This window comes from Pygocentrus nattereri, chromosome 14 (assembly GCF_015220715.1).
Source record: "Pygocentrus nattereri isolate fPygNat1 chromosome 14, fPygNat1.pri, whole genome shotgun sequence".
NCBI lineage: Eukaryota > Metazoa > Chordata > Actinopteri > Characiformes > Serrasalmidae > Pygocentrus > Pygocentrus nattereri.
In genome coordinates, this window is record NC_051224.1 from 37,817,606 (window position 1) to 37,931,204 (window position 113,599).

The following is a 113,599-nucleotide window of genomic DNA, read 5'->3' on the forward strand; positions in this document are numbered from 1 at the left end:
CAGGTTGTCGACGTTTGGCTCAGCCTATCAAAACGCAGTCTTGTGGTTTATGTGACAAAATAAAATGCTTCAGTAGCTCATCTGCCGTTATTAGTAGCAGCTCGAGCTGTAAGAACAGTAGAGGTCATTATGTTTGGATGCTAAATTCCCTCGTTTCTTCTGGGTCATCATTAAAACACGGTCGTACCAATAGTGAACTGAATCACAGTTTGCTTTAAGCTGGACCCACGTTTTTTGTGAACCACAGTTCATTTGTTTTTGTACACCTACCAATTTGATTGGTCCACACAAAAGAAAACAGGTGTAAAGTCCTAACAAAACACAGGTGAAAGCAATACTTGTGTCCTAAAATACGAAACCCCAATACTGAATCTCCTCCACACTTAGCATGTAGCTAGACAATGGGCCAAACCCGGGTTAGGGTTAGGGTTAGGTTTGATAGGTTAAGCACCTCCTTCATGTTTAGGTTTGATATGTTAAGCACCTCCTTCATGTTTAGGTTTGATAGGTTAAGCACCGCCTTCATGTTTAGGTTTGATAGGTTAAGCACCGCCTTCATGTTTAGGTTTGATAGGTTAAGCACCTCCTTCATGTTTAGGTTTGATAGGTTAAGCACCTCCTTCATGTTTAGGTTTGATAGGTTAAGCACCTCCTTCATGTTTAGGTTTGATAGGTTAAGCACCTCCTTCATGTTTAGCACCCCTGTATAAAAAATTCTGGGGCCACCCCTGAACTCGAGTAAACAGCTGTTTACATGATTGTTTTGTTCATTTAAAGAGAAAAACGTTATCCAACACAATTTCCAACACCATGCCAAGCAGGCATTTCATAATCTACCACAGTATTTGATGGTTTTAGACGGTGGGTAAACATCGGCGAACTGCAGAATGACAGTTCAGAGTCAGTGAAAGTGCTGAACCTTTTCGATAAATTTTATAGGTGTTATTTCTGATGGTGACTCTAACAAGCTGCCCATGCAACTGGACAAATCACCCAAAAAATTTTGAAAGTAAGTGCATTAAATAAACTGTGCTGTTTAATTCAACATAATTCATAAATATACGTACACTAAAAAAGTGATTTCATGCATCGACCTCTCTTGTGATCAGCAAAGCTGCTTGCCCGAAACTTGCGGTGCATTTTGTTGACATTTTGTACTTCATAAGGTCCCACATGGTTGCGCAGCTGAAGACCTACATGACTGTAGAACAGAAGATAAATGTGCTTTCAGTTCAGGTCAGCTTGTCTTCAGTCCTGAGGCCTTCTGCTTCGGCTGAAGACCATTCACCACGGTTCCAAGTTCTTTATTGGAGATAATGCCTCAGAATAATGTAACTCTTTCCAGATCTTCAATTTCAATAACTCTCATTCTCATCTCTTCCAGAATGTTCATATTGTGCTGCTTATTGGAAGCTTTTAGTTTGCTTCACATTGCTGGAAGGACTCAATTCAACAGTGTGTGGCAAATAAACCACATCGCTGTAACTAAAGGATGGAAACTCATGTTCAGACCTTCACAAACAACCCACCTAGACTGGAATTGCAGGAATCTAGTCGTACCAAACTGCTGAATGGAGCCTGATGCTTTGAAGAGCAGAGATACACAGATCTTGCAGATTTTCTGTGATTACAGAAACCAGCAGAATTCACAGTGAGCAGCTGCTGCTTGAGCTACAGCAGCAGTAAAAGCATATCTGAGGTGAGATCTGAGGGATGCAGAGTCAGCAGTCTAACCCGTCAAACTAGTAAAGACGATGCAGGTGCAGTTAGAAAGTCATGCTGTAATTTTATATGAATTATTTCACATCCCAGCTGCGCCACAGCCTTGTTTGTAGATCGCTGCTGTCGGGAGAAAACCTTGCATCTCCATTTTTGATGTTTTTCAGTTTTTGACACAATCTGAAGATCCATTTTACCATTTAAATTGTATGTCCATTTAAATTTTATGATGAATGGGCTAAAGGAAATGGCCTTTGGAAACAATTCTGGTTCCACTGATTTACCTTAGAAGTAAAGTATGTTTTTTCCTTCCCCTGTGAAGTTGCCGTTTTGGAGATACGAGGTTTCCTTCCGACAACAGCGATATATTGAGGGCATAGTTGGCCTTGCTCCTGCTCCACCTCTACTACATGATGTGTTGCTCTCTTGGTCTTGTCTGTTATCTGAGTTTAGTTTTATCTAGCTTTCCAGCAGATACAGAGGCTGCATTCCTCTGCTGCATTTTAAGGATGCCTCAAAGTCAGTGATATCCAGCCCACCTCGGCTGCCTTTAGAAATAAAAAGGAAAGTAAAACTCTTTGCTCTATTTGAAAGCTGGGATGTGCTGCGCTCTTTATTACGCTGGAGGAAAATCCAGAGGAGGCACTCATCTCTACTAGCAACGCTGGACAAAGTGACTACAGTAAGCATTTTTAAACATCTTTAAGGACTTGCATACCTCATTATTTAATTATTATACTTATAAATTACTATAACACTACTTATATTTTATGTTACTATACTTATACATCATCATCATTCATTTATTTGTTTAGATATTTAGTGTTCATAAAAATGCCAAGAAAGTACAGTGGCCAATATGATCCAGGCCAAATGCTACATTAACTTGACAAACAAACAAACGAAAAACGAGTGGTTGTTCCAGCTATTCTACTCGAAACCAATTTAAATATGTTTTGTTTTTCAGTCTTGGGAAACATTCCGGCATATCCAGAAAAAAGACTTCATTAAGAATAAAGTGTGCCGAAGTCTACAGCCACAACCCAAATGGACATCAGAACCAGGTGGGTAGTACAAGAGGGTCTTGTAAAGCTGATGGTGGAGCTGATGACTACTTCCATGTTTAATTGAGGTTGAATAAGGTTTAAGTAATTAGCCAGTGACTATAACAGTCTGGACACTTCACACACTCATCACTGTTCTCATAGACTCCTAGTTATTCCTAATACCAATATTACTGCTATTAATATTATTAATATGATCACTTGTAGGTAGTTTGACCAGAGGAGGATGGGTCCCCCCTGGTGAGCCTGGTTCCTCCCAAGGTTTCTTCCTCAGCTCTGAGGGAGGTTCTCCTTGCCACTGTTGCCCCTGGCTTGCCCACCAGGGGGTTTCTGTACATTCTTACAGTCCTGTTGAAACTTTGTCTTTTCCGAAATTCTGTAAAGCTGCTTTGTGACAACATCCGTTGTAAAAAGCGCTACAAATAAATTTGATTTGATTTGATTTGATCACAGTCTTCACTGCTGTACTGTGGGGCAACGTTCTTATAGCTGTGATCAAACGCTCTGCATTTAACTTACACGCATAATTTAGCTGTTCAATACGGAATGTTCAATTTGTGTTTGTGGTAATTTTCCCTTGCAAAAGAAACCTTTATATGTTATAAATATGCTGATTAAGCTGTATGATCTAGGGATAGACTGCTGACAGTGTATCGACTCTATGAGCTGGTCAGGTGGCTAATTTAGCACCGTATATATTGACTGTCCATGCACACAAGCACAACTTCCTAATCATCATATGATCATTGCTGTAAACTCTTTTGCCTCATATGCTTCCCTAACCTGTTATACAAAAAAAGAGGTTTTTGAGGTCCTGATTTTCCATTAACAAATCATTGGGCCACAGTAATGACTTTTTTCTTGAGATTTTGAGCGACTAATGAGAAAAAAGCCTAGTGAAAAAGAAAAAAAGTTAATAGATGCTGTATTCGCTTTAATATACAGAGATTCATTACACGGTAAATGTAATGTTCTCCTGAACGTGGAGTGAAAGGTTGGTTTTCCTTGCATTACATATTTTCCGTAAACTCTTGATGCCAGTTGACCAACAGAGTTTGAACAGAAACAGTAGCTGAGCACCACTCCAACTCCCAGTGTTTCAACAGAGCAAAGTTAGTTTCACTCTCTTATCTGTCATGACCTGCCTGTCAGGCCCTCGGCTACGCCTACTGATAAGCAGCTTCACCCTAGATCTGACCTTTCAATTTGATCATTTTCCAGCATTACGGGAAAAAAGAAAGTATAAAACAGAAGCCTCACAGACTTTGGGCTGGTCAGTCCATTGTTCTGGTGAAACTTCTACTGATTTTCTTTTTGGCTCTCCTCATGTTAGTGGTTTATTTCATATCTAATAAGAAATTAAATTGTATTTTATGGCCATTTTGACTGGAAAGTGTAGAATAATAATAGTCTCTGGCTTTTGCACAGTACTGTACTTAATTATGTGTTTGGTAGAAACCACAAAAATCAGAATCAGAGATAAATTCAGCTTTTTCAGTTCATTTTGGCATGAAGAACAAACTAAGCAACAGTAAAGGTAAGGTGTCCACTTGCAACAACAAAAATACTGTGGCGTCTACCATGACATCTCTGCTCTGCAGAGCTTTGTGGTGTAGCCATGCAAAGTGTCTCACGGGCGGTGCCACGCTGCTAGTAGCGGTGGCTTGTTTTGCTTGTGTTATGTCCTTGGAAAGTCGGCTTTGTATGTGAGTCTGTCCATCCTCCACATGTGTTGTGTTCTCCCATGTTAGCTTTTCCCCGGTTTTGTGTTGGGGTAGCACTGGACTGAGCATTTTTGGCTGCTGTTTAAGTGCCTGTTTAATAAAAGAGCATTTGACTGTACGTGTCATTGTCTGCAACTACTGCGCTGATGCTAAAATATCAACTTTAAAACCGTTTGTAAAAATAATTGTTTAAAAATTTGGTTTTAAGTTATTACCATAGTTTAGAGTTAGGGCAATAACTGGGCAATAGGTTTAATATGGTCTTGTGCAACAAGAATCAAATGCTTCAATGACCTCATAATTAAATTTCTAATTATTTTGTAAATTATAATGGGTGTATTAACGTATCTAGAGATTTTTAAATCTAATAGCTTGTGTCATAGCTGTACTAACTGATCATCTCCCCTTTGCTCTACTAAGATATGGTTGATAAAGCAAAATGCAAAAAAAAAACAACCCTCAAAGGTTTTGCTAATAGCCTGTGAAATCCCCTCCTACAGGTATATGGACTCAGACTCCCTCGGTCTCCAAAGGATGAGCTAGACTGTCGTTTAAAACCTCACATTACTGCCAACTCTCAGTGGGCTAAACCAGGGGTGTCAAACTCTGTTCCCTCTGGCCTGCAGCTCTGTAGAATTCAGCATCTTCCCTCTTCAGAGACTTTAATTGAAGCCAAGAAGGTTGCTCTAATTAGCTGATGAGTGGGATGTAAGTTTAATGAGGCATAATGCGAAGGTCTACAGGACCTTGGTTTGCCAGGACTAGAGTCTGCTGCATGTGAGCTACATCATTACTGATCTATGGTAGGACTGTACTCCTAGACCTTATACCAGCTGCACTTTCAGCAGCCTGCTTTGGTTTAGGGGTCTTTAAATTATAAACAAGTTAAATTATGAAGAAGTTTAACCTGATCCACTCTCACCTGTAGAAAATGGGTACGTCCATACAAAACTGCCTCTGCCTCTTGTGGCAAATGGGAGAGCTGCACTACCCCCAGTAGAGTTTCTACCCCCACATCACTGGACTCCTCTCCATCCACCGGGACACAAAACAAGTACGTGCCTTTTTTTCTCTTTTATATTGATATTCATTTAACTGTGAATTATAAAAGAGTAACAAATAAACCCATTATATACGAGTTTGTTCAGAGTTCTCAGACTCTTTATAATGTAGATACAGTGGCTATAAAAAGCCTGCAGACCCCTGATAAAATACCAGGTTTTAGTCATGTAAAAAACGAGACATTTAATTTCAGAATTATTTCCACCTTCAATATGGCCCATAATCTGTCCAGTTCCTTTGAAAAATAAACTGAAATCTTTTAGGGTGGAAAAATAAAAATAAAGAACTAAAATAATGTGGTTTCATAAAAATGCACAGCCTTAAACTAATACTTTGTTGAAGTACCTTTGACTTTCTGACACCATTCAGTATCTTTGATTCAGTATCATCTGAAATGATTCATCTTGGCCTGATTTTTTTACATGACAAAAACCTGCCATTTTAAATGGGGTGTGTAGACTTTTTATATCCACTGTATACACCATGCAAAGAACCATTAAGCAGAGGACGGTTCTAAATAGAACCATTTCCTTTACTAAAGAAGTCTGACAGTGTAAAATGCTAAATGTATTGTTAAAAAAATAAAACTAAAGTCACAAAAATCATTTGTCTCGACTCAAACACAAAACCCAAGAAAAGCATTATATCCCATACTCACAGCCTTTGCTGTCTTTTTCCTCAGGAATCTGTCTGCACCAGTTTTCCCAAAGGTAAGCGAGACTTTCAGAGTTTCCCACCAAAGATTAGTGCTCTCAGGCAGCATTTTATTCTTAGAGCAACTATACTGTTAGCAACCTCTTCTGCTCTAAGAGTTTAAGAAAGTTTAGGACATTAACATGTTTTGTTTTTAATTGTAGAAAAGGGTGATTTTAAAACAGATTGCACAAAACAGGTATGTGCATTTTTTTCTATTTCACATTCACATTCATCATGCATGCAAATAGACATACTGGACACAATAGTGCTTCAAATACAGAGTCAGTTGGTAATGATATGCACACTCTCTGGAGTTATATAAACTACAACACAGTCCATGCTAGTTTGTTCAGGTAGGTGTGAAATGGTGCATCACATAAGTAGTGATGATGAGGAAGCTGTAGTGGAGGTTATCATTAATACAGAAAGGCTATCCAATGACAGGCTCATTTTTTTCTTTATTCTGTATATCCTGTTGTATATTCATTAGTCAACCCTTCATTCTTTACTCATTCCTGCCTTGTTGTCTTATTGCTTTTTAATCTGGGGTGGACTAGAGAAAGATGGACTTCCCTGTTGAGTCTCAGTTCCTCCCAAAATGTAACCGCTGGTAGCGAGGAGGCGGATGCATATGCTGAGATAAGCGACTTTTATCAAGGGGGAAATCCAGGGTCATGGTCATGACAGCCCAAGTTCATATAACCAACACGGAGAGATCGATAGGCAGACATGAAGAAATACACTCACAAAAACACAAACCAAAAACACCTCCAAGACATACAAACAATTCAAACAAGCATACCGAGAAAACAAAGACTAGCACGACAAACAGAGACCAGCGAAAACTAGGGGCAAACACAGGCCTTAAATAATCACAGGGATGACAAGGGAGAGGTGAGAAACAGGTGAAACGAATCAGGGCCGGAGTCAAGAAAACCAGGGCGCAGGACTGATAACCAAAACAAATGCACGTGGAGGAGTGGGAGGAGCCAATCATGACACAAGAGTACTTCATGTTTTCCTGGTACACCTTGGGCCCCCTAATGCAAGTGGGGCATCATTTGAATTTGAGTATTATTGCTGATCAGATGTGTCCTAATTAGACACAAATGTCAAAATTTGTTATGCTAGGGTCTCTCTGGAAATCTAGAGGTTTATCACCGCAAAGTTAATGGTGATTCACATTATTTTTTTGGCAGCTTTAGATTTCTGAAGATTGTAAAAGATATTCCATACTTGAAACAGCATATATTATATTCTGTGGCCGTTTCACAGTGACTATAGAGCTGCCCTTGTTTTCCATGTCTAACAACCCACTTATGATGTATCTAGGTCTTCCGGAAGGCCTACAGTGATTTTTTTTCACCCAACATGTTAGAAACCAAAATGTAATTGGTTGATTCGTTTGTCACTTTGTATTTATGCTGATAGTTAATCTAATACGTTAGTCCTTCTCTTCAGCTCCTGAAGTCCTATCTAAAAGGAGTGCTCAGCTATGTTTACCTAGAAACCTCAGAGAAATACAATACAATACAGAGTACTGGTTTAATACCAGTAGGGTTTGAACACAAACATGATTCTATTGAATAAAAATGAACTAAAAATTTGGACATGCATTTTTTCAGTTTCCAGAAATCATTAGGTCCTCTCTGAAGGCCTAGTGCACCCTGAGTGTTCCCCTCTGCTTCACATATGATTCACCATATGCCATTTAAAAGATTAATTCTTGTTTTCTTGTCATCTTCCGATTAAGTTTTGCCCCGCCTCTTAAATGTCTTCCAATTTTATTACCTCACTGTGCATCTGTGGGCCAACAAAAATGAAATTAATCACGAATATCATATTTTACTTCCACCTCTCACCACCACCACCTGCCATTGAGAGGCATGATGTGCTGCCAGAACTCAGGTGTAAACATTATGAAATTAACATCTCAGGGTAATCAGTTTGGCTTCTTAAAAAAATTCTCATTATTTATTCCTTTTTTGGAACAGACGACAGTCAGAAGAACAACTGCAGCAATATGTCTTGGACACGGTCACGTACATCAAAACAGTGCGTGACTTCTGTGACATGGAAAAAGAATGGACTGATCAGCGAACATCTGAGATAAGGAAGATGAGTAGCATCAAAAGCTGTGCAGATGGCCGTTGCAAAAGGGAGAAGGAGCTGGGGGCAGTTGTGAAGAACACTCTGGAGGGGCTTGAGAAACTTCAGCCCTTCCTAGACGCAATGGAAAGGCTCGCGGTGACTTCGCTGTCCGTTTTCACGGAGGAGATCTTTCAGCTGAAGGGAGCGAGCGCTAAAGTATATTCTGTGATCTCCACTGCCAGAGCTGTTTCTCCATGGCTCGTACTTTTCAAAAGGGATGAGAAGGCTTTCTTCCTGCCTAGGCTTGACAATGTGGAGGTTCTGGGCCTCCAGCTGGAACAATACAAAACAGTCACGCAGCAGCTCTGTGAGAGAATGAGGTGAGCGAATTCATTCATTTATACCATATATATTACAGCTATTACAGCTTCATAAGGAGTAAAACTCTCCTAGAAACCTTCGACGTGGCTTCAGATCATGAGTCTTTGTTTAGACAAAGCTTCAGTTTGAAGGGCAGAACTGAAGCACTACATGTGTGTAGTGTTTAAAGGAAAGAGGGAAAATATAGAAATAAAAAATAACAGTTTTTGCGTCTCTGCAGATACAAGAGTCGATTGCAGGTTATAGACATTCAGACGTAAGTATGATCAATCCAAGTGTAATTTTACGGGATACAGAGTCATTTTCCAACTTTATATAAAAAAGAACATGTCCATGCTTAAGCTAAACTTTCTGAATTCATTGCATGTGGAAAATCTGCAACCCTTCGTTGTGGTTCAGGCTAAATATGACTGGGACCAGGACATTCACGAGTGACCACTTGAGCCAGCTGAGCAAAATCAGGTAAGAACATTATCATGATTAGTCATCATTAGTGTTGAATAATTTTGATTTGGACATTGTGTCCTCCTTAGCCTCAGTTATGAACCCATTTCCCTTCTTTCAGAATGGATGAGTCATTCAGGATGACATTCTTGTTTAATGGGAAAGCCCAGGAATTCCTCGACATATACACTGAATGTCGCACTAGAATGAGTCGGTTCCTATCGGATCTAAAGGTGACTGAGGATAAGTTGAATAAACTGGAGACGGGGTCCAGGATTTCCACTGTGACTGGAACTTCAGTAGGTGTTGCAGGAGGTGCCTTGTCCATCACAGGCCTGGCTCTTGTCCCTGTCAGTGGAGGATTATCCCTGGCTCTTACATTCACTGGGATTGGACTGGGGGTCTTAAGTGGAGCTGCTAGAGTAGTCACAAGCATCAATAAAATGGCTAAGAAGAAGAAGCACGGGAAAAAGGCCAACAACATCTTTGAGAGTTTTAAGGAGGATGTGGATAAGGTCCTTGATTGTCTAGATCAGACAGGCAGAAGTCAGCGTCCTGCACCACATGTGGATGAGGGTAATATACTATTTGGGGCTGTGGAAGTAATAGTTACGACTGGGGCATCGGTCAAAGGCGTTAAAGACATGGTCCAGAAGGGACAGGCTTTGAATGCTATGAACAGTGTACGGACAGGTAAAAGTTTAGTCTGTATGGGACTTAAAGAAGCTAGAGTAGCCCAAAAAATCCCCATTGGAGACATAGTGAAGCTTTCTTCTCAAGTCATCTCAAAAGTAGTCAGAGTTGGGACTGTTGCTATGAATGTTCTGTTTATTGGTATCGATCTTAAAACCATCTATGATGAATGTAAGAACCTGGACAAAGGGAAAAAAAGCAAAGCATCTGAGCTCATCTTCTCCAGATCCGCTCTGTGGCGCTCCGAGACGGAGGCGTGGGAAAAGATCCATGATTCTCTGTGCAAAGGTAAAGAGACAATCGAGAGGAACGTGGAAATTCTAGACCAGCCATTTTACCATTAAAAGGAAAACTGGATCAAAGATACTGGATCAAAGTGGCTAACGGTTTATGAAAGGTCTTAGATTGTCCAGAGCAAATATGAAAGCCAAGGTCCATCAATTAGTGTGATTTGTAAAGATTGAATTTCTAATTCACAACATCCTTATCGAATGCCAGGTTTTACATGGAGATGAAAATATATGTTATAGAAGTGTACATGGGTCACACTGTGTGTGGCACTGTAACAGAGAAGGTTTGTGAAACATGTAGGCACCTCTCCTGCACAATTAGAATTTTGCATTCTGGAATTAAAACATAAAATGAGAATTGTGCAAATCACATTTTATGTTTTACTTCAGTCCAACACATTAAACAGGCTAATACTAAAATGTACAGAAAAATGCTAAATGTTCTATTTATTTAATGCAAAATGTAAATAGAAACAGAAAACAATATATTGATTAAAACTGTACAAAGACAACAAATCAAATCAAATCTTGAACCTGAGAAATTTTATTGTTTTTTAAGAAACATTGATGCATGTCCTTTTTGAAATTGTTGCTCGCAACGCCTTTCAACAAAGTAGGTACATTTAAAAGATTCAGAGAATCTCAAGAAATCTTTGTATGCAAGAGACAAGGCTGAAAACTAAAACTGGATGGCCATGATCTTCAGGCCTCAGATGGTATTGCATTAAAAACAGACATGATTATATAGTGCAAATCACTGCATGGGCGCAGAAACACCAACTGCAGATTAACACTCTACCATCAAAAAAGAAACCATATAAAACAGGATCCAGAAACACTGCCACCTTTTCTGGGCCTTAGCTCATGTAAGATGGATAGAGGCGAAGTTTCTTGTGGTCCGACAAATCAGAATCTAAAATTCTTTTTTGCAATCTTGGATGCTGCGTCTTCCAGGCTGAAGAAGAGAGGGACCATGCAGCCTATTTTCCTTGTGCAGTTAAAAAAACAGCAGCTGTGATGGTTTACATTAATGCACATCTGTGAAGGCATCATTAATGCTGAACGTTATATACAGGTCTTGGAGCAACATAAGCTGCCATTCACAATGTCTTTTTCAAGGTATGCCTGGATTATTTTAGTAAAACTACGCCAAACCACATTCTGCATGTATTACAACGGCACTGCTCCATAGTGAAAGAATCTGGGTGCTAAACTGGCCTGCCTGCAGTCCAGACCTGTCACAACTCAAAACATTTGGCACTCTATGAAATGAAAAATGTGACAAAGAAGATCCCGAACTGATGAGCAGGTCAAATCCTGTAGCAATCAAAAACAGGAAAAATCTCCTCAGTTCCAAAACACTTAGAGTGTTGTTAAAAGACGAGGTGATGAAACACAGTGGTAAACAGGCCCCTGTCCCAGCTTTTTTGGAACTTGTTGTTGGCATCAAATTAAACATGGGCACATGTTTTTCAAAAACTTTTCACTTTCAACACTTGATATGTTGTCTTTGTAGTATTTTTAATGAAGGAAAAGGGTTTAAATGATTTGCACATCATTGCATTCTGTCTGTATGGACATTTTGCACAATGTCCCAAGTGTTTTGGAAAGGGGATTGCAGAAAATCAATATGCATAATTTGGCCAGGGCTTTTCAAACTTTTGTATATGACTGTGATTAAGTAATATATCTATACTTGATATTGTTTACATCTTCTCATCAAATTCACATCAAATGTACTTTTTTTACCTTCTGAAAAAAATAAGAATACTTTATACAGTTACATTTTCTACCATATTTTCAATTACGTTTGCATCATATTTACACTAACAGAACTATGGGGATCTTAATCATAGTAGAATGTTAGGGATGCACAATGATATCAGAATTCAATCAGTATAGGCAGATAATTGGTTAAAACTAAGGTTAAGGTTTTTTTTTAAGGACAGACACTTCTCAATAGAAATTACCCTGTAAATGATGATGATTATTATTATTACTCTGTTAAATATTTGATGTCTTGGGTTGAAATATGTCATAATATCCATCCATTTTCCAAGCCGCTTCTCCGTCAGGGTCGCGGGGGTGGGGGGGTGCCGGAGCCTATCCCAGCAGTCATCGGGCAGAAGGCAGGATACACCCTGGACAGGTCGCCAGTCCATCACAGGGCAGACAGACACAGACAGTCACTCACAACTAGGGGCAATTTAACACGTCCAATCAACCTGACTGCATGTCTTTGGACTGTGGGAGGAAACCCACGCAGACACGGGGAGAACATGCAGACTCCACACATAGAGGACCCCGGTCACCCGGCTGGGGAATCAAACCCAGGCTCCCCTCGCTGTGAGGCGACAGCGCTCCCCACCACGCCACCGTGCCGCCCTATGTCATGATATAATTATTGTAATTATTGAAGGTCTAAATCATTCATTGTATTTTTTTTTCTGTAGGACTGCAACTTGAACTAATTCAGTAGAATTTACACTCTGGGAAAACCGATTAACTGTCTAACTCAAGCTTGACCAGAGATACATTAGTGTGTATATATACTTTGTGCTGGACTTCAGAGAGCAAAGACTTCACATTCATCTATATCTGTACGTCCAGGACACGCCTTAATGCGCTGTAATGTTTTATGCTGCTCTTTCTCCTGCCATTGTGCTCAATAGTCCTTGATAACAGGGCCTTCCTGGAATTACTGGCACCCTGGAAAAATGAGCAAAACTGAAAATTTGAAAGATTTTCTACGTTGGTTTTTACTTTAACATATGAAAATTAAATTAATAAAAAAATAAATACAAATCAGATTGTTTTTCTGGTTCCTCTGTGTGTTTTTATCTTTGTGTATTGCATTCTTTAAAGAAAAGTTCAACATATTTTACTTTAGAATGAACAAAACTTTTACAACAACTTTAAATTTGATTGTAAAATAAAGACATTAAATTTGATTTTTTTGACTAATGTATTTCTACCTCAACAAAACTTAACAAAAATAAAGAAAAAATAATATTGGTCAACAAAGCTCAGATGGAATCTAGAGGAATAGGCTAATCTACGGCTTTGTAATGGGCCTATAAGCTAGGTGGGCAGTGAATGGAAGCAAAGGGTGGGGGTTTCTAATAAAGTGAATAGAAAATATAAATGTGCATGACTCTCCTTTCTGTCTTATGTTGAGTTAATACATGTCTGCACCAGATCCAAGATGAGCTCCAAGATCTCACTGAGTGCACTCCCCCACATCTCATGAGTCCTTTTCATTTGATCTTCTGTGTTCAGGTCCCCCCAGTGACCTCAGCGTTACTACTTTGTATGATTGCTAATACATCATATTTGAAATATTTTCAGATACATTGGGGTCCAAAAGAAACCATATTGGAAATCTGTGATTTCTTTCATTTAAACATGAAAGTTCATTTAAATATGAAAAAATGACAAAATTTTTTAGAATTTTGCAAACATTAAAACAAAGAAAAGTCAAGACAAAGAGAAATGAAGAAGAAATATTCAAGGTTCTGCATTATTTCCAGGTCTCTGTAAACAAAAATGAAAACTAATTTGGTTTTATTGACCATAGTAAGGGCTTTGCACAAAAAAGTCAGATTCAGTTTATTTGTGTATTATATATTTTGTTATTTTTATTCTTTATACACTGTTGTTAAAACAAAAGATTTTGCTTTAAAGAAAAGCAAAAAGAAAGAAAAAGAATTTCAGAGATGCGATAAAATATGCTTTTAACTCTAGATGTTATGCAGGTAATATAATTTGGAATGAAAAACATGGTATTAATTAAAAAAAGCAAAATAGAAGCACATTCATTGCAGCTGTTTTATTTGTTATTTAATTGTAAATTCATCGATTTTGGAGACGTGGTCTTCAGTTGGAAAACTAACAGATTGTTTCTTTGAATGAATGTTGGCCTGATCAGCCAGTCAGTGTGCAGTCTTTTTTATTTTAAACGTAGTTTTCTGTTTTCCGGCTAGTATAGCCTCTGGCATGACACTGCTTTAATGACCGTCTATTAAAAAAGTTCTATACACTTTGAAAATTGAAATTTATTGAAATTAATTGCAGCTGAACTGGATTGATGTCATGGTCGGTCAAGTCCAGCTAAAAGTAATGTGGCCACTTTATAGCCCTCAGTTCCACATGAGCACCTGTGTTTGGTCTGAGGAACCTCTTTTCTGCTCCAGAGAGAAGTAGGCTTGTGTACATCTGATGAAGAACTGAGCTGAGAACCTACCAGAGTGTCCAGCAACTTTGAATGTCCATCCAGTGGATCCCACAACCAGGTTAGTAATTTTGGCTCAACATTTTTTGGACAATAAACCTAAAGTATATATAGATGTTTAACCTGTAAGTACTCAAATGTGGTTCTTCAAAGGTTCTTTAGTAGAGAGAATTGTTCTATTTAGCTTGACATTGCAACAATAGCAGAACCATTTCTGGTGCCATATAGAACAATGCACACTCATATCTTAGCATGCAAAGAAACATTTGTCATCTATTAAATGTGCAATAGACATCCATCCATGCCACTTCTCTGTCAGGGTCGTGGGGGGATGCTGGAGCCTATCCCAGCAGTCTTCAGGCGGAAGGCAGGATACACCCTGGACAGGTCGCCAGTCCATCGCAGGGCAGACAGACAGACACAGACTGTCCAATTGGCCTGACTGCATGTCTTTGGACTGTGGGGGGGAAACCGGGGAACCTGGAGGAAACCCATGCAGACACGGGGAGAACATGCAATCTCCACACATAGAGGACCCCGGCCGCCCGGCCGGGGAATTGAACCCAGGCCCTCCTCGCTGTGAGGCGACAGCGCTACCCACCACGCCACCATGCTGCCCTGCAATAGACTTACATGAACTAATAAAACCTGACTCTGAGACTAGCCCTGGTGAACACTGGAGGCCTTTGTGAAATATTATCAGAAAACCAGAGCCAAGATATGATCCTCTTGAAGTTTTAGACACTTTTGACACATATTGCGAATTGCACATATCACAGCTTGTTATTTTTGACTGCCCTCAAATGAAAACATTATCTGTATTATCTAATACAGCATACACTTCATCTCACTTCAGCCTTCTTAATGGATAGTGAAGTTATAAGGTAGGCATAACAGTGTTCACACAATGTTGTGGACATCAGTGCTTGAGTGTCTTACGTTTTTTTTGTCCAAAATGTATTAACACTAAATTGTGCCATTTCTTTCTCTCCCATGTGTTTGATAAATATGGGCCAGTGAATATGTTCATCGTAATGGAATTCCCACTTTGAAACTCACCATGGATACACCCTGTTCATGGAAAACAGGGTTAGGTGGAGCTTTCCTGTGCGTGGCAGTGTTGTCGGTTCAGCTGAATGAATGAGTGATTTACAAGCACCGCCTATGTCTGCCTTTAGAGGGCAGCGTCACATGATTTCAGCAGTTACAGTAGGACTGTTTCTCTGCTGTAAATAAAACAGCATTTTATTAGCCCACATCAGTGTATAAAGAACTATGACCTCACGACAGATTCCTCAAAATGTAGGAGGAAAAAGTCGGATATTAGACTCTGAAATGTAGTGGAGTGAAAGGAAAAAGTCCAGAAATGGAGAAACTTCAGTACAGATACACCAAAAAATACTAAAGTACAGAAACTAAATTACATTTACTCAGTTACTCAGTTACTGTCCACCACCGGGGTGTGTGTGTGTGTGATGGTAGGAATGCAGGTTTTATTTGATTATATTTTAGATTTGTTCTTATTCTCTATGAATGTCTGTCTGATACTGTGCACTGTGAGCTCCTGTAACCAAAACCAAATTCCTCGAATGCATAGCAGACCTGGCCAATAAAGCTTGATTCTGATTCTGGTTCTGATCAAACTGTGTTAAGTGGCTTAAAGTCCAGGTAATAAACACAAAGCTGCTGTGCCATGAGGTGGACTTCTCAAGACTGTTTTTCCAACCCTGTAGAAAACTACCTGAAAACTCTACAATACACAAACCAATGCACAGTTACAGGAAATAAACTGGGACAGCAGCCAATTTTGTTGATAACACAAATACAAAAACGTCATACAGTGCCATAAAAGTGTTTGCTGTCTTCAGATTTCTTCTCTTTTCTTGCATGTTTAATACACTAAATTGTTCTAGATCCTTATACGAAATCCTCCATAAGGACAACAACAGGAACACATGATCATTTCATTTATTGAAGGAAAATCTTAGATTTTTACATCTGTAACCCGTGTTAATAAATAATCTAAACGTCTGTGACTGTTTGTGCCACATTTAGCAGCAAAAACTGCAGCCAAACACTTTCATACAACTGGAGATCAGTCTTTCACAATGTTGTGCAGGAATTGTAGCTCAATCATTGCAGAACTGCTTTACTTTAGCCACACTGAAGGACTTTCAGTCATGAGCTGAATGTGAAGACTTTGACCAGCCACTCCAAAAACCCTCATTTTCTTTTCTTACTTTTCTTTTGAGCCATTCAGACGTGGGCTTTTGCTTGTGCTCTTGTGATTCAGATTGTTGTCTTACTTCATAACCCACTTCAGTAATGAGCTGCAGCTTGCAGACTGTTAACTGGACATATTCCTGCAAAATGTTCTTATAGAGAGCAGAATTCATGGTTCTGTCTTTTATGTCAAGTCACACTGAAGCTGGGCGGCACGGTGGCGTGGTGGGTAGCGCTGTCGCCTCACAGTGAGGAGGGCCTGGGTTCGATTCCCCGGCTGGGCGGTCCTCTCTGTGTGGAGTTTGCATGTTCTCCCCGTGTCTGCGTGAGTTTCTCCCAGGTTCTCCAGTTTCCTCCCACAGTCCAAAGACATGCAGTTAGGCCAATTGGACATGCTAGGTTGCCCCTGGGTGTGAGTGACTGTCTGTGTGTGTGTGTCTGTCTGTCTGCCCTGCGATGGACTGGCGACCTGTCCAGGGTGTGTCCTGCCTTCTGCCCGAAGACTGCTGGGATAGGCTCCAGCACCCCACCGCGACCCTGACAGAGAAGTGGCTTAGAAAATGGATGGATGGACACTGAAGCTGCAAAGCATCCTCACACCTTCACACTACCACCACCACGTTTGATTGTTGGTATGATGTTCTTAAAGTGGATTTCTGTGTTAGTTTTATAACAGATGTCACAGGACCCCCGTCTTCCACGAGTTCTCCTAATCACCAGTTCACAGAACATTATTCCAAAAGGCTTGGGAGGCGTCAAGTTGTTTTTTTGGCAAATATGAAATGAGCTTGTCTGTTCCTCTTGGTTAGCAGTGTTTTCATCATGTAGCTCCTCCCATGGTTAACATTTCTCACTCAGCCTCTTTCTAATGGTGGAATCATGAGCTATGACCTCTGAGGCAATGCAAAGCCTGCAGCTCCTTAGACATTTGTTTGGGCTTGCTTTATTTATTTATTGTGCGTGTGTGCGTGTGTGTGTGTGTGTGTGTGTGTGTGTGTGTGTGTGTGTGTGTGTGTGTGTGTGAATGAGTTTTCATCATAAATTTTTAAATTTTTAAAGAACTTTGGTAGGTTTTGGTAGGGCTACTTCTGGAATGATTCTAAGTTTTCCCCATTTGGAGAAGAGAACTTTCACAGTGGCTCAGAGCTCAGAGAGATGGCTTCCTAAGCCCTTGCTCAACCCAAGAAAATGATTTCATGTGGTAACAAGTAAATTAACTAGTTTTATTCAAATTAAATGAACACCTTGGATGAACAGTCGTATCATTCACAGAATTTGTTGAATAAATCTAGTTCAGTTGCTTGTCACCACAGTTTTATAGTGCAAATTGCTTCAATTAAATAACTTTGTTTCTTGTTGTAGAATTTATTGTGGTTGTGGCATAGTGTGTTCCTTTATGAGACCTTGTGTACTTCACATTGCTGCAAAGATTTTATTTCAGTGATGATTAGGTTTAACAGGGCTGGCAGTAAACAAGCCTGGATGTGTCAATTAATCCCAATTTTGAACTGAAGTTGCTTAATTTTTCATTGGTTGGTTAATTTAAACACTTTTTCACACAGGGTCATTGGTGGTGGAGTAGTTCTTTTGATAAGAGGATGAACTGTTTTGCGCTTATTTTGCATATTTACAAATGAATGTGACAAATATGAAAAAATCTGGAGGACAAAAATATTTTTAAAGCACTGTAACTGTAACAAAGTCAGACGCTCACAGATATAAAAACCAGAAGAGGCTTTACTGATAACAACAGAATCCAAGGTCGTCGTCAAAGAACAGGTAGGGGTCAGTTCCAGAAGGCTTAGGAATACAACAAACACAATCATGTCAGAATGGCCATCAATCCAAAAAGGGATAGAAACAGAGGCAATAATTTACAATGAACTGCGCTAAAGCCCAGGCTGAAACACTAGTCTAAATTAGTCATGTGATCGAGAACACAGGTGATCTGAGTCGATATTCAGGAGAAGGAGACCTCTGATAGGAATGTTCAGTCACATGCGCGACAGGCACCTTTTCCCACTCTGATCTGATCAGATAAGGTGGAATCCTGCAACTGTCACATAAATTTTACAGAATGTTTGATTTACAGAGCTGTACTCTATAATAATACAAAGAAATGTAATCTGTAAAAATTCTACAAAGACAGCATATCAAAAGTTGAAACTGAGAAATGTAATTTTAAAAAAATATATGTGCCCATTTTAAATTTGATGCCAACACCTCATTCAAAAAAAGTTGGGACGGGTTTAATCACCTCTTCTTTTAACAGCACTCTGTAAGTGTTTGGGAACTGAGGAGACGCTGCTGTAGTTCTGAAAGTGAACTGCTTTCCTGTTCTTGTTTGTTAAAGGATTTCAGCTGCTCAGCAGTTTCAGGGTCTCATTTGTCATAGTTTTCATTTCATAATGCACCAAATGTTATCAGTGGTGACCGGTCTGGGCTGCAGGCAGGTCAGTTTAGCACTCGGACTCTTATAAGACAGAGCAATGCTGCTCCCCCCCCCCCCCCCCTAGAAGACTACTAGAATCCCATAGGCATATTATCATAGAGGGTTTGATCTTTATAAAGCAGACCAAAGGCATAATTTTAATAGTCACATTAAACACTGTTAGATCAGTGGATTCAAAAAGTTTTCAGGGGTATAAATCCCAGAAAGCTTCTTTTTTAATCTGCATATCTGTGTGTTATCGTGTTAGATTTTGTCACATAATTGGGCCAGGAGAGAAATTCAGAAAAGTTATTTTCTATTTTATCCACAATCAAGAAAATTCAATTTTTCTATAAAATAATATTCAACTTCTAATCTATTTCTGATTCATGTGATGTGGTATAACAGGAATCCTTCACTGAAGCTCAGTTTCAATATGAGGGAGTCTATGATTGACGACTTCAGCCAACTGAACGAAATCAGGTAAGATCATTTCACAAGTTTAAAAACTCCCTTTTTACATTTAAAGAGTCTGTGAAGTTCTGGTCCAGTTGGATGCTTTTGCTTTATCCACACAACAACAATTCAGAATTGAACTCCTTTCTTTCAGAATGGACGAGTCATTCAGGATGTCATTCTTATTTCATGAGAAAGCTCAGCACTTCATTGACACATACAGGGAATGTCAGCCCAGGATGGACCAGTTCCTGTTAGATTTAGAGAAGACTGCAGTCGAGCTGGATAAAATGAAGATGGGGTCGAGCATCTCCACTGTGGCGGGTAGTTCACTGAGCGCTATAGGAAGTGTCTTAACCATCACTTCCCTGGTTCTTGCTCCTGTCACTGCAGGAGTGTCCCTGGTCCTCACAGCCTCCGGGGCTGGGATGTGGACCATCAGCAAAGTCATTAGCTTAATCACAGGCATCACTGAATATGCAGTCAACAATCATCAAGGCAAAAAAGCCAACAACATCTTTAAGAATTTTATGGAGGATGTGCAGAAGATTATAGATTGTCTAGAGCAGGCAGCTAGCAGCAAGCGTCCTGTACCCCATGTGGATGAGGGTAATATTAACCTTGCTGCAACTCAAATGGTAAGTGCCGGAAAAAGTATATCAAAATCCACTAGAGACTTCATTGATGCAGGTATGGCTATGCAAGCTCTCAATAGTGAGGAAGTAGCAACTGGCCAGCCTGACATCAGGCTGCTGGCTAAGAACCCTAAACTGGCAATGTCAAAAGCAGTCAGATATGGGTCTATCGCAATAACTGCTATATACATTGGAGTGGATATTGCATTCATCTTCAAAGAAGGCTGGAGTCTGGCTAAAGGTGAGACAAGTGAAGCATCTCAGCTCATGCGCTGCAGATCAGCTCTGTGGCGCTCAGAGATGCAGGCATGGAAGAAAATCAATGAACATCTGTTGAAAGGAAACAAGACATACCGGAGAAACCTGGAAATTCTAGAGCGCTGTAGTTAGAGCGTCTAACTACAAATGCTACAGTGGCTGAGAGAGTTTGAAAACTAGGCTGACTATTTGAAACATAACCAGGCAAAAGTGAACTGCTAAGTAATTTTTCTTTACAGTACAAAGTAGGTCTGGATTGGCTGGACTATCGTATGACAAGATCAAAGACAAAAAACAACACTTTACGAACAGCATAGGGCATAAAGTTATCTAGCTGCTGCACTGTAAAAATGTTCTTTTAACTTTAAAAAAAGTGTTCAGAGAGAATTTGAGGTAATTGAATTTAGAGTTAATTGAATTTTGAATAGGAAGTTAAAAGAAATTGAGTGACGACATAATGGAAATTTGAGCAAAGACCATGCCTGAAACTCCTCCTTATCAATTCCGGCTTCCTATAAATACCAGTCCTTCACTCCTCTTACTTGTGATGAAATTTCGCACCCCACCTCCTCCCCTTTCTCCCTCGCCCTGTCCATGCCTGTACTTGATCTTTAATATATGGGGGAGTTCCCCTCCTCTCATGATCTCATTTACCAAGGCATGGTCTGCATTCACAAACAAGAATTTGTGTTCAAGTAACTAAAAAGCACTGGAATGTAACAAAGTGCATAAACCTGTATGTTATATATTTCTTCGCAAACTTTCTAACAAATTGGCTTCATTCTTTTGTTCTCAATCTTGTCATTGTACCGTTTTAACTTTGAGTTGAGCATTTTGGAGAGTAACTTATATTTACTGTTATAGCTCTCAATAAAATGATAAAACTCTGAAAGCCAGTACAGAGCAACTTAAACACTTATACACTGTATCTATACCCTTAGCTAATATCTTTACCTGTAGCTAACATCAACCTGGCTTGAATTTTAGCTTGTGTATGTCATTATACCTTATACTTTATATCAGCAGATCTATAACTTACAAAGAACAGATCTAACGTGGTGTCAGTTTCTTTTGCATCATGTTTATACAGCCTGAGCTTTGGGGATCTGAGAGGTACAGTGGTAATACCTGGTTTGGAATTGAAAGTTATTAAGTTTAATGATTTGGATTTGATTTTTGTCAAATGTAAGTACTAATAAACATGAGCACCTGTCCTGTCTATCTTTTAATATTCACTATGTTACTCATCTATTTTTTCTTGGTTCCGCTTATCTATTGATTTGCTGTGATTAGTGTTACGACTTATGTTTTGATCATTTTAGTAATCGCATGTGACTTGGAGACAAGCATGTACCGTATATGATGACAGGAATGTGTAATGCATGTCAGAACCAGAGTTCTACCACCACCTGGTGCTTTTACATTTGTTTGTTTAAATCCAATTGAAATCCAACATGACGGCTCATCGATCCAGGATTCCTCTCTCTGTCTGTGACCAAATGCGTCTCGGTCATAAATATTAGGACACGCTGTGTCCAGAAGGTAATCAGTTGTACTGAAGAACGGTTTTCTGAATATTATCAGGTATATTAACAAATCTGTTTATGCACTCAGGCTTAAATAAACACTTCAAGGTGATTGGACCAAAGCTCTGGAATGATCTAAAGGAGACGAGCTGGTCAGTCAAGCCAGCCTACTTTTTCCAGAGTGGCTGGAGTCGCTGTGAGGTCAAACCTCACAGTAGCTGGCTGATATCTGTGTAATGGGAACAGAGAGAGATGACCGAATGCTGGAGAGAGCCATGATTCAATATTTTTGATTCATTTTACATTCATGTATTCCTTTTTTTCCCCATTTTAATCCATTTAAATATTTAATCAATGGTTTTTTGCATGATCATTTTTCTTCAGCAACATAAAACTTGTTTTTGTCTGACGAATTCTTCGAATAAATCTGGCAAAGACACTGCTGCCCGTGCCGTGACCTCATTTTCACCATGTAACAAAAACCTTATTGACTTACTTACATTTTCGACCCTCAAAGCACTTATTACAGATATCAAAGGCCAGGAGTTTCCACACATTTCTTTGTCCTTTCAGGACAGTAATTCAAATCCATCCATCCATCCATCCATCCTCTAAGCCGCTTCTCCGTCAGGGTCACAGGAGCCTATCCCAGCAGTCTTCGGGCAGAAGGCAGGATACACCCTGGACAGGTCACCAGTCCATCACAGGGACAGACACAGACAGTCATTCACACCCAGGGGTAATTTAGCATGTCCAATTGGCCTGACTGCATGTCTTTGGACTGTGGGAGGAAACCCACGCAGACACAGGGAGAACATGCAAACTCCACACAGAGAGGACCCCGGTCACCCGGACGGGGAATCGAACCCAGGCCCTCCTCGCTGTGAGGCGACAGCGCTACCCACCACACCACCGTGCCGCCCACTAATTCAAATCCATATCAGTGTAAATGATACAATTTTCTACACAGTCCTGCCTATTTAGTCACCACAGACACTGCTGAGCAACATGTGGAGCAGGAGGTCAGTGAGTGTTTACACACTTGTATACAGATATATGATCGGAATCAGTCACAATCAGAATTTTAAGGGGTTTAAGGGCTTTTAAGGCCACTGTTAATAGAAATAAAAGTAGTAGAGTTCGACAATGAAGTTGTAATACTTTGCGAATAAATTCATACGGTATGATCGAGAATAAAGTCATACTATTTTGAGAAAAATACAACATTAGAGTGGAAAGATCACACAATTGTGGCCCAAGGCTTTGCAAAATGAAGGCAGCACCTCCTCATGAAGAACTCAGCCTCCCCGTCTCTCCTGCACATCAGCACCAGCCTGGTATTAGTGTATGAAACAGCTGAGCAGGAAACCGCGTTTATCTAGAATAAAGAGCCAGACGGACTCTGTCTGTCCGTTTTCCTGAAGGAGAATTTCAGGCAGGGTCGTCTACACGGCTATCAGGGCTACATCTCCCCCATGCAAAGAGGGCATGACGTTCCACAGACAGTGAGAATGAGGATCAAAATGTTCCACAACGAGACAGGAGTGAGTGGAACTCTGTAGTGCCAGTACAGCAACCAATTCCCTAACATATTATGGCAGCCCCCCTACAGTTAGCCCACTTTATCTTCAAGATATGACCACTTTTTTCTCAAAGTCTACTATTTAAATTTTTTTTATTAGTGACCGTAAAACGGCGTCGTATTCTAAGCGTAAGACTTGAGTGTCTGCTGTTCACAAGAAATCACCTTCTGCGTAAACATTTTGGCGCATTTGAATTTGTCCATTTTTGAGAGGTAATCTTCACTTTGAAGACTAACAAACTCCCCTGCATGTAAAGGCAATGAGTTCCATGTAGAACCCTTTCAATTTCTATCTATTTATATCATTGTCTCTGGGTAGACTGTCTGAGGATGAAGCACTAGCCAATAACAGCACAGCTTGACAACATGGGCAGAAAGGAATCCGGGAAATGGCATAACAGGAAAGCAAAACTTGTAGAGATTCGTCAGCAGCTGTAAAGTATTAAAGTGAAACAGTCTGCAGAGATTATTCATTCTGATTAGCCTGAGGACCAACGCTGGACTGATCAGCCAGTAAGTGTGCAGTCCTTACTTTAAACGTCTAGTTTTCTGGCATCTGTAGCAGATGTTACACTGCTTTAATGACCTTCTATGAAAAGTTATATAGCCTTTGAAGGTCGTTACTGAAGTGAATTGCAACTGAGCTCAACCGATGTCATTGTCAGCCAACACCAACTGAAAGTGATGTGGCACCTTTATTGCCTTCCTTTCCACATGAGCGCCTGTGTTTTGTCTGAGGAACCTCTTTTCTGCTCCAGAGAGAAGTAGGCTTGTCTACATCTGGTGAAGAACTGAACTGAGAACCTTCCAGCAGTGTGCAGCAGCTTTGAATTTCCATCCAGTGGATTCCACAACCAGGTTAGTAGTTAAAAAGCTGGTTCTTCAACAGTTCTTTAGCAAAGAGAACTGTAGGTTCTATTTAGCTTGACTTTGCAACAACCCAGGCAGTGAGCACATATCGGTCTGGTGACTTGATAAGATCAGCACGCCACTGACTTTGGCCACTTCTGATTCACGCTTGGATCACCCAGATTACTGTCCTGCGTACAAGCTGTACGTAGTTTTTAATCTTCTCAAACCGAGTTTAAATGCACAGATAATTTTATTTCAGAAAATAGGTCAAATATTACAAACAACTAAGGAAAAAGAAACTGACTAGGCCTGTTGTAAAATGATTTTATAGAAAATGTTGCTGACACTGTGCTAGGTCAAAATTACTCACTAAACTAATTTAAATAAACTAATTTAGTGGAATTTTGTCTAATAGCCACAGGTGGGCCGCCCAGAAAACGCTGAGCAAATGCCAGTGGACCGCCGGTTTCACCAACGGCAGCCCACTGTCCTCTTGCCATCAGGAATAGCAGAACCCTGTCTGGTTCCATGGAGAACCATGTATAACATTCATATCAATCTGAAGAACAATGTCATGCTTAAATATTTTTGTACGGTTCTTCAGACTGATGGAAAATGTGTTGTATCTGGATGTAAGCCTCAGAACTATTTCTGGTGCCAGCAAGAACCACATTTAATAAGGTTCCATGTAGAATCATACACAACACATTCTCCATCAATCTGAAATCACAAAAAAACATGTAAGCATGAAATGGTTCTGTATAGAACTTCTGAGTTTCACCATTCGCTTTACTAAAGAACCCTTGAGGAACCATCTTTTTAAGAGTGTAGGTTTGTATAATAAGCCCAGATTAGATTGTATCTAACCAGGATTAAAAGTTTCCATGACTATTTACTCATGGTATCAAATAAACACCAAGACCAGGCTGGTAGTTTAACTACAGGTGGTTTATAGACCAGCACTCAAATTTACTTCTGTTTGTTTCCCTCCATCCAAACAACTTTCACATCAAGCCTTTCAGAGTAGAGGCTGAGACGGGGGCCAGTTTGCGCTTCAATTACACTGGAAAAAAGGACATATCTTAACATTAAAAATGTTTTCACTTGCTGTGGGATTTTTAAACTTATTTCTAGACATTTTTATTTGTTTTTAGGGAGGTTTATTTAGAAAAGTGTCTTATTTCATTGACCGATCATGTTAATTATGTTTACCATTTCTCAAAATAAGTAAAACAATCTGCCAGTGGAATAAGACACTTGTTTCGTCTCCTAGGGGTAAGACGCCGGTCCACCCAGACGCCAGACCAAAACAAAACTAAATAAGAAATATTAAGAACACATCAAATACGGGTTTGACCGTTTATTCGATGCTTTGACCTTTCCTTGTGTCATCGAACTTATTCTCAACAAGCCACCGAAACAAACAAACAAACAAAAGGAAACAACTTCAGGGAGACCCAAGGCCCAAAACAACAAACAAAGAGCCTAATAACAATAAAAGAAAACTAAATTGCCTAACAAAAGAAAACACCACCCTCACTACACTACCGATAAGTCCAACAGGTCAAACAAAAAGGGCAGGTCACCCCTACGCTTCCTTTCTAAAAAAGAAACAAAACCACCGTAACATCTTTACTGGCCCACAGAAACTTGTAGGACAGTAAACGGACAAAAACCTGGTAGCCAGGGGAGCGGAAACGTATGAGGCTGACAAAGAAAACCGCTCCGTATTGCTCCGACATCAAAGACTTTATAACCGGCACCAGCAAGAACAGCCAATCATCCACCTGGAAAAATGAGACGTCAGTCACACAGCAACAAGGTCCACCTGAGAACACTGAGGGACATGGAGAGAAAAGGGAACATCCAAAACAGGACGTAACACACTTTCACGAGATAAAATCACTTTAAACAAGTAAGAATGTACAGAAACAGGTCAAATAATCTGAGAAATATTAGATTAATTAATACATTTATGAGGTTTTCACACGTTAAGATATTATTTGCAATACACACGAATTAATAAAACCTGACTCCGAGATCAGGGGGTAGTAAACACTGGAGGCCTTTTCAAAATGATGATATTATCAGAAGACTTGAGCCAAGATATGGTTCCCTTGCTGTTTTAGACAGTTGTGAAATACTAAGTGTTGCATCGAGGCATATTGCGAAACGCACATCTCATATTTTTAACTGCCTTCAGCTGAAATGTTTAGTCTAATAAAGTAAACGCCTTCAATTCGTCTCCTTGAAGGACAGTGAAACGGTAAAGTAAACGAAGCAGCTTTCACACACTACTGTGGACATCAGTGCTTGATTGTCCATGTATTGATATTTTTTCATACAAAATATCTAAATACTATGTTGTACCAATGTTTTCTCCCATGTGTTTGATAAGTATGGGCCAGTGAGTGTCTTCATCGTGAGGAAATTCCCACTTGGAAACTGTCATTTGAAAGAAGCTCTGTGTCTAAAATACAGATCACAAGGTCTACTCTTATTTTCTGTTATCACCATGGATACAGCCTGTTTATGGAGAACAGGATTAGGTGGAGCTTTTGTGAGCTTTTGTAGTTTTGAGGCTGTTATTTTAGGACTGTTTCTCTGATGTAAATAAAACACTTTATTAGCACAAATCAGTGTCAGTAATTCTATCATCATATCATACACTGTAAGACTTTTTTGTGACTTGCCTCAAGCATAACACATCCAGTGTTGCTAAGGCTGCAGTTTACTTATATGATACTATATTGGCTGGAACTTAGGAATGAACGTTACAGAGATATTGATAAAGCTAACGATAATCCCGTGTCTGCTTCAGAGTAAGGGACTGTCTATAAGTTGCAGTTATTATAATATCTGTAAATTCATCTGCTGATGCTTCACTGATGATGTGGTCTCCGTAGCTGCTTAGCTTAGTCTGGTTAGAAGCTGAGACAAGCCTTTGAACCACGCTGGAATGTGACCCTTGAAATCTAAGAAACTTTCACTTCCCATTTCACTCATGGCAAAACACACAGACACACTTTCTCACCCACACTGTTGAGCCATGTTGAAATAGCTGTACGACTACCACTACTACTACTACTACAGCTTGGAAATGGCTTGTGGCTGGACATCATTCAGCTTTTACCTGCCCAGTGCGGCTGAGACACCTCTTTTACTTTAAATCACCTGAGATATTCATTTCCAGTTAACACAAGCATCAAATACAACTTTCTTTATTCAGGAGATATAAGGGGGAGTGGGCTAATTAAAAGCTACAGTGAAACCGAACTCCTAACAATGGCTTACAAGATGGGGGAGACCACCAAAACTGTCCCCATCAGATAAACAAAACTTTAATCTTTGAGACAGAGGAGAAAATCAAGCTCTTTATCAGATCTGAAGCAAAAAAGGGGCTTGACTTTTTTCCCCTCTCTCTCTCTCTCTCTCAAAGATGAAAGCTGTAAGCATGTTTATCTGAGCTCTGACCGAGATAACAGCACACTCTAAATGGTTTGATTTGGATAAGGAGCGGCGGGTGGTTCTAAAGAACACTCCGGAGGGGCTGGAGAAACTTCACCGGAAAGACTAGCAGTCACCTCGCTGCTCGTGGTCATGGGTGAGAGCTTCCTGCCAACTCATCCAGCATACATCCATCTCAGATTCACTGCATCAAGAATTGTGCAAAGAATGTTGGAGATGGAGCTGCCAGGTAGAAGGAGAAGAGGTAGACCTCAGAGAAGGTTTATGGATGTAGTGAAGGTGGACATGGAGATGGTTGGTGTGAAAGTAGAGGAGGCAGTGGATAGGGCAACACAAGACAAAAGCTCTGTAGACACTACCTGGATGTAAACACAAACAACTTTATTTCAAATTAACAAGATAGTGTTAAAGCCCTGTGAGAGTCCTTGAGAGGAGCCAAGACTCAAAAGATGAACCCATCCTCCTCTGGTCGACACCGGATAGCAGTAGAAGAAGCAACAGCATCAGACCACACAGGATGTGCTTTTGATGACAAAAAGAGGCTGTCATTGCTAGAAAAACTGAAAGTGAAGTTGATTCTACTCTTGGCTTACGCAAAACATGGTGTCATCATTTACCACCACTTACACCAAGAATTTTCACAATTGCCACAGTTTCGTCTTTCTTAGAAATGCTTTTACAAATGGAGAAATGTAAAAACATAAAAACGCAGCAATATTCATGTAAATTAATGTAAAAAACTTTTATTTTCAAAGGATTGACATACAAAGAACTGATTTAAAAAGCAAATACGTAGTAAGGAGCAACACACAGATAGATTTGAAAAACATTTACAGCTGAAAAATTATACAGAGATGAAAAAATGCTAGTCACTTCAAAAAATCAGGTAAACATGCAGCTTCAAATAAGCGTGGGGCATTAGAAGTGGAGGCTGTAGTTGTCTAGGGGCTGCTATCTTTGGATAGTGAAATAGTTTTACAAAGATTGCATTAAAAATTGTTTACATTTCCACCAAATTATAGTAGAAAAGAACAGGATACAATAAGCCATTTTCCATTTTTTTGATTTTGCTGCTTAGCAATCAAGACCTATTTGGATAAACTCTTTTAAATGGACGTAGTTATTCAGCTGCAGTTCAAGCATAAGTTGAGGTAGTTAGGTTTTTGGTTCATGAGCTACTGAACAACTGTTAATGAACCATTTTCTAATTTATTTCAGTTTCTAGATCAAAACAGGTGTAACTTTACGTCACAAAAACGAGTCTGTGGTGTGTTTTACAAGTTATGAAATGTATGCTTGTTTTGCTTGTCCAGTGAACTCTTAGGGTTTGTATTCATTCCTCCACTACAAAAATCTAAAGCATGAATCTAAAGCTGAAGCATGAGAACAACGATTCATCATGTCATTGTGGTCATGAGTCGGAGATCTAACTAATATTTTCAAGGTGGGACTGATCAAGAGGACATTTAGACCATGTACGCAGCAGGTAAAAGTGGCCCGAGTCGGGTTTTCTCACCAAATTAGATTTTTTTTGTTTGGCCGTTTGCTTCTGTATATGTAGCTCAATAAATATTGCCCATATCGGTCTAACTTTTTAATCATTTATTGTTCCTGGTAACCTTTATCTTCCCTCCGAATAGCAGTGCAATCCAACACTCCCTTCTGGGTACAACTATTGTTTTGATGATGAGTGTATTAAACATACATAGAGAACGGATTTGGGCCAAAAATGGATTCCTCTGTAAACTTAACCCAGTTCTGCGATACATGTACTCCGAGAGTAATAGTATCGTCCCATCAACAATGTGACTCAAACATCTTGAAAAGGTGCGTTTGTGTATTCAGTTACAGGCATATTCATGTTTCCTGTGTGGTTTTTCAGTGTGCTTGAAAGCATTAAGAGTGGAAGGAATTGGTTGTCACGAAGATCTATGCAGCCATTTTATTCCACTTTTAGCAATTGTTCCTCTCTCTGCAGAAACGTCTTTTCTGCTCCAGAGAGAAGCTCGTCTACACCTCAACACACGCATCTGACGAGGAACTGAAGTGAAAAGAACTTGCCAGGGTGTCCTACAGTTGAAGTCCATCCAATGGATACAGCGACCAGGTTGGTAGTTTACATTGTGTACATTGGCAGAACATGAATCAAATGTTACATCAACATAATTATGATGTGTAAGCACTTAATTTCACCAAATTTAATTTGATAGCATTTCATTTGTGTGGAACTGATATATACATATAGATTTATATATATATAGATTTATATATATATATATATATATATATATATATATATATATATATATATATATATAATTTGAATTACGTAAAGCTTTCTTTAAGAATATTATAAGAGATCCAAGCAGGGTTGCCAGAACCACAGTGGTGAGCAGGCATTTGACCCACCACTTTTCAAAGTACTAGGGCGACACCCCACCACTTTTTGAATCAGGACGTGACAAAAATCCTTCGCTTTCCCTAAACTGCATAAGACGCTTACCTGCAGGAACAGACTGAGTAAAACTGAGCGACTGAGCCAATCAGAATCACTCACTGCAGCTGGGGGGCCTTGGTTGGTGCGGACTGTTAAACCTTTTCTTTACTTAACTTTTGACCTGCAAAACTCCACCCACATTCAGGTCAGCACCAAACATCTGAACCGCACTTATCCACATTTCACTCTTTACAGACGCTAATTTCCTTCCGTTACTGCAAGCTGCTGTAAATAACAAGAGACAAGCAATAATATACTGATGTGTATTTTGGCACATGGGCTGAGGAGAACATTTTTGGCTAAGCATCAGTGACCTGATCACTTAACTAATCGTTTCTATTGTCTGTTTTTATGGGGGTGAGTGTGAGAGTAACAGAACGCTTGCATCCCTGCAAAATTCCTGATCAATAAATAAACCTTTACTTTAGTCCATTTTAGTCTTTGCAGAACCAAAGGAAAGATATCATATCAAAAACAAAAAGAAAAAAACTAAACTAAAGTGTGGTGCACCTTTAGAAAATGAATGTTCTTCTGATGTTCTTCAGAGATGTTAGCTAACAAATACTGCTCAGGCTGCAGCCACTGAAGCAGCATCCAAACAAACACTGACACTGTTTGTGATTAGACATGGGTAGAAGAGCCAAAACCAGTACTCGGGTAGAAGTACTGATACTTGCATAAAATGATTACACAAGTAAAATTACCTTCCTCAAAACGGCTTGAGTAGAAATACAAAAGTAGCAGGTCAAAAATCAACTTAAGTCCTCAGCACTGCAGCGGAAACTCTTAGTACATACAGCACTTATCAGTTTAAAATACAAAGCTCCAAAGTCAGAGATGTAACCAAACAGAAAGCAGTACATATTTTGCCACTATGAAAATATATTGAAATTAAACAAAAAATGTAATTAGTAACTAAATACAAAAGACTAAAATGTGTAAAAATGATTTTACTTGCTTAGAAGTAGAAGTAATGGTAAATTTGAAAATACTCAGGAGAGTACAGAACTATTCTACTGAAGTACATGTACTCGAGTAAATGTAACTAATTACTACCCACCTCTGAATAGGTATATAAAGACGGGCAGTTTTAGTCAGTGGAGTAAATTTTGTCACTCAGCCAGCTGCTTTTTTTTTTTAAACAATATGTTTTGCCCAACCACTTTGGAGGTGTGGCACCACCCCTGGATCCAAGATCCAAGATTCACTATTGATCAACAGAAGAATAAAACCTCTTACCTCCATCCAGCTCAGCCACAACCTGGGCACAAGAGACACAAAATAACAGATAACCTTGGTACCCTAAATGTCTGTCCTACAAGGAGGACCAGTAACGCCCCAGATAAGTCTTCCAAAATTGGACAGCAAGATTGAACTTCTCAATTATATCAATTTTTCAGTCAGACTCTGAGAGCCATGCAGAGAGAATTTTTGAAATTTAAAGATCTCAGGATGGTCAGTTTATAGTGGTGCTACCCTCACTAACCACTCTTTTTGGCACAGAGAGCAACATCTGTACATCTTGACCACACTCACCTACATCGACACCGTGAAGGACTTTTGTGACACAGAACCAAACTGGACCTGTCTGAGGGAGTCGGAGATAAAGAAGATGAGAAACATCAAAAGACGCACAGACAAAACAAAATATCTTAGAATTGGAAGACAGAAGTTGGAGAAGAAGTTGGAGAAGGAGCTGGGGGAAGTTCTGAGGAACACTCTGGAGGGGCTTGAGAAACTTCATCACTTCCTGGACGCAGTGGAGAAGCTAGCGGTCACCTCACCGTTCGTGTTCACAGATGAGGTCTCCCTGACGAGGGGGGTCAGCCCTGCAACTGTGCGATCGGTGATTTTAACAGCCAGAACTGTGTCCCCACTCCTCATCCACTTCAAGAGAGATGATGGAGCTTTCTTCTTGCCTAGCCTCCACAACCTGGACATCCTGGCCTTCCAGCTGGAAAAATACATCCGCATCACACAAGAGCTCTGCATGAGCATGAAGTGAGTGATCAGCACACAGTTATATCATAGACAGTGGATATTTTGTTGCTATTATGAAAAGATTATTTGGGGGCAGTCGTGGGCTGGAGGTTAGGGATCTGGCCATGTGACCGGAAGGTTGCCGGTTCGATCCCCAGGGCCGACAGTCCATGATTGAGGTGTCCTTGAGCAAGACACCTAACCCCCAACTGCTCCCCGGGCGCTGTGGATTGGGCTGCCCACCGCTCCGGGCAAGTGTGCTCACTGCCCCCTAGTGTGTGAATTCACTAGTGTGTATGTGGTGTTAAATGGGTTAAATGCGGAGGTGGAATTTCTCCGTTTGTGGGATTAAAAAAGTATCACTTATTAGTGGATCATACTTTGTGGGACAACTTCCCTCCTTTTACCCTAATCTTTAATATAAATGACACTTTATTAGAAAAAAGTGATTCTCTTGTGTAAAATGTGTGTAATATATGTAAGCTAAGCTTTTTGATCTATTATATGTGGAAAAACAGAAATCCTTCACTGAGGTTCAGCTGGAATGTGAGTGATTCCATGGAAAATACGACTGACCGTTTCACCCAACTGAACAAAATCAGGTAAGATTTGTCTGTTTAACAACTGTTTTTATTTGAAAGTTGTGGTTTTGCATTTAGACTCTGTCCTCTGTCTGTCAACAGTTCAGGCAGTGCAGATTCTAGTCTCCTTAGGGTCCAAAGTAGGATTTGTTCTGGTGGTCCTAAGCAGCTGTATATATCATTTATTAGATTCAGCCAGCCCTGAGTTCAGTACTTATTTCCTTTCTTTCAGAATGGATGAGTCATTCAGGCTGACATACTTATTTGGTGAGAATACGAAGCACTTCTTTGAGACATACAGTGGATGTCGCTCTAGGATGATCCAGTTCCTGTCAGATCTAGAGGAGACTGCAGTTGAGCTGGATAAAATGAAGAAGGGGTCCAGCATCTCTACTGTGGCGGGCAGTTCGGTGGGTGCTGTAGGAAGTGTCTTCTCCATTGTAGGCCTGGCTCTCGCCCCTGTTACTGCAGGGGTGTCCTTGGGCCTCACACTCACTGGGGTTGGGTTGAGGGTCACCAGTGGAGCCAACAGTTTAGTAACGGGTTTTACTGAATATGGAGTCAATATGTACCACAGGAATAAAGCCAACAGCATCTTTACAAAAATGATGGAGGATGTGCAGAAGGTTCTAGATTGTCTAGAGAACGCAGCTAGTAGTGAGTGTCCTAGAACACATCTTCATCTGGATTACATTGATCTACAGCTTGAACATTTGAAAATGGCCTGCCGTACTAGGAGTCTATTAAAAAGAATTTTTGATACCGTTGATGGACCATTGAAAACTTTTACAAGTGAGAAAGTGATTAGGGTAGTTGGTGTGGGTCTTCAAGAAGGCAGTGAAGCTCGCAGCATCCCTAGCCTTGCTGCAGACCTGCCGGACATTGGTCGGTTGGCTAAGGGCACTCCTCTGGCAATGTCAAAACTAGCCATGGCCAAGTTAATCGGCCTAAATATCGTCTCCATTGGTATGGATCTTGGGTTCATTTACAAAGGAAGCAAGAGTCTGGCAAACAAAGAAACAAGCGAAGACTCGCAGTTCATCCGTTCCAGATCAGCTCTGTTGCGCTCAGAGATAGAGGCATGGGATAAGATCTATGACACTCTGAAAAAAAGGGAAAATGACATTCCAAGAGAAGCTGGAATTCTAGAGCAACACTTTCCAATAATGTAAGATTTGGCCCATCCCAAAAAAAAGTAAAAGTGGATAAAGCGGCTGACAAAGTATGAAAGCTATTAGATCGTCTAAAAATTATACAAATATATATTATATATATACATATATATACACACAACTGGTAAAAGTACTTACATTACATTGCAATATACGCATTATGTTGTACCTGCTGAAAGTCTTTACATGTTTTCTATATGTTATGTTTTCTATATGTTTCTATATGAGTGTAACGTATATGCGAGTTTCACTATATGGTACATATTTTCATTTTCAGAGATTACAATTAGAAAAAAAATGCTAACATAACATAATTCATGCCATTTCACTTAAATGTCACTTTTATGCCTCTCTGTCAGTGCATATCTCTCTCTCTCTCTCTCTCTCTCTCTCTCTCTCATATATATAGCATACTTACCTGTTATCTAATAATTTCCATCAATCAAGTTATATTTAGTGATTTTGATTTCATGCACACAGATCAAACTAATCATGTAATGATTTGATGCCATTATTGATTAAAATTGCTCATAAAAGCCAAAACACAACATGTATGTTTGCTTTCTTTTCAGTGTAATGATTCATGGGATACTAGGAAACAATAAAAAATGTTCAAAATATTTTGAGTCTTTGCTCTATGCAGTTGTGCCTGGTTTCATGTGCTCAATCACCTCACCACAACTGGAAACCGGTGTTTGATCGGTCAGTAGGAAAACGCGACTTAAACAATAATGATAGTCAAGCTAATGCAGAAGAAATTGAGATTAATATTCTCAATTCAAAGTGAATATTTACTTAATTGTATCATGTAACTTACTCATTAGCAAAATAACTAATTACATTCACAAAATCTTTGTAAATTTTGAGTCCAATTAACTTTCACAGAAACTTAATTCAGATAAGCCAAGCAAATACAGAATTTGTTAATATAATGTGTGTGTGTGTGTGTGTGTGTGTGTGTGTGTGTGTGTGTGTGTGTGTGTGTGTGTAAGTAAATACAAACTGTCCCAAAATCGGGCAAGTGTGCATGCTTCTCAAAAAACAGCTCATCATTATCATATTCTATGCCCTTGAGTTACAAATAGCCACCATATAATGAAGCCATCACACTCAACAGCAAATCTGGTAAACCTGCAAAACGTATGCTCAAAAGAAGTTATACAGTGTGTATTATTCTTGATGGTGACATTGACATGCTGCCCTTGCACCTGGACAAATCCCTCAAAAAATCGGACGATAAGTGCATTAAGTAAATGGTGCTGTTTAATGTAATTCATCAATATATGCTAAAAAAGTGGGACAAGGCTTTTTGGTGATTTCATGCATCCCCTTAATCCAAAGCAGAGGTTAAGCTGCACTGGTAGACAAGAGACAATTTAGCAGTGTGAGGAATAAGTTTAGCACAATGATTCTTTTTTCTGTAATGTCTGAAGAGTTCATATAAAAAAGTTTGGATAATTCTACGTCTCAGTTGAATAAACAGTACATTTCAGGATACATATGCTGTCACTGGGCTGGTATTCTCAAGGGTATGTATACAGTACCTTTAGCTATGGAATGTAATTGTACATTATTCAATTGAAGTTTCATGATATGTTGAAACAGAGACATTTTATTGTTTATTAAAAAATATATACCCAACTTGATGCCAGCAACACGTTCCAAAAAAGTTGGGACAGGGGCAACAAAAGGCTGGGAAAATTGTGTAATGCTAAAAAAAAATCCTTGGTGGTCATTTGGCAACAGGTCAATAACATGATTGGATATGAAAAAGCTTTTTTCAGAAGTAAAGATGAGTAGGGCTTTACCACTCTGTGAAAGACTGCATAAGCAGATTGTACAACAATTGAAAAATAACATTTGTCAATGCAAAATAACAAAGACATAATATCATTAAAATATTTAGAGAATCTGGAAATCATGGACACTGTGTCCTCCGGGCTAAAGACCTCTCGGCTTGTTATCAGTGCACAGTTTAAAAGCCAGTCTTCATGATGGTTTAGGGGGGCTTTAGTGCACATGGCATGGGTGACATGCACATCTGTGAAGGTGCCATTATTTCCGAATGATATTTACATGTTTTGGCAACATCTGCTGCCATCCAGACGACGTCTTTTTCAGGGAAGGCCTTTATTATTTCAGCAAGACGACTTCAAACCACATTCTGCATGTATTAGAGCAGCATTGCTCTGTATAAAAAGTGTCCAGGTGCTAAACTGACCTGCCTGCAGTCCAGACCGGAAACCACTGATAATATTTGGCACATTATAAAATAAAAAATATGACAAAAGGAGACCCTGAACTCTTGAGCAGCTGAAATCCTATGTTAAGAAAAAACGAGTAAACATTTCTCTTTCAAAACTACAGCAGTGTCTCCTCAGCACCCAAACCCTTTTGATGATGAAAGACGGGGTAAACAGGCTCCCGTCCCAACTTTTTTGGAACATGTTGTTGGCATCCAATTGAAAATGGGCATATATTTAAAAATAAATACATACATTTCTCAGTTTCAACATTTGATTTGTTGTCTTTGTAGTACTTTCAATTAAATATAGTGTTTAAATGATTTGCACGTCACTGAATTTTTACATTTAATTTACTTTTACTTGCATTTTGCACAGCGTCCCAGCTTTTTTAGAATTGGGGTTGTATTTTTTTTTTTTAAGTTCCAGAGACTAAATACACACCTCATCTCCAGGCATGACATTTTTCTTTCTCTTTTAAAAGGTTAGTTAATGAAAAGGTACATTTACACCTTTCTGACAATGTAGGGGCGTGACTGAAGTCGTCAAGCATCAGGGTGAATGCACACAATCAAATCTGCACCCTTTTAATACGGAATGTTTATCAGGGCTTGCTTATGTCCACCTCTGATTTATCCTACCAGACATGGCAATGTGATTTATGGTAAAGGAACTATGTTTTTCCATCACTATAGAACTGGTGAAAGTTGACTCCCTGGAGATCATTGGAGAACTTTCAAGGCTTCAGGGTGACATAACTGCCATGGCTGACACTACCATGTAGATGACCTTTGGGATGGCCAAATTCAATTCAAGTGACACATTAACCTTTGTCATGATGTTTGATTACAGAGCAAAATCTAACAAACAAGAAACAAGAATTATCAGCACATTTATGAAAATGCAGTATCTGTAATAAACACAAGCACAGAGTCACAGCGGTTACATTGAGTAATACATTCAGTATTAAACCTGAATTTCAGTAAAGCTGAGAATAGGTATCAGTACTGAGCCTACATCAGCAGAGTGCTGGATGGTATAGAGGGAGTAAAACAATGAATCTGACAAATCTACCCTAAATAAGCACTCACTCACATGCCGACCAACTCAAGTAAAGTGTTTCATTGAAAAAGAGCACAATTTAAGGCTTGCTTTTAAAGAAAGAGATGTAAACGAAATAAAATCAGTGTAAAACTATCACCTGATTCAGTGGACATTTTATCTACTGAATACAAATGGGTATATACATAATTAAGTCATTAACTAAATAAAACTCAACACTATAACTAGAGTCAAATCAACGGTAAAATACGTTGGTCCAAAATTTTTATGTACCCCTCAGCATTAACAGTGCCTTCACAGATGTGCTTCACCATGCCACGGACATTAACACACCCCTGTACCGTGAGCTGTATAATGGTAGCAATCTGGATGGTCCTTTCCCCTTTGGACTTGGGAACGCAATGTCCATTATTTCCATTAACAAACTGTGGACTATCAAATGATTCCACTTCAGCTGAGCTTGAACCCAGAGAAGTTGGCAGCATTTCTGAACATTGTTTATAAATGGCTTCCGCTTTGTACTGCTTGAGTCTTAACTTGAATTTGTAGACAATGCTGACAATGGTTTTCTGAAGTGTTCCCAAGCCCATATGATTAATGTCAGGAAGCATGTCAGGAGCAGGTCATGGCATTCATTATTGGTTTTGGCCTTTTCCTTTAAATATGGAGATTTCTCCAGCTTCTATGATTTTTTTAATAATTTCACTGACTGTAGATGGTCAAATCCCTAAATTCCTTGCAACTGTGCATTGAAAAATGCTGTTCTTAAACTGCTGGACTACTTGCTGACACAGTGTTTCACAAAGTGGCAAACCTCGACCCATCCTTGCCAATAAACAGAGGTAAAATATTACACATCTCTTTTTGTTTTGTTTTAAATGAAATGCATGTAAAAGGATAAAAGAGTTTATATGTCACTGCTTTGTTTTTATTACATTTTTCCTACTGTCCCAACTTTTTTGAAACGGGTATGTACGTCATAAACTCCTTTATATTTCTTAGTATATCCATAACTATATGGCACTTCTTGATTTTATCTAATATTGCATTGTGATTTTATCCCTTCAGTATTATTATAAAATGAGAAAATGCTTAAAACAAGGTTAATATGCTAGGCAAATTTTAGATTATGATATCAGAACAAATTACTTAAATCTAGCCTTAAAATAAATTCCTATAACTAAATCGTTTTAGATTTTAAGATATTAAGATTTCTTCATTTTTGACACTGATTTTTACAGTCAATGAGTGCAAACAAACTGTCGTGAGAAAGAGGATAATTCAGTTTGTGTAAGTTGGGTTATTAAAGGATACCAAGGTAATTTTAGAATTCTTGAGCACAAATGATGATATCTTGAATTGCCAAGGTTATTTATTGGTTTAATTATTAATTTTGGGACAATATTTTTCACACATTCTCAAGTAAGTATTTCACACACACACACACACACACACACACACACACACACACACACACACACACACACACACACACACACTTTTTCTTAACCACTTAAACACATTTTATAAACACAATCCTTCTGAGTTGCAGGGGGTGCTGGAGCCTATCCCAGCAGTCAATAAGTAGAAAGTAACACCCTGGACAGGTCGCCAGACCCCCACAGGGCAGACACACAGACATATACACATTCACACTTAGAGGCAATATAGCATGTCCAGTTGGCAGCACTGGAGCCCCCGGAGGAAACCTGACGCAGACCTAGGGAGAACATGCAAACTTCTGAAAGTTTTTAATTAACGTAAAATTTCTGCTCTAGAATTCTCAGTTTTTCCTTGAATATAATTTGCTCTTTACACAAAGAATTCCAGATCTTTTCCCATGACCTTATCTCGGCGCACCACAGAGCCGATCTGGAGCGGATAAACTGAGACGCTTCACTTTTTCCTCCTTTGGCCAGACTCGCACTTTCTTTGCAGATGAGTGCAATATCAATACCAATGAATAAAACATTTGCTGCGATACTCGCAACCCTGGCTGCTTTGGTAATTGCCAGAGGAGTGCTGATGCTGCGAGCTGCATTCCTAGTTAGACCCTCGCTCTTTAAAGTTACTCTGGTAACTCCATCCAGGAGGTTTTTAATGTTCTTCTCTACCTTTCCAGCATGAGTTTTCCTTCCGTATGCCATATCGCAGTCATCCAGGTGCGATACAGGACGCTGACTACTAGCTGCCTGCTCTAGAGAGTCTAGAACCTTCTGTACATCCTCCATAAAATTATGAAAGATGTTGTTGGCTTTTTTCCGTTGTTGTTTGTTGACTTTATGTTCAGTGAAGCCTGTGACTAAGCCGTTGACTCCACTGGTGACCCCTAACCCAACCCCGGTGATTGTGAGGCCCAAGGATACCCCTGCAGTGACGGGGGCGAGAGCCAGGCCTACGATGGACAAGACACTTCCTACAGCACCCACTGAACTGCCTGCCACAGTGGAGATGCTGGACCCCTTCTTCATTTTATCCAGCTGGACTGCAGTCTCTTCTAGATCTGACAGGAACTGGAACATCCTAGGACGACATTCACTGTATGTCTCAATGAATTCCTGAGCACCTTCATCAAATAAGTATGTCAGCCGGAACGACTCATCCATTCTGAAAGAGAGGAAATAAACTAAACTGTTGTTTCAATCAAAACCACCCAAAAGGACCAAAACTTTAGACTTTTCATTTTGTATTGTGTAGCTTTTTTTGCACATTTTGTAAGTCACTCTGGAGAGGACTCTCTGCTAAATGAATGAATGTTACTGCACTGATACAAAGAGATGGAATGCTCTTACCTGATTTTGCTTAGTTGGTCCAAAAGGACTGTCATATTGCTCAGGGATTCTCTCATGTCCACAGTGAACTTCAAAGAAGGTTTCCTGTTTTTGGAATAAAATCAGAAGCATTCATTTTCCAGATTACTGGTGTTGTAGACTCTGAAATATTCATAAAAAAAGAAACTTTTTATCCAAAATGACACGTATTGATGATACTTGCTGCTGAATACTTAGCATCTGAAATGTGATCTTGGATCTGCGGGAAATAAAAGCACATTTTATTACAGAAATACTTATTTTAATCCAAGCACAAAGGCAAAATTTTGGGCAGCCCTGACCAAACACAGTATTTGTTGATTTTTAAAGTAAAATCAAATGAACACAGATTCTACAGTGACCTACTTTAAAAATAAAATTTTTCCACTAATTTGGCACATGCAAAGGTTTTGACACCCTATCACAATTTTCACCCACTCTTCTTTGAAGAATGCTTATAGTTCTGCAACATCTTGTCCTGTTGTAGAAGCCAGACTCTCAGTTTCAGTTTCTTGACTGACTGCCATATTTGCTTTAAGAACTGTCTGAGAATTAGTGGAATCCTTTCCTTCGTCTACCCATGCGATGTTTCCTGAGCCACCCACAGGTTTAACAGTTGGCAAGGTGTTCTTTGCATCAAATGCTACTTTTTTCTCCAAACATACTTTTAGGGATTGTGGCCAGTAGCTCCATTTTTACTTCATCAGTCCACAGAACTTTACACAACGCTTCTGGCTTATCTAGATGTTGTTCTGTTGCTGCAGGATTAGCTTTGTTTTTCAGGCCAGCACACAAGCAGCACCATCTGTGAGTTTTCATGGTTTTACAGATCTTGTATAACTGCCATTTCTTAATGATGTTTTGGACAGTGGACAATAGCGAGCTGGAAGTACTTGGATATCTTTAAATAGCTTTGCCTTGCTCTGTAAGCATCAGTTAGCTTAATTTTCAGAGTCCCAATCAGGCGATTAGAGTAGCCCTTGGTTGTTGAGTGTTAGCACAAACTTTGAAGAGTCAGAGAATTTACTACATTCTGGAATTGTCATGAGCCAACACTTCCTAATGATCATTCTTGACCTGCTTATCTAGTCCTATTGAGTCAATTAAGGCCTAAAGACTTAATTAAGCTCTGAGCTTAGCTTGAATTCAAAAATAAACGTAAATATGTTTCTCCATGTTTCTCTCACTTACTTACATTATGTAGTGTGTGGTAAAAATGAATCACTCACAAGTTCTTGCAGAGCCATTGTGTGGTACGCATGTATTTGTGCAGCTGGAAGACCAGAACATCCAAGTTGTCAAAACTAGGCAAGAAGAAAGCTCCATCGTCTCTCTTGAAGTGGATGAGAAGTGGGGACATCTTTCTGGCTACTGAGATCACTGATCGTACAGCCTCAGCGCTCACCCCCTTCGGCAGGAAGATCTCATCTATGAACACGAACAGCGAGGTGACTGCTAGCTTCTCCACTGCATCCAGGAAGCGCTGAAGGTTCTGCAGCCCCTCCAGAGTGTTCCTCAGAACTTCCCCCAGCTCCTGCGCCAACTTCTGCTTTCTGGATCTGCCTGAGCCCTTGTCTGCACGGCTTTTGATTTCTTTCATGTTTTTTATCTCCAGCTCCCTCTGAAAGGTCCATTCTGGTTCTTTGTTACAGAAGTCCTTCACTGTTTTGATGTAGGTAAGTGTTTCCATAGTGTACTTTTCCAGTTGTATCTGTAGTTGTCTAAGCAAACGAGAGGACAATCAATGGGGACAATACCTTAAATAAGCCTATAAACTCAAAGACCTGATATTCAAATGTGTTCCCATTGAATTAGAGTAATGGTTGGTATCTGCCTTCCAAACAATCATTTCTTTGAATTCCATCCATCCCAGCAGTCATCGGGCGGAAGGCAGGATACACCCTGGACAGGTCGCCAGTCCATCACAGGGCAGACAGACAGACACAGACAGTCACTCACACCCAGGGGCAGTTTAGCATCTCCAATTGGCCTGACTGCATGTCTTTGGACTGTGGAAGGAAACCCGGAGAACCCGGAGGAAACCCACACAGACACGGGGAGAACATGCAAACTCCACACAGAGTTGGACATGCTACATTGCCCCAAGGTGTGAGTGACTGTCTGTGTCTGTCCCTGTGATGGACTGGTGACCTGTCCAGGGTGTGTCCTGCCTTCCACCCGAAGACTGCTGGGATAGGCTCCAGCACCCCCCGCGACCCTGACGGAGAAGCGGCATAGAAAATGGATGGATGGATGGATGGATGGATGGAAAATGAGTGAGTGAAATTTGTTCAATAGCCTTCTGGTGCACAGCATATTACATGCATAAGAAGTTTGTGCGAAAGAACATGAGGCAAAGCATAGCAGAGCAGATGGAGAAGTGCTGGTTGTGGAGTTTTCACAAGCAGAAGTCGTGGGTATGGTGTGCTTTGCATATGTGTCAGCCTTTGTGTTTACTGCTCATGATCAACGCTGTGTATGGACTGGTCTACATTGTAAAAAATGAAAGCTTTTCTGAGTTAACTTGACTTGAGGGACCTGATGAACTAATATTCCCTCAAATAAAGGCCATAAACTCCCTTAAATAAAGGCCCTAAATTTTCCTCAGTTTGTAAATAAATGATTTTTGGCATAAAAACATTGCTAAAGATTCAAAACATAGAGTCCATACAGCTTACAGGTGGAAATTAAGCTGACAAAAAGCCCATTTTCAAACATTCTGTAATGCCAACAAGTGAAATCAATAGTATATGATCTTTTCCACCCAAAGCATGGGATTCAAGGGAAGACTTGTGCAAAATTGTGTGTAGCTGCTGATTGTGATTTGGTTTGCAGTGTTTTTACTGTTATTTTAAGGAGAGTGTATAACATGATGATGTAACTACATCAATGGCAATCATGTTTCTTCTGTACTGTGAGTCAAATGGTCTCTCTTTTCCTCATATATGCTCCATGTGAGAGACTCAGGTGTGTGCAATTAATGAGTCTATTTAATGGGACTACAGAAGTCTAAAAATGAAAGAGTTTGGACTTACTGGGTAGCCTGGTGTGTAGAAGAGTCATGTTGCAGAGTGCTAGAGAATTCCCAAGACTGCTGTTCTAGCAAGTGATCCTGCCTCTTTACTGACCTGAGAAATCAAACAGAGATGCTGGTGATGGAGTTGGCTGGAACAGTCTTAATTTCTGGGTCGCAAGAGGGGATTCTAATACAAATCTATTAATTATAGATTGAAATGACAATCAACAACATTTTGCTAATTGATTTGAAATCCAATTAGCATTACTAATTAGCTAACATGAAATAATAGACCGTGGGTCTATGAAAAAGACTGGACTTACTGGGAAGCTCGGTGTGTAGAAGAGTCATGTTGCAGAGAGCTAGAGAATTCCCAAGACTGCTGTTCCAGCAAATGACTCTGCCTCCTCACTGACCTGAGAAATCAAACAGAGAGATGCTGGTGATGGAGTTGGACACTGCAAGAACTTCAATGATGGACATAAACAGAAAACATCCATCATGATTTGAAAAGTGGTAATGAAAAGTAAAACACTGTGAGACAGATCTCAGAGACAACTGCGTCACTTAGTACCCAATCCAATCCAGTCGGACTGTTCCAACCAACCTAACTAACCTAATCTAGCTGGATTGGCTGTCTCCTGAGAGACTGAGGCCTCTCTGGAGAGACTGAGACTTTCAGAAGTAAAGATGAGGAGGGGTTCACCACTCTGTGAAAGACTGCACAATCAAATAGTGCAACAATTCAATAATAACGTTTCTCAATGTAAAATAGCAAAGAACTTTTGCTTTATATTGTCTACAGTACATAATAACATTAAAAGATTCAGAGAATCTGGAGAAATCTCCGTATGCAAGGTACAATGTGAAAAAAAAAACAGTTTTTGCTGGCCATGATGGCACTGCATTAAAAACAGTATTTCAAACTGCATTTGAAAAGTGGTAATGAAAAGTAAAACACTGTGAGACAGATCTCAGAGACAACTGCGTCACTTAGTACCCAATCCAGTTTCCAGAGGTTGACTGGAACAGTCTTAATTTCTGGGTCGCAAGAGGGGATTCTAATACAAATCTATTAATTATAGATTTACATGACAATCAACAACATGTTGCTAATTGATTTGAAATCCAATTAGCATTACTAATTAGCTAACATGAAATAATAGACCGTGGGTCTATGAAAAAGACTGGACTTACTGGGAAGCTCGGTGTGTAGAAGAGTCATGCTGATGAGTGCTGGAGAATTCCCAAAACTGCTGTTCGAACATTTCAACTTGCCTCTTTACCAATCTGAGAAACCATACAGAGACGCTAGTCAAAGAGCTGGATACTGCAAGAGCTACAAGGATGTAAAAGAAGTGGAATGACTGCAAATGAATACCTCCTTAATGATGAAAAATTTGCTTTGTTATGACACATATAATAACATTGACATTTATCATGCTAATTATTGGTAATATGACCCCATTTCCAAAAAAAGTTGAGACACTGTGCAAAATGTAAATAAAAACAAAATGCAATGATGCTCAACCCAATGTTTAAATGAAAATGAAAAAGACATCATATTAAATATTGAAACTCAGAATTTGTTTTGAAAAATATATGATGATAACACATTCCAAAAAAAGTTGGGACGGGGCAAAAAAAGGCTGGTAAAGTCATGTAATGCTAAAAATAAACCTGGTGGTTAATTGGTAACACGTCATTAACACCATTCATAGAAAAAGAGCATCCCAGAGAGGCTGAGGCTGAGTAAAGATGAGGAGGGGGTCACCACTCTGTAAAAGACTGCACAATTAAATAATGCAACACTTCAAGAGTCATGTTTCTCAACATAAAATAGCAAAAAACTTTTTCTTTTTATTGTCTACGGTACATAATAACATTAAAAGATTTAGAGAAGCTAGAGAAATCTCTGTGTGGAACGGATGAGGTGAAAAAAAAACAATATTTGCTGGCTGTGATCTTTGGGCCCTCAGGTAGCACTGCGTTAAAAATAGACATGATTCTGTAGTGGAAATCACTGCATGGGCTCAGAAACACTTCAGAAAACCACTGACTATGAATATAGTTCCTCAATGTATCCACAAATGCAGGTTAAAACTCTAAAACCATATATGAACAGGATCCAGAAATGCTGCCACCTTCTCTGGGCCCGAGCTCATTTAGAATGGACTGAGGGGAAGTAGAAAGTGTAATGTGGTCTGATGAATTAACATTTGAAATTCTTTTTGGAAATCATGGAAACTGTGTCCTCTGAGCTACTCAGACCACTCAGCATGTTCTATGTACCACATTATTTGTAAGTCGCTTTGGATAAAAGCGTCTGCTAAATGTAATGTAATGTAATGTAAAAGCTTGTTATCAGTGCACACATGAGTGTATTCATGATGGTTTAGGGGGGCATTAGTGCACATGGCATGGGTGATGGGCACATCTGTAAAGGTGCCACTAATGCAAGGTGATGTTTGGCAACATGTGCTGCCATCCAGATGACGTCTTTTTCAGGGAAGGGCTTGATTATTCCAGCAAGACAATGTCAAACCATTCTGCATCTATTATAGCAGCATGGCTCTGTAGTAAGAGTCTGGGTGCTAAACTGGCCTGTCTGCAGTCCAGATCTGTCACCCATTAAAACATTTGCCACTCTATGAAATGAAAAATGTGACAAAGAAGATCCCGAACTGTTGAGCAGCTGAAATCCTGTATCAATCAAGAAAATAAAAAACGTTTCACTTTCTAAACTACAGCAGTGTCTCCTCAGTTCCCAAACGCTTACAGAATGCTGTTAAATGAAGAGGTGAAACACAGTGGTAAACAGGCCCCTGTCCCAACTTTTTTGGAATGTGTTGTTGGCATCAAATTTAAAATGTGCACATATATTTAAAAAAAATACATGAACATTTCTCAGTTTCTACATTTGATTTATCTTTCTATGATTTCCTTTAAAAATATGTTTTACATGAATTTCTATTTACATTCTGCACAGCGTCCCAAATCTTTTGGAAATGAATTTGTATTACTGAGCAAAATCTGTCAGGACAGCATGGAAGCATAGCATAGCTTCAATGATATGTTTATGGCATGAGGTTCAAGGAAAGTGGCACCAAAACATGTAGCTCAAATCTACCCACCTGGTTCTGGTATCCATTTGAATCAAAGCTGCTGGACACCCTGATAAATTCGTCTTGGTTTAATTATTAATCTGAGATGCAGACAAAGCTTGTTCTCTGTGGAATACAAAGGCGTTTCCTCAGACTAAACACACTAGACTATTGTTGATCATATACAATATAATGGCCACATAACTTTGTGACTATGATCAACTAAATCTGTTACCATTCATTCAATTTGATTTCAATTTGGCAGTCACCACTTTTTAAACTGTACATTTAACCCTAAACCCTAAACCCTAAACCCTAACCCTAACACTTTTCATAACATTGTCACTAAGCATTACATGTGCAACAGTATATGCAAAATGAACAGATTATACACTTACTTTTCCAGCGTTGCTTACCAGTAGAGCTGGTAAGAGCTGCAGTAGCCAGCGACGGCGTTGATAAATAAGTGGTTATGACTGTTTGCTTTTCTTCCTGTTAAACTCTTTTCTCACACTCAAGAAGCTTCTTGCCTCTAAGTTCTGAAAATGAGATACAAGATATACAATTGAAACTGGGAAACCACACAGGAAACTGTTTCATTTGCAGACACATAGTTTTTGGTGACAATTTTGAGGGTGTCCTTTTTAGATGAACAGACTCTCAGTAACATCAACCACGTATAAATGATGTAGCAGCAGTGAATACATTCAGGAGATTATTAAGACTTTTAATTAACTGTGTGAATAAAATTGGTTTATAATCTGCTGAATTCAGTCAATGTTTGACTTTATTTGGAGAGTTTTGATGTTTAACCTGAGAGGAACTGAACATGAAACAGGTTTAATACAGACCATCAACATCTCCAACAAGCTGTTGCAGACACACTGATACCATCCTGTACCTGGAGCTTCACTGGATTAGGGTTTAGTTAAGGTTAGGGTTAGGGTTAAGTTTTGGGTAAGGAAGTAACATTAATATTACATCTACCCAATGCAAGTAATGTCTAAAAAACATCTTTAAGATATTGACCTCAGATGCTTCACTACTGCTACTGCACTGATACATTGTTGATGTGTTCCTAAATAAGCTGCTATGGGTTTATTAATCAACTACAAATCAAGTGTGATTTTTTAGTATATCTGAATGTCTTAATCCAAACATTATAACTGCCTGGTTGAAATCTCTCTTATCTCTTCATATACTGGAGAAGACTGACTTTTACATGAAGCAATAGCTAAACCCAAATGCAGTAGATCAGCCAAGGCAAGTCTGATGTTATTTTAGCAAACCAGGACAACATTTGCTTCTTTAGTTTTGCCCTGGAGCTTTAAGGCTAATGTAGCTAACCAAGAAGAACAAGACAACCTAAGCAGGCACAACACTCCCTGAAAATCACACCCCCATCGTCAACCCCTGAAAATTGTTTTATTTACTTCCATTTATCTAATTTTTGTTTTAATTTTCAGTAGCCCATCATGGTATAAACCTAGATCCATCACTCACTTATATTCAACTAGACTTAGGTTAGACCAAGTGGAATGTGGGAGTTTGTTTCTAGAGGCAAGCAGCAAAACTCATTTAATATTTCTATTTTATTGTTAAGTCAATTATTTTTTCACTCTTTTTTATGACAAGTCACCATGAAAAGTCCACTATGGACTACTGGTCCATAGTACTGACACGAGGGCTACTGGTGGGTGGCTTTTCGGCCCACTCATGGTCCACGGCCCAGTGATTGAGAAACCCTGGTCTATGTGACAAAGTAAGAGGTTTCATTATCGCTCGACAGCTGTTGTTAGCAGCAGCTCGTGCTACGAGCATGATATGAGCCTCGCTTAAGCCTTGTGTGGTGTTCAGGTCCGTGGGACCCATTTTCAGTGTTTACCAAAGGAAAACATATGTGATTTATTATTATTTCAACTTCAGATTCTTGGCTTTTGCTCATTTTCTGTGAAGAACATAAAATAACCCATTTTCAGTGCCTTCACTCTGTTCACCCCCCACACATTTATATTACGCATGCGGTGTTGGGCTGAACCCGCAGGGAGTAAAAGTGGAAGTGCTGTGTCCTTCACTCTGTTCTCCTCCTACATGGCCTGCTGTTAGTGTGTGTGTGTGTGTGTGTGTGTGTGTGTACACAACATGGACAGGCTGCTGACTGGCTCCAGCTGTTAAAGGAGAACCCCATGCTGGAAACTTTTGATTTTAAAACATCTGGTATTTTTGGTACTTTCCACCAAACCAATGAGTTCCAAAAAACATCAAAGTTAAGAGTCAGATGTTGAACAGGCCCATTACATAAACAGTGCAGAGCTGACATACACTGAGGAAAGCCTATCTGGATGCTAAATTCCTTTATTTGATTCAGACCATTGTAAAAAAGCGATCTTATCAGTGAACTGAACCACAGTTCGCTTCAAACTTGAGTACAAGCGGAGTGTTCACACCTGTCAAACTAAAGAAAAGGTTTGATTAGTCAGCACAAAAACAAAATAGGTGTATAGTCCAGAGGTGGACGAAGTACACAAACCATGTACCTGAGTTAAAGTAGAGACACCCAAGGTAAATATTACTCCAATAAAAGTAGAAGTTCCTCCCTTTAGACCTCCAATTGAGTAAAAGTACTAAAGTATTTACCTTCAAATGTACTTAAGTATAAAGTAAAAGTACTAAAAGAGTAATTCTGGCTCTGATGTCCTGTTATCATTTTTATAACCAGACTGGCTTCATGAACTCATTTCAGGTGAAAGTCCTCCAGCGTCTCTCTTGGTAAACCAGTCTTTTAATAGAACGTCATTAATTAGTGACGCTGACGTCTATTAAAATGATCAGAAGCACAAAACACTGAAGGTAAACAGTTTCCATCAGGGAGAACCGAGTGGCTCTGAAATCACTTTTTACACACAAGCAAAGTTTCAGTTTCAGATTTATTTACAACTTAGTTCCAAGTTTAAGTTGAATAAAAACTGGCTTTAAACTCAGGATCACAGATGAGCTCCTTTACTATGTTGATCTGTAGGCGTCTGTTCATAAACATAAACCAGCCCAAACTCATTTACTATAAAATGAAATGGTGTTTGTAGAAATTCAGAAAAAAGCCGCGTCAGTCTCGACTGCATATGTGGACATATTTCTATATTGTGCTCTATTTACACAAAGTTAGGTTAGTTCATCATTTATGTTGAACAGACTCTCCCAAAGTTTTACGCCGCTGCGCTGACGTTGAACCGCGTGCTGCACTGGGTCGGTATGACCGACAGGTCAAAACCAGCTCTAAACAAAGTGACCGCTGGGCCCTGATTGGTGCTCTGGCTTTGCGCTTCTTTCGTTTTGACATGTGACGTTTTTATACACACAGAAACCAAAAGGAATGACAGATTTCTCAAAATGAAGGAGGAAAAAGTCGGATATTAGACTCTGAAATGTAGTGGAGTGAAAGGAAAAAGTCCAGAAATGGAGAAACTTCAGTACAGATACACCAAAAAATACTAAAGTACAGAAACCAATTACATTTACTCAGTTACTGTCCACCACTGGTATGGTCTCAGTAAAACATGGGTGAAATACATACTTATGTGTGCTCGAATACTGACATACTGACAATCTTCACTTTCCTGTCTACAAACTGGGTGTGTGCACAGCCATGGGGTGAAACTGCTCTCATAACTTAGCCAGTCACATGACTGTAACGTTAGTCAACTGTTCTAATCAACATAGATTTTGCCCTGCTTGTAAATTCTTGTTGACTCAGTAATAAAATGCTCCTTCAGAGTTGCATCTATTTGTTTGTCTTTCGTTTGCATATTAATATAATGTTGTGTAAAACTCAGCTAACAATAGTTGACTATCAGTGTCAGCTAGTCATCAGGTCTCTATGATAAACGCCCCTCTAAGATTACTATTCACTAAACGTTTAGCTAATAAGAGCTATCCACATCCAAAATCATTTACGGTGACATCTTTTATGATTTTCACCCAAAAATCATTGGTTTTGTTGTTTGTTGAGCCGATCTATCCTCTCCTTACTTGACAATATTAGGAATATGGTGGTACCTTTAGGTGTCACTGAGCTAAATCGAAGTAAAAATGCTTTGGTGGTTGCTTTACGACCCGCTGCAACTGAATTCAATAGCTACTGTAAACATACTGTACAAGACATGAGATGCATGGCAGATTGATGTGGACAGTGAATAGATGGCTGGCACGGTTTACACCGAAAGCCTAGGTAGTTCAGACTGTGCTGATTATCTCAGTAAATTAGTTCTCAGTAGAAACGTATCTGTCAGTGATTCCAGGCCCCAACCCCCGGTGTTCACATATTGCCCCCCCCAATGTTTCAGCACCCCTGTAGCACCTGTAGAAACAAATCCCTGGGCCACCTCCCAACCTGAGCAAATGCTAAAGACAGTTTTTAAAGGATCGTTTCACTCACTGAAGGAGAAAGCACACACACAGACATACGCAGGCTTGATCACACCCAGCCCTGCTGAATCTAAACCTCATTTAAATAGAACCGTATTAGCGCTGTGACGTGGGCTTAACAAGCAGCAAACTATGCCATGCTCAAACTTCGGGAAGGTATTTTAGATGATTTAAAGGTTTAGACGATTGGCTGAAGTTTTTCTGAGAACACATTTTAATGCCAAATCACTGTTTATCCATTGAAACTATTCAGACTTAACGATAAATGTGGCCTGCGGCTTTTTTCCTAGTATAATATAAACTAGTATATTAAAAATTCAAGTCTGAGCAGCCATGCGTTGGAATTCATAGTATTGAGATGGTGATATCAACATGTCCAGCATGTCTAAAGTTTATTTTAATTTCTTACAGAGCTTGATAGGACAGAGCTGAGGCCGAGTGTAACAGTCCAGGCTGGGGCTGGGTCAGCTGCAAGGCGGCTGTGTCCACCAGAGGGAGGCAGAGAACTCCCCTCCAGCAATCAGGACGACTTGCTGCAGCTGTGAGCAGCCTACTTCAGGAAAGCTCTCCCACAGCCTGGTGCTCAGCCTCGGGTTAATGTTGTCCTGCGCTGTTCCGACTCGCCTGCTAATTGGCAGGTTTGGTGGATGTGTTTGAAAAGCAAAACTACTAAGCTGTAGACGCAAAGACACAAACTTTCAAGAGACACAGTGGGAGGTTAATTATGATAGAATTATTGTGTAATTTTACGTATATAAATGTTTTCATTCAGAGTAATTTGATGTGGAAAAGTTCATTGTACAGAAACGTATTGACTCAGATTGAGTTAGATCCCATTCTTAATCCATAGGGTTTAATATGATGTCGGCCCACCCTTTGCAGCTATAACAGCTTCAACACTTCTGGGAAGGCTTTCCACAAGGGTTAGGAGTGTTTATGGGAATTGGCCAGTCAAGTTCTTCTACAACAAACTCGCTCATCTGTGTCTTTATGGACCTTGGAATGGGAAGGGGCCGTCCCCAAACTGTTCCCACAAATTTGGGAGCATGAAATTGTCCAAAATCTCTTGGTGCTGAAGCTTTAAGAGTTCCTTTCACTGGAACTAAGGAGCCGAGCCCAACTCCTGAAAAACAACCCCCTAGCATGTCCAATTGGCCTGACTGCATGTCTTTGAACTGTGTTAGTAAACCCACGCAGACATGGGACCACACAGAGAGGACCCCGGCCCTCCTCGCTGAGTGACACCGTGCCACTGTGCCGCCTGAAATATATACTAAAATGAATTTTCTTAATTTAATTTTCAATGAAATATCATCATATAACATCATAAACCATACAAAAAGCTTAGGGAGATATTGTGATACATAATACCAGCACTATAGTCAGAAAGGACTACAACAAATATAAAAATCTTTTTTTATAAGTAATTTTGATTCATTACACTAAATTTACTTCAAGTACAGGTTACATTACCCTAATGTTTTCAGTGTGCCTTTACCAGGGGTGCCAATAATTATTGCAACTATTTTGAAAAGTTGGAGTCCTTTATAAAATCTTGAAAACTGGTGCACTCTGTTACGTTCCCCTCAGATGTAGCTAGAGGGAGAGGGGAAGTAACATGGCGTGTAATGGGAGATGGAAGGGAAGGACACAATAACACGGTAGTGGCGTTTGCATTCAGGACTTGTATAATACAAGAGCGTTACTTATATAGAGAGAGAGCGCAATAAGCTGAGCAGAAACTGAGTACAGAACAAGAGAAAAAGAGTTAACTAACCATTAATCATGCAAAAACATTAACTAATGGAGCCCAACCAACTGCAAGGGTAGACGATGGACGGTGCTGAACCAAAAATGAACCAAAGAAACAAGTCGAACCTGCCAAGCTGAGTCTAATCCTCACCAAAATCCAGCGGGTGGCACTCGCCTCTTACCTCATGTGTCTAAACAATCCAACCACTACTGTGTATGCATATGTATAGGTGCGCCCAACTTGCCTGTCCACACCTTGTGCTGGAGAGGGGAGAAAACAGAGAGAGAGAGAGAGAGAGAGAGAGAGAGAGAGAGAAACTAGTCTACTGGCTACATCTTCACAACTCAAGTAGAACAGTTTGCCACTACAATTCTCAAACACAAAATCAGGTAACATCATTTCATCTCCTTATAAACTTCATTCATATGTATGTTGTGACATACTGCTTTTACGCTTGTTCTACTGAACTCTTTCTTTCAGGGTGAGTCATTCAGGATGTCATTCTTATCACGTCACCGAGGTTTCGTTTTGACATGTTACGTTTTTATACACACAGAAACCAAAAGGAACGACAGATTTCTCAAAACGGAGGGGAGGAAAAAGTCGGATATTAGACTCTGAAATGCAGTGGAGTGAAAGGAAAACGCCGCCCAACCTTTTCAACCTTTTTTTTAACTTTGTTACAGATCTGTTGTATGTCATGAACTATTCGGAGGGTTGACCAAGCAAGCATTTCAGGTTTTAGACTGAGTAAACACCAATGAACTGGTCTGAGTCAGAAATGAAACGCTAAGATTTTTCACAATGATGAACTGTTATTAATAATTAATAATTAATTACATCTAAATACCAATATATAAAGTTGCAATGAGAACTCAACTTGAGACTTGTTTGTCCTGCCTCAGGACTTGACTCGAGACTTGTTTGTCCTGCCTCAGGACTTGACTTGAGACTTGTTTGTCCTGCCTCAGGACTTGACTTGAGACTTGTTTGTCCTGTCTCAGGACTTGACTCGAGATATACCCATATTGACTTGAAACTTGCCTGTACTGCCTCAGAACTTAATTTAAAACTTACCTGACTAGGGCCTCAACTTGAGACTTGTCTGTACTGACTTGGGACTCAACTTGAGGCTTACCTGTACTGACTCAGGATGTGACTTGAGATATAACCGTATTGACTTGAAACTTGCCTGTACTGACTTGACAATGTGAGACTGTGCTGACTCTCAGGACTTGACTCGAGACTTGTTTGTACTGTCTCAGGACTTGACTTGAGATATATCCATATTGACTTGAGACCTGCTTGTACTAACTTGGGATTCAACTCGAGACTTACCTCTGTCGTAGAAATGTGTTCTCAGTAGAGGATGTGTTCAATTCTTTTTTTTACAGAAAATAAACAAAACGTGTAACTTGACCAGTGAGGTCAAGCTTGTAACAATAGAGCAACACTTTTTGGTGATATATACCATGTAGAACGCATTCTCTATCAATCCAGCAAACTGTTACATGACACAAAGAACCCTTTAAACATACAAAGAGGTCTTTGAGTATTCATGGTTCTATACAGAACTATTTGTATTGCTAAAGAACCCTTGAAGAACCATCTTTTTAAAGAGTGCATGGTGAAAGAAAAATGCATTAGAGTGTGCTTTGTATTTGATCTCTTTGTGGCCCCCTAGTGGCCATTCCACGGACAGAATGGAAACTTACACTCACCGGCCACTTTATTAGGTACTCCTATTCAGTTGCTTGTTAACACAAATAGCTAATCAGCCAATCACACGGCCACAACTCACTGCATTCAGGCATGTAGAGGTGGTCAAGACAACTTGCTGAAGTGCAGACCGAGCATCAGAACGGGGAAGAAAGGGGGTTTAAGGGGCTTTGAACGTGGCGTGGTTGTTGGTGCCAGACGGGCTGGTCTGAGTATTTCAGAAACTGCTGATCTGCTGGGATTTTCACACACAACCATCTCTAGGGTTTACAGAGAACGGTCCGAAAAAGAGGAAATATCCAGTGAGCGGTCAGTTGTGTGGATGAAAATGCCTTGTTGATGTGAGAGGTCAGAGGAGAATGGGTAGACTGGTTCCAGATGATAGAAAGGAAACAGGAACTCAAATAACCAACAAACATCTCTGAGGAACGTTTCCAACACCTTGTTGAAAGTCTGCCACGAAGAATTACAGCAGTTCTGAAGGCAAAAGGGGGTCCAGCCTTTTACTAGCAATAAAGTGGCCAGTGAGTGCATTTTTCCCTTTAACTCTCTTATCAGATTAACTGGGACATTGTGTGCCTCTGTCTGTCTGGGCTCTGACAGACGGTTTCCTGTGTGGTCTCTCTGTTTCAGGTATTAACTGGCAGCCTTCCTGCAAGTATGAACTGATGTAAGTCGAGGTGGTGAAACTACGCAAAAGAAAGAAAAGGAAAAGCTCATCATGTTTATGTAACTCAGTCAGTCTTTATGTCGGCTGGCTTCTTTATTAGCCTCTCTACTGAGCACCACTGGACTAGTAAGTGTACAATCTTTATATTATAATATATCTCTGTATAGTTTGTAGTGGTTACTGTATTACAAGAAAAAACATATGGAGAAAATTCTTGCACTTTTTTGTTCTGACATACCATAAACCACCACTCTTATGAAAAGTACAGCAGAACTACAGTCATACGCGAAGGTTTACATGTTGGTTGATTTTCTAAGTGAAAATAAGTTAACACGTCCTCTAACTTGGTGGTATTGTTCTGCTAATTATAGTGCAAACTTTCTACTAATTTGCTGAGTGTAACATAAAACAAAAAATAAAAGATGCCCTGACTTTTACACAAGCTGCACTTTATTTCTTAATTTAGAAAAAAATACAGTGATGGAGCATAAACATTTGTAGACGTTGGTCTCTCTAAATGATGTGCTAAACGTATTTTCACTTAGAAAATCAAGAAAACACTCTGAACACCAAACTTGTGCATGTAACTGTATGTTGTGGAAAGTATTTAAAGAAAAACTGTATTTTTTGCCATGTTTCTACATTCTGGTAACAACTTTAGATGAGTTACTGTTCTGCATTTCCATTTGAACACCTGCACTTCAGTCAGAGGAATCTTCTTCTCTACTCCAGAGTTACAGACTGGTCTATATCTCATGATAAAGATCTGACAAGGAACTGCAAGATGAATTTTCCTGAATGTTCAGCAACTCTGATTCAAATCGAAACCGAAACCAGGTCAGTGGTTTAAGCTACAGGTGGGTTAAAATGCATTTGAGTGTTCTTTTCAAAAGTATTTTCAACCTCCTCCTGTAGCCCGCTTGTGCTCATCCTGCCTTTAGAATGAAAATGGATTCAATGCTTTTAATGTATCTGACCAAATAAATTGTTTCCCTGTAACTCAGTTGCTAGATGAACTAGGACTCTAGCACTTTTCTCTCTGTGTGAAATATTGTGAGCGAATGATGAGTGAAAGGGGTCGGATGAGAGCCCCCTGCTGTCATCCCTCCCCTTTCACCCATCATTGCTCACTAGCAGCTCAACGCAGAGTCAAGGGGTGGGATGAGACCCCCTTCCTGTCAAAACTATTCACACCTCTCCACAAAGACGGTCGTGCTGAGGCAAAACAGACAGCCGCAGCTTTCTTCATGTAATAACAGTACCACAGATAGTACTACAAAGAAATAGCGTTCACAAACTTATAAAAGCTTTTATACTTGATGACTTCCTTCCTTCCTTAGGGCACTCTAAAATCTGCTGACAAAAATAAGAGCTGACAAAAACTGCAAGAACGCATGGTCAGCATCAGCTTTTAGGCAACTGTATTTGCTAACTAAATTACTTGTGACTTGCATCATTTAAAGCTTTTTGCAACCCATTTGAAACTCAGCTGCATCTCACCTTCATGAAACCGGTTCAATCAACATCCAAATGACATCAGAAAGTTTGTTGCAGGAACTTAAAAGGCACTGCTTTGGGATAAGAACATCCCAGGGCTTTCAGTTTACAGTGCTGTTAAAAGAACCCCTCACACTGACTTCTCTTTTTGATGTAGGCCAGAACTACTGAAACAAGTGAAAAAGTACATCACTGACACCTTCGATGACATCAAAACAGTGAAAGACTTTTGTGACACTGAACCAGAATGGACCTCTAAGAGGGAGTTGGAGATACAGAAGATGAGAGCCAAAAGTTGTGCAGATGCATTCTTCCATTTTTTGGGAGTCAATAAGCTGAAGGCAGTTATGAAGGACACTCTAGAGGGTCTGGAGAAACTTCATCACTTTCTGGGCGCAGTGGAAAGGCTAGCAGTCACCTCACTGTTTGTGTTCCTGGATACGAGATTCCCAATAGAGGGGGTGAATACAGAGGCCGTAAGATCAGTGATCTCAACAGCCAGAACCGTGTCTCCACACCTGATCCACTTCAAGAGAGATAATAAAGCTTTCTTCTTACCTGAACATGACAATGTGGACCTTCTGGTCTATCAGCTACACAAATACATCTGCATCACAAAATGGCTGTGCAAGAAAATGAAGTAAGTGACTAATTTAGTTAAACCACATACAGTTATGAATATACTGGATTTTTATTCTCAAACTCATTTTGTAATTTTCAAAATATTGACAGACAGTTCAGTCTGAATTTTTTCAATAGGAATGAAGGACAGAACTTTGTGACTGTACATTTGCACACTCCTCATATGTCATCATGATAGAAGTACAGTAACACCACCTTAGACACCTCCCATGATACCGTAACAACCTCTCAGCAACGCCCTGGCAGCAAATAACTTGGAATCCTATAGCAACCACCAAGCGATACCATAGCAATCAGTTGGAATACCACAGTTAACACCTAGCAACTAGCCTACCCTGAGAACTGCCTGGAATACCATAGCAACCATGGTGTAATAACCTAGAAACCTCCTGGAATACTACAGCAACTTCCTAGCAACCCCCTAGCAACAACCTGGGATGCCATAGCAACCATTTTACGGCACCATGGCAACAATGTGGAACACTATAGCAACTACCAAGTGAACATCGGAAATACCATAGCAGCCACCTAGTAATACCCTAACTATTAAACTGCCTAAAACACAACAGCAACAGTTTAGGAACACCCTGGTATCCATACAGAAAGCCAAAGCGACCACCTAGTATTACCTAAGGAAGCACCAGGAAAACCGTAGCAACTATCAAGTAACCACCAAACAACAACTCAGTAGCTACCTAAATATATTAATGTAATCCCTTAGCAATCCATCGTTGAGGTTCACAACCTCTGTCTTCTTCAGAAAGTCCCCTAATCCATATGCTTTCTGTTTTCTCTTCTACAGATCCAAGAACAAATTACAAATTCAGTAGTAAGTACGATCAATACTGATTATTTTTTCCCTTATATTTGACATTTCAAAGAGTAAACTAAACTTTACATCTGAAAACAGCAGCCCTTCATGGTCCAGTTGGAGTACAAGAAGGTTGCCTGAAAATGTGACTGATCACGTGAGCCAGCTGAGCAGAATTAGGTAAAAACCTTCTCATCAAGGATTTGTTTGACCATGTATTGGTCCTGTTGGATAGTTGGACTCAGCTGTGGCTCATAACTTATTATTTCTTCTCTTTCAGAACAGACGAGTCATTCCGGCTGACATTTGTAGTAAATACTCAGGAGTTCACCGCTCAGGAGTTCACTACGATACACAAAGAGTATAATTTTAAGATGTGTGAGTCTCTATCTAGTCTAGAAGAGAATGTAGCTGGGCTGGACCACAGGAAGGACATAACCAGTGCCTTGACTATAATAGGTAGTTTTATTGGCTATTTGGGGGGTATCTTGTCCCTCTCAGGGCTGGATGTTTTTCCTGCAAGGACATGCCTGACTTACATGGAGATGGGAGGTGCAATGGGGCTCACAAGTGCCTTGATTTACTTTGCCATAGGCATCATTGATTTTGCAGTCGATGTACATTTTAAGGAAAAAGCCAACAAGAACATCCACAACTTCATGAAGAACATGCAGAAAATTGTAGACTGTGTAGAGCAGGCGGCTAGTAGTCAGCGTCCACCGCCACACCTGGATGTGGGTAATGTGGAACTTGGAGTTAGGAAACTGATGAGTAGTGTTCAGAAAATATCCAAATGTTTTGATGCTGTCATGGACATGGCTTCAGTTGGGGTATCTCTGGATTTGTCCAAATTAAACAGATATGCATTTTTAGGAGTAAATGCTGTATCCATTGTTTGTGACCTTGTATTAATGTGCAAAAATGCTTGCAGTATATTGAAAAGGAAGAAAAGCGCAGTGTCTCAGCTCATCCACTCCAGAACAGCTCTGTGGTGTTTAGAAATAGAAGCATGGAACAGGATTTATGACAGTCTGTGTGAAGGGACAGAGAGGTTTAAGGAGAACATGGACATACTAGAAAGAGACATAAGGGCGTTCTAGGGTATTTACTCACCCTCCCAGCGCAGCTTCTACAGTGGCGGTACAAGAGTAAAGGGTGGTTTAATGTGAATAACAGTTTCAGGTTGATGTCTACTTCTATGCTTCATTTGCTGTCTGATTTAGAGCCCTGGGTGAGATTGTTGGCCTCCTTAGTGTGTTTTGAATTCTGTTCAGATTTGATGTGGTAGTTCCTGGTGTATCTTTTTTTTGTTTGTCTGTTTTACCCAATTTTTCTCCCAAGCTGAACCTGCTCGGAGGAAAGTGCCAACCACCATATCTGTTGTGGGGGCCATCCCACCCACCCACCCAGACTGTGAGCCCAATTGTGCTGTCTTGGACTCCCGACTACAGATGTCTGTAGCATCACCAGGGATCGAACTCGTGATCTCCTGATGACGGATAACACTTAGATGGTTGTGCCACTCGGGAGCCCTAGCTGGTGTATGTTTGATCACATGGACTGATATATAGTAAAAATTGTAGTCCATCTGTTTCTCTGATACTTTGTTAGCCCTCTTTTCCTAACTAACCCATTTTATAGGGGAAGGATACATATTCATATTTTTATATATATAATCCATGTTTGTCTATGAAAAACCATTAGATGACCAGGTGTGTCTGAACATTTGACTCTGTCGCCCCCTTGTGGGGAGAGAAGACTTGTCATGCTTCAGTTACGTATAAGTTAAGCATTCCTGACTGAAGCTCTTCCAGTTACGGAGCTGTGCAGATTCATTTAGAAATTCATTCACCTCATTTCATGGCCAATGGCAGAAAGTAGTGTGTTATTCAGTGTTGAATGTTTGGGCTGATGAGTTTCACTTTTGTAAATATAAACAAGTTCATGCCTGCAACTAACTTAAAAAAAGCTGAGCAGGCGAGAGTTTCATGTATCATGATGAGGTATAAAAGAAGCATCCACCAGAGGCTAAAGTCTTTGCAAGCAAAGACGGGTCATCATAGCTTATCACTTTGCACCAAATGTCATGAGAAAATTGGCAAGAGCGGAAACCACGGCTGAATGTGTGAGAGCATTGCGTGAGAAACTGTTGCGCTACTGCATTAAATATAGGGGGTGTCTCAAGACCGACTGAGCCTCTACATAGACAGCATTTTAGTCATATGCATGCTCCCGGTAAGAAGGCTGTCCCAGTTCTCACATACCTCACATATACTGCCTAAATAAGAGGGATCTCATTCAAGAGAGCATCAGATGTTTCCTCAATAACTCTGCCTGATGACTGCATACAGCCTGCAGCTGCACAGATGGGTAGAGCTTCCAGTTTCTGTTACATTGTGCAACAGGTGGTGCCACCACCACATCAGTGTTACTGCAGTGCTGAGAATGACCCACCGCCCTGTGAGGGTCCATGGGGATCCTGCCCACTGAAGAACAGGGTAACAGAGTATCAGAGAAACAGATGGACTACAGTCTGTAACTGTAGAACTACAAAGTGCAGCTATACAGTAAGTGGAGCTGATAAAGTGGACGAGTATAAATAGAAGGAGGTGGGTTTAATGAAGTGGTGGGTCCATGTGTCTGTATATGAATATGAATGTAATTTAATTTGTAAATTAATTATTTAAATAATTAAGTAATAATACTTGCCCTGTGATGGACTGGCGGGTTTCCTCCCTTTCACCCAATGACCACTGAAATAGGCTTCAGCTTCCCCAGCGACCCAGAAGTTTAAGCACCTTAGACAGTGTGTGTGTGTGTGTGTGTGTGTGTGTGTGTGTGTGTGTGTGTGTGTTTGTAAATAGTTTGATTACTAGTGTATGATTGTATTTAACTGTACATTTATTTATTAAATTGTGTAGATGTGTCTCTCATTATTGTGTCTGCTTAATACAAGTTATGCGTGATGTATGACTAATTTGATGTATGTATTAATGTGTATGTCCTATTTAAATACTCTATAACGAACTGCCAGCTAGAAGATGAATGGGCTTTATGTGATGTGGAGAAAGGGTTTACTGTTGTTTACTGTTTTGTCCCCTTAGAGGAAAGTTTACATTTGTAAATTTTAACTGATCAAGAGCGGCAAGTAGCGCTCAATTTATTAGATTTTGGCATCTGACCGCAACTTTTGTCTTATGTTTCATTCAGAGCAAATACAATTAAATTATTGTTAATATCTGATACATATATACATATAAATCCAACCACTGGAGTGAGTCTGATAAATGCCTCTATTTACAGATAGCACTGAAGGATCTCATTCTTAATCCATAGGGTTCAATATGATGTTGTCCCACCCTTTGCAGCTATAACAGCTTCAACTCTTCTGGGAAGCCTTTCCACAAGGGTTAGGAGTGTGTTTATGGGAATTTTTGACCGTTCTTCCAGAAGCACTGGAATTTGCTGTTTTATACTCGGGTAAACGAGGCTGATTAATCCACAGTGGAAAGTTAGGATCTAGCATTGCTGCCATGGAGGAAACAACAACTTTCAGTATGTTTTTGTGTATGTGGGCAGGACCACAGCAGCTGGGGGGACAAATCCTTCTATTGTTCGGCTGGTAGACTGGTCAGTCCCGTGGTGCTGGCCGCCCAGAGCAGCCTGTGTCATGAACGGGCTTGTGTTGAGTCGTTTATGTGCTGAGCTGAACGTCTGGAAGTTCACAGCTGGAGTTTGATGCTTTGACGGAGAAGCTGTTCGATTTTAAGGGACTCCTGATGAATAACTTTAGGCCGTAGTGACCTGTCCTGTTAAAATGTGACATTGGTCATCCTGTACCAGTGGTTCCAGATTTTCCAATGCTTGCTACCTAACGGCACTTGAGGGTGTTCTCCTCTGTGTTTGCTAACACTTGCAGCTGAAGCTAAGCTAAAGCTAGCCACTTTACTGAATTCTTTACTCTTCCAGATAAATTTAAAGTCACCAAGCACCATCACATCATCCGGCAATAGGAACTCAAGTCAACCCGAAGGGTGTGATCACGTATTGATTACTATTTATTACTTTGCAAAGGGTTCTGCTATTGTTACAAGGTTGACTTCATGACATTCAAGCAGGAAATGGTTCTAGATAGAACTCATAGTTCACTAAAGAATCATTTTTAAGGCGTGTAGGGGCGGGGCTTGCCTGAATACAGGTGGGAAGTCAGTGCTGAAACTTCGGCCCAACCCCCTTTTCTTATTTTTACCCCTACCCCTTGTTTTTGAGTGTAAGCCTCCCCTTTGAAACGGAGTTAGAGGGACAGTGGTTGAAATCTTCCCCCTATGAAATGGGACGACCCTTCAAGAACCGGATACGTCTTCTGCTGTCATCAGCGACTTTTACGTAATCAGACGAGACGAGTTTTCCGGCCATTTCCAATACGTCGCCTCCAGCTGTGGTGATCTCACTTGTGTGGCACATCATAGGACAGGTGAATCATATTTAAAATAGCCTGGAAAAATGATCAGGACGTGTTTTCCTGCTTTGTCCCCAGACTACAGCAGTAATGGTGCATCACACTGACATTTGCCGTTTATGCGAAGGAGACTGAAAAGCATGGACGGTCGATTCATTCACAGCTTCGGTTTTACACATCAATCAATCAAACGAGTCACTGAATAAAAAAAGAGCACAAACAAAAAAAACTACATCATTTTAACAGCTACTAGCGCTGATCAGTAGGCGACCCTGCCTGCCTGCAGAGACAGCAGAGGGTAAAGCTCAGCTCCTCATTGCTTAAATACAGTTAGGGCAATTATTTGTCATCACCACCAAGAATTCGTCGGTGATATGAAGCTGAACTTTTTAAATCACCAGCGTCATAATCGAATTTTCCCATTCCACCTTAAATGGTGCAGCAACCTCGGGTACCAAAACAGAACTGCTGCACCATTTAAGGTGGGACGGGAAAATTCGCCAGGCAGTGTCCGAGACATAAGTGTATTATTGCCGATTTTTATGCGTGTTATGAAGGAAATGACCGTAAACCGCTATAACGATGGTTCTTACAGTACAGCGGCTTTTTAACAGAGAAATATTTACATTTGTGTGTCTCTTTGGTCGCTTGTACAGCCATCATACCGATGATTCGCTGGCCGTTCTGGGGATTTTCTCATAACCCTCCTTTTGTAGTGCCTCTGCAAAATCTCTGTTTGCAGGGCCAAATAGCCCCGACACTTCACCCTACCCCTCCCTCTCAACAACGATCGGGACACCCTACCCCTGGACGTGAACGCGCGAAACGGAGGGGCAGGGCTAAGTGTTTGGGTCAAGGGGTGGAATGGGATCGGGCCTTAGTGTGAGGCGTTAGGTGCTAAAGGGAGACGTTCTGTAAATTCTGTGATTTTGGGGTTATAAACTCTTCAGATATCTGGTTCCTATCACCACCACTGTCAATACTTCGGACTCTGAAATCTGACTGACTACGCCTCATTTAAAGCTGTTGTAAAATACTGTTCACTGAAGTTTGTGTTCAGTCTGCTCAAGTCCGCACTATCATTAACGCAAAAAAGGGAAAGCAATGCAAAGGAATTCTGAAATTCAGGTAAAAAGTTCAAAAAATCTAAATGCTTATAATATAAATCATAATGAAAAAAAAAATTATTAATTGAAAAAAAAAGCACAATAAAAAGAACTTTCTCTAGTAGTCCCAGACTTTTGGACCAAAAGCTTTTTTACCCTTCGTTTGTTTTAGTGCTATATTTTTATCATTGTTGTTTTATTTATTATTTTATTGTGAAATCGTTCATTCTTAAGAGGTAATATACACTTGGAAGACTAATTCCCCTGTATATTGTTTCCTTGAGATGGGCAGACTGGCCAATCTGACAGTACACCATTAAAAATGTTCTTCAAGTAAATGGAATGGTTCTATTTAGAACCATGAGTTAATGCCTAAAAATGGTTCCTTGCTTGGTGAAATGGTTCTTCAGACTGATGGAGAATGTGTTGTATAAGGCTTTATATAGAACCAGCTTGAAACGGATCTACATAGCACCAAAACAAGGGTTCTGCTATTGTTACAAGGCTGACGTCGTGGCATTTAAGGAGGAAATGGTTCTAGATAGAACTCCTAGTTCACATTCTTCAGGCGTGTAGGGGGCGGGGCTTGCCTGAATACGGGTGGGAAGTCCGTGCTGAAACAATGTGAGGCGTTAGCTGCTGAAGGGAGACGCTGCAGCGTCAAACTGCTCAGTCATTTTGAGCCGAAAGCGAAGTCTCATAGGACCAAAAGTACGTTAGACTGTTCTATGAAAAGCCTAAAGTTCGTTTTTTTCCCAAATGAAGTGAGAAATCCGCCGTGTTGAGGTGCTGTTTACCTTTTCTCTCTGACGGAGAGCTGTTTCCATGGTTTTTCTGTTTCAGAAAGATTTGGTGTCCTGCGCTGTGATTGGCTGCGCCAGTTGTTGGCCCGTTGGCGAGGAGGAAGCACTAGCCAATCGCAGCGCAGCGGGGGCGGAGCTTGACGGAATGCAGGCGGAAAAACAACAATCAGACCTTAAAGCGGTGGAGAGGCGACGTAACAGAAAGGAAAGCGAAACCTGTAAATGAAGTTTTAAAGTTCAGCTGTTTCGCGCAGAGATATTCATTCTGATCAGCCACTAAGTGTGCAGTCTTTACTTTAAACGTGTAGTTTTCTGTTTTACTGCTAGTAAATCAGGCGTCTGTAGCAGATGTTACACTGCTTTAATGACCTTCTATGAAAAGTTCCATAGACTTTGAAAGGCGTTACTGAAGTGAACTGAACTGATGATCACTGAAAATGATGTGGCCAGTTTGTTGAGTGCCTGTGTTTTGTCTGAGGAACCTCTTTTCAGCTCCAGAGAGAAGTAGGCTTGTCTACATCTGGTGAAGAACCGAACTGAGAACTTACCATCCATCCAATGGATCCCACAACCAGGTCAGTAGTTTTACCTACAGGTACACACTTAAAAAGGGTTCTTTAGTGAAGGGAATGTCTCCAGTTAGAACTACGAGTTCTATTGGAGTCATTTCATGCTTAAACGATTCTTTGCGTGAAGAAATGGTTCTTTCAGTTGATGGAGAACGTGTTACATGTGGTTCTGTATAGCACCAAAAAGGGTAGTCAAGCTTGTGAAAATAGCTGGACACTTTTTGGTGGTCAAAGGTTCTATATAGAATCCTATACAGCACATTCCCCATCACTCTGAGGCAGCATTTGACCATCCAAAATATTTAAGTATGGAATGGTTCTATATAGAACTCAAATTGAACCATTAACTTTTCTAAAAGAGCCTTTAGAAGAACCATAAGTTCTAAATAGAACTGTATAGGACACATTCTCTATCAATCTGAAGCACCATTTCTTCATCCAAAAACATTTAAGTATGAAATGGTTATTTATAGATTTCATGGTTCTAAATACAAACATTGCCTTTTGTAAAGAGCCTTTAGAAGAACCTAAAAACCTCTGTATATAGAACAGTGTACAACACATTATCCATCAGTCTTAAGTCATTTTACAAAGCAAAAAAAAATTGAACTCATGGCTCCAAATAGAACTATTATCTTTACTAAAGAACCTCTACATAGAACTCATGGGTCTAAATACAACCATTGCCATTTACAAAGAACCTCTGAAGAACTATGAGTTCTATGTAAACAGTATACAACACATTCTCTGTCAATCTGAAGAGCCATTTCGCTATGAAAAAGCATGAAATGGTTCTGTATAGAACTCAGGGTTCCAAATAGAACAACTGCCTTTACTAAAGAACCTTAAAATGTGTTCTATATAGAAAAGTCAACATTCTCCATCAATCTGATGAGCCATTTCACCATGGCAAAAAAAAAAAAATGTAAGCATGAGATAGATATAGAACTTATGGTTCCAAAGAGAAACTTTGCCTTTGCTAAAGAATAAAAAAGAACCATCTTTTTAAGAGTATTGGCTTTAATAAGACGTGTGTAATTCCAAACCCGATTTAATTTTGTCCAACCAGGATTAAAAGTGTGCATGACTGTGTTCTCATGATGAAAGTGCGTTCTCTGTTTGTTTCCTTCCATCCAAAGAACTTTCACATTCATCAAGCCTTTCAGAGTAGAGGCTGAGATCAGGGTCAGTTTACGGCTTCATTTAAATGTGCAATAGACTCACATGAACTAATAAAACCTGACTCCGAGTCCAGGGGGTAGTAAACACTGGAACGCCTTTTCAAAATGATATTATCAGAAAACTTGAGCCAAGATATGGTTCCCTTGCTGTTTTACACAGTTGTGAAATACTAAGTGTTGCAACGAGGCATATTGCGAAATGCACATCTCATATTTTTAACTGCCTTCAGCTGAAATGTTTAGTCTAATAAAGTAAACGCCTTCAATTCGTCTCCTTGAAGGACAGTGAAACGGTAAAGTAAACGAAGCAGCTTTCACACACTACTGTGGACATCAGTGCTTGATCGTCCATGTATTGATATTTTTTCATACAAAATATCTAAATACTATGTTGTACCAATGTTTTCTCCCATGTGTTTGATAAGTATGGGCCAGTGAGTGTCTTCATCGTGAGGAAATTCCCACTTGGAAACTGTCATTTGAAAGAAGCTCTGTGTCTAAAATACAGATCACAAGGTCTACTCTTATTTTCTGTTATCACCATGGATACAGCCTGTTTATGGAGAACAGGATTAGGTGGAGCTTTTGTGTGTGCGAGATCTATTAAAAGATTTCGATCAGGTGTGGTGCTGAGTTTCAGCAGAACGAAGGAAGCAGAGTGGAGACTGATTTGCATGCACTGCCTATCTGGGCCTTTAGAGGGCAGCATCACATGATTTCAGCAGGACTGTTTTTCTGATGTAAATAAAGTGACGTAAATACAACACTTGGCTACGTTCACATTACCAGCTTGAAGTGTCAGAAATCAGATTTTTTGCCCTAATGTGACTCAGATCTGATCTTCTCAAATCCAACCTGAGCCACATAGGCTACGTTCACATTACAAGCCTCGTTGCTCAAATCAGATTTTTTGTGCAAATCCGATCTCTCTGACATGACGGTTCACACTTGTTTAGGTAAGTGATTCAAATCTGTCATTAATGTGATGAAGTGACCCTCATGAGCTCCTCCTACTCAGTGACATCACGTGACTGAATCACTGCATCATCAGCACAAACTAACGAGCAGAACGAGCTTCGCTGAGAAGATCATTAACTCTGATCAGCTCTCAGCTTCATTATTAGAGGCAGACGGAGGAGAAAAAGGTGAGATGAGCTGCTTTTCCACCGTTTTCAGACTTCTGTACGTCTGTTTATCGCTGTTGCCGTGGTAACGCTGAATGATGGCACATGCACAGTGGGGGAAAAAAGCACATGGATTCCAATCTGAGCACCACATTAAGGTCACATGGCCAGGAATCGTATATGTATCTGATCTAGGACCACATACAAAAGTGGCTCAGGTCAGATTTGAAAAGATCAGATGTGTGTCCACAGAGCCCTCTCAAGGTTTCTTCCTCTTGCTCTTCAGGAGTTTTTCCCCTTACCACTGTCGCCATTGGCGGCTCTCGTGGCGGCTCTGACACAGATTTTTATGTAAAGATGCTTTGTGACCACACCTGTTGTAAAAGGTGATAACAAATAACCTTTGACTTGCCTTTCTTTGTCACAGAGAGCAACTCCAGGAACGCCTGCAAGGGTACATCTTGGAAACGCTTGAAGACATCACAACAGTGAGGAGGTTCTGTGACCAAGAACCAAAATGGACCCTTCAGAGGGAGACGGAGCTGGATATGATAAGAGACATCAAAGACCGGGCAGATCAGATCTCTCTACAATTTGACCATGTGAAGAAGGCAGAGAACAAGGCCAAGGCTTTTGGGGAGTACCTGTGGAGTGGTCTGAGCCAGGTGACTGCAGACTCTAAAAGGAAAGAATTGGAGAAGGAGCTGGGGGAAGTTCTGAAGAACACTCTGGAGGGGCTGGAGAAACTTCAGCACTTCCTGGATGCAGTGGAAAGACTAGCGGTCACCTCGTTGTTCGTGTTCATGGGCGAGAGTTTCCTGCCGAGGGGGGTGAGTGCCGCAGCTGTACGATCGGTGATCTCAACGGCCAGAATCGTGTCACCGCTTCTCATCCACTTCAAGAGAGATGCAGGAGCTTTCTTCTTACCCAGCCTCCACAATGTGGACGTCCTGGCCTTCCAGCTGGACAAATACATCCGCATTGCACAACAGCTCTGCATGAGAATGGAGAAAAAGTTAGTGTTCAATATATTTACTATATCATAGATCAGCGGTCATCAATTCCAGGCCTGGAGAACATTGAGCGATTGAGCATGAAAAATCAGTGTTTGCTGGACATCAGACCTCCAAACCTAGAAATCATGATTGGCATTTGGTGCCTTTAACATATGCTTATCCTGCAGAATCTGACCAAAAGTGTAAGAATTATGTTTTTATAAATTCAAATTTAGCCAAAATCCCATTCAGTTAATATTTTTAACCAAAAAAGCCCAATTATGTAACCCAGAACTCGAACATGACAAGGTAATTGTAACGGTGGGGAGCGATGATGCGGACGCACGTGCTGAGATAAGCGACTTTTATTATGGGCAAATCCAGGGTCAGGGTCAAAACAGTCCAGGTTCATATAGCCGACACAAAGAGCCGGAGGGACAGACATGACAAAATGAACACAGAACTACAAGCAGCTCAATCAAACAGAACAAAAGACCAACACAGACCAGAGCAAACACAGGGCTTAAATACATGACAGCTAACTAGGGATCACAAGACACAGGTGGAAACACAGGTGGGAACAATCAGGGGCGGAGTAACCAAACAAGGGGCCGGACTGGGATCAAAACAAAAAGCATGTGGACTAGACCAAAACACAACTCGAACACATGGACAGGACTGGGAGGGGCCAATCGTGACAGTAATCCATCCCTTTACTCAGAGCTTCAAGACCGAGGCTTTAGCTTTAGCCTGGGAACATTTGCTAAAGTAGCTTATTTAGCTGGTAGACTTACTGATAGTTGATAGTACTAAATAAAAGTAGCATGTTGTTCATCCCAGTGGAGAAATCTGATTTTACACTTCATTTTTATATTACCATTTCATAAAAATAATCACTAACATAAACGTAGGCTTGAAATCCTTAGCAATGTAAGCTAGTAATGGGAGATGTGAGTATTTTCAGGTTATTTTACTTTTTTCTAAACCTTTTTACTTGTTTTAAGTACATTTTGGGATTTTATCTTTTCTATTACCAGACAACGTTCCAAGGAATAATGCGTCAAACATGTAAAATGATGTTAATATTGAGCAAAATGGTGAAATAATTGTATAATTTTTTTTTACTTCAGTGACAAAATGACATTAGATATGTTGACTAGATTTATGATTTCACTCACTGAAATATAGCAATGCATCAGTACATTTTTTTTCAGACAGACTGAGTACGCGTTTATTTTTTTAGTTCTTGACGATACCAATGAGTGACCTCTGTAGAATTATGTCGTTGTTAGTGTAACAGTGCACCCTAACAGTTAAACCATTCAAATCTAGCTGATTTTAAGTTACATGCATTGGCTAGCTAAGCTGCATTAGTTATCTCGGATCGAGTAGTGCCGCAGGAAGTGCCGCAGGTGCCGAGGAAAGCGGGTTTAATTCCACAAAAGTAAAGTAAAAGTAAAGCACTTCTGTACAGCTATAAGTAAAGCATGTTTCATAGTTTTGATCCTCATCTGACTCTTTCAACAGTAGTCTCTGTAACACCGTGACAGCAGGAATCACATCCAAGGAGGTCACATTTTAGGTTTTGCATCTTCTTCTTGGAGTCTTTTCTTTGGCTAGTTGAGCGGTCATTGAATGAGTAAAAGCTAATAAAACAACATCTTCAACTTTTATCTGAAGACACCCGACAGGAACGCTGGTTTGTTGAACGAATTAATGAATTTACTCTGGTCATTTTTGCCAACCTGTGTCTTTTTTCTCTGCAGATCCATGAGCGTGTCATGTTCTGGAGGTATTTATGAGTGAGTACTGTTCAGCCAAATTACCTTTCTCTTTCTTTGAAAGTACTTTGAAGGTTCTAGGTAAAACTTTAACAAGTGACCTTTGATTGTAGCTTGTTTACAGACATACTTTGTTAGCCTCTTTTTAACCTGTTCTTCAGTGGACAGGACCCCCACAGTACCACCACAAAGAACTGTTTGGGTGGTGGATCATTCTCAGCACTGAAGTAACACTGATGGAGTGGTAGTGTGTTAGTGTGTGTTGTGCTGGTATGAGTGGATCAGGCACAGCAGATGGTTTTAATGAAGTGACTGATCGTTGTATCTGTACATTCCCATGTATTACATTAAATCAAATATTCCATTACAGATGGAAAAATGGCAGCTCTTCACTGAAGTTTAGTTTGAACATGAGTGAGGACTCACTGCAGAAGCTGGACGATCACCTGAACCAGTTAATCAAAATCCGGTAACCGCATTTCACTTGGCTCATGTCACGTGCTGTCATGACACATTATGTTTTATAATACCACACAGTCATTACTGGTAATTGTCATGACAAATACCTCCAACCTCCAATAACAAATACCAGAATACCGTGTCATGAGGACCATTAACAAAGCATTATGGCTTTTGTCATGACAACAGTAAAGGTAACATGACCGTCCTATTCATAAGTTCTCCTTCTGCACTGATTGAGTGCTGAAAGGAGTTATGAAATATAGAATAGAGCTTTATAAAAATCAATATGGTCTTACACTTTTCTTATGGAAATATTATTCAGCTACGTCTACATAGCAGGTGAAAGTGACCCCCATCTGATTTTCTTGCCAAATCGGATTTTTTTATTGTTTTTGGCTGTTCACAATGTCTTTTAAATGTGATCTGTATGTGACATCAGTCTGAACAGATCAGCTCGCATGAGTTAAAGAGCAATGTGTCAGGAGGTTCATCCAGAGGTAAACAATCATAAATGCCAATGAACGTCAGTCGCTCCTGGAGGTTCAGCTTCATCTTCACCAGCATCACAGGAGCCATTATCAAGCTTCAAGGACTGGCAGCTGGGCTCATCGATGCATTTGAGCCGTAAAAAGGGAGTGGCCACCTGTTTGGTTTGTGTCCTTGGATTCTTTAAACTTTACTTTCAAACGGTTCTTCGACGCTGCGGTCTCGTTCTCCTACAAAATTTCCTTTCAGAATTTCCTCGAAGGGGTTCACGGAGGGTTGTGGATAAACGTCTGATTTTTTTGTACAGAAACATTACCCCAAATGTTTGAGTCTCAGCTGCACAAAATTATGATGAATGTCGAGTTGGATTGATGTAAACGGCGTATTAATTCCTATCTGGTTATTCAGACTGAGCCACATTGCCACATATCAGATGCGTATCGGATTTCATTACCACATATGAAAGGGTCTCAAATCAGAACTGAAGATGTCAAATTTGTGTTTGTTGCTGTTCACACTGCCTCACAGACACATCCATGTCACCTGTGAAGAAAAAGATCAGATTCTGCTGAGTGAACAAAGTCTAACTGATGTGGATGATGGTTCTTCTAAATTTCACTGTATTTGGCAATAGTTCAGGACCTCTTCTCTCTCTCTTCTTTCAGGATGGATGAATCATTCAGGCTGACGTTTCTGTTTAACGGGGACGCACTGCACTTTATTGGTTTATTCAATCAGCGCGAGTCCCGAATGTTTCAGTTCCTATCAGGTCTAGAAGAGGCTGCGGTCCAGCTGGATAGGATGAAGATGGGTTCCAACATCTCCACTGTGGCTGGCAGTTCAGTGGGCATTGCTGGAGGTGTCTTGTCCATTGTAGGCCTGGCTCTTGCCCCTGTAACTGCCGGAGTATCCCTGGCCCTCACACTCACCGGGGTTGGTTTAGGGGTCACCAGTGGAGTCAACAGCTTGGTCACAGGCATCACTGAAATGGCAGTCAACAAACATCATGGGGAAAATGCCAACAACATCTTTCAGAGGTTCATGGAGGATGTGCAGAAGATTCTAGATTGCATGGAACAAGTGGCCAACAGTGAAGGTACTGTAGTAGACCCTCAAGTAATTGATGCAGCACTTGGAGCTGGGAAAATAATAGCCCGGGCTGGAATGGTTGGCAAAGGTATTGACGCCCTCGTGGATGGAGCTTCAGCTATGAAGGCTCTGAAGACTGAGGAAGTAGCGAGGGCTGCAGTCAGTATGGGCCTTCAGGAAGCTAAAGCAGCTCGCAGCATCCCCAACCTTGCTGCAGACCTGCCTGACATCGGGCAGCTGGCTAAGGGCACTCCTCTGGCCCTGTCGAAATCAGCTAGAGCTGGGTTTATCACTCTAAATGCCTTATTCATTGGTCTAGATGTTCTGTTCATCTGCAAAGATAGCATTAGCCTAGCCAAAGGAAGCAAGAACCAAGTCTCTGAGCTCATCCGATGCAGGTCACATCTCTGGCGCTCAGAGTTGGAAGCATGGAGAAAGATCAGTGACTGTCTGTGTAGAGGAATATGGAAGTTCAGAAAGAGCCACCGAATTCTGGAGCAACCATTTCATCCTTAAAGAAGCAACTCAACCAGAACTGCTTTCACTGAAATTGTGATGGTTTGCTTTAATGAATAATCTCATTCAGTTTAGGAATCAGTTTAGCTAACAGATCAATTTGTATGATGCTCTACACATATTACAAGTGATTTTGGAGCCTCTATGTAATATCACTCCACTTTATATCCTAGCAGTTGTTCTATGCATGATCATGAAATGATTCTTCTTGGACAACTCATGGACATCAATAATATTCAGAGACATTAGCATTAACTTTGCGAACATTGGCTGAGAACGAGTTGTGTCGTGACACTTTTCTGAGGGACAGGTCTTTCAGTTCATCCCAAAGTTGTTTACTCGGGTTGAGGTCAGGCCACTCGAGTTCCTCCACACCAAACACTTCAGAACATGCCTTCATGGACCTTCATGGACACAGGGCACCGTCGTGCTGGACCAGGAAAAGGCTTTCCCCAAAACTATTACCACAATCTTCGATTACTAACGGATAATCAGCCTGCATGTAAACGTGGCTACTGCCGCATTTAAAGTCAAGTTCTTCAGTTCTCTGCATGGCTATGTACTTGATTTTGTACACTTGTTAGCAATATGTGCCTCTTTAACACCTGAACTCGGGTGTCCACATATTTTTGGCCAACGTAGCTTATGTCTATCAGTTCACCCCAGGAGGTGTCACATCCTAAAGTCAGAAAAAAAAAAGTCATGTTTGACTTGAAATCAGTGCTGGCAAATGACATCTACTAGATTAAGTGCTTATTAATGTTTATGTAGGTCTATGTCGTGTCTATGTAGTTGTCATGAACACCCACTATCATTTATTAATTTTATTGTACAATATTTTTTGTTTAAGTGCACTAATGTATCTCTGAGCAAGTTTGAGTGTGAATGTGTTTCTTCTACATACTGAAGCGTGAGAATGACGAGCTGTGGTCGTAGGCCAACGTTAGAACTGAAGAGATATGAAGAACTGATAGCTTTGATGAACATTGACGTAATTTTGTGAAAATGTAAGAAAATCATTCCAGCTAGAACAGTATTGAATAAATGAATATGAATAATATTTCTATTAAGTAATTCACACAAATTCTGTAATAAATGAACTAAAAAGATTGACGTCTGCATCTTCCTTATCGATGAATTGTCATGTCAATTATGCCGTTCATACATCAATCATTCAAATGTTGAGTCAGACAGGTATGATGTGAAACTCATGTCTTTACAGTGGTGGTGACGGGAACCAGGGGTCGCCCTGACTACAACACAAATATAGCCACTTTATTTACTATCAAAACCACCAGAGAACCTACACGAGTCTGAGTGTTACATGAAATGTTGACGATGGTAAAACTGTGATAAATGTGATAAAACAACATTTTAAAAACAACAACATTTGCCTTAGAATGCCTTGCATGTACCCCCCCCCCCCCCCCCATGAATTAAAAAAAAGAAAAAATAAGAATATTTGGTTTATCTGAAGTTTGTGAACAAGTCGGAATGGAAAAAATTCATTAGTAAAATAGTTTTAAATAAAACTTCACAATGGCTTCATCAGGCATTAACATGGCTACATGATGCATAATAAAGTGTTCATAACATCATGTTGCATTTGACATGGCATTAACACAAAAAAGTACATTTCACAGTTACTGGAACAAAACCTCGTATCTCCAAAACGGCAAATTTACAGGAGAAATAAAACCATACCTTACTTCTAATGTAAGTCAATGGAACCAGATGTCTTTCCAAGTCATTTTGGGCCGTTTCTTTTGGTCCATACATCATGAAATTTACACACGATGTAAAGGACAACAGGTATTTTCAAATAATAACAAAAACTGAAAAATGATAAACATGGAGGTACGAGGTTTTGTCCTGACAGCAGATATGCAGATTCTGTAATGTATTATATATATATATATATAAAATGAGACAGACAGACAGACAGACAGACAGAGAAAGAGAAAAAGAAAGAAAGAAAGAAAGAAAGAGAAAAAGAAAGAAAGAAAGAAAGAAAGAAAGAAAGAAAGAAAGAAAGAAAGAAAGAAAGAAAGAAAGAAAGAAAGAAAGAAAGAAAGAAAGAAAGAGAGAGGTTTTGTTAAGACTCGTGTTTCCTATAGAAGAAAATTCTCCAGGACTCCTCCGTCGTCTCCTCCTCCCTTCATTTTTCTCTTCTGCATTACTGTGTCTTACAACAAACATAAGAGTCTGATCTGGTGCTCAAGATCTCTGAGGAGCCCTGAGCTTCGAAGCCTGTTTAGAACACACACACACACACACACACACACACACACACACGTTTACACAGGATTACGAAATGAATAAAAAAGTGAAGCGTTTAGAATCTCTTCAGATCCTCAGTTTGAAATGTAATCCAGAGGATCAGAAGGACTAATGTGAGATTCTGAAAAGGTGCTCAGATCTAATGATGCTAACCAGATGTTCCTTTTCTACAAAAAGCAAAAAAAAACTTGACAAGTGAAACTAAATGTGGTCAATGTATGGGATTTTTCTCACTGTAAGACTCGCAAAAAAGACTAATATTTGCAATATTTCCTAGATCTGATATATTGGCTATATTTAAGATGTTCACATTTGTCAAAACTTATTTTTGCAAATGTGAACATCAACATTTAAATCTTATTGCTTTTGTCAGAAGACATCATTTGAATGCCTGTCGCTCTTTACATTGTGTGTTAATTCTGTGAAGAATAGACAAAAAAAAGGACCTAAAATTTCTTGGAAAAAATTCTGGTTCCATTGACTTCCATTAAAAGTAAAGTAGATTTTTTATTTCTCCTATAAAGTTGTGATTTTGGAGATACGAGGTTTTGCTCTGTGTCATATATATGCGCGTTTTATATAACGGAACATCCAAAGTGAAGTATTTCTCCGTATGAGCAGCTGTAGGTCATTTTACATGTGTTGATAAAGGTTTAAGGTTATACTAACTCTTTGTTGTCTCAGCTCTTCTCCTCCGTCCCTCTCTCTCCTCCTCTTCTTCATCCTCCCTCTCCTCCATCTCCTTTTTCCTGAGTGCCTCCCTCCATCTTCGCACTCTCTCTTCCTTCACCTTCCTCTCTACCTCCTCTTGCCTCTCCTCCTCCTCTTCTCTCTCCCTGGCCAGTTTCATCACCTCCTCACTGAGGATCACCGATTCTCCGTTAGCAGAAACCAACGCTTGGATTTTAGCCAGAAGTCTAGCCACTAGGTCTTCCCCACCGCCGGTTTGACTGTAGAGGGCGTGGTAGCGCCTGCCGCATTTCTCCACCAGCTTCTCCAGCTCTGCGTTGTCCTCCACTTCCTCCTGGATGGTGGTTGGATGCAGCTGCTTGGTGTCCTTCACAGTGAAAAGCACCAGTGTGTGGCTCCAAGCTTGTGGACCAAACAGACCCACATGTTCCTCCGCGACGTGGCGCTCGCGGCCTGAAAAGGAGAAGGATAGAGGGACCACCAGGAGCAGCGCATGAGCACCTGGATGGCACAGCTTCATACTAGCCACCATCTCCTTTCTCACGTGTTCAGGTGATGCCCGGCTGCCGCCCAGGTTGAACCACTCCCATCCTGGAGTGTCCACTACCAACACCCGCTGTCCCCTGACCACCCCTTCACAGCGGACACTGACTCTGGTCTTCACTCCCACCTCATCAAATGCCTTGGTGCCCAGGATGGCGTTTCCAACTGCGCTCTTACCCGCCTCTCTCTCACCAATTAGAACCAAATTTAGGCTTGGGCTGGGCGAGAGAGACTGTGAATGGCCTGTAGGGGAGAGAGAGAGAGAGAGAGAGAGAGAGAGAGAGAGAGAGAGAGAGAGAGAGAGAGAGAGAGAGAGAGAGAGAGAGAGAGAGAGAGAGAGAGAGAGAGAGAGAGAGAGAGAGAGAGAGAGAGAGAGAGAGAAAGGAAGAGTCCATACATTTGTTCATTTGTTTCTATCCCATCAGACAGACATGAATGTGAATATGATAAAGCTGACAAATTTAATGCTGGAACGTTTGAGCTTTGTTTATCTTTTTTGCACGTGTTATAACTGCTTATTAAAGATCTTTAATGTGTTTAAGACATAATGAATAACCACAACCCCCTTTCACCCTGTTCTTCAGTGATCAGGACCCCCCCAGAGCAGGTGGTGGATCATTCTCAGCACTGCCGTAACACTGACATGGTGGTGGTGTGTTAGTGTGTGTTGTGCTGGTACGAGTGGATCAGACACAGCAGTGCTGCTGGAGTTTTTAAACACTGTCCACTCTAGACACTCCTACCTTGAGATGACAGCTCATCTGCTGCTGCAGTTTGCGCAACACACACCAACACTCCACCACAAAGTCAGTTTTACTGCAGTGCTGAGAATCATCCACTACCCCAATAACACCTGCTCTGTGGGGGTCCAGACCATTGAAGAACAAAGTATGCAGAGAAACAGATGGACTGCAGTCTGTAACTGAGCTACAAAGAGCTGGGATCAAGCCTGCTCACTGTACACTAATTCTCTTTGAACAGACAGACAGACAGACAGACAGACAGACAGACAGACAGACAGACAGACAGACAGACAGACAAACAAACAAACAATCTTAATCTAGAAGATACTTTGTAGTCTAGGACTACAGTTAATCCATGTCTGGGAAACCAGTACTAACTAATTAGCCTGTGGGGAAAAGAATGGTGGTATGTACAGGGAAATCGCCGTAAAACATCAGTTAAACACAAACTAAGCTTACGGGACCTTTAATATATGACCGGTAAGGTACCATAGAAATAGGTTCAAACTGACCCCGACCCCGGTCTGTTCCTCTTGCTTCTTCCATGGTCTTCAGTATTTTCTCCACTAGCTTTTCATTGATCCACTCATAGCTAGCCTACATTCATCAACAAGAAAACAGACGTGTGAAGCTGCATAAGGGTACGGTTAACTCTTAATACCGTATTTCCTTAAGCAAAGTTCATAGGTTATGGTTGCTGGCCAACCCACATGATCTAATATTTTATTTCTGAATGTGAGAGAGAGTTTAGCGATGTGTATTCACTGATTAGCCTGTTTTTACAGCACCTTTTACTATCAGGCTGACTCAAAGTCCACAGAGGAGCACTGCAATAGAGTGAACTGGGATATAACCATATCCATATGGGCAAACACCCTGAAAACACAGACTACTGTATGGCACTGTAGTACATTAGCACCGAATGTTACAGTGGAGTCACAGTGGACGGTTCCAAAGTCCACTAGAATTGCAATCTTACTGCCTCACTGTTTGTACTTTGCAGACCAGCAGCAACAGGATTAAGCCTGTATAGCACCTCCAGCTGTTAGAATGGAAAAGCTCAACGACTACCTCTGCAGATATAAAGGCTGCATTTTTGCAACTCACATGCTGCAGGAAGAGAACATCGACTGCCTTCAGAACTTCGAGATACGGGACCGTGACATTGTTCTGGTGACCTACCCAAAGTCAGGTGAGAGAGTGTTAGTTCAACCTAGCTTGCTGACAATGAATGAGGGGTAGTAACCATGATGTCATGGTCATTTACAGCATTTGTTAGTAATGCCTGAAATTCGCAGGCTTTACATCTGTATTATTCAGTAACTACCTGGAAAACAAGGCTGATTGAGGGTAAAACATGCAGGGTGCACTGACTGGTGGGATTCTATTAGATGAAGTAGAAAAATATACATGTACAGTAACAGGTGGCCAGTAGCAACAAACTTTTCAACTCGTTCTAATGGCATTTACAATATGGGCTACGTTCACATTAGCAGGTTGAAGTGGCTCAAATCCGATTTTTAGCTCTGTGACTCCGATCTGGTGTTTTCAGGGCTGTGTGGACACAAATCTGATCTTCAAATCCGACCTTTCGTATGTGGTCCTAGATCGGATACGTATCCAACTCGTGGACATGCAAACTTAATGTGGCGCCCAGATCAGAATTCAAGAGCTTTTTACTCCACTGCGCCTGTGCTGTCATTCAGCGTTACCATGGCAACAGCGACGAACAGAAGGTAAAGCCTGTAAACGGTGGAAAAGCAGCTCATCTCACCTTTTCCTCCTCCGTCTGGCTCTAATAATGAAGCTGAGAGCTGATCAGAGTTAATGATCTTCTCAGCGAAGCTCGTTCTGCTCGTTAGTTTGTTTGATGATGAAGCGATTCGTTCACGTGACGTTACTGAGTAGGACGAGCTCATGAGGGTCATTTCAGATGCTGGTTTGCTCACATTAATGACTGATCTCAATCACTTACCTAAACGAGTGTGGACCGTCGTGTCCGAGAGATCGGATTTGAGCAACAAATCGGATTTGAGTAACGAGGCTTGAACGTACCCATTGAGATGTTACTAGTATTGAGTGAAGGACGTGGGATTTTTTTTACATTGTACTTTTATCAATTTAATAATTATTGGCACCTTTGGAGTAGATGGATAGAAAAAGTTAATGGAAAAATTTGTCTAGTTAATTAGATCAGTCAATGAATATCACTATTATTACTGCTGGGTCAAACTGACCTGACCTCTGTGTGGAATATAAACATGTTCAAGCAGAAAGTCCAGCAGAAAAGACTTCATGCTTCAACAATTAAACATATTTTCCTGCATTTTTTAAACTTAACACATCAGGAGGGTTGAAGGTTTGACTTAACCCTTCAAATTTGTAAAATCAAATTAAATATTCAAATTTGCTGTGATGCATCTGTAATTTGATGGAAACCAAGCATGTTTTCACAGGAACGATATGGACGCAGAACATCATAATGTTGATCTGTGAGTCGGACTGCACGAATGAGACTGAATTTTCCAACAATCTGGAGAAAATGCCATGGCTGGAGTATCCGCAGGGACACTCCGACTATTCCTCCCGAGCCTCTCCGCGCTTCTTCGCTTCGCACCTCCCACCTGCACTCATGCCCCCTGGACTTAAGGACAAGAAAGCAAAGGTAGAGTAGGAGACTGGGCTGCTTTTGGGATAATTTTCCACTTCTTTAAAATGTACTGATTTTTTAATTTATTTATTTGTAATGATGTTCTTTAACCTCCCATAGGCTTTAATCTGAAATAGAAAAATAATTAAATTAAAATTAAAAGATAAATGCAGATTGTTATTTAACAGAGTTAAATCATTAAACCAAGAATGGGCTTTGAAAGGTATTCATTTTTCAGCATGAGGAAAAAAAAAAACAAAAAAAAAAAAAACACATTTTTCAATATTTTTAAAATATTTATATTTTATATATTTATGGTATTTAATGTGTCCACACTTTATTCCAGCTTCCTTTTTCAATAGACTCACTTTCAGTTCCTCAAAGAAATCTGCAGACACGCCTCCCAAGTTCAGTCTTAGAAGCTGGTTGATCATCTTCTGAAGTAATCAAACCCATTCAGTGGTGTTGAGGTCTGGACTCTGAGGCGGTCAGTCCATCGTTCAGCTTCTTTGATGTGTCCATCTCCTTTTCTCAGTGAGGTTCTTCTTGATCACCTACACATTCTTTCAGACCCACAGCGCTGAGTGGTCTTCTCACAGTGGAAGGATGGATGTTTGCAGATCTGAAGCAGCTTGATGTTCTCCTCTCTCTCAAAGATCAAAGCTTTAAGCGCTGTTTATCTGATGGGGGCAGTTTTGGTGTCTAGCAGGTCTAACAGCCACTTGGAAGACCTGTCTTATTGGAAATATTTCTGCATGAATAGAAAATAAATTGTACTTAGTAATTCTGACTGAGTGTGTAAATAAACGGTGCTCTCTGACATTCGCACAGTTCTGTATGTCATGCTGCATCACTAAACCTCAAAAAGACTTTAGACAGTGCCTTAATGTCTGTTCTTGACTGGTTTAAAATGCTAGATCGTCTATGTGGCCAGGAACCCTAAAGATGTTGCGGTGTCTTATTTTCACTTCTGCCATGCATGGACAAACCTGGAGACCCCCAAGAGCTTTGAAGAGTTTCTGCAGCAGTTCCTCGCTGGACACGGTAAGGCGGAATCCCTGTGAGGGTCTACATTGAGAGATTCTGCATAAAGACATTGTGAGAATAGCTCAAAAGTGCATACAGTATATTAACGTGGAGCGTTCTTTTACTGGCATTCATTTAATAGAAAACTGACCGTCTCTGTGTGCTGCTGGACTTTGCAGTTGCTGGATCGTCGTGGTTTGATCACATCCGGGAGTGGCACACACACAAAGATGAGTACAACATCCTCTTCCTGACATACGAGGACATGATCATGGTAAGATAAATGCATGAAAGAGGTTCAACTCCATGTAATAAACCACAAAAAAAAAGAAATCATTATTGCATTATTACCAATTAATGTTTTTATAAAGCCAGAGAGGCCAGGTTGAGATGGAGCTGCTGGGTAGAAGGAGAAGAGGTAGAGCTCAGAGAAGGTTTATGGATGTAGTGAAGGTGGACATGGAGATGGTTGGTGTGAAAGTAGAGGAGGCAGTGGATAGGGCAAGATGGAGGCAGATGATCCTCTGTGGCGACCCCTAAAGGGAGCAGCCGAAAGAAGAAGGTAATAATGCAATAAATTCTCAAAAATAATGCTTTGACACCATTCTAGCACTTAATTTAATCTTGAACATAATGGAATGAGATAATTATGTTACACCAATTCTTTCAAAATGACACTTCGATACTTACAAACTCAATTACGTCCAAGCACACCTCTATACACATACATGTATAGCAAACACTTGGGACACTATAGTAATGCCCTAGGAAGACCTTAGCAACCACCTGGAATAACACAGCAAAAGCTAAGAAACACATTAGCAACCCCCTGGGAGGCCATAGCAATAGCCTAGCAACACCTGACTGACCACCTGGGACAGCATAGCAACATTCCATGGCTTTGTTAAGCCAATTTAAAGTTTGTTCATGAACTTCCTCTTCTAGTTCAAAACAAAAAAAATAATAATTAACCACAATTATTCAGCTTTTTTAAACTAAATGTAGGCTAATCTATAAAACCTCAGTACCTCCCATCCTGTGCTTTCTGCATTATGGCAGGATCTGAGGTCGGCAGTGGAGAAGATTTCCCGCTTTTTGGGACGAGATCTCGATGACATAGCAATGGCCAAGTAACACATTAGCAACCACCCGGGATAACATAGCAACACATTAGCAGCCAGCTTGGATAACATAGCAACACATTAGCAGCCAGCTGGGATAACATAGCAATGGCCAAGCAACACATTAGCGATGACCTAGGATTCAATACCAACAGCTTGATCAAGCCACTTTTTCAGACATGAAATCCTTATTAAACATAAAATTTTCAGCATTCTAAAACTATAAGAAAAATAGTTTTCATGACTTCATAAAGAATTATTTATCATCTTTAATAAAACTCAGTACCTCCCATCCTGTGCTTTCTGCATTATGGCAGGATCTGAGGTCGGCAGTGGAGAAGATTTCCCGCTTTTTGGGACGAGATCTGGACGAAGCTGCGATCTCTCGTGTTGTGGAGAAAGCCACCTTTAAAAATATGAAGGAGGACCCCAAAGCCAACTATGAGTTCCTTCCTACTGAGACTCTACAGGGCAAATTCATGCGCAAAGGTCAGAATTCAGAGATTAACCTATATGGACATACAGAGTCCTGTATATGGACAGCAGCACGTTTATTAGTTTGTCTCTGTACAGTAGCATTTGTTCTTAGTTCAATCAGAGAACTGCTAAATATCTTCATCCTCATGATGTTCCACTTTACTCACACTCCAGTGTGATCAGCTTCCAATGCCAGACTCCAACAAACCATTCATGTCTATAGTTTTGGCTCCGTATTTCCTCTTTTAATTAAATACCACAGCGGCGTCGCACTTTTTACACCCTAATGCAAACAAAAAGGGATCTCTGGAACAAGGCCATGGAACAACCACTTTTGGTTCCTTCAAGAACCTTTGGTAACACTTTACTTAAGCCATGCTAAGTAACATTGACAAACTCATGCTAGAAACATGTTATATTCTGTCATATGTTCTCATAGCAGATTGTATTCAGTAAAATAACAATGGGTGGTTTAATGGAGGGTTCTTTAAAGATTGTTTGAGCCCCTTTGTCATGTATGTCTTGAGAGAAGGAGGAAATGGACTCAATCTCCCAGAATCACCTGGGAGTTCACATGACTGATGCTTCCTACTTCTCACAACAGACTACATCACCCAGAATGCAAGGGGTGATCAGCTGACTTCAGGTCCACATGTTCTTATCAGCGTTCTCCATTGCTGGAATTCTGATGTGGTTCATCTGTTTGGATCATGTGATTAGCTGTTAGTATATAAGCCCGGGCTTTAGCATTAGGCAAACTGTGAACCTCCTTATTTTCAATACAGGCCTTCAAAACAATGTTCAAAACAATGCCATGCCGTTATTTTAAAAACAAAAATCTCACATACTGTTTATTTAAGGACCATTTTTGCATGAATGAAGAACCTTTTTAAAGTTTAACGAAACTCTTTATAACTCTTTATAATCTTTATAAAGTTCTTAACCACTTAAAGGCTCATACATCCCTGTAACTTTACCAAGTGAATCATTTTGATTTTGTTTTTTAAATAAAGTGTTCTAAGAGATTGTAGAGCAGTTGAGTGTGTCTGATGTGTCTTGTGTGTTGCAGGTACAGTAGGAGACTGGAAAAACGCCTTCACTGTGGCCCAGAACGAGATGTTTGACCGTATCTACCAGGAAAAAATTAACAATCTTCCATTCAAGTTTATATGGGACATAAATTAAGGCCCTTTCTTATGGAAACTGTCGTATCTCGACACTTGTTTAACCATCAAGCCTAAGTTCTATCTATGGTTTGTAAAATAAGACGAATTCAATTTGTTTAAAGAATTAAAAAGAATTGAACAAACTATAAAATACGGGAAGTACGAGAAGACTCTTCAGAATTCAGAAGTGCAGGTCCTTTATTTCTTGAGCATGGAGAATGTTTTCCAAAGGCCGTTGGACGACACACCCAAATATACAGAATTTGTACACGTTTTATACCCTCGGTGAAGGTGGGGTGACATCGCCCCACCTCTTTTTTGTCATCTCCTGGTTTCACAAAACCACCATTATCTCCAAGTCTTGTCCGAATTCTTTTTTAAAAAAAACATTGTGCCAAGCACATGCTGGTACTTTTCCATCTCGGCTTTTTGGCCTTGAAAGGTTCACAAGTTCATTCGCTCCTTATATAGTATCTGTTTCCTCTCTTGCACCCTACTGAAGTTATTTTAGGGCACTTATTCCAATGTGTTTAGGCCTTATTTATGATCTAGCCTGTATAATACATGGCATTTTAATTTTGAGAATCTTTAATTTACATCAAAACCAAGCCATATGATGAATATACTGTACTGTGATGACGTGTTTAAAAATTAAAACCTGTTTACGTGCCTTGGCTCTCCTTGTTGGCTTCAAAATGACGCCACACCCGTGTATTTTCGATAATGCATTCGGTAGTAATCCTCTTTTTTGTGCAAAGAGTGCTTGAAAAAAACAGAAGGCAAAATCACTTTCAAACACACGTGCTCGTAAAGCTGAGATTCTCCCCTTTCCAACGACACGTCAATCAAACCTGTCGACCAACCAGGTGTCACGTTAGGCGGACGCGCGACAGGGGAGGCGGGATATAACCCGGAAGATTAGCTGGGGATAGCAGGCCAAGAGCGCAGCAGAACGCCGGGTAAACACAGCTGAACATAATTATTTGGCTTTTATAATACAGTTGAAATTGTTGTTATAACAAAATTGTCAAGTAATGTAAAAGACATACACCATAGGATGTTGCCATCAAGAGTAGGTAATACATAAACACCTTTTTTCCTGCAAAAATTGTTAGAAAATTAATTTTTTTTCAATTTGGAGTGGTTGTGGTCCTTTGGAGACTTCCAAAGGGACACTTGGAGAAATGTACACAGACATGTATGTACACTGTCTACTCTAGACTGAATAACTTCTGATCAGTGAGGGTAATCAGTTTAAAATTTTACATGGTAAAAATCTGACCAAGGGGCAAAATATCCATTCCATCCATCCATCCATTTTCTAAGCCGCTTCTCCGTCAGGGTCGCGGGGGGATGCTGGAGCCTATCCCAGCAGTCTTTGGGCGAAAGGCAGGATACACGGGCAAAATATGGAACTGCAAAAACATTTCATGGACATGATCTCTTCAGTTTATGGTCCCTAAAATCTAAAACAAAAAAAGAAAAGCACCTGTTTTTTTTCCTATTTTTAACATATTTTGGCCATTATAGTTTCATTTCAATAATTTCAAGTGCTTTCAATTAATCTTTTAAAGGCTTTTGAGTAATAATACTTCTTAAAATTGCCTCTGGATTATATAATATTTGAGTAAAAAGCATTAATATTTGGGTATGTCATTTCAGGCAAAAATTGGCAAAAATAGGCTTGGAGTTTAACAGGTTAAAGGCATTTTCATCTTAAATCACTCTGCTGTATTTGTAGTGTACGGTCACTTACCATGGACAATAGTTTGAGCGTTTCTCTGTATAATGAACTGAAAACCTGCTGACCTGAAATAATTTCACAAAATGCCAAGCTTACTGCCCATGGTATAATGGTCACATTTTATATAAAGTAAATGGGTTGTGAGTAACAGTAAATGGGAAGCCTGATGCCAGTCCTGATGAGGTGCTGCTGGAGTTTTCAAACGCTGTGTCCACTCACTTTCCACTCTATTAGACACTACAACCTCATTGGTCCATCTTGTAGATGTAAAGTCAGAGATGAGCACTCCAAGCCTTACATCACCAAGCACAATGCAAAGTGTGAAATGCAGTGGTGTAAAGCGCCACCACTGGACTCTAGAGCAGTGGAGACGTGTTCTCTGGAGTGACCAATCACGCTTCTCTGTCTGACAATCTGATGGATGACTGGGTTTGGTGGTTGCCAGGAGACGGTACTTGTCTGACTGCATTGTGCCGAGTGTAAAGTTTGGTGGAGGGGGGATCATGGTGTGGGGGTGTTTTTCAGGAGTTGGGCTCGGCCCCTTAGTTCCAGTGAAAGGAGCTCTTAAAGCTTCAGCACCAAGAGATTTTGGACAATTTCATGCTCCCAACTTTGTGGGAACAGTTTGGGGACGGCACCTTCCTGTTCCAACATGACTGCTCACCAGTGCACAAAGCAGGTCCATAAAGACGTGGATGAGCCAGTTTGGTGTGGAAGAACTTGACTGGCCTTGCACAGAGTCCTGACCTCAACCTGATAGAACACCTTTGGGATGAATTAGAGCGGAGACTGTGAGCCAGGCCTTCTCGTCCAACATCAGCGTCTAACCTCACAAATGTTCTTCTGGAAGAACGGTCAGAAATTCCCATAAACACTCCTAACCCTTGTGGAAAGCCTTCCCAGAAGAGTTGAAGCTGTTACAGCTGCAAACGGTGAGCCAACATCATATTAAACCCTATGGATTAAGAATGGGACGTCAAAGTTCATACGACAGTCTGCTTTTCTTGCTTTTTACAGCACCTTTTATTGTCAGGCTGACTCAAAGTCCACAGTGGAGCACTAAAATAGTGAACAAACAGATAAACATGTGTCCATATTGGCTTATATACAGCAGCTACATACAGTAGTAATATGGTTGCACTTCATTTTCTAAATGCCCCTGAATGTAATTCGCATGCAAACACCCTGAAACACATAAGCCGGTATGTCACTGCTGTACATTAGCACTGAATGTCAGGTCGAGTCGCAGTGGACGGTTCCAAAGTCCACTTGAACTGCAGTCTTACTGCCTCACTGTTTGTGTACTTTGCAGATCAGCAGCAACAGGATTAAGACTATATTGCACACTGCAGTGGTTGGAATGGAAAAACTCAACGACTACCTCTGCAGATACAAAGGTTATGTTTTTCCACTTGATTTGCTGCAGGAGGAGAACATCGACTGCCTTCAGAACTTCGAGATACGAGACAGTGACATTTTTCTGGTGACCTACCCAAAGTCAGGTGAGAGAGTGTTAGTTCAACCTAGCATGCTGACAATGAATGAGGGGTAGTAACCATGAGGTCATTTACAGCATATGTTAGTAATGCCTTCAATTCACAGACTTTACATCTGCAATGGTAGTTAGTCAGTAAATAAGTAACTGAGGGTAAAATGTGTGCAGAGTGCACCGAGTGGTGGGATTTTATTTGATAAAGAAATAGAAAAAGTCTGGTGTTAAAGTAACGGATAGGCATAATGGCAAATTTAATGTTGTAACATTGAACAAAACTCAGGTTCTTACAGTATTTAGCACCTCAAGGAAGGCAGACGTGTGGAGGCGGGGAAGAACAGCAAACCAAGGAAGCGTCAAAAGCAGCGTGCTCAAACAAAGGCTGAGCTAGAAAAAAGTCAAATAAGAGATGATCAGAAAACAAGACACTGCCTCTGAGATTGAGAGAGGAAGGTTTTAGGTTTTGCCAGTTTGCTCTTCGAGGAGCAAACACTTTTGCACGGCTTGGATTTTTTTGTTGTGACTGATCTGGGGGCAATTACTCTCTATTGTTTTTTCCAGCCCTCTTCTTCTCTCTTTCTATTTTTTTGAGGCAATTTCTTTTCTCATTCCTCTTTTCTTTTCAAAGACTAAGTACCGTACCGGTCACCGCTCTACAAAGGTGTGACAAACACTGGTGTTTGCTGCAGCCTTAAATAGAGGAGCTCACAGGTGTGTCAGGTTAGCCTGATTAGTACATCGCGCCTTGCTGCCGTCGCCCTCTGCTGGCAGGAGGCGGTGCAGGCTGGGCACCTTGCTGCCGTTGCCCTCTGCTGGCAGCAAGTGGTGCAGGCTGGGTGCCTTACTGCCGTTGCGCTCTGCTGGCAGCAGGCGGTGCTGGCTGGACTCTTGCAATGGTGACAGATTAGGGTCACCAAAACTATCATTAGATGCTCCCCCATGCCAACAAACTATATATAAGGTGTGTCAGAAGAGACGTTTTACTCTAACTACAAGTGTAAGTGCCTGGAATTTGCATGCTTGTCAACTCAGATGAGAAAAAAGCTTTTTGTGTTTATATTTTAAAAAATAGTTATAGGTTTCTCATGCTAAACATACTTTAAGTGAATATCCTAATTTACAGTGATACGTTTGTAATTTGATGGAAACCAAGCATGTTTTCACAGGAACGATATGGACGCAGAACATCATAATGTTGATCTGTGAGTCGGACAGCACGGGTGAGACCGAATTTACCAACAACCTGGAGAAAATGCCGTGGCTGGAGTATCCGCAGGGACACTCGGATTATTCCTCTCGAGCCTCTCCGCGCTCCTTCACCTCCCACCTCAGACCTTTGCTCATGCCACCTGGACTCAAGGACAAAAAGGCAAAGGTAGGATAGGAGATACTCTGGAGCTGCTTTTGGCCAAAAATGGAGGAATCCCAAATATTTTAAATTCACTGATCTTATTTTTTATTAGTAATGGTGTTACATCCTCTATTTTTGTCTGGTTTTAAATGCTAGATCGTTTATGTGGCCAGGAACCCTAAAGATGTTGCGGTGTCTTATTTTCACTTCTGCCATGCGTGGACAAACTTCGAGACCCCCAAGAGCTTTGAAGAGTTTCTGCAGCAGTTCCTCGCTGGAGATGGTAAGACAGAATCCCAGAGCGACTGTGAGGGTCTACATTGAGAATTTCTGCTTGAATTTCTGCTTGAAAGTCCCTGTAGATGCTGAATAATAGGCCTTGTAATATGCCTGGGATTTTGATGGGCTTATACAAAACTCACCGTGTCTGTTTGCTGCTGGATATTACAGTTAATGGATCATCGTGGTTTGATCACATCCGGGAGTGGCACACAAACAGAGACGAGTACAACATTCTGTTCCTGACATATGAAGACATGATCATGGTAAGATAAATTCATGAAAGGGGTTCAACTTCATTATATAATAACCATCAAAATGTAAGATTGGAAGTATTATAAAAACATACACTCACCAGCCACTTTATGAGGTACACTAGTTAGGTTGCTAGTAAAAGGCTGGACCCCCTTTTGCCTTCAGAACTGTCTTAATTCTTCATGTCAGACTTTCAACAAGGTGTTGGAAACGTTCCTCAGAGATTCTGGTTGGTTATTTGAGTTCCTGTTGCCTTTCTATCATCTGGAACCAGTCTGCCCATTCTCCTCTGACCTCTCACATCAACAAGGCATTTTCGTCCACACAACTGACCGCTTACTGGATATTTCCTCTTTTTCGGACCGTTCTCTGTAAACCCTAGAGATGGTTGTGTGTGAAAATCCCAGTAGATCAGCAGTTTCTCAGACCAGTCTGTCTGGCACCAACAACCACGCCACGTTCAAAGCCCCTTAAATCCCCTTTCTTCCCCATTCTGATGCTTGGTTTGCTGTGTCTGATCCACTCGTACCAGCACAATACACACTAACACACCACCACCATGTCCGTGTTACTGCAATGCTGAGAATGATCCTAAACCCAAATAGTACCTGCTCTGTGAGGGTCCATGGGGGTCCTGACCACTGAAGAACAGGGTAACAGAGTATCAGAGAAACAGATGGACTACAGTCTGTAACTGTAGAACTACAGAGTGCAGCTATACAGTAAGTGGAGCTGATAAAGTGGACAATGAGTGTAGAAACAGTGAGGTGGTCATAATGTTATGCCTATGCTATACTAGCAACCACAAGGAACACCATAGTAATGCCAGCTTAGCAACCACCTGGAATAACATAGCAATGGCCAAGCAGCACCTCAGCAACCACCTGGGATACCATAGCAACAGCCTAGCAACATCTGATGGATCACCTGGAACAACTTAGCAATGCTATAGCAACATCTTAGCTACAACATGTGATTCCATAGCAATAGCTTTGTCAAGCCAACCTCAAGTTCATTCATGAACTTTTGGTTCAGACATGAAATACTGGTTAGCCACAATTTTCCAGCATTCTCTAAACTAAATGTGGGCTGATTCCACTCAATGTTTTTTTTTCCTTGTTTCATTTATCATCTTTAATAATACGCAGTATTATTATTACAATTTCCCTGTGCTTTCTGCATTACGTCAGGATCTGAGGTCCGCAGTTGGGAAGATTTCCCGCTTTTTGGGACGAGATCTGGATGAAGCTGCGCTTTCCCGCGTTGTGGAGAAAGCCACCTTTAAAAATATGAAGAAGGACCCCAAAGCCAACTATGAGTTTGTTCCAGCTGAGATGATACAGGGCGCATACATGCGCAAAGGTCAGAATTCATAGAAGCCTTATTAAAGACATACATAGCGTGAGCTATACATGGACAGTAATGTGTTTATTAGTAAGACTCTGTACAGTAGTATTTGCTTTTTGATTAAGTAGTTCTCTGATTGATTTATCTTAAACCTTGTAATGTTGCACTTTATTTGCACTAACGAGTCATAGAAGATCCAGGTTGGGTTCCTTTATGAACCTTTAGTAACCCTGATAAGTGACACTGACAGAAACATGTTATAGCAGATGTTATGTTCTGTAATATGTTGTCATGGCAGACTATGTTCAGTAATATAATAGTGGATGGTTCTTTAAAGAACTCCAATGTAAATAAAAGATACACTCACAAGCACTTTATTAGGATCATTTGTACACTTACTCATTCAGGAAATGATCGAATCCCCCAATAGTGTGGTAGCAGTGCAGTGCATTAAATCAAGCATATACAAGCCAGCAGCTTCGAGGGAAAATGTGATCTCTAGTTTAAGTATTTCTGTAACTACTGATCTCCTGGACACACACCAGTCTCTAGAGTTTCTTAAAAGTTAGCATTAAAGTTAGAATTTGATCACAATTTGGTGCCCCTCATTATTTGAATGCATGGACCCTGTCAAAGTCCTTTCCTTGTATCAGCAGTCCAGGCTGGTGGAGGTGGTGTAATGGTGTGGGAAATATTTTTGGGCACGCTTTGGGCCCATTAACACCAATCAATCATTGCTATTTGGATTTTTCTGCTGACCATGTGTATCCCTTCTTGTCCACAATTTACCTAATGGCCACTTCCAGCCGAATAATGCATCATGTTCAGTGTTGTTTAGTGCCTTTCCCAGTCATAGTCACCAAATCTGAATTAATCCAATAGAACACCTGTGAGATGTGGTTGAATGGGGGGTTTGCTCCATGAAAGTACACCTGAAACATCTGCAGGAACTTCTCGATGCAATCATGTCAACATGGACCAGAATCTCAAAAGAAAGTTTCCAGCATCTTCCGGAATCAATGCCATGAAGAATTAAGGCAGATTTCAGAGCAAAACCTACCTGGCATTAGTATAGTTTTCCTAATAAAGTGCTTTGTGAGTGCAGTGAACACCATAGCAACCACCTGGAATAACATAGCAATGGCCAAGCTACATATTAGCAATGACATAACATAGCAAGGGCTAAGCAGCACCTTAACAATCACCTGGGATGCCATAGCAACAACCTAGCAACACCTGAGCAACCACCTGGGACAGCGTGGCAACATCTTAGCAACATGTGATCCCGTAGCAACAACTCTGTCAAGTGCTCAGTGAGTGCACATGAAACATCCCACTTATTTTGTTTTTTGTTTTATTTTGTACAGACTTTTACAGCAAATAGCCAAACTTTGCTTTGTAGTGAAGTGCCATCTTTATTTTAAAAACAGGGCATCAAACAATGAAGAAACTCCACCTAGTGTAAACCATTTGAGCCCTTAAAATCCCAGGCTGTTTACATAGTAAGGCTTTTTGTTCAGTAAATACGGGAACTTCAGTGAAAACTAGTTGAGCTGTTCTTAGGTTGTAAACTTTGGGCCCAATGGCAGGCCCAGGCCTTTTAAAGGTTTAAAGGTCTATACATCCCTGTGGCATTACAAACTGATTCATAAATGTTGTTTCAGCAGAAGAGTTTTCAGAGATTTTACAGCAGTTGAGTGTGTCTGATGTGTCTTTTGTGTGGTGTTGCAGGTACAGTAGGAGACTGGAAAAACACCTTCACTGTGGCCGAGAACGAGATGTTTGACCGTATCTATCAGGAAAGAATGAAGGATCTTCCATTCCAGTTTATATGGGACATGCGTTAAGGCCCTTTGTTATGGAAACTAGCCATGTACTGAAAACACTGGACTGTGATGACATATTTAGAAAGTAAAGACTTTTTTCATCCTAATTACGCTGCATCTGTATTGGCCAGTTAGAGTAAGTACAAGGTAGGCGTTTCTAATAAAGTGGCCAGTTAGGGGAAGTTCAAGGTAGGTGTTTCTAATAAAGTGGCCAGTTAGGGGAAGTACAAGGTAGGTGTTTCTGATAAAGTGGCCAGGGAGTGAAAGTTCAAGATAGGTGTTTGTAATAAAGTGGACAGTTAGTGGGAGTACATTGTAGGTGTTTCTGATAAAGTGGCCAGGGAGTGGAAGTAAGTGTTTCTAATAAAGTGACAGGTTTAAAAATGAAAGAAATACTCAGTTTTTCATTCTAATCACTCTCTGCTGCATCTGTAGTGCCTGGTTTATAATAAACTAAAAGTCTGCTGACCTGAAATGATCATTTTACAAGACATTCACAATAAAAGTATGTGATTGTGAACTAATACTGACCAGCAGAGGTCAGTATACAACAGCACGTTATGTTCTGCTCTGTGTGCTTCACTACAAACCGGTTTTGATTGAATTGTGTGGTTGATCAAACTCAAAGGCTCAGGCGAACTTTTTTTTGGTTTACTGCATTTGCAAAGAATCAAAAGGGGAAGACACACCCATGGACTTGTTTACTTACTGTACTTTTACCGTAATTGCAATTTTACAGTGCTTAGGATCAGTGACAGGTTTGGAACACTCCTTTTCACCGTTTGAAATATGGGCTACAGGTCAAAGACGAACTTGCAGAGTTTATCTAATGTCATCTAATGTTCAAACAGTGCACCTTTCTGAATTATATAACTTTTGTTGATCCACTCATAACTTACTCATCTAAATCGAAACGAAGCAATGCTTATAAATAAACACATTTACATTAGTCTGAAAAACATCAGCACCATTGAACAGACACAGTATCCACATCAGTCTACATAAAACACCCTGTATACTCACGCCAGCCTATACAACGCACGAGTGGCAGAGTTTTACTGTGTGTGTGTTGCATCTGTGTTTCTTGCACATGATGCATGTATGCTGTGTCCTTCTGTCCATCTTGGGTCCAAACACCTCACAGCACTCTCTCTCTCTCTCTCTCTCTCTCTCTCTCTCTCTCTCTCTCTCTCTCTCTCTCCCTCACACACACATGCATTAGTCAGATATAACATATGCAACAGCATCTCACACTTCAGCTTCTGCAGATGGTTGTTCTGTGGGTCTGTGGGCTGTAGGGACTCCAGCCTCCTCCTCCTGAGTCCGGCTTCAGGGTGGCTGCAGAAGCTGGGCTTCTTGGGATGTGTTGTCTTCTCAACAGCAGGCCATATAGGAGGTGGACAGACACAGCACCTTCCCACTTTTATGACCTGTGGGTTCAGTGAACCGAACATGTGCAGTGTACAGTGTGAAGTCAGTGAAAATCTGGTTGTTTATATGTTCTTCACAGTAAGAGAGCAAAGGCCGAGGAATCTGAGGTTGAAGTTATACTAAATTGCCTCATTTTTTTTTGTTAAACATTGAAAATGAGTCCCACAGGCCTGAACACCACACTAGGGTAAAAGAAAGTTCATAAGGTAAGATTGCCAGCCTGCCCATCCTATCTAATGTCATTGTCCATGAATGGGAGTCTTGTGAAAGACTGCATGTTTAGTGATTAACCTGCTTTAACAGTGTCCTTAACTTTTAGGCCAACTCAGAGTGACTGCAAGTCATTGCTGTACATTAGCACCTAATGCTACTGTGGAGTTGTAGTGAATGGCTCCAAAGGTCAGTCGAGCTGATTGTCTGTCTGTGTACTTTGCGGAGCAGGATTCAGACTGTGTAGCACTCAGCAGCCGTCATAATGGAAAAGATCAATGACTACCTTTGCAGATATAAAGGTTATGTTTTTGCAAGTCACCAGCTGAAAGTCGACCACATCGACTCCCTTCCAAACTTCGAGATACGAGACAGTGATGTTTTTCTGGTGACCTACCCAAAGTCAGGTAAGAGAATGTTGAAATGGTAAGAATAGATCAGCATAGAATGAAGAACTGGTGGCTGTTCGCCTCCTATTATCACTATATTAGCACATGAACACAGATTCTTTACTTATTAATTACAGTTAACCTCAGTAAAATATTAAATATCCACTTAAGGACTGCTGCATGGGTCACTAACCCCATAAATTCCTTGATTATTATTCAGAAAGTACTTGGAAATAAAGGTAAACTGAGTTCTACCGTTGTAACAGAGAGTAATTCTATTTGAAGAGGTAGAAAAATGATCATATCACAGAAATGTCACAAAATGTGTACATTTTCTGACATTAAATTTTTATTTAAAATTTTAAAATTTCATTTGTAGTAATTAAATACTCAGGAATTTGTACTTTGTACAATTAAAAACTCAATAAAAAGTTGCGAAGATGAAGTTGCTTCTCTTTCCAGCAGTTACATTCGGCGCCTCAGTCAAAATTTAAGGTGGAACGGGAAAATTCAAACGAGAAGCGACTTCAGCCTTCAGAGACATCTTACAAGAACTTGATCTAGTTTAGAGGAAAAGTTTTCTGGCAGAAATGTGAGGAAAGCAGTTATAGCTGAGCTAAAGCTTCAGGCAGAGTAACGTACATCAGTGCTCTTGATTATATTTTTTAGCCTATACTAGGACATCAGCCCACACTGAGACATACTGGGCATTAAATGTCTCCCAAGGTGGTTTGACTTTGGTGAAAGGACAAAATGTCTCTTAACATTTGGGTTGTGACTCCTGATCTAACCTGATTTTTAATACACAACGTGCCAGTCGGATTTCTCGCTGTTGTGTATTTATTATGTGCCGCCACAAACTGTCCGGGCGCTGCACTTAGCCACTTCCCCCCTTTGCGTTCAGTCAAGATTACATCATAAATAAAATATTTAGAAAATCGTTTTTTGACATTTGTGAATGGATTCAGAATCGTTCATGTCTGCATCGCAATGCGTCTAAGAATCGAGTTTTTCTCGCACCCTTAAAAACCACATACTTTAATTACTGCCACCACCAGAAAGTCCTATGAACATATTGTAATATTATGTAATATTATTATCCATGTTTATCAGTTCATTAATGAGTGGAAGAGTAGAGAATACACACATGACAACAAAAATATTTACTTTCATTATTGTGACAATTGCAATAAAACATGAGCATATGCTCAATATGCCTATAATAAAGAAGTTTAACCCTCTGGGGTCCGAGATCGTTTCTTGATTTGTTCATAAAATATGATCATATCTAAACGCTCCGTTGGCTTCATCACTGCTTTCCAAACCCGCTGCAGCAGGTTCAGTAGCTGTAAACTCTCTGCACGCCAATTCACTCGAGTCTCCGATGTGGACTGAATGAAGAATGAAAGGTGTCCGGCGTGACGGTCAGTCCTTAGTGATTTCCTGAGTGTCCACTGGTCAGTTTCACACAGAACGTAGATGGACACACAAATCCACCAGCTCCACACGGTGAGAGGCAGAGAATGTGTATCTCAGCCCCTCTCCATAGGCTCATAACTCTGGATGTGAGTCATGTATGATTTTGTGATAAGATGGAATGGAAAGGGTGACTCTACAGACTCAGGAAGCATTTGAACTGTATTTCTGCACTGTTTTATTGCAAAGATACAGAAACAGATATGGAATCATCAAATTCGATGCAGTGGTGAGTTTGTGGACCTCAGTGGATTAAAACAACCTGAGCTGTAGTGAACCAGCCTGAAAGACATTTATTATACCAAAACGGACAGTAAGGAAAATGAAGAAGCTGTTAATGAGTCAAATTAGACTAATCATCCTAACTTATACTCTGATGTAAAGCAAGCATGTTTTCACAGGAACGATATGGACTCAGAACATCATAATGCTGATCTGTGGGTCAGACAGCACAGATGAAGCAGAATTTCCCAACAATCTGGTGAAAATGCCATGGCTGGAGTTTCCGACGGGACATTCAGATTATTCCTCTCGACCATCTCCGCGCTTCTTTGCCTCGCACCTGACGCCAGCACTCATGCCATCTGGACTCAAGGGCAAAAAGGCAAAGGTAGAGTAGGAGACACTCTGGGTCTGCAGGGCACTGTGTATAGTCAGACACCACCCTTCATTAATTTAAATTCCAGTCATCCATTCATAAACATCAGAAAAAAGCATTAAACGTTTAACAGTAAATTACTAAATTAACAGTAACAGCAAATTACTAAATTAAGCCACAACAACAAAAAATAACTGTACATTTTTCAGTTTTCAGTACATTTATTACATCACCTATTCTTTTCAGGAGACTTTCAGTTTCAGTTTCTCAAGGAATCTGCAGAGAAGCCTCCAAAGCTCAGTCTGAGAAGCTGGTTGATGATTTTCTGAACTAATCAAACCCATTCAGTGGTGTTAAGGTCTGGACTCTGGGGTGGTCAGTCCATCGTTCAGCTTCTTTGTTTGATGTGTCCGTCTCCTTTTCTCAGTGAGGTTCTACTTGATCCGCTACTCGTCCTTTCAGACCCACAGCGCTGAGTGGTCTTCTCACAGTGGAAGGATGAACAGAAACACCTGTGGATGTTTTCAGATCTGAAGCATCTTGATCTTCTCCTTTAAGTGCTGTTTATCTGATGGGGGCAGTTTTGGTGGTTTACTAGGTGGTTTACTTCCAGGTGGTTGTTTGGAATCTCTCTTTTTTCCCTTTAATTCATTACTTTAACTCCTCAAGACTATCTCATGGAATGGTCATTTTGACCTGAGGATAAAGGTGGTCTCTGACTTTTGCACAGTATTTGTGTCAGTTTAGGTGATGTCATTGCACCAAACCACAAAATCGTGTTTAACGTGAGTCATTCTCAATTCTTGTCTGGTTTTTACTGCTAGATCGTTTACGTGGCTAGGAACCCTAAAGATGTAGCGGTGTCTTATTTCCACTTCTGCCATGTGTTGACCAACCTGGAGACCCCCAAGAGCTTTGAAGAGTTTCTGCAGCAGTACCTCGCTGGAGATGGTAAGAGATTTTCTGTGAAGAGACACTTTTGCAAAAACATGCAGAACCTGTCAGTGTGGAACATTCTAGAAAGATTCATAATCGGGCAAGAACAGACACATAAGGCTTAACCCCTTACCAAACTCATGCATCTATAACCTAAAAATAGCTCCATTAGTTTGCATTGAAGTCCCTATAGCTACTGAATAATAAGGCTTTGTATGCAATGAGCCTGGAATGGTAGAGGGGTTAATACAAAACTGACCGTCTCTGTGTGCTGCTGGACTTTGCAGTTGCTGGATCATCGTGGTTTGATCACATCCGAGTGTGGCACACGCACAAAGACGAGTACAACATCCTGTTCCTGACTTATGAGGACATGATTATGGTAAGATAAATACATGGAAGAGGTTTGACTCATAATGTAATAACCACTCAAACTGTAACAATGTAAGCATGATAAATACTCGTAATGTAATCAGTGTTTTAGTATACTTGTCAGGTATTATTTACCTTTTTTAAGATGAAAAAGAAAAGTGTAATAATTCCTTTTCAGAATGACACTCAAAGATACTTACAAGTTGAATTACTAACTATTACACCAATTTACACACATATTAGCAACCACTTGGGAGACCATATGAATAACCCAACACCTTAGCAACCACTTGGAATAACATAGCAATTGCCTAGTAACACATGAGCAACCAGCTGGGGTAACGTAGCAGTGGCCTAACAACACATTAGCAACCAGCTGGAATAACATAGCAATGGCTACGCAACACGTTAACAACCAGCTAGGATGACATAGCAATGGCCAAGCAACACATTAGCAACCACCCGGGATGACATAGCAACACATTAGCAACACATTAGCAGCCAGCTTGGATAACATAGCAATGGCCTAATAAAATATTAGCATCCAGCTGGGATAACATAGCAACACATTAGCAACACATAAGCAGCCAGCTGGGATAACATAGCAATAGTCAAGCAACTCATTAGCAACCACCTGGGATAACATAGCAATGGCCAAGCAACTGATTAGCAACCACCTGGGTTAACAGCAAAATGCAAGCAATCCATTAGCAACCAATTGGAAAATCATAGCAATAGCCAAGCAACACATTAGCAACCACCTGGGATAACATAGCAATTGCCTAGTAATGCTTTAGCAACCAGCTTTGATAACATAGCAACAAATTAGCAACACATTAGCAGCCAGCTGGGATAACATAGCAATGGCCAAGCACCACATTAGCAACGACCTAGGATTAAATACCAACAGCTTGATCAAGCCACTTTTTCAGACATGAAATCCTTATTAAACATAAAATTTTCAGCATTCTAAAACTATAAGAAAAATAGTTTTCATGACTTCATAAAGAATTATTTATCATCTTTAATAAAACTCAGTACCTCCCATCCTGTGCTTTCTGCATTATGGCAGGATCTGAGGTCGGCAGTGGAGAAGATTTCCCGCTTTTTGGGACGAGACCTGGACGAAGCTGCGATCTCTCATGTTGTGGAGAAAGCCACCTTTAAAAATATGAAGAAGGACCCCAAAGCCAACTATGAGTTCCTTCCTACTGAGACTCTACAGGGCAAATTCATGCGCAAGGGTCAGAATTCAGAGATTAACCTATATAGACATACAGAGTCCTGTATATGGACAGCAGCACGTTTATTAGTTTGACAGTACAGTAGCATTTGTTCCTATTCCTCTATTTCTATTCATATAATTCTCTACTTGATTTATCTTTATCCATCTTCACTGTACGCACACTCCAGTGTTATTGGTTTTAAACACCCAGCCTTTACCAAACCACTCATAATGTATATAGATTTAGCTCCATATTTCTACTTTTCATTAAAAACACAGTTTCTTTGTAGTTTTACATCACAATGCAAACAAAAAAGGGATCCCCAGAACAAGGTGATCGAAGGTTCTTTTGGTTCCTTTAAGAACATTTGGTAACATTTTACTTAAACTCTGCTAAGTCACATTGACAAAATCATGATAAACATGCTAATTTTGTATTCTGTCATACGTTCTCATAGCAGATTATGTTCAGCAATATAACAGTGAATGGTTTACCGAGTGGCTCTTTAAAGATCATTTAAGCTCTTCTAATGAAGAAAAACATATAAACCATTCCACCCATTTTGGAGGATCAGTTTTGCTTTCTATTATATTTATGCAACTATGCTTTATAATTACGTTTAAGTGACCTTTTATGCTAAATATAGGGCTTTGAACAACACCTTACCATGCCCTTATATGATTCAAATCTGACAGTAACTGTTTTCATTGCCAGGGCTCATTTAAAGACCATTACTGCATTTTTAATGAAACTCCATATAATGTAAAGGTTCTAAACCAGATAAAGGTCCATACATCTCTGTAACTTTACAAACCCATTCATAAATGTTGTTTAAACAGCAGCGCTTTCAGAAATTTTAGACCTATTTTCTTTCAGTGTGTGTGATGTGTTCGTCATGTGTGTTGTTGCAGGTACAGTAGGAGACTGGAAAAACACCTTCACTGTGGCCCAGAACGAGATGTTTGACCGTATCTACCAGGAAAAAATGAAGGATCTTCCATTCAAGTTCATATGGGACATACATTAAAGCCCTTTTACTGTAAAGCCCTATATACTATACAGTACTGTGATCACATGTTTAGAAAATTTGAAATTTCTCAAGCTTTTCACTAATCACCCTCAATAATGCTGCATCTGTAGTGGATAAATGTGTGGAAGGACAAGGTTAGTGTTTATGACAAAGTGGACAGTGAATATAAGTAGAAGGTTGGTGTTTCTAATAAAGTGGACAGTGAGTGGAAGGACGAGATTGATATTTCTAATAAAGTGTCATGCTTAGAAGTTAAAGGAATATTCTTCTACCACTCCTCTCTTTCTCTGCTGCTATAATACTAAAGGTTCTACTAGCGATGAAGTGAGAAAGATGTCTAAACTGGCTATTAAGGAAAGTACACACAATTCCTGCATTACTGAGAAAGTCAAAACATAAAAAATCATAAGGTTTGTTCCAATAATGCCATTAAAGTCATCAAGCCCTGCAATTAAAAAAACCAAAGAAATACAAAAAAACAGCCCCTCCAAACCTTTACTCAATGTAAGGTCTCCAAATAACAAAATACTTCTGTTTCGAGATATTAAAGAGCATAAGGTCGATGTTATGTTATTATCAGAAACATGGTTAAATGAAAACTACAGATTTCTGCATAGTAAGACAGGGTAGGTGAGGAAGAGGAGTGGCATACAGTTAAAATAGTGACTTTAACCACAAAAATACATCTGTTTTTTCCTTTTATGATTTTAAATGAATAGTCATAGTTTCTCCTCTTATTATTAAGCTTGTAAAGCACTTTCAGCTGCCACTGGTGTAAAAACTGTTGTTGGATTAAAACCTTGTATCTCCAAAACTGTAACTTTACAGGAGAAGGAAAAAACCTATTTTAATTTGAATGTAAGTCAATGGAACCAGAAGTTTTTACAAGTCATTTTGGGCCATTTGTTTTAGTCCATTCATCATGAAATTTACACATAATATAAAGAGCAACAGGCATTTTTAAATTATGTAAAAAAAAAAAACGAAGAACAACAAAAAAGGTGATACAAGGTTTTGTTCTGTCAGCAGCAATACAGTCTTCCTCAGCACAAGGCATGCAAAACTGTATAACGCTATGGATTCATATGGAGTAGTGATGTGGTTGTACTTAATTTCCTAAATACACACAAATGCAGTTTGAATCTTTACACCCTGGAAAACATTAACCACTGTATCTCAGTACTGCGCGTTAGCAGCTAATGTTACTATGGAGATCAATCAATCAATCAATCAATCAATCAATCAATCGTTTATTTTGACTCGGAAGTACATTGAGGGCAACCCTCATTTTCAATGTAGCCGTGCATTTACAAAAACAGGGATTGACATGACAAAGAAAATAATAACTACATTTAATCATTTTAAATTAAAAGAAGAAAATAACAGTGAATAAAATATAAAAGTAGATAAAAAAATAGAACTTGAGATTTAAATTGTAAGAAATTAAGATCAAAAATAGATAAGAAATTAATAAGGTAATCGTACAATATCACAAATTAAAAAAGTAATGATAAAAAAAACTTAAAATAAATAAATAAATAAATAAAAAGAGATAAAGAACTAAGGAGAACTAACACAAAAATAAAAGTTACGAATAAATATGATTAAGTAAAACAGGTGCAGGCTGTCTGAAGGTGGTTTGATATTAAAAGTTTAAAATGACTGAGTGACGCCAGTGAGCCGAGTTTTAGTGTGTCCTGTAGTGAATTCCAGCTGGTGCTGTGACTAAAAGCAGATTTTCCCAGTTCAGTAAAAACTCTTGGTACCTGGCAGCTGATCCAGTTACTAGAGCGAGTCTGATAATTCCTGTTATTCGTCAATGAAGTGATATATTCTGGCAAATGACCGGAGAGTGTCTTAGAAATAAAACTCAACCAGTGTGTTTCCCTTCGTACCGTTAAAGAGGGCCACCCAACTTTCACACACGGCTCACAGTGGTGAGTTCTGTACGGATCTCCAGTGATGAACCTCAGGGCAGAGCGATACACTTGGTCCAGTAATTTGAGAGAGCTGGAGGGAGCATATCGCCATAGTCCAGCACTGACAGTAAAGTTGCTTCAACTAGTCTTTTTCTGGCGTGCATGGGGAAACAGGACTGTCTATAAAAATAACCCAGCTTCTGTCGGCATTTACTGACTAGTTTATTTATGTGTGGTTTAAAACTGAGTTTATCATCCAGCCGTATGCCAAGGTATTTATATTCCGTGACTCTCTCAATAGTGGATCCTGCCAGGGTAGTAATATTTACAGTACTAAAATCAGTATTAAAAGATCTGGAAAACAGCATGAACTTTTCGTGGCATTTAAAACTAGTTTGTGCTTATAAAACGCCACCTATAACGCCGGCTTCTAATATTCAGATGGATTATACCTAAACCTTTTCTTTTCTTAAAACTCTCAAGACTACTCATTGGGTTATCAGTACAGTTTTCTTGGGGGTTTATGGAAATTAGAGATGGCTTAATGCTGATAAGATTATCTCGATTAATAAAAACATTAAAATTATGAGGATTCTTGGTATTTCTTGTAAAAATGCTGGTCCTAGGTCTCCTACTATTAATGACTACTAGTATAATTGAACTTGCATTGTAGGTCTTGAGTTGTCATTTCAAATTAAAAACAGAGTAAAACATATAATGTCCTAAAATCTGAGCACCCAGCCTATTGGGATGAATCCCATCAGATCTATAGAAGGAGGGGCGATTCCAGAAGAGGTTAAAATTGTCTATAAAAGTCAAGCCTTGGGAGAGGCAGGTATTCTGAAGCCAGGTATGGAGGTTTAAAAGTCTACTAAAATGACCTGAGCCTCTTCCTAGTGAAGGAATTGGTCCAGAAATAAAAACAGATTTACCACAGTCTTGTATGGAGGACAGCAGGCACGTGAAGTCCTTTTTTAACAGTTCTGTGCTCTGGTTTCTGATGTCGTTACATCCCACGTGGATTATTATCCTCTCCACTGAATGGTGTTTTCTTAAAAGACTGGGAAGCTGCAGCGTAATGTCAGAGACCTTTGCACCAGAGACTGAGTGGACAGCAGCTGAGCGATGCTGAATGTTCCTGACGATCGAGTCGCCAACTATCTGCGGGTCTGGCGCGGGGGTAAACGATGAGGTTGCGGCTCGGTGATCAGTGGTGTTTGATCGGCAGTTTCTTGTGGGGGTTCAGGCTGATCGCTCAGGGTGTGGGTCTGGGAGGGAGCTTGGCCGGATGGTCTTCTGGAGGTGGGGATGTCCCTCGGAGCTAAACCACAGTTCTGCAGGTCAGGTGCGGCCCGCTGCCCGGTGGAGTTTTTGGATGGAGCGGGGGTGAAGTTGATGGCTGGAGAGCTCACTCTGATGGGTGTTGTTGGAGTGGCGTCATCCAGCTCTTCCAGTACGGAGAACCTGTTTTTTACACAGATCTTCCTAATTGTCGGGTGGCGGGCGGAGCGCCTACCATCCCGCGAGCGTCCACTTGCAACGGACCATGGCTCGGTCTGGCTCGGCATGGAGCAGTACACCTTCACGGCCTTAGGCTTAGATCCGAGCCGAGACCAGTGCTCCTCATCCCCCGCAGCCGAAGCAGCCGCTTGAGGTCGCTGGCTCTGACGTGCTCTCTCGGTCGCTGGCTCTGACGTGCTCGCTCTGACGTGCTCTCTCAGTCGCTGGCTCTGACGTGCTCGCTCTGACGTGCTCGCTCGGTCGCTGGCTCTGACGTGCTCGCTCGGTCGCTGGCTCTGACGTGCTCGCTCTGACGTGCTCGCTCGGTCGCTGGCTCTGACGTGCTCTCTCGGTCGCTGGCTCCGACGTGCTCGCTCTGACGTGCTCTCTCGGTCGCGCGCTCTGACGTGCTCTCTCGGTCGCGCGCTCTGACGTGTGAGATTTAAAAGTTCAAAGGTCCCTCAAGCTTTTTGTCCGAGTGCTTTGCAGAGCAGGAGCTAAAGGGTTTGACTGTGTAGCTCCCTGCGGCTGTTAGAATGGAAAAGATCAACGACTCTCTCTGCAGATATAAAGGCCATGTTTTTATCACTGACATACTGAAAGTCGAGCACATCGACTCCCTTCCGAACTTCGAGATACAAGACAGTGACGTTTTTCTGGTGACCTTCCCAAAATCAGGTGAGATGATGTTAGAATGGTTAGTGTAGATCAACCTAGAACCTAACAATCAAAGGAGATACTTACCATGACATCATTGTAATAACTGTGTCATGTTCAACTTATCAAACTTTAACAAATTATCACTATATAAACAGTTGCTGGCAAATACATGCAACACACATTTAGGTGCTTTGTAATAAATCTTTTCATAGTTTTCACTATTATCACACATCAGTATTCTGAATATTGAGATTTTGCTGTGTTATGAAGTACTCAGGAACTTATTAAATAAATGTCAACAAATAAATGCCGTCTTTCATAAATCAAACAATGGCTGTAAAAAAGCTTTATGTCCAAAAACACTGCTCAAAAAAATAAAGGGAACACTTAAACAGCACAATATAACTCCAGGTAAATCAAACTTCTGTGAAATCAAACTGTCCACTTAGGAAGCAACACTGACAATCAGTTTCACAGCTGTTGTGCAAATGGAACAGACAACAGGTGGAAATTACTGGCAATTAGTAAGACACTCAATAAAGGAGTGGTTCTGCAGGTGGGGACCACAGGCCACTTCTCAGTACCTTTCTGCTTTCTGGCTGATGTTTTGGTCACTTTTGAATGTTGGTGGTCTTTCACACTCGTGGTAGCATGAGACGGACTCTACAACCCACACAAGTGGCTCAGGTAGTGCAGCTCATCCAGGATGGCCCATCAATGCGAGCTGTGGCAAGAAGGTTTGCCGTGTCTGTCAGCGTAGTGTCCAGAGGCTGGAGGCGCTACCAGGAGACAGGCCAGTACACCAGGAGACGTGGAGGAGGCTGTAGGAGGGCAACAACCCAGCAGCAGGACTGCTACCTCCGCCTTTGTGCAAGGAGGAACAGGAGGAGCACTGCCAGAGCCCTGCAGAATGACCTCCAGCAGGCCACAAATGTGCATGTGTCTGCACAAACGGTTAGAAACCGACTCCATGAGGATGGTATGAGGGCCCATCGTCCTGGGGTTCACAGCCCAACACCGTGCAGGACGCTTTGCATTTGCCAGAAAACACCAGGATCGGCAAATTCGCCACTGGCGCCCTGTGCTCTTCACAGATGAAAGCAGGTTCACACTGAGCACATGTCATGGACATGACAGAGTTTGGAGACGCCGTGGAGAGCGATCTGCTGCCTGCAACATCCTTCAGCATGACCGGTTTGGCAGTGGGTCAGTAATGGTGTGGGGTGGCATTTCTTTGGAGGGCCGCACAGCCCTCCATGTGCTCGCCAGAGGTAGCCTGACTGCCATTAGGTACCGAGATGAGATCCTCAGACCCCTTGTGAGACCATATGCTGGTGCGGTTGGCCCTGGGTTCCTCCTAATGCAGGACAATGCTAGACCTCATGTGGCTGGAGTGTGTCAGCAGTTCCTGCAAGATGAAGGCATTGAAGCTATGGACTGGCCCGCCCGTTCCCCAGACCTGAATCCAATTGAGCACATCTGGGACATCATGTCTCGCTCCATCCACCAACGCCACGTTGCACCACAGACTGTCCAGGAGTTGGCGGATGCTTTAGTTCAGGTCTGGGAGGAGATCCCTCAGGAGACCATCCGCCACCTCATCAGGAGCATGCCCAGGCGTTGTAGGGAGGTCATACAGGCACGTGGAGGCCACACACAATACTGAGCCTCATTTTGACTTGTTTTACGGACATCACATCAAAGTTGGATCAGCCTGTCGTGTGTTTCCACTTTAATTTTGTGTGTGACTCCAAATCCAGGCCTCCATTGGTTGATAAATTTGATTTGCATTGATGATTTCTGTGTGATTTTGTTGTCAGCACATTCAACTTTGAACAGAACAAAGTATTCAATGAGAATATTTCATTCATTCAGATCTAGGATGTGTTATTTGAGTGTCCCCTTTATTTTTTTTGAGCAGTGTGTGTATATATACAGAGATTTCCTGTAATAAAAGTATACATTGATGTAGACCAGTGTGTATTTTAACAGGAACGATATGGATGCAGAACATAATAATTCTGATCTGTGAGTCAGACAGCACAGACAAAGCTGAATTTCGCAACAACTTGGAGAAAATGCCATGGCTGGAGTATCAAGGACGCTTCGATTATTGCTCTCGAGCTTCTCCACGCTTCTTCACCTCGCACCTCACGCCCGCGCTCATGCCAACCGGACTCATGGGCAAAAAGGCAAAGGTAGAGTAGGAGACACTCTAGGCTACAACAGGACATGCAAGCTTGAAGCGCTGTTTAACTGATGGGGACAGTTTGGTGTCTACCAGATCTTCCAGGTGGTTGTTAGGAGACCTATTTTCTTTGAAGCTTTAATTCATTTTTTAAACTTCTCAGAAAATTCTCCATTAATGCTCATTTTGACTTGAGATTAAAGGTGGTCTCTGACTTTTGCACAGTATATATCAGTATATTGTATATTAGTACAGGTGATGTCATTGCACCAAACCTCAAAATAATGTTTAATGTGAGTCACTGCCTGGTTTTAAATGCTAGATCGTTTACGTGGCCAGAAACCCAAAAGATGTTGCAGTGTCATTCTTCCACTTCTCCCATGCGTTAAAGAAGGTTGGGAGCCCCAGTAACTTTGAAGAGTTTCTGCAGGAGTTCCTCGCTGGAGACGGTAAGACTGAATCCCGACTGTGAAGGTCTTTAGATTTTCTGTGAAGAGCCAAAGACGTGCAGAACTCGTCAATGTTTAACATTCTAGGCAGATTTTTAAACCTGCAAGGACAGACAGAAAAAAAAATGTAATTTCTTATAAAACTGACCGTCACTGTGCTTTGCTGGACTTTGCAGTTTATGGAGCGCTATGGTTTGATCACATCCAAGAGTGGCACACGCACAGAGATGAGTACAACATCCTATTCCTGACTTATGAGGACATGATCATGGTAAGATAAATGCATGGGAAAGTTTCAGATTTCACCACACAAAATATAATAACCACACAAAATGTAACATGAGTCACTTAAGTCATATAATAAGTCATGAGCATAGAAAGGAGGAATATATATTTATATATACATACATATGGGATAACATAGCAATGGCCTAGCAACACCAAAGCAACCAGTTGGGATACCACCAGACAAACAAGCCAACCATCTCCTTCTAGTTCAGAGAGAAAATCCTAATTAACCATTAACCATCCATCCATCCATTTTCTAAGCCGCTTCCCCCTTCAGGATCGCGGGGGGTGCTGGAGCCAGGATACACCCTGGACAGTTCACCAGTCCATCACAGGGCAGACAGACAGTCACTCACACACTCACACCCAGGGGCAGTGTAGCATGTCCAATTGGCCTGACTGCATGTCTTTGGACTGGGGGAGGAAACCAGAGAACCCGGAGGAAAACCACTAACCAATTTATCAGCATTTTTTTAACTATATACAAATATATATAAAAACATAAAATGTAGGCTACTCCTCCTCATAAAAGGGCCACTTCCTTTTTTCATTATTTCATGAAGAGTTATGTAGTATCTTTAATAATACTTAGTACCTCCCATCCTGTGCTTTCTGCATTATGGCAGGATCTGAGGTCAGCAGTGGAGAAGATTTCCCACTTTTTGGGACGAGATCTGGACGAAGCTGCGATCTCTCGTGTTGTGGAGAAAGCCACCTTTAAAAATATGAAGGAGGACCCCAAAGCCAACTATGAGTTCCTTCCTACTGAGACTGTACAGGGCAAATTCATGCGCAAAGGTCAGAATTCAAAGATCATATTTCATGCAGAGAGTTGTAGAAGGACAACAAAACATGTTCAGTATGGCTCAGTACTGTAGTATTTGTTCTTATTTAGTAGTTCTCCGATTGATTTATCCTTAGCGTCCTGATGCTCTACACTCAGACTGTTTCCAGTCCTGTTGGTTTCCAACAGCAGTCTCTAACATACATAAACTATACAGTTTTGGCTCAATACTTAATTTTTTACTTGAAAAAAATAAATGATCTTTGTACTTTTTATACCTCAATGCAAACACAAACACAAAACACAAAAGTGCACATGTGAAGACCCTCCACATAATGTAAAGGTTCTATACAAAATTAAAGGCCCATAGATCCCTGTAACTTTAGAATTTTGTTTTAACAGAAGAGTTTTCAGAGATTTTAGACCAGTTGAGTGTGTCTGATGTGTCTGTTGCGTGTTGATGCAGGTAAAGTTGGAGACTGGAAAAACACCTTCACTGTGGCCCAGAACGAGATGTTTGATCATATCTATCAGGAAAAAATGAAGGATCTTCCATTCAAGTTCATATGGGAAATAAATTAAAGTCCATTATTATGAAAACCAAATAAAGTAATGAATGCACTGCACTATACTGTGCCTTCATTATGCTACACAATGAATGAATTTATTTAGTTTGATTTTATACTTTTAACTGAAACATGGTTAAATAGTGCTGCAACATTATTTAACTGTCTTTTTTTTTCTTTAATCTTACATGCTGGCAGGAAAGGTGGATGTATAGCAGCTCTATTTCATTATTCTTTCCAAAGCAACCAGTTATCGTTTGGTGACTTCTTCACATATTTTGAGTATCTTTGTGTGGTTCTAAAAGGGGCATCAAGAATATTGCTAGCTATTGTCTTCAGGTCTCTGGAGGACAATTTTAGTTTTATTGATCAATTTACATGTTATTCTTATATTTCCACTGATTTTGATCATTTTGTTATTGCTGGTGACAACAAATATGGCAATGAACTAGATCGTGCCATTCTAGACTCTCTCAGCACCAGGATGTCAGATTGTTACTGTGTCCTCTTTGAAATGTGGAACTATACATGTATATAGTATATACTGCTATATAAGCTGTACACTGACTATTAAAGTTATATATATCCAAGTTTAATTTCTATAGTGTTGGCCCATTAATAGATAAATATATATAAATAAAATAAATAAATAATGTGTGTATATATATATATGTGTGTGTGTGTGTGTGTGGATATATAGTGTTATGGATGAAAAAGCACTATGGAGGAATGCTACTGCAGTTCAACTCCAAAGGAGAGACTGTGATTAAGACTGATTCACAAAGAAATCTTCAAAGACAGGCTGCGTGAATACAACAATACTGTGCAAAACTAGATAATCCTTCTTCTCCAGCATTATCAACAATAACATTAACAATAGCAAAATGCCCTTTGCAATGGTCATCTCTCAGAGTGTGCCAGAGATCTGTGGTGTACCCCAGGGTTTAATTTTTGGACCACTCTTATTGAATTTCTACATGCTTCCTCTTGCTCAAATCCTACAAGACTACGGAAAATCTTACCACAGCTATGCACATGATACTCAGACCTGCTTGGCCGTCTCCCCAAACAACTATGGTCCCCTTGACTCACTTTGTAAGTGCCTTGAGCACATCAATAACTGGATTGGACAAATTTTCTGCATTTGAATCAAGTTAAAACAGATTATTTTATTGGGGAATTGCAATCAGAAGCACAGAATTGTTGCTTACCTGAACTTGAGAAACCTAAAAACAAAAAAAACGAGCACATGCTGTGTACTAATCTATTCGAGTGGACGGGGAGTTCACACAGTGTTTAAAAACTCCAGCAACACTGTTGTCTGATCCACTCGCACCAGCGCAACACAAACTAACACATACTACCACATCAGTGTCACTGCAGTGCTGAGAATGATCCACCACCCAAATAGTACCTGCTTTGTGAGGGTCCACGAGGGTCCTGACCACTGAAGAACAGGGTAAAAGGGGGCTAACAAAGTATCTGACTGGTGTATTTCATTTATTGCAGTGATATGAGTCGAGCAGAACTCTCAGGTCATTAGGAACTACAATGTCTATTAGACAAGTTCAGTAGAGCTAGCAGTGTTAAACTGAGGCCAGTGTGTATGAAAGGTGCTGTATAGATAAACTTGTCTTGCATTACTGTGATGAGGTTTAAAAATTAAAGGAATAATCTTGAGTTCTTCAACCTAATCACTCTCTGCTGTATCTGTAGTGCATGATCACTTACCATGGGTGATAATTGCAGTAATTTTCAGAAAAGCTGTTGACTGAAATGATGATTTAACAATACTTTTACAATAAAAGCAATGGAGAATATGCTGAAGTTCAGGGAAATGTGCTGAGATTACCACCCATGGGAAAACTGATGCACAGTCTACAGTGAATTATGCTGTCTGTACAGTAGAAACATGCAACAAATGTCTTCTACTGTGCCACTCTTTCATTTTCACTTCTTCCCTACTCCTGGTAGTATTTAGAATCTTCCATTCGCCATCATTGCCAGCATCACTGACCAGCTTGCAGTGCAGAACTGATAATGACCAGCAGAGGTCAGTAGACAACTTCAAGTTCCATTCTGCTCTATGAGCTTCACTACAAATTGAGGTAGATTGTAACTTTAGCCACCAATTTCTCCAGTGCTGCTTGAAACAGTTTGACTCCCATGGTCAGAAATTGACCACTGCTGTGTGGGGCAGAGGGCTGCTGATAAACTGTGCAGTAACTGGCTACAGGGTGTAAGTGGATGCTGAAATAGTGGAGCTATAAAGTAAGTTGAGCTCACAAAATAAATAAAAAATGGAAGTTAGGTGTTTCTAATAAAGTGGCCACTGAGTGGAAATACAAGGTACGTGTTTCTAATAAAGTGGCCAGTTAGTGGAATTAAAAGGTAGGTGTTTCTGTTAAAGTGGCCAGTAAGTGGAAGGACAAGGCTGGTGTTTTTAATAAAGTGGCCAGAGTGTGGAAGGACATGGTAGGCACTTCTAATAAGTTGGCCAGAGCGTGGAAAGATTTAGTAGGCACTTCTAATAAAGTGGACAGTGAGTGGAAGCACAAGGTAGGTGTTTCTAATAAAGTGGCCAGAGAGTGGAAGCACAAGGTTGGTGTTTCTAATAAAGTGGCCAGTGAGTGGAAGCACAAGGTTGGTGTTTCTAATAAAGTGGCCAGTGAGTGGAAGCACAAGGTTGGTGTTTCTAATAAAGTGGCCAGTGCGTGGAAGCACAAGGTTGGTGTTTCTAATAAAGTGGCCAGTGAGTGGAAGCACAAGGTTGGTGTTTCTAATAAAGTGGCCAGTGAGTGGAAGCACAAGGTTGGTGTTTCTAATAAAGTGGCCAGTGAGTGGAAGCACAAGGTTGGTGTTTCTAATAAAGTGGCCAGTGAGTGGAAGCACTAGGTAGGTGTTTCTAATAAAGTGGCCAGTGAGTGGAAGCACAAGGTTGGTCTTTCTAATAAAGTGGCCAGTGAGTGGAAGCACAAGGTTGGTGTTTCTAATAAAGTGGCCAGTGAGTGGAAGCACAAGGTTGGTGTTTCTAATAAAGTGGCCAGTGAGTGGAAGCACAAGGTTGGTCTTTCTAATAAAGTGGCCAGTGAGTGGAAGCACAAGGTTGGTGTTTCTAATAAAGTGGCCAGTGAGTGGAAGCACAAGGTAGGTGTTTCTAATAAAGTGGCCAGTGAGTGGAAGCACAAGGTTGGTGTTTCTAATAAAGTGGCCAGAGAGTGGAAGCACAAGGTTGGTGTTTCTAATAAAGTGGCCAGAGAGTGGAAGCACAAGGTTGGTGTTTCTAATAAAGTGGCCAGTGAGTGGAAGCACAAGGTTGGTGTTTCAAAATTACTTTGTCTATTGAACAGTTGAAATTAGCCGTCTTGTTTTCTGACTTTGCCAAGTTTGGCAGCAGCAAAGAGTCGTCAGCATAGCAGCGCCCTTTGGGGCAGTGGGAGAGTTAACTGCCCCTTGCTTTTGGGCATAAACTGGGGTAATCTGTCATTTCTGGAATTTGAACCCACAACCTTCCAGCTGTTCTTCCAGCCACTGCACTGAGACTTTAATGTATGGTAATGTATGTTATTTCTTTCCCAGTCATTTTGGACCATTGGATGTTGTTTTGATCTGAAAAATCAGCTTGTTGCAGAGTTTGTGTTCACTTTCTTCAGTGAATAACTCAACCGAATAAGTCATTAGGGCTGCACTTTTATAAGAAGAAAAAACAGTTTTCATTTAAATGCATAAAAATCAATCAAGTCTGATTGAAAAGGAGCCTGAGCTGTAGAAACTTCATCTTTTACACAGTGAAGAAAGCAGGTACAACATCAAACATCCTGAATTAATTGAATTTATCTCCACGGCAGTTTTGTTCATTAGCTCAGTGAAGTGGAATTAAACCTCTAACTGACTCTGACATTGACTGCCAGGTGACAGTAATGACTGGACTTTTAGAGCCACTACAAAGAAATCTAATGCGAGTCTTAGAAAAAATCCAATCATGTAAAATTCACTATGCGCATGGTTTATAAGGACACGGCAGCTAGACTCAAGGTTTAGAGCAATAAGGAGCTTTTCAGCTGTGCAGTCAAAGTGAAAAACCTGTACTGTCTGTGTGATATGTGGGAGTTGTTTAGGTCCTACTTTGTATTAAGGGTCTCTAACAAACACCATTTCATTTTATAGTAAATGAGTTTGGGCTGGTTTATGTTTATGAACAGACGCCTACAGATCAACATAGTAAAGGAGCTCATCTGTGATCCTGAGTTTAAAGCCAGTTTTTATTCAACTTAAACGTGGAACTAAGTTGTAAATAAATCTGAAACTGAAACTTTGCTTGTGTGTAAAAAGTGATTTCAGAGCCACTCGGTTCTCCCTGATGGAAACTGTTTACCTTCAGTGTTTTGTGCTTCTGATCATTTTAATAGACGTCAGCGTCACTAATTAATGACGTTCTATTAAAAGACTGGTTTACCAAGAGAGACGCTGGAGGACTTTCACCTGAAATGAGTTCATGAAGCCAGTCTGGTTATAAAAATGATAACAGGACCAGATCAGAGCCAGAATTACTCTTTTAGTACTTTTACTTTATACTTAAGTACATTTGAAGGTAAATACTTTAGTACTTTTACTCAAGTGGAGGTCTAAAGGGAGGAACTTCTACTTTTACTGGAGGAATATTTTACCTTGGGGGTCTCGACTTTAACTCATGTATTTGTGTACTTCATCCACCACTGGTTATTAGAGACACTTAATATAAAGTGGGCCCAGTGTTTTTTCACCACCTACACTCATGCAGATGTTTGGTATTTTATCTCAGATCTCGGCCTGGGAGGCATCATTAAAAACCTCATAAAGCGCTATCTGAGTCCTGTTTACACTCTGTGCAGCTGACATTCACTGCAGGCTGAATTCTTATGAAAACCCTTCATCGCAGCGCTGGAGTACAGATAACTCTGAAACGCATGTGGAGTTACTGGTGTTTCAGATTTATTCTGCCCGCTCCTGGTCGAGGAACCATGACGGCATCACCAGACGCATTGATCACGCTAATACCCAAGGCAAGATGGTATCAATTACAGATGATCTGGAAACTGTTCTGTTCCCTTACGCATCATCCCTCCCATCATATCACTATAGCTCTTCATCATCCCGCCGGAGATTGCGCAACTGCCTCATTTATTTTGCCTAAAAGTAATTAAAATCAAGACGCTGTCAAAGTAATAGATAAACCACTTGGTGTACGTTGGCAGTTTAGATTGAGTTTTCATCCCAGCTTCCCGGTACAATTCCATTTGGAAAAAAAGAAAATCATTTGATTGCTTGTCACAGGCACATTCGCTGCGTACTAACGGACTCCGTAATGAAAACGTCATATCATTGCATCTGAACGGATATGATCTGATGAATGGATATGATAAAGTGACTGAATCAGGCCATCTGTCTTCACATCTAATCCACTTAGAAAAGCACAACCAGTGTTCGCTTGTTAAGGCAAACATTGCGGTTCTCTGGATGTAGCTGAGCGTCAAACTGACGACACTCTTCAAGACTTGTTTTGAAAGTCGTATCATTTGTGATCTATTTAGCTGTCCTGGTATCTACATTGGGGCCCTTACCACCCCCAAAAATCAACACACCAGGGTAAATACTGCCTGTTTCTGAGATCACTCAGTTGAACTCTATAATTTTTTTTTTTTTTTTTAAGTGGCCAGTTAGTGGAAGCACAAAGTAGGTGTTTCTAATAAAGTGGCCAGGGATTGGAAGTATAAGGTAGGTGTTTCTAATAAAGTGGCCAGGGATTGGAAGTATAAGGTAGGTGTTTCTAATAAAGTGGCCAGGGATTGGAAGTATAAGGTAGGTGTTTCTAATAAAGTGGCCAGTCAGTGAAATTATGAGGTCGCTGTTTCTAATAAAATGGCCAGAGAGAGGAAGCACAAGGTAGGTGTTTCATGCAAAGTGGCCAGTTAGTGAAATAGAAAGGCTGGTGTTTCTAATAAAGTGGCCAGTCAGTGAAATTACAAAGTTGCTGTTTCTCATAAAGTGGCCAGGGATTGGAAGTATAAGGCAGGTGTTTCTAATAAAGTGGCCAGTCAGTGAAATTACGAGGTTGCTGTTTCTAATAAAATGGCCAGAGAGAGGAAGCACAAGGTAGGTGTTTCATGTAAAGTGGCCAGTTAGTGAAATAGAAAGGCTGGTGTTTCTAATAAAGTGGCCAGTCAGTGAAATT

At 40.5% G+C, this 113,599-nt stretch overlaps 10 protein-coding genes and 1 long non-coding RNA gene across 20 annotated transcripts; 8 read left to right on the forward strand and 3 right to left on the reverse strand.

Moving 5' to 3' along the window:
* Window positions 1-2,345: 2,345 nt before the first annotated feature.
* On the forward strand, window positions 2,346-10,567 carry LOC108436657. Its single transcript, XM_017713278.2, has 9 exons — window positions 2,346-2,401; window positions 2,687-2,783; window positions 5,436-5,561; window positions 6,252-6,279; window positions 6,427-6,461; window positions 8,260-8,736; window positions 8,958-8,993; window positions 9,137-9,199; window positions 9,303-10,567. Exons 2-9 carry the CDS (start codon window positions 2,767-2,769, stop codon window positions 10,216-10,218), a joined length of 1,698 nt encoding a protein of 565 aa, XP_017568767.1. The 5' UTR covers window positions 2,346-2,401; window positions 2,687-2,766; the 3' UTR covers window positions 10,219-10,567.
* Window positions 10,568-23,915: 13,348 nt separating this feature from the next.
* Window positions 23,916-34,676, forward strand: LOC108436679. 3 transcript variants are annotated; one of them, XM_017713305.2, is made up of 6 exons: window positions 23,916-24,019; window positions 24,265-24,364; window positions 29,805-29,933; window positions 31,827-32,324; window positions 32,822-32,905; window positions 33,117-34,676. In XM_017713305.2, the coding sequence occupies exons 3-6, from the start codon at window positions 29,917-29,919 to the stop codon at window positions 34,054-34,056; spliced, it is 1,539 nt and encodes a 512-aa protein (XP_017568794.2). In that variant the 5' UTR covers window positions 23,916-24,019; window positions 24,265-24,364; window positions 29,805-29,916; the 3' UTR covers window positions 34,057-34,676. The 3 variants fall into 3 exon arrangements, with proteins under 3 accessions (XP_017568794.2, XP_017568795.2, XP_017568796.2); XM_017713306.2 differs by having other exon boundaries at window positions 23,917-24,019; window positions 24,226-24,364; XM_017713307.2 differs by lacking the exons at window positions 23,916-24,019; window positions 24,265-24,364 and adding an exon at window positions 28,169-29,653.
* A 4,029-nt stretch (window positions 34,677-38,705) lies between these two features.
* Window positions 38,706-46,815, reverse strand: LOC108436656 (apolipoprotein L3-like). 5 transcript variants are annotated; one of them, XM_037544626.1, is made up of 9 exons: window positions 46,690-46,815; window positions 46,322-46,417; window positions 44,385-44,477; window positions 43,511-43,603; window positions 43,207-43,299; window positions 41,401-41,892; window positions 40,356-40,391; window positions 40,154-40,237; window positions 38,706-39,968 (listed from the first exon to the last, which is right to left on the reverse strand). In XM_037544626.1, the coding sequence occupies exons 2-9, from the start codon at window positions 46,336-46,338 to the stop codon at window positions 39,113-39,115; spliced, it is 1,764 nt and encodes a 587-aa protein (XP_037400523.1). In that variant the 5' UTR covers window positions 46,339-46,417; window positions 46,690-46,815; the 3' UTR covers window positions 38,706-39,112. The 5 variants fall into 5 exon arrangements, with proteins under 5 accessions (XP_037400523.1, XP_037400524.1, XP_037400527.1 ...); XM_037544627.1 differs by having other exon boundaries at window positions 44,385-44,526; window positions 46,690-46,807; XM_037544630.1 differs by lacking the exon at window positions 43,511-43,603.
* Window positions 46,816-54,871: 8,056 nt separating this feature from the next.
* On the forward strand, window positions 54,872-59,137 carry LOC108436638. The gene is made up of 6 exons (XM_017713265.2): window positions 54,872-54,981; window positions 55,588-55,692; window positions 56,510-56,992; window positions 57,797-57,823; window positions 57,905-57,985; window positions 58,086-59,137. The coding sequence occupies exons 2-6, from the start codon at window positions 55,640-55,642 to the stop codon at window positions 58,903-58,905; spliced, it is 1,464 nt and encodes a 487-aa protein (XP_017568754.2). The 5' UTR covers window positions 54,872-54,981; window positions 55,588-55,639; the 3' UTR covers window positions 58,906-59,137.
* Window positions 59,138-64,397: 5,260 nt separating this feature from the next.
* Window positions 64,398-73,743, forward strand: apol (apolipoprotein L). The gene is made up of 5 exons (XM_017713303.2): window positions 64,398-64,748; window positions 67,475-68,062; window positions 69,809-69,844; window positions 70,194-70,292; window positions 71,437-73,743. The coding sequence occupies exons 1-5, from the start codon at window positions 64,732-64,734 to the stop codon at window positions 72,374-72,376; spliced, it is 1,680 nt and encodes a 559-aa protein (XP_017568792.1). The 5' UTR covers window positions 64,398-64,731; the 3' UTR covers window positions 72,377-73,743.
* A 672-nt stretch (window positions 73,744-74,415) lies between these two features.
* LOC108436676 (GTPase IMAP family member 4-like) lies at window positions 74,416-77,819 on the reverse strand. The gene is made up of 4 exons (XM_017713299.2): window positions 77,740-77,819; window positions 77,145-77,229; window positions 75,326-76,132; window positions 74,416-74,626 (listed from the first exon to the last, which is right to left on the reverse strand). Exons 2-4 carry the CDS (start codon window positions 77,176-77,178, stop codon window positions 74,553-74,555), a joined length of 915 nt encoding a protein of 304 aa, XP_017568788.2. The 5' UTR covers window positions 77,179-77,229; window positions 77,740-77,819; the 3' UTR covers window positions 74,416-74,552.
* Window positions 77,496-83,736, forward strand: LOC108436674 (amine sulfotransferase-like). 3 transcript variants are annotated; one of them, XM_017713298.2, is made up of 6 exons: window positions 77,496-77,824; window positions 79,089-79,297; window positions 80,200-80,326; window positions 80,488-80,582; window positions 81,747-81,918; window positions 82,976-83,736. In XM_017713298.2, the coding sequence occupies exons 1-6, from the start codon at window positions 77,683-77,685 to the stop codon at window positions 83,089-83,091; spliced, it is 861 nt and encodes a 286-aa protein (XP_017568787.1). In that variant the 5' UTR covers window positions 77,496-77,682; the 3' UTR covers window positions 83,092-83,736. The 3 variants fall into 3 exon arrangements, with proteins under 3 accessions (XP_017568787.1, XP_017568786.2, XP_037400871.1); XM_017713297.2 differs by lacking the exon at window positions 82,976-83,736 and having other exon boundaries at window positions 81,747-82,815; XM_037544974.1 differs by lacking the exon at window positions 82,976-83,736 and having other exon boundaries at window positions 77,687-77,824; window positions 80,451-80,582; window positions 81,747-82,815.
* On the reverse strand, window positions 79,896-81,433 carry LOC108436677. The gene is made up of 4 exons (XR_001858542.2): window positions 81,337-81,433; window positions 80,460-80,558; window positions 80,272-80,365; window positions 79,896-80,033 (listed from the first exon to the last, which is right to left on the reverse strand). It is a non-coding gene; the product is annotated as an uncharacterized LOC108436677 (long non-coding RNA).
* A 240-nt stretch (window positions 83,737-83,976) lies between the features above and the next one.
* Window positions 83,977-91,631, forward strand: LOC108436655 (amine sulfotransferase-like). Its single transcript, XM_017713272.2, has 7 exons — window positions 83,977-84,031; window positions 86,129-86,318; window positions 87,475-87,683; window positions 87,816-87,942; window positions 88,110-88,204; window positions 89,384-89,555; window positions 91,272-91,631. The coding sequence occupies exons 2-7, from the start codon at window positions 86,177-86,179 to the stop codon at window positions 91,385-91,387; spliced, it is 861 nt and encodes a 286-aa protein (XP_017568761.1). The 5' UTR covers window positions 83,977-84,031; window positions 86,129-86,176; the 3' UTR covers window positions 91,388-91,631.
* A 1,354-nt stretch (window positions 91,632-92,985) lies between these two features.
* On the forward strand, window positions 92,986-99,295 carry LOC108436654 (amine sulfotransferase-like). 2 transcript variants are annotated; one of them, XM_037544967.1, is made up of 7 exons: window positions 92,986-93,003; window positions 93,239-93,414; window positions 95,274-95,482; window positions 96,295-96,421; window positions 96,694-96,788; window positions 97,851-98,022; window positions 98,916-99,295. In XM_037544967.1, exons 2-7 carry the CDS (start codon window positions 93,273-93,275, stop codon window positions 99,029-99,031), a joined length of 861 nt encoding a protein of 286 aa, XP_037400864.1. In that variant the 5' UTR covers window positions 92,986-93,003; window positions 93,239-93,272; the 3' UTR covers window positions 99,032-99,295. The 2 variants fall into 2 exon arrangements, with proteins under 2 accessions (XP_037400864.1, XP_017568759.1); XM_017713270.2 differs by lacking the exon at window positions 92,986-93,003 and having other exon boundaries at window positions 93,197-93,414.
* A 3,558-nt stretch (window positions 99,296-102,853) lies between these two features.
* On the forward strand, window positions 102,854-107,481 carry LOC108436673 (amine sulfotransferase-like). Its single transcript, XM_017713296.2, has 6 exons — window positions 102,854-103,131; window positions 105,106-105,311; window positions 105,624-105,750; window positions 105,927-106,021; window positions 106,665-106,836; window positions 107,289-107,481. The coding sequence occupies exons 1-6, from the start codon at window positions 102,990-102,992 to the stop codon at window positions 107,402-107,404; spliced, it is 858 nt and encodes a 285-aa protein (XP_017568785.1). The 5' UTR covers window positions 102,854-102,989; the 3' UTR covers window positions 107,405-107,481.
* The last annotated feature ends 6,118 nt before the right edge of the window (window positions 107,482-113,599 follow it).

Bases quoted from the DNA above. Each gene is read 5' to 3' on its own strand.
- LOC108436674 (XM_017713297.2), top strand. From the start codon at position 77,683: ATGGAAAAGCTCAACGACTACCTCTGCAGATATAAAGGCTGCATTTTT. The intron at 77,825-79,088 runs GTGAGAGAGTGT...ATGTTTTCACAG, and splicing joins GGTGACCTACCCAAAGTCAG to GAACGATATGGACGCAGAAC. The intron at 79,298-80,199 runs GTAGAGTAGGAG...TTAAAATGCTAG, and splicing joins TTAAGGACAAGAAAGCAAAG to ATCGTCTATGTGGCCAGGAA.
- LOC108436676 (XM_017713299.2), bottom strand. From the start codon at position 77,178: ATGGAAGAAGCAAGAGGAACAGACCGGGGTCGGG. The intron at 76,133-77,144 runs GTCAGTTTGAAC...TCTCCCCTACAG, and splicing joins AGGAACAGACCGGGGTCGGG to GCCATTCACAGTCTCTCTCG. The intron at 74,627-75,325 runs GTTAGTATAACC...TGTTCTAAACAG, and splicing joins AAGAGCTGAGACAACAAAGA to GCTTCGAAGCTCAGGGCTCC.
- LOC108436679 (XM_017713305.2), top strand. The intron at 32,325-32,821 runs GTGAGTGATCAG...GTGGAAAAACAG, and splicing joins GAGCTCTGCATGAGCATGAA to AAATCCTTCACTGAGGTTCA. The intron at 32,906-33,116 runs GTAAGATTTGTC...CCTTTCTTTCAG, and splicing joins ACCCAACTGAACAAAATCAG to AATGGATGAGTCATTCAGGC.
- LOC108436638 (XM_017713265.2), top strand. From the start codon at position 55,640: ATGAATTTTCCTGAATGTTCAGCAACTCTGATTCAAATCGAAACCGAA. The intron at 56,993-57,796 runs GTAAGTGACTAA...TCTCTTCTACAG, and splicing joins TGGCTGTGCAAGAAAATGAA to ATCCAAGAACAAATTACAAA. The intron at 57,824-57,904 runs GTAAGTACGATC...ATCTGAAAACAG, and splicing joins AACAAATTACAAATTCAGTA to CAGCCCTTCATGGTCCAGTT.
- LOC108436656 (XM_037544626.1), bottom strand. The intron at 43,604-44,384 runs GTAAGTCCAGTC...TTGATTTCTCAG, and splicing joins TCTACACACCGAGCTTCCCA to GTCAGTGAGGAGGCAGAGTC. The intron at 40,238-40,355 runs GCAAGTATCATC...TTCCAAAAACAG, and splicing joins CAGATGCTAAGTATTCAGCA to GAAACCTTCTTTGAAGTTCA.
- LOC108436655 (XM_017713272.2), top strand. From the start codon at position 86,177: ATGGAAAAACTCAACGACTACCTCTGCAGATACAAAGGTTATGTTTTT. The intron at 86,319-87,474 runs GTGAGAGAGTGT...ATGTTTTCACAG, and splicing joins GGTGACCTACCCAAAGTCAG to GAACGATATGGACGCAGAAC. The intron at 87,943-88,109 runs GTAAGACAGAAT...TGGATATTACAG, and splicing joins GCAGTTCCTCGCTGGAGATG to TTAATGGATCATCGTGGTTT.
- LOC108436654 (XM_037544967.1), top strand. From the start codon at position 93,273: ATGGAAAAGATCAATGACTACCTTTGCAGATATAAAGGTTATGTTTTT. The intron at 93,415-95,273 runs GTAAGAGAATGT...ATGTTTTCACAG, and splicing joins GGTGACCTACCCAAAGTCAG to GAACGATATGGACTCAGAAC. The intron at 96,422-96,693 runs GTAAGAGATTTT...TGGACTTTGCAG, and splicing joins GCAGTACCTCGCTGGAGATG to TTGCTGGATCATCGTGGTTT.
- LOC108436657 (XM_017713278.2), top strand. The intron at 6,462-8,259 runs GTATGTGCATTT...TTTTTGGAACAG, and splicing joins AAACAGATTGCACAAAACAG to ACGACAGTCAGAAGAACAAC. The intron at 8,994-9,136 runs GTAAGTATGATC...GTTGTGGTTCAG, and splicing joins CAGGTTATAGACATTCAGAC to GCTAAATATGACTGGGACCA.
- LOC108436673 (XM_017713296.2), top strand. From the start codon at position 102,990: ATGGAAAAGATCAACGACTCTCTCTGCAGATATAAAGGCCATGTTTTT. The intron at 105,312-105,623 runs GTAGAGTAGGAG...TTTAAATGCTAG, and splicing joins TCATGGGCAAAAAGGCAAAG to ATCGTTTACGTGGCCAGAAA. The intron at 106,837-107,288 runs GTCAGAATTCAA...GTGTTGATGCAG, and splicing joins GGGCAAATTCATGCGCAAAG to GTAAAGTTGGAGACTGGAAA.
- apol (XM_017713303.2), top strand. The intron at 68,063-69,808 runs GTTAGTGTTCAA...TTTTCTCTGCAG, and splicing joins TGCATGAGAATGGAGAAAAA to ATCCATGAGCGTGTCATGTT. The intron at 70,293-71,436 runs GTAACCGCATTT...CTCTTCTTTCAG, and splicing joins AACCAGTTAATCAAAATCCG to GATGGATGAATCATTCAGGC.